The sequence below is a fragment of the Passer montanus genome, unplaced genomic scaffold (genome assembly GCF_014805655.1).
Source record: "Passer montanus isolate IOZ18808 unplaced genomic scaffold, ASM1480565v1 scaffold17, whole genome shotgun sequence".
Taxonomy (NCBI): domain Eukaryota; kingdom Metazoa; phylum Chordata; class Aves; order Passeriformes; family Passeridae; genus Passer; species Passer montanus.
The window spans coordinates 3,123,495-3,267,673 of NW_024364270.1; the positions used below are offsets into that span (position 1 = coordinate 3,123,495).

The 144,179-nt window shown below is 39.0% G+C and overlaps 3 protein-coding genes and 1 long non-coding RNA gene across 4 annotated transcripts; 3 read left to right on the forward strand and 1 right to left on the reverse strand.

The window, feature by feature from the left end:
* The first annotated feature begins 2,081 nt into the window (after positions 1–2,081).
* Positions 2,082–19,749, forward strand: RAB21 (RAB21, member RAS oncogene family). The gene is made up of 7 exons (XM_039703883.1): positions 2,082–2,460; positions 9,059–9,118; positions 9,290–9,397; positions 11,016–11,079; positions 11,939–11,993; positions 12,437–12,525; positions 13,440–19,749. The coding sequence occupies exons 1-7, from the start codon at positions 2,314–2,316 to the stop codon at positions 13,577–13,579; spliced, it is 663 nt and encodes a 220-aa protein (XP_039559817.1). The 5' UTR covers positions 2,082–2,313; the 3' UTR covers positions 13,580–19,749.
* Positions 19,750–20,627: 878 nt separating this feature from the next.
* Positions 20,628–24,455, reverse strand: LOC120499792. Its single transcript, XR_005626966.1, has 3 exons — positions 24,319–24,455; positions 22,876–23,110; positions 20,628–21,339 (listed from the first exon to the last, which is right to left on the reverse strand). It is a non-coding gene; the product is annotated as an uncharacterized LOC120499792 (long non-coding RNA).
* On the forward strand, positions 24,184–59,200 carry TBC1D15 (TBC1 domain family member 15). The gene is made up of 17 exons (XM_039703899.1): positions 24,184–24,273; positions 35,303–35,401; positions 35,643–35,717; positions 36,463–36,601; positions 38,411–38,621; positions 42,717–42,816; positions 44,332–44,529; positions 45,997–46,125; positions 47,598–47,701; positions 47,975–48,069; positions 49,470–49,586; positions 51,956–52,056; positions 52,740–52,839; positions 53,176–53,273; positions 57,334–57,450; positions 58,071–58,157; positions 58,837–59,200. The coding sequence occupies exons 1-17, from the start codon at positions 24,250–24,252 to the stop codon at positions 59,041–59,043; spliced, it is 2,001 nt and encodes a 666-aa protein (XP_039559833.1). The 5' UTR covers positions 24,184–24,249; the 3' UTR covers positions 59,044–59,200.
* Positions 59,201–70,315: 11,115 nt separating this feature from the next.
* Positions 70,316–121,181, forward strand: TPH2 (tryptophan hydroxylase 2). Its single transcript, XM_039704055.1, has 11 exons — positions 70,316–70,540; positions 73,478–73,630; positions 75,399–75,582; positions 75,690–75,790; positions 78,636–78,703; positions 84,730–84,926; positions 86,619–86,754; positions 91,298–91,424; positions 111,689–111,784; positions 120,117–120,250; positions 120,346–121,181. Exons 1-11 carry the CDS (start codon positions 70,436–70,438, stop codon positions 120,518–120,520), a joined length of 1,476 nt encoding a protein of 491 aa, XP_039559989.1. The 5' UTR covers positions 70,316–70,435; the 3' UTR covers positions 120,521–121,181.
* Positions 121,182–144,179: the final 22,998 nt, after the last annotated feature.

Sequence of the window (144,179 nt, forward strand, 5' to 3'; positions counted from 1 at the left end):
GGTTGGGTTTTTTTCCCCTTTCTGATTTCTTGCTTTTTTGGACAACTTGTACTCTTATGGACATTGATCTTATACAACTGTACATTATTTGGCTTTTGTAATATGATTATTTTCCAAGGAAATCCAATAAATTCAGAACAATGTTCTTCAAGTATATCAAATTATGCTCAGAAATATTCTCCAAAGGAAAAAATGGAAAAAAAGACTGACATTACCTGCAAATAAACTCCTACCCTTATAATATTCAATACATAATGGTCCCAGAAATGAGTTGTTTGTTGGGAGCTTGGGAAGGGCTGTTTACGCTGTTATAGGTTTGACCACCTCAAGTATCTCCACTGACAGCTACTGCATACACTTCACAATACGATTCACAGTGGAATTAACACATTTAATATTTTTGTAAGGGGATATAATAATGCAAGCTGTTAGCAGAACATTATTTTCTCTTTTAGAGATGACACCACCTGTGAATTAAAACACTTGAGTAGTATTATGAGAAATGTTCAAAGGTCCTGGCAATGGATACAGTAGTACAACTTGTTTTGGTTTAATAACACACAGAGTATTGTAGTATCTTCGTGAAATATAAAATACATCTTGAAAGGCATTTCTCAGGCAGATGTGTTCAGCAACACAGATAACACAGGAGGTCTGTTACAAGTGTTTTTAGGAAGCTGTGTAAAAAGGGGAAGCAAAATAAATTGAAGGTAAAAGAGTCATTCTCTTCTCAAATTCTCTGAAACCAAATGAACACTTCCCAAATTAAATTTACACCATTAAAATAACTCGGTAACAGTCACAGATAGTTAAACCTACAGATTTTACAAAGTCCTATATGAGATTACAGTGAAATGTGACACTTCAGGTAGCTCTGACAGAATTTCTGTTCTCAGCCAGACCAGCCTTTTAGTTTTATTTAATACAAGTGACTGAAGTTTTGAAAGTACAGGACTTTTCATACAACAAAATCAGTAATCACAGAGAGGAGAACAGAAAGGATGGAATACTGTAGTTACTTGCAGCAGTCTACTGTCAGTGGGAAGCATCCTTTGACTCTGCACCATGGCAGAGGTTTCCTTTCCTCACCTTTGGAGGAAACAAAAACAATCCATTCTGTGTGAATGTAATGCTATTCAGCGACAAGGCTTCTTACTCCAGGAAATCCAGTCCTTGTTCTCCTGGATGCATTCTCTGTTCTTTCCTCTTTTCCTTCTCATACATCAGAGCATTATATTATCTGACAGAGAAAAAAGAAATTGCACTATGAAGCCTTTTCATAGCCACTATTTTTCTTGCCACTAAGTCATCACTAGAGAGAGGTTGTGCTGCAGTCCTTTGGATCGGTTTGGGAGGATTGCTTTTAATTAAGGATAACACCCAGTTTTACAAGCAGTTATCCAATTCCTGTGTACGAAACTCTGCTGGACCCCTGCAAGCGAGGAACGCGGGATCGGTTTGTGAGGATTGCTTTTAATTGAGGAATAACACCCAATTATACAAGGCAATTATCCAATTCCTGTGTACGAAACTCTGCTGGACCCCTGCAAGCGAGGAACGCGACCCGAGAACGTTTTCCTCGTGCCTTTTTCCTCACCTGCTCCCACATCCCTGTTTTAAAGTACTTTATCACGGACTTTTATTTTGCAAACATTTAGAGACTAGTGTAGCTTAGTTCACAGGAACGAAAGTGACACAAAACCCGTGCCGCTGTTTATTAGGGGCTATCGGTTTCCCCGGGGAGCGCTCGGCGGGTGCAGGAGGGAAGCTCAGCGCGGGATCCCGGGACCATTCCCTACCGGCGCAGGAGGGAAGCTCAGCGCGGGATCCCGGGACCATTCCCTACCGGCGCAGGAGGGAAGCTCAGCGCGGGATCCCGGGTCGATTCCCTACCGGCGCAGGAGGGAAGCTCAGCGCGGGATCCAGGGACCATTCCTCACCGGCGCAGGGCGCGCGGGATCCCGGCCTGGGCCCCGCCCCCGATCAGGCCCCGCCCCCGGGCCAGCCCATCAGCCGCCGAGGGGGCGGGGCCTCGCTCCGCCGCCGCGTCCCCCCCTCCCATTGGCGGCGGGGGCTGCGCGTGACCGGGCGGTGCGTGACGTAGGAGGAAGAAGCCGCCATTAGGGGCAGCGGGGCCGCGGCCGCCGGGCAGGTTCGGTTGCCGTGTTCCTCTCCGGTCTCTGTCTCCGCGGCCTCGCCGGTGCCTCCCCTTCCCGCCGGCCCCTCTCCCCCGCGGGCCCTCGTCCCGGTGGGCGGCGGCGGCGCCGCGGTGCGGCCCGTTGATGTGAGGCGCGGCTCGGCGGCGGGGCGCGGATGGCGGCGGGGGCCGGCGCGGCGGCCGGGGGCCGCAGCTTCTCCTTCAAGGTGGTGCTGCTCGGGGAGGGCTGCGTGGGGAAAACCTCGCTGGTGCTGCGCTACTGCGAGAACAAGTTCAACGACAAGCACATCACCACGCTGCAGGTGCGGGCCGGGCGGGCGGGCTGCGGGGTCCCGCTCTTGTCGTGCCCTCACCGTGCGCACCCCCGGGCGCTGCCGGCCGTGTCCGCGCTGCGGCCCCAGCGGCTGCCGGGACACCCCGCCGCTCGCTGAGGGTGGCTGTGCCCTGCCGACTTTGCTGCAAGCCAGTTTTCTCTTTATTTCCACGCCTCAGATTTCAGCTTTCAGTATGCTTAGGCCTCGTGTGTACTCTGCGTACTAACTGCTCCGTTTTTTCCAGTTACGTGTATGAATGTCTTCATTTGAATCTTGGAAAGTATGATGCAAAAGTACTGTTGTTATTGTAATCGTTGTTCGGGGACTGATGACTAAGTGTTTCATACGTGCTGCGTTTCTGTTAATCATAGTCTTCCTCATGTTCTCAGATCCTAAGGTTAGCACTGTCTGAGCGTTTTTGTTTAAGGAGAACAGCTTTCACAAAATGGCTTATGAGATTAAGGCTTATGATTTAATAATGGGAAAGGTTCTTAAAGCTGAACTGCTTGTCACGACAGCTCCCTGAATTTTGGCTGGATTCTCAGTAGTACTGTCGGTTGTTATAAAAGAGCTACAAAGTGATGTTCCACACATTAAATGTGACAGGGTGCCTGCTTGAAAGTAATGGGTTTTTTCATGGCCTACTAGTTAGTGATGGATGACATGTATGCCGTGGTACAAAATAAGCTGCCTGTACTCTACATGCTCTCAGAAAACACGTTTTGAAGTTCGTTTTGTTAGTGGTATGTTAAGTCTTTCAGGATGTCACCTTGCATAGGTAGAAGTGTGGATTCAATGTATGCCACTCTTAATATTTCTTTTTTCAAATATAGAAATAAATCATGCCACTTAGTGGACCAGTAGTGGGTTTTGAACTAATTTTGAATTTCTTGAAGTACAGAAAAAATAGTAGGTGGTGTTAAAAAGAGAAGAGTTTTAAGCTATGTGCCACTCCCATGCATTTAGGGGAAGCTTCTTGAATTTTGTATCTCAGAAGTAATTAATAGTGAAACTTTTCTGTAAAATGAAAGCATTACAGATATACTAGAAGCAGTACAGGAAATGTTTAATAAACAGGTAACATTACTCCATTTTTTCTGTGAAGAGGTAAAAAGAATGTTTTAGACTTTGTTGTCCTGTTTTCATACCCAGCTTTTGGGTTAAACTATTGGGTTTACTAGGCAAGGTGTTTATAGGACACTGATTGTAGCTGTCATGCCAGAGAGATGCCTGGTAGCTTGTAGGTGTCCGAGGTGCAGCAGAAGTGTAGCAGTGAGAAAGCAATCATTGAAGTGCATGAAAATGGTCACGTGTAGCTGAATTCTCACATTCCATGTTTTAGGAGTAGGTCCGAGTAGATTGTTAGGTAGTGAGGCTTATGTTTGTTGTTTGGGTTTTTTTGTTCTTTCAATCTGTAGTGGAAAACCTAAAATTATGAACAAAAACTGCATTGGAATACAGACTTGGGTCATAAATACCATGAAACACACTTTTAAATTGCTCCAAAATGCTGATAGGAAATGTCTGTAGATAATGTGGCCCAGAGCTTTTGGTTTTGACTGTCTGGAGAGGGGTGTGTTGAGGAGTGGAAGCACGTGCTTGCAGCTCCTACTGAGCTTTCATTTCTCCACCGTAACCAGGTTTGTGGTTGCTACCTGTGTCTTTTAACTGACTGCTCATTGCTTATCAAGTTGTTTGCTTTTCTTTTCTGAGCCCCTTTGGCCATATATGCTTCTTACTGATGCATATGTGAAATACAGTGTCAATTGCTGTTGAATCTTACTATGCATCATGTGCACTGTTAAATATTATCTTTATTATTTTTATTTCCCTACGTCTTACCATTCTAGGAAAAAAAAAATTGAAGTGAGTTCTTCCACTATTAAATTAAAAGATAGTTTAAAAATCAGATGAGAAGAGAAACTAGGGTATCTGATTAAGTAATGAAGTAACATGTTTGCAAAGCATCCTTTGTTGTTTGTTTTTTTTGGTTTTTTTTAAGATAAAAGGCTTAATCTGATAAGGTTGCTTTGTTTCATGGCAACAGTTCAAAGTAATGCACCAAATTCCTTTTGTTCCAATAAAGCCAAAATTAGATAAATACTTTGCTCCTGGTCCAGCAAAGGAGTGACAGTGATGAATCATATGAGGAGATCACTAGATATTGAGGCAAGAGGCTCTCCATCCACAATACTCTCTAACTTAAAAAATAAAGTATTGCATGGTACTCTATTCCAGTATGTTTGCAACAAAGAGGGTGGCGAGACTGTAACCTTCTGGAAACTTCTAGTGATTTTATTCTACTGTGAAGTAATTATTTTTATACTGAAATAGGTTAGTTTCTTTGGTGCTGGTAACAGAAGACTTCGACTAAAAGGGAGCAGTTTCTCCTCCCTCCCCACTCCCCTCTCTCAATGCCAACCAGAGTGCACTGGAACCTCTGATTTAGGGGCCTGCTGGGATGTGTTGCTGTAGTTTGTGTTAGTATCAAGTCATTTACTTAAGATGTTGATGATCTGCATGCTGAATTGAAAGTAGCTACTGATTCATTGAAGAAAGCATCTAGTTACAGCAACGTGGAAAAGCTGAGGCAGGAAAAGTAGGGGTTTTTGCACACAATTAATATAATTCATAACCTGTAGGCAGACCTGGCAGGGCAGTTAGAATTGGTTCCCATTGTCTGAAATATTGAAGTAAGTGCCCTCATCTTCATACAATAATTATAAGACATAAATTGATATCAAGTGAACTGTGCTGGAATTACTCTAACAGTAAACCTACTGTCTAACTATTGAGTTTTTAAATTGGGTAGATACTTTTTATTATTTAATCACTCAGCGTAAATACAACTTTTGAATACTGCTCTCATAAATGTGTGGAGGATTGCAGAATATCCAACCCAAGAGAGCTGCTGATGTGGTTGTAATCATGGAGTTCCTGATTGCTTTGATGGATTTGGCATAACATGGAAAAACTGTCTTGGTTCTCAAGATAGCTGGGGGTGATTGAAAGACAATATAAGGAAGTTCAGTGCTTTATGCAGTGTTTGTATGCCTGACCTGCTTCTGTTGAACACGAAGCACTCAAGGGCAGATGCCACACACCTGCCTTTGTTCAGTGACTTCTGGAGACTCTTCCAGCTGTGTCTTCCTTGTGTTCTACTCAAGCCTCTTTATCAGCTCCTAGCAGGGCCTGGTGGGCATAAAAAACTGAACTCATAGAAGAACGAATTAAAAGAAAGAAAATATTTCCTACAGCCACATCAAAAGATTGGAATTTTAGCTCTTATAATTGCATTATTCTTTTCTAAGCGCCTAAGTATTTTTCAAACCAGTCATAAGACAGTAGAGTCAAAATATGAAAATTAGAAGCTTCAAAGAGTTGTTTGAAATTACTTATATTTCAATTAACCATGTTCCTGTGAGTTTTTGAAAGTCCTAGCAAAAATGACCTGTGATAGTAATTGAAAGGATATGGAGAATAGCTGCTGATTGTAAATTGAGTCACAACTCAGACTTCTAGTACTCAATTCAGTAATTTTTATGAACATTAGAGATAATGTTGAAGCTTTTTCTGTGTGCAATTACCTAATGCCCTGTAGGTAGTCAAAAACTGATTTTGAAACTTGACAGACTTTAAAATCTTGGCAACTGGCTTTTTCTCGAAACTATCTCAAAACAGAAGTTGAGGCTCTTGCTTATATGTTGTGTTCTCCCAAATTTCTAAAAACTGCATAGTCCTGCTATTCACTTGGTTATTTGTTGTTGTTTTTTTTTCTCCCACACTAAGCTCACAATGGCTTGGGATAGGTATATGTGAGTTGAAAGGTGAAAAGGTATTAGCCGATTTGTCTTTGGCATGTTTGCCACTGTGGATGTAAAAATGCGTTTTATTGATGGCAAATGCACCACACGTACCCACACCTACTAATTAATGAGCAGAGCCTGCTAACTGTATTCCTCAAGTATACGAACAAAATAAGAATGAAGAATTAAATCTGTAGTATAGTATTGATGGTTCCTCAGCATGTTCACAAAGCTTTCTGCTCATTACTAACAGTGACTGCTTCAAATATCAAGTTCCAATCTTATCTGACAAACCTGCTTGTTATCAGGGTATCTGACTGATAGAGGATAATGTCTCTCCTTTTTTGATTATGGACTGAAGACTTTAGATAGACTAAAAATTAGTCATTACAAATACATCAAGTGTTAATACAAAAGCAAGTATGATAACCCAGTGCTAAATACCCTTGCCACAGTCTCCTGTGGTTGTGGATGTTTTTGCAATATAAAAAAGCCTGACTTGCATGTAGGAGTCTTTATTGAAAATCTATATCTGGATAAAAGACAGTATTCCTAGTAAAAGCTGTAGTACCTGAAGGACAGGTTATACTGAAGCAAAACTAACCTATGTAGATAAACCTACTTTAGTTTTTGCTCTATCAGATAGGACATATACTTGTGCTATTAACTGAGTTGTTGTCTAAAGATACAGTGATATTACTTTATGGATACTGAGTTCTTTGTGTTTTTAAATATAAATCCCCTTTCTATGAGAGATTTTTTCTGCCCAGAAGTTGAGTCTCAAACACTTGTGCAAAATTCACATCAACCAAGTGGATTTGGATTGTTGGTTTTATGACAAAAGAAAGCATTCCTCAGAAGAGCTTTTCCTTTGAGATTTGCAGTAGAATATTGAGTACTGTAGTACAGCAGATAAATAAAATATTGTCAAACAATAGCTTCTCTCCCTGTGGCCCAAGTGTTTGTTGGTGAATTACAACTTCTGAAGTTGCCTCCAAGCTTCTGGCCTTTAAACTGTGGTGTAACACAGCAAACGATGAAGACTACTGATGAGTTAATCCTCAGGGACAGCTGTTTTAAAGCCATCAACTACTTTCTCTAGAGTTTTTAATTAAAGAAAGAAAAGTTTTCTGATGTTGAAGATTTGTTACTCTTCTGTTAAGCTCTTTGTTACGGGTTGGTTAGAGGGTCAAATGCTGTCTGGAAGTTTTTCCAGACTTTTGACACTACAGTGAGTCCCCTCACTGTAGACTGAGAGGGTAGTGTAGTGCTAATGCTTTAGTTATGTAGAACATAAGGGTTGTAGTGATCAGTTCTTTGCTATCTGTTCTTGGAAAGTGTTTGTTTTTCTTCTGGTTTGTGATCTCTCTCTCTGTTCTTTTTAGCAGACTTTGTGGGAAGGTTTGGGGCAAGATACACCTTAAAGATGAAAAAGGTTTTTTTAGTCATCTCACCTTGAGTCATACAGATGCCAGGGAAGTAGCTGAAGAGCAGGAGCTGCTCTAGCAACTGAATGTTGAATTACTTCAGCTGTAACATAGGCAGCACTCCCGAAAGGCACTTCGACAGCAGTTTAAGCTGGTGTGCATTGAACTGCTGTGGTCTCCTGTGTGCGTTCTGGTTGCTTGTGTAGTTAAGCAGCAAGCTGGTTCAAACAGCTTGTCTGGCCCATGGCACTTTCCACACATGTGACTCTTGGTTCTGTGACTGGTCAGTGCTTGTACAGAAAACTCCTCTTGAGGAGCTGCTGCAATCCAGCCTAAAATAATCTGTGATGAATGTATCATAAAATACCGCTGAGTACTTGTTTGAACCCAAATGCAAACTGAGGTAAAACTGAAATGAAAATTCCCTATAACTTAAGGCAGTAGAAAAAAGTTAGCCCTTGGTAACTGAATTGTTTGATATAACATGTTACTGCTAATCTTTAGAATGGGGAGAGCAAGTTCCTAATGCATCAACACCTTGAGACCCTGTTCTGGTTCATTAAACTTGTGTTAAATTATATTCCCTTTTTAGCTGTCAAATTACAGACCTGGTAACCGAGGTGGTGTCTGAAAATGTGAATCATGCAAATTTGGAGGAAAATAGACCTACTCAAGTTACTGAAATTAGATTAATCTTGCAATGTGCTCTGGTCCTGTAAAATATTTCCAGAAATTCAAGTAGTAGAATTCTAAAGCAGCTTTTATGCTTATTCTGAGGCTTCTCAGCTCACACAAACAAAAATACAGAACCAAAAAACAGATGAGGGTGAGTTGTAGGCTCACTTCAGCAAAAAAGGGAAAAGTTACAGACAAGGAAACTTGTGAAATAATAATGTTCCAAGATATTTAGTGATAAAATAAAACAATTGTTTATGGTTCTAGTATCTTAGTAATAGTGAACTACTTTGCCTAATTCCTACAGATTAAAAATCCTGTTAGGCTTGTTCCTACCCAGACTTCGCATAGTCTTGTGAAATGCTTTGTGTTCAGTTTAGGCTTATCAGTGTTGTGAATTCAGAGTCTTTCCACACAGCTCATCCTTCCCAAATCATTCAAAACAACTGCAGAAAGATGTAGTAAATTATTGGCTTAACTCAAATTTATTTAGAATAGACTGCTGGCAAACTATAATGAATTTACTAACTGGCTTAGTATTGATATAGCCTTCTTGCTTACTGAGTCTTTCAATCTGGAAATTTGTTTTTTATTGATTCTGATACTTTATTAATTAATTTCAAATGGAATTATGTATTTGGTGTGTAAAACTTAACTCTAATCTGTTTTGCTTTCCAGGCATCTTTTCTTACGAAGAAACTAAATATTGGTGGGAAAAGAGTAAACCTTGCAATATGGGTATGTTTCTTTTTTTTTCCTCCTTAGCTAATTAAAATGTTTTTCTTAAAAAAAAAAAGTTACTTGGGCTCACTATATCACAAGTGCTAGGCACTTCTTAATAAAGTATTTGGAGTTCCTTGAAGTATTGCTTGCTTTGTCTTAATGCTAACAAGTGTATTTTAAATGCAGGATACAGCTGGTCAAGAACGATTTCACGCATTGGGGCCTATCTACTACAGGGACTCTAATGGCGCTATTCTAGTATATGATATAACAGATGAAGACTCTTTTCAAAAGGTACTGGGCAGCTTTTACATCTAAACTGTAAGCTGGTTGAAAGACAATCTGTGATATATGTAAACAGAAGTCTTCTGTTTTCAACAATATATCTTACATTTGCAAATGTAGATCATGCAGTGGAAGTATACAGCGTATTAGTATTCTTTTGAAGACTGACTTCCCTGCTATCAGGTTATTCCAAGAACACCAAAGAATTCCCTCAGTTTCTTAGAGCACAGTGCAAATAATGCCAGAGTTGTGGGTTTGATCCCTGTATGGGCCTTTCATTTTAGAATTGCACTTTGTGATCCTTGTGAGTCCCCTCGAACTCAGAATAATCTGTGATGCAGCTGTGCAAATTAGCTGTGACAGGCTGTAAACATAAACATGGACTGTTGTCATGGTATGCCATACTGACCTTTACTGTATAAACCAAATTACTAAAAGATGCTAAGTGACATGACCTTTTACAGATCTGAGAACTCTGAAATTGCAGTACATGATAGTGGAGACATTACCTTCTCTGTGATAAGTTATTTGTTGTCAAATCCTCATCAAAACCTGTCATTTGATGGCTAATTATTTTATGGCTCTGTTAGGTGATCAATTTGATTGGTTTTTTCCACTCTGTGTCAACCTGTGCTACCACTCTATAGGATTTTTCTGCTGAAAGCTGGTGACACTTTTTTAAGCAAATTTCAGCAAAACCAGTTGGACTTCTGTGTAGAGAGAAGTGAGAAAGTGTGGTTGCATGGGCAAGGCTTGGGTTAGCAGCGATAGAAATAGTCTAAGGGTACAGATCCACAACAGTTTAACTAATTTAAATAGTGTGGTGTAGAGCAAGTCAAGCATTTGTGCTAGCAGTTAAACACTTGTGGCCACCTGCAGAATGGTGGTGACTTGTGGACACTACTTCAACTTGTTTCTTTTCATGCTGAGTCCTACGTAGTAAAACCCTGTGATACCAAAACATTTAAATGTGCAGAAAAAGAGGGAAAGGTGATTTACAGAAATTACTGCAGAAGTACTGCTGGATCATGTAGCCTAACTTATTTTTACGTTCTTGAAGTGATTGCCTCTCTTCACAATTATTCCCTTAAAATAGCAGTTCCTAAGTCAATGCAGTGATCATACAACTTTCAAACTTTTCATGACAACAGATTTCTTAACAGATACCCTACCATCAGCTGACTCGACATGCTTGTCCCATTTGTTCTCTCATTAAATAATCATTTGTTATAGTTAGAATCTAACCTGAAAAGCTTAGTTCGGGTTTACCTCTAAAGTACTATTTGTGGTCTGTCAGTAAGTGCCTGTGGATGAAAGATCTCATGTCTGACCTAAAGTGGCCCATGCAGTGAACTTGCTATATTGAGTGTGGTGAGTTAGATTTCTGGAGCAATTGAACTGTTTCCTGTAAGTCATTTGCTCTCACCTGTGAAATAAAACCTGCTGAACAAGGGCCATGTGTAGCCATCTGAAGAATTTTTTTTTTCATTTATGTTGCTCTGAACATATTTGCTTTAAATTTAGAGAAGATGGTTAATAAAGGAAAGGGGATGGTTCCATGCTGCCTAAGATAGATATCTAAGATGTATATCAAGTGAAAACAAGCTCACTGCTCTTCTTTCTGCAGGTAAAAAACTGGGTTAAGGAATTAAGAAAAATGTTGGGAAATGAGATCTGTTTATGTATAGTAGGTAAGTCTTTTTCAACATGACTGATTTGGAAACATCTCTTGATTAATAGCATCTTCCAAATGCTGCTTTGACAACTTGTACATGTGAAGGGGTAAAGCTTATGTTAGATATTTAGAATTAAACTGGATCCAGAAGTTTTAGTAGATGACATTGAGGAAAATAAGCGTTTGATTGAAAAAATAAGCTAATGATACACTATTAGGAGTGCATGGTACAGACATGTGCAGACTGTAGTTTAACAAAAAAATGTATATTATCCTTCTTTCAAGTATTCAAACTCATGGCTTCTGTTTAATTATACACTATTAGAAGTGCATGGTACAGACTGTAGTTTAACAAAAAATGTATATTATCCTTCTTTCAAGTATTCAAACTCATGGCTTCTCTCAGTGGCATAGATAGGTTCTTGTCTGTTTTGATAATTAAGTGCTTGCAGGTTGGAGTGAATCTTAAAGATTGGAAATTTCAATGCAAATGGAATACAACAGAAGTGCTGGGTTTAGATTTAAATAAGATCTGATTATTAAAACACTTCCATGAGATAGGTATGTGGACATTACAAAAATTACCTCTACAGCACAAGGAAGGCGCTAATAAATCACAAAAAAAGGGCAAAAGGCTGAATTGGGTGGAGGCATTTAGCTGTCCTGATCTCTCTACTGAAGTAGCACCTTTTAGCCTGTAAATGCTTGTGTGAAAGGAGATTCTCAAATCATAGTGTTCTTGAAAGTGAGATCTGTGTAAGAGCTGGAATTTACTGGGACAGCTTCAGAAAATGGAGTACCATGATTACATGTCTGCTTTCTTTTTGGGTAATTTTAGAGTACAAAGTCTTAAAAGATTAACCTCTTTTCAACAGGTAACAAAATAGACTTGGAAAAAGAGAGACATGTTTCAGTGCAAGAAGCAGAAATGTAAGTCACACCTATTACTAATAGAAACAGTCATTGCAGAATTATGCTGGAGTAATAAACTCGTGATGCTGTTAACATAGCAGCCAGCTAGGCACTGCTGGCTTATGCCTGCCAGTTGTTGAGTGTTCTGTTAGTATCTGAGTCACAGGGTGTCCTGGCTGACCAAACTGTAGCTTGAGAGTTGTTTGTGATTAAAGTCAACATTTACAGTTTAAATCCCTTTCTAGACGTGAAATTTTCTTAATTTCATCTAGTGTGTTGCATCAGTCCTGGCTGTTTTAAACACACATCTCCTTTTTTTTTTTTTGTATGAAATAAGCATGTGTAGATTAGCTCTGAAGTCAGAATAAAACCTCTTGTGATCATCTTATTCCTTTATGTAAAGTGGCTTAGAAAGATTGAGTCCTTTACTACAGTGCAGCTCCGTATCTGCATTTCTACAGGTATGCTGAGTCTGTTGGAGCAAAACATTATCATACGTCAGCTAAACAGAACAAAGGAATTGAAGAACTGTTTCTTGACCTTTGCAAAAGTAAGTATTATGTAGTTTGTTGGTAAGCAGCTCATTCAGAAAATGCTTCAGGGTTCAGAAATGCTTTTCAAGCCATACAGAAAAGTTTGAGAGTAAAGTACTACTTAGAACTGAGTTAATTTCAGTCTACTTCAGTCACTTGAGTTCTGTAACAGCTCTGGAAACCTGATGTGTGGATGCTTACAATATTGCAAATTCATGCTCTACTCCAACAAAAGACCAAGACAAAAATGTCTTGGTCTTTTGTTGGAGCACTGACTGCTGTTCCACTTACCACGCATAAGTAGTAACCTAAATCAAACTTCATGTTACTGGTCTCACCACTGCTTGCTTCTAGTCCTGTTTCATACTATTCCAAAATTCTTCTCAAATTACAAATCATAAACTCAAAGCTCTAATGATGCAAATTTTACACAGAAATTTTAAATGGTAAAGATCGTGGAATGTGGGATAAAATCCAACACAAGCAAATCATCCTTGTATTTATGTGATAAAAGAATTTAAGGAAAAGGTCTCATGCATTTCTGAAGAGGTAGTTGCTTTGGGTTTTTGGGGGGGGATTTTTTGGGAGGGCAGAGTTTCTTGTTTGTTTGGTTGGGTTTTTTTTAACAGTGTTACCGATATGGGTGTGTAAATCTAGCTTTTGAAGTTGCTAACTCTAGGACACCTGAGGATCACTACAGTCTCCCTTAGTTACCAGGAGCTCTTATATATTGGGTGCTTTAGAGAAGAGATTTAATATGTTGTTGCAGCTATGCCATGTGATACCTGAGTACTTAGTTCTGCATAACAAATAGGAGAACTGCTCTTATTGAACTTTTCTCTCTGTGCATATAGTTCAGATAGATTAAGAGAGCAGAGTATTAATGTAAAAATACAGTGGAATGTCATCTAATACACTTCTTTCTTTACAGGAATGATAGAAACTGCTCAAGTGGATGAAAGAGCAAGAGGCAATGGCTCCAGTCAGTCGGGAATAGCAAGGCGAGGTGTACAGATCATTGATGATGAGCCACAAGTACAGAGCAGTGGAGGGTGCTGTTCTTCTGGATAATTATAAAACTGTGCATCACTGCCCTCTCAATATGAAGACTGCCATATTCCAAGTCACACATTCTTTACCAATGGAGTAATAGAATTAACAGTATTTAAAAATAATCACATGTAACACTGCAGAGACCTTAAGTGCTAAACTAGTGGCGTCTGTGACCAGAGAATTGGCGTTTTCTACAGTGGTTAACAAAGCAATTACCAATGGCCTTTTTACATATTTTTCTTTAATAAGGAATAATATGCATGTAGAAAAGACCTACTTAAAGGCTTCATTTATATTCTTTTAAATCAGATCATTATTTAATAACTTATATACATTGTTGTTGGAATGGTATACGTTTTTGCAGCTCTTTGTACTTTGTGGTAGATGGAATTGTATCACTTCTAAAATGCAAATTGATTTTTTTTAAATTAGCAGATATCTGAATTAATATTTTTGCAGGGCCTCCACAAGCCTATAACTCAACTACTTTGATATATTCTGTTCATCTGTATGCCAAGCTGATAAAATACATTGTAAATTACATATTAAATATTTTATCTGCTTTTACAGTTGCAGGTGCAGAAATATGTACATCAGTCTTGTCTGTGATTGTGAAGTGAATAAGTCAGTGAAAGATGCAAGCTTTTCATGTGCACTGTTAAATTGCTCATTCTATTCCCCTACCTGAAAACAGCTTTGTTTTGGGTACATCCATAGCTACAGCAATTCTTTAATCCATTTCTGGCAAGCAGCAGTATTTAGAGTATCCCCTTACTGGAAGAAAATGCTTCTGTAAACTGCTGTTTAACATTGAGGTTTGTTTGACTTGCAGCTAAAGCAGCTGGTGCATGCACATACCTTGCCTCTGCAGTTACTTTGTTCTCTCAGAAGATCCCCAGAAAGTCAAAGCAACTTCAGCCCTCATCTATCTGGTAGCCAGTAAACCAGATGCATGGGAAACTCTTTAGCTGCTCCAATACATTTGTTTCCAAAGACAGCATTATAAACTATTCATGAGCATTTTTTTTTCCCTGTAGGGCTTGAGTGAACAATTAATTGGCATTAACTAGAATTTCTAATTTGGAGTGATTAAATTGAAGATGTGAAACTTGCCAGATGTAGCTATAACTAAGGGGACTCGAGGCAGAATTGAACTTATTCCCAACTTGCTCTTTCTCCTGTGAAGTGTTTTGAAAAAGCCCATTTAAGTTTCAGGAGGAGGGTTTCAGAAAAAAATGTGTAAACTACTATCACAAAAGAACACAAGTGGTGGTAGCTGAAACTTCAAAATATTTTGTGCTCTGATTTTTTTTTTTACTTAAGTTGTCATGCTTGGAAAAACAGTAAAGGTGATGTCTATGACAAAGTAGAATATCCTTGGCCTTCCTTTTTCTGAAAGGTAGATTTAGTATTGCATATGAATGCACTGAATGGTGTGGGTATGTTCTGATACACAAAAAAGTAGTACTAATGAATTCGTCTGTATAAGAAGTGTGCCGTCTTCAATCTGATTTTTATTTTCTCTGAAATAATAGAGGGCTTTGATACCAACTGATCATGGTGCATTTTCTCCTTTTCTGCCTTAACTGTGGTGTAGATACTTTTTCTTAGACTACCATTACTGTACTGTTCTGATGTGTTTGTGTGCATGATGGAGAAAGGTGTCTGTTTGTGCTAGTATAGATAAAGTTTCTTGGCTGTGCAGAGCTTTGGTGTGAACCTAAAATCTGTGATTTTATGTGTCAACATGTAGCAACACTGTTACCTTTCACATATCTAAAAACAGTGAGCTCTGACAAAGTTGAAAATCAGATCGGTTTGATCTAACACTGGTATCTGACAATCAGCCTTGTAAGTGATACAATATATGAAGAGTGAAATTGTCAAGTCTTGATGTTCAAGAATGGAATTGCCTCAGTTTAAGGTTTTTTGATTCAAATTTAATTTTTTCCATCTCTGCAAACAAAACCCCAAACAGCCCAACTTCAACTCGACTTAGTTGAAGCAGTGTGTAGAATGTATCTTTCTGCCTGCAGCTAAAGAGTTTTTAGTGTATGGTGTGGTAGGGGCATCCCATGTGACTTCTGTCAATTACAAAACTAAGGCATGTTGATACTAGCTCTTAAGTCTCTTACGGAATTAAAACTATTACTACTGAAAACCTAGGTGGGGATAAAGAAGTCTGCAATTTTGTAATACTAAAAGGGTTCTGCTTGCTATTAGTGAAATATTTTTAAAATAAATTCTGAAGTTACTTTTCTTACTTAAGTTACAACATAAATATTCACTGGAAACCTTCCTGTCTAAGCTGTGGTTTGGTTGGACTTGATTTATGGAACTTAAAACCTGTGTTTGCAGGGTATCATTATATAACTGGACAAAAGTATAGCTTTGTGAAGTCAGGGAAGCTGGTTGAAGACAGAAGTGAAAACATGAATTGTTTAGACTGATTTACATAAGACTTCAGCTTTTCATTGTTAGCAGACAAAATACAACAGTTCCAGGAAAAAGCATCTTTGTCAAAGATAGCAAGAATGTTTTTTGTTCTTGATATACAGAAAAGCACAAATAGCTTGGTTTTCTATATTTGAGCAGGATCTTACTCAAGTAACTTGGCATTACTAGTATGTGACTTGCTTTTCAAGCGTCTTGAATTTTGCAATTGATCTGGATTGCCTGGTTTGTGCGTCTGAAGGAGAACTGTTTTCTTATTGCTGATTTTTGTGGCTGTAAACAAGTAAGCTATTTTTCATTCTTCTGAGAAGTGAAAGAGAACAAGGCTGGCTGTCTTTAGGAAGTACCTCTGTTGTGGGGCAGATAGCCAGACACCCACTACAGCATGTGTAAATCAACACTGAGCACACTTCCTCAGGGTGTATCTTGACAGAGATTACTCACATACATACTAAAATAAAATGGTAGCACTTTGTACAATACCTTTCTAAAACAACTTCTAAGTGCTTGCTCACAGTCTTGATGCTGCTACTATGAATACATGAGCTGCCTATGAAACTTTATCACTTGCTGAAATAAAATCCAACAAGCCAAAGTCCAACAGCTTTAATGCAGCAGTATGTCTCTCTGCTGGGTGTTATTTATGGACACTATACTGCACTTAGACTTTGCTTCAGAAGCTATAAAAGATGGGATAGACTGATTCAGACAAGGACATGCAACGTGTTGTATTTGAAGATGAGTGTAACTAGCTGCAAAGACGGGGAGAGATGGCTTCATCTGGTTAGCAGTGGTCTTGCACATGATTCCAAAATAGGGGTATCCAATGGCCTGATTAACTGTATGGGATGGTCTTTTGAAGCAGTCAAGTAATTGAGTGTTACCTTGATTATATTACATGCTTTTCTTCAGTGTTCACATGTTTTGTGGACAGGCATTTTTGCATTCTGCCACATAGAAAACCACCTACAGTTCTTAAAGAACTTAGTGACTAAATTTCTACTTTAGTTTCCAAACCAGATGAAAAAAGCTTTGCAAAAAGGTATGAATTATGGAAAGTGGTTAGATCTCAAATAGAGGTCTCCAAAAATGTTGGATACTGTCAGGATGAAAAATGTAAAAATGCAGGTCAAGAATCTCCATAAGCTGAAAACAGTTAAATGATACCAATAGTAGAGTATGGGAATAAAACTTGGAGCCAGCCACATCCCATTTTCTGCTTTTAGTGGAATGAAAAGGAGAAGTAGGAAAAAAAAGGAATGTTGGAAAAACTGAGGTTGCTGGTGGTAGGCTGCTGAGTAAGATGCTGAGTTAACCTTTCCTTTGAGTTGCTAGAGAGCCTCAGCAATGGCAATTCAGGACTTCTAATATCACTTCTTGGGTTGTACTTCTGTGAAATACTGTTTTTCGTTCATTAAAGGGAATGCAACTAACTTTGAGCAGGCTTTCAGGCACAATCCTAACCTGCTTAAAACTTTTCTTATTAGAATATGCTAATTTACTAACTATTTACATTTCACTGACTTTGCTGATCTTAGTCTGCATCAAATCCTAGGAGCTTTTCTTGAGGAGTTGGGAAGTCCATCATGCTATGAAGATAACTTTTACTACAGTTGTGTCAAGGAGTTGCAGATGATGACCAAAATCCTTAGCACTACTTGCTGTGCAAGCTCAACAAGGTCCCCAGACTAGCTCACTAGCTCTTATAGTGCTGGGCACTTGCTTCTGCTATTCTTTGGAGGGTTCTGCTCAACACCAAGATTTTCCTTTCGTACAGGCAAGCCTGTACATCTCAGTGATATAGCTGTCTAATAAATTTAGGCTTTTTTAATCAAATAACAATGTTCATGCTTTGCTCCTGCATTTTTTTTGAGCTGTCATTAGCCCCTGTATTGAGCAGAACGAGATAGAGATGATTTTGAGAGTTGTGGAGGATATGGAATGTTTCTTGTCTTGAGATGGCTTGAAAAGTGAGAGTCCATGAAAAAGTCAGCATTATGACAAAGTGTTATTCTGCCCAAGATAACAGAAAATAGCTTGACTCAGATAAATTTTTACTGTAATATGATCAAAATTATAAATTGCTCTACTCTAAAATGAAAACTTATTTCAAGCTGATTTCTCTAGTCTTAGTTTTTTTTAAGATGTAGGTTTACTGAACTTGGCCAAAGCCTTAAATTGATTGCCATGTTATATAGCCATAAACTAAACTTTAATTGTTGGGAGGAACAGCATACTTGTTCATATTCCATTGGCCAGTTTAGATCTTAGATGGTGTTCAATACCAGGATGTTAAAAGATAGATTAAAACAACTATTTTTTTCAGCCTATTTCCACTGCTTTGTGCATTCAGGCAAGTAATTGGGATGTGATGCAGCTGCAGGTTCACTGTGAAAAGAGGGCTTCTCTTTCTGCTTCTTGGCTGTATTGATCTGTGTTGCTAAATTACTCCTACAGGAAACAGTGCTGTGCAAGAAAGGAAGTACACATTCTCTCCTTGCTTCTCTAGCCCCTATAGAAAGTGATAGGCACTACAGCAGTAATAGCCAGTTCCTCTCAGTTTGATAACCTTTTTTTTCCTCAAGAGGAGCTTTTCTTACATCTTGACAAATAATTCTTTTTGTGTATCTAGTTGCACTGATCCCTTCAAAGGATTTTAAATCTTTATTGTAGGTTACCCAAAAGATGTTTAATTTGAAAGCATGACAAGGAAGGATAATGAGTAGCAGTTTGACAGCAGTCTTCCCTAACAATTGGCCATATTCCATCTCTAAAACAGTGAAGAGAGACTACTGAATGTTTAATGGCGAGTCCTTTCTAGCTCTGTATCTGACTCCTGATTCTTGGATTTTGGAAATGACTTATAAGAAATCTCAGTTGAGAGGATTTGAGAGAGCAAGGACCACTTCGACTACTTCCTCATCAGATGCAAATAGTTGATATCCTGTGACAGATCCAAATTCATGGGTTTTTTTAACTATTGAAATTGTTAAATTGCAGGCCCTTCTTCAAGTTAACCATCACTCCATTCTGAAAAGTCAACAAATTTGGGACTTGCAGTGGAAGAGAACAAGTAGTTTCTTTTTCAGAACAGGAAACTTTAATCAGGCTTGTTTTAGTAAAAAGAGAAGAGAAAAACCAGGTGATACCTAAATCTTTAAGTGCTGTCAGTGCTATTTGATCATACAGGCATTATAATGATTGTCTTACTGGATTTTTCTCATCAGATAAGCTCATTAAGCTTATCAGTCATACTCAAATAGAAAGAAGACACTAGCAGGGCAAATCCAGTTCTGAAAAGGATGCAGTATTTTAAAAGTTGAGTAACTTAACATTGTCAAATTTTGTAGGAATCTATTTGGTATTTGTGGATAAAAGAAATTTTGTAAAAACATGCTAAAAAAATATCTTGCAGAGGCTTCACAAATGTTAACTTTCCCAGTGCATTTCTGCAGCTGGAGTTCTTAAATACATCTTGATATATTTTATATACCAGTGCATTTACAGGAAGATAGTCATGTGATAAATTAATGCCAAATGGTCAATCAACTATAAAAATAAGGATTCTTTTGTCATGACTGTTGGTTTATCAATGCCTCATATTAAAGGTGAAAATGCATGGAAATGGATCAGTAGGGGGAAAAAAGTGTACTGAAAATCGCTTCTTACATTTACAGAATGTTACAGAATTTGAAACTTGATGACGGTCTATAATAAAGTTGCTCTGAAAGTTATTGGAAATTTGGGGCAGTGACTGAGACCAGAGGTTTTTTTATGTTACACATTTCTGAACCCACCTGAGCACATTGTGTCAAAGATGGCTTTAAGATGTCAAACTAGGCTCACTGAGGTTACTGTAAATTATCCTAGCATATACCCCAGAGACTGTAGTGTGAGCAATCCCAGTAAAATAAAGCTTTGACTCTCAACACTGGTCTTTGGCAGCTCAGAACAGAGGAAGGAGTGGTTGCTGTTGAACCACATTTATGTTTAATAGTAGCCTCAGGGATGCTGCCTCTATGCAGCAAAACAAAGTCTAACATGGAACCAAGGTTAGGGTGGGGATTTTCCACCAGCTATGTGTCTGTAACATACTGCTGTCCTGTCTCCATCATGAGTGCTTGTTCCTGCTTCCCTAGTGAAAACTGCTGGCTGGCTGATGCTGTGGATTTGAACTGGGTGGATATTGTGAGTGAGAACAGCAAGCAACAGGAAAAGCACAGCAAGATGACAGCAATTTGCATCTTTCTGCTTTGGGTGTTCTTAGGCCTTTCACTTGCAGTTCTAAGAAGTCAGCAACTCTATCCTACTATCTTCTTGTCACAGAATCACTGAATGGGTCAGGTTGGAAGGGACCACAGTGGGTCATCTGGTCCAGCCTCCCTGCTCAAGCAGATCATCCTAGAGTACATTACATGGAATTGTCCAGGCAGTTCTTCAGTATCTCCAGTAAGGGAGACACCACAGCCTCTCTTAAAAAAGGTGTATTTTCTAGTAGTGAGATTTTTGTTGTTGTTCAAGAAACTAAAAATCCAGAGCTTTTTAGAGTAAATGTAGTTCCTTCACAATTAGTCTTTCAAAGTCTGTCAAGTCTGTCAGCATGTCACTATATTAAGTGGTGAAGAGCAAGTGTACTAGGTACACCTATTGTTTTTCAGAAACTTAGTGATTTCAGCCTGTATGGGAAATTGAGTGATCTCTGAAGATTATGGTGGCAAATTAAGATCAAGAAGTAAAGATTGACTGCCCTCACGATAAAACAATTGCTCTGTTACTTTTCTGCTCTTTTCAGGAAATGTTGTTTGTTGCTATTATGATGTATATGTAGAAGTGATAGGGTTACAACTGTTTGTCTCCCGTGCTGCATTCCTGGCTCTGGCAATACCGGTGTGCCAATCGGCAAACAACAGATCAGTTTCTGTTTAGTCATCGCTGTCGGATGGCTTCCAGCTACCCTCTGTGGAGGCTGATGCAATCATGAATTTCTCCTTGCATGACAAATGCAGAGCATTCATGTTAGTATCTGCTCTGCTTCTTTTGTACTTAAAACCCCACAATTTTATGCCCCAATGAAAGAAGAAAGCTATTGTAAAATGATGGTCAGTTACACCAACCATAATGTTTTCTTATGTGACAACTCCTGTATGTTTTGGGTTGATTCATATTCTGGAATTGTATTGATACACAGATAAAAAAAGATCAAGTTCACAAATATGAACTCAGTGCCGTGCCTAAGGATATACAAAATGTGACACTGCAAATGCTTCAAGAAATCTTGTCATCAGCATACATACCTTCATGTCTTTCATCTCCATGCCTTCACACTGTAAATACAAATAAATGCTGCTGGGGTATGGCATTTCCTTCCTTTTAATTTTGGTCTGTGTATACTTAGTTTATCCCCATTCTTATCTAACCTTCTTGCAGAGGGTAGCTAAGCATGGAACAGTACTCTATCTGCGTGCTCTACTTGTTCAGGTTTGTGGGTTTTTTATGTTTTCTTTGAGAAACAGGGTAGAAAGTCTATCCTATCTTCATCTCTCATTTTCTGCTTTGAGGAGAAACAATTGGTAAGTAGAGAAGATTCTAAGTGGTCCCAGAGACTACATTTTCTGGCACATAAATTAGGCCAGAGTGCATAAGGAGCTCTGGCCTTGAGAGCAGATGGCACAATGCAGCTTTAATCCAGGTGCTTTAGTCCTCTTCTGCCCTTTAAATCATACTTACATGCTGCCTGCTCGCAGTGGCTGTGCTGTCCCCAGCCCCATCCGTGGGGTATTAGTCTGAGAAACCATAAGTGGTATGGTCCATAATTACATAAAGAGCAAACTAATAATAAAATGCACAGGGTGACTGTACACCAGGGGCTTTCTTGGTTGACCTGTATGGATGTAGGCAGGGACTGATTTCCCTCCTGCTCTCCTAATTGAGGAGTAGAATGGGAGGAATTTTTAAAAATCTTTTCCTCTTGCATGGGGAAAACAAGAGCATTTCACAGCTAAATCCTTGATGTTTCCTTTATTGTCTACAATACAGCTAATGCTGAGGAAGGGTACCTCTTGAAATACGAGGAACTTGAAAAGCCTAGTCTGCAGTTATCTGCTGGGTGCCTTGCTGCACCCAGAGTCCAGGACAGCACCCCATTTACCATCTCATTGTGGTCTGTGATAAACTGGAGTAGCCTAGAAAAATTGTGGGTTGCATCTCTCCATGCAAGGCTTGGAATACATCCATTTCCTATGAGGAGAAATAAAGATCAAAGGGAAAGATATTTTTGGTACTGTTTTTCTTTGTTCCTCTGCTGTGAGGTTGTTTGTACAAATTAAGCCTGTGATGGAAGGACTTGACAGAATCTGCACTTGTCTTGTGTGGGCCAGGTTTTCATGTGGCTGAGCATGTGGGCAGCTGACACTTCTGAATACAGGAAAGTATCTTGTAACTCTGCTGAAATAGCTGTGTGAACAACAACAATAGCAGCTGCTGCAGCTTTTGGCACAGCAGTAATAGCTATGCTTGCAGCTGTGACAGCAACAGAAGCCACGGGAAAGCCAGGAACACTCTGGCTGCATGCTCAGTGCTGGCTGGTGTGCTGTGACCACCTTTTATGTGACAGAAGTGTTAGAGCAGATGGTTAATTAAAATCCAACAGAGTGAGCCCCCAGGCTAAAGATACCCTCCTCCTCAGATTCCCATCTGTGTAGTGTGTGGAAGGTTGGACTTCAGCACAGAGCTACAGGCTGTCCCTTTGTTTTCTTTAGGGGCTCATGGAGGAGGGAGAGGGACCTGGTAGCACCATGTCTGCATCTGGAACTTGTTGTTGTGTATCATTCAGGTCTGTAAAGTGCAAAAATGTAACGCACCAATAATGGAGGCTGGGAAGCAGCTTTGCACAAAGGTATCTGAGTGTCAAAACGGTGCACAACAAATCAGTCACGAGCCAGAAAATAAGGCCGTCCTGGGCTCCATCAGGAAGAGCACTGCCAGCAAGCTGAGGGGTGATGATACTTTCTCAGCCCCCATGAGAGAGTCCTGGAATGCTGGGCCTAGTGCTGGATTCCCTGGTAGAATGGAGACACTGACATCCTGGAGTGAGACCTGTGAAGGGCAAGCAAAGGCAATTAGGAGACTGGACCATCTGTCATACAAAGAGATGCTGACAGATGTGAGACTGTTCAGTCTTGAGAAGGCTCAGAAGATCTTTTCAATGTCTAAAAATAGATTATGAGAGGAAATAAAGAAGGTAGAACTGGTCTCTTTAGTGGTATTCAATGATAAAATGGGCCCAAACTGAAATACAAGACATCTCATTTAAGCATAAGAAAACCTTTGGCATTCCAAAAGCAACCAAACACCAATGAAACAGCTTCACTGAGGAGGTTGAGGTGTATGTTCTTGGAGATTCTCAAACCTCAAACTTTATAAAGTCCTGAGCAATCATTTGTGATCTGCTCTGGGCAGGAGAGTTGGATTAGATGATCTCTAAAGATTCCTGCCAACTTCAACCTTTTAGCAGTCCTTTGATAGAGCAGCATGATAACAGAGAGTAATTTTGCTCCTCATCTCTATGTAACAATATACACATTGTTCTGCAATGATAATTTGCTAAAAAACAAGGGAGAAGGCCCAAGATGGATGTCTAGCAGATTGGTAAGTAGCCAGAAGATGGTCATATATATAAATATAGACGAATATATATATATATAAAATGGGGAAGGTTGGTCTGTGGCACCGAGAGTTCTCTGAAATATGCTGGCCTTCTTGACACTGAGGTAAGTGGTGACTGGCATGCTGAGAGCAGCACAAATGGGATTTATCTGTTAATTTTTTTACTCAGTTGACAGCTCCACGAAGGTCAGCTTGAGGAAAAAGCCTTTCACACAACTCGTGTGCAAATCTTACAAAGAACAGGCCAAGTCCAGCACTGAGCTGACTTGTCAGAAGCAGGACCTTTGGCAGTGAGTGAGTGGACGGTAACTGGCCTCAAAATGAATACTGGCATTTTATCGTGGGCCCTGCAGAAGGGTGAGAGTAGGTAGACGGGCAGGAGGAATTAGGCTGAGAGTCAATTAATTAAGAGAATTAGGTTTCGGGAACAGAAGAGCGCAGCCATCCCTCCCGCCCCGGCCCGGCCCCGCGCAGTGCGCGTGCGCGGCTCGCAGCAGTGACGCTGTTGTTGTGGCGCGGCGGGGAAGCACGTGAGGAGTGCGACGTCACCATAAACACTCGTGGGCAACATGGCGGCGCCGCCGAGCGGCAAGGTAACGGGGGCGGGCGGCGGGGCCGGCCTCTCCCGCCTCTCTCACCTTTCCCCCGGGGACACGCTGTGTGCGGCGCTGGGTCGCCCCCGCTGGCGGGAGTCGCGGGGAGGGGGAGCTGCCGAATGGCCGGGCGGGTGCCTTTTTCCCCGCCGCGCGGGTGTCGCCTCACGGGGCCGCCTCTCCGGGTACGTGCCGTCCCGGCCTCGGGCGGGCCGGGCCGGGCGCTGGCAGCGGCCTCGGGCGGGACTCGGGCCCTTCCCGCAGCTGGCGCTCCGCGGCAGCTGGGCTCCGGCTCCGGGGCTCCGGAGGCCGCTCCCGGGCGGGGCGGGCACCCGCGGCCGCGCTGGCGCTCAGCCTGGGGCAGGGAGCGCGGCTTGTGCCGTCTGCGTGTCCCCGTGTCCCCGAGGTGCTCAGGGACCGCAGCGGCCTTTCCCCCGGCCTGCCCGCTGCTGGTCTGTGGGAACCTGCCCCGGCGTGTGTACAAAGTCTTGTCGGTCCTATAGTTTAGTAATTTAAAAATTTTTGTACGCCGCGGATTCTTGCCGAGCGTTCCGGAGCGAGACATTATTGCTTGACAAGCGATTGAGCTCGCAGGAGGGGGAGGTACAAGCAACACCCACTGTTTCCCTCCGCCCCCACCAACAGATACGAATTGTGTCCGTATTGTTTCTTTGTAGAAATAGTTTTATTTCATGACTCTGTCTTCTGAAAGCGTTGCTTTGAAGTACGGTGTTCTCGAGCACGTGGGTCCTTTATTTAGGATTTAAAATCTCGGTGTGGTGTCTGATTGTGTGTAGTAGCCATGGTGAGTGTGTGATAGTCTGCGGTTTCACTTTTCCAGCATAGCACAGAAGACGATAGTTTCACTTCACGCTGGTCTCGGCGTAAGAGAACACACGTAATTAGCCACGTCTGCGCTTCCCGAGGGTGCTGAGGAGTGCCCTGAGCTGTAGCATGAAAATTCCGTTGAGGTCTTGAAAGCAGATCCGTTTCAAGCAGAATTGTTGGAGAAGGCAATTTGTGCCGCTCGAGTTTTGCAATTTCATTTTTATGTTCTTTACTGCTGTTGGGTGTGTAAATATAAAGACAGCCATACTGTCCTCCCAGCTGTTTCTAGCTGTGCACTTCCAGTTTTTATGTATACAGAGAAATCCCTTTTTTGGTTTTATCCATTTTAATATCAATACAGAAGTTTATTGGATGAGGGAAATATTTTAAGTTTTTAGATAAATACTTTAATATTTTAGATTTTCAGGTTATTTTTTGTTTTCCACTTAGGCTTTTATCAGGATGTTCTTCAGGATATCTCTCGTGAAAGCAGCTGTATTATGATGGCTTATATGAGAGGCTAGAATGATTGTGGATTAGTTGTTTGTAAATTTGCTGTGTATTCACTGTTCCTTTCCAAGAGCCATGTTTGCCTGAGATTAAATCTCTAAGACGTTGCAAAACTGTTTTTAGTTATGCCACGTCCACAATACTAATGCAACTTGCTAATGCAACTTGTAATTCAATAACATTCTTTGCCATTTCTCTTTTAACACAGAGGACAAATGACAGTTGTGTTTTCTCAGATTTCATGAAGTGGCTGGGCTGGTTTGACATTTCACTGCTCTCAGGAGCAGTTCCATTCTCTGTATTTCCCCACCTGTGTGTTGCACTGTGTTTCACTGCTCTGAGGAGCAGTTCCATCCTTCTCTGTATTTCCCCACCTGTGTGTTGCACTGTTGCTTTCTTGGATACTGTACTCGTTTGAGCTGTCACTGATTAGATCTAGCAAGCTGAAATGATACATAAAAATGTGCTTACTTTTGTCTGGTTTCGTTTTCTGTTGGGAGCACATTGGACCACAGATTGTTCCTGCAGGATTTTAGGACGACTAGTTTGGACACAAACTAGTGAAATTTCACTCCAGGTGGAATAAATGCAGTGTAGGTTGGTACAGACCCAGCATTCTCACTTCAGGCCTTTTGCATTTCAGTGTCTTTACAAGCTGTGGATGTCATAAGTTAACTCAGTGTTCCTTCTGGCTGGGCAGTTAGTTGTAATGGTGTGTTTCAGGTGGTAGCTTTCTGGAAGAGCATTAGTTTGTGAGGTGCTTTATTCTCATGTGGCAGATCTTATCACATGAAAGTAATGTATTTTAATGTATGTGCTTTTTTCTGCAAAATATTACACAAAGTGGTTCCCATGGAGCACGTGGCAGCGTATCCAGCAGCTGGGATAACCTGCATTATTTCAGCTTTCACAAAAACTTGTTTCAGCAAACCATAGAAGATTGTGGTTTCTATTGCATTTTTACCCTGCTTGCCTTTCTCTTCTCTATTGCAGGTTTTTGGGGGTTTGTTTTTTGTTTTGTTTATTTTTATTTGACAGTTTATTTCCCAGACATTATCAATATCAATAGATTCAGAATCCAGCTAATTCATGTAGTCTCTGATTTCTGCTCCATACAATAATGGGATATGAATTATAAATGTGGTTATCTCATGTACTGCTTGGACTTCTGTCCTGTGATTTTTTTTTTCTTGCTGGAACCTCTCTTGAGGTTCTTATCAGTGTTTTTCTCTATGAATAGTTTAGCTTGGTTTAGGAAAAGTTACTTCAGTTGAATTCTGGAGTCGTGACTCATTCTTTATAAATGACCATCTGCCCTAGAACAGTGTGAGCTTCAGTTTTTTGCCCTTTCTTAGAATTGCCAGTTTTTTCTGGAAGTAACTTGGTAATAAGGTCATTTGTTTTCAGAGCTTTTGACTTTATGCAAACAAGTATATTTATGTATTAACATATATTATACTTTATGAAAACAGGTACATTTTCTCTCTTTTTGTTGCTTAGCAAATAGTTTATTTTATTCAGAGAACCTACTCTAGATTCACCCTTATAGCAGAAAACAGTGTTAGAAAATGAGCGAAAAAGTTGTGTATGGGGAGAAGTACAAGCTTCAATTTCTGTCTGTCAGTGTACAGGTGATTATTGCAGCTGATCTAAAGACAGTAATGATACTTCTTTAATGTTCTTGGAGTTCAGAGTATCTTCAGCACGGGGGCTGTTAGATCTTTCTCAAGTTACCCATTGACACATGGGCTGTCAGACAAGTTATTTTTCACTTGCTTGTGCTCTTGCTCTTTGAGTTAAAGTTTCAGAATGTTAACTGGCCAAACATCTGAGCTTTATCTCTAAGCTCAGATGTCTGGCCAGTTCAGCAACTTAAAGTGTTCAAGCAGCACTGTAGCTATTACTAAATAGTAGTGGTGTTAGTGCTGTATGTTTGGGGAGGGGATTTGTGCTTGCAGTGAAAGGTTTTTATTGTTTTTTTTTTAATTAAATTTGGTATGTTAAAATTAGCTTTGCATCCTTCAGGTATTTTGTTGGCATAGATACAGTGAATTATTTTAGGTGTATATCTGTTCTGTGGGATAGGCAATGTCTTGCTCCACCTTCTGCTAGTTGAACATGAGTGCACAGAGGCTCCTGTACTATGCATTGTTGTGCCATTTTATTAAGCTTTTGATTTAAAGTATTTGTTATATCTTTTTCAGCCTTTATAATTTACTGTGAATGCAATCATAATTATTTTTGATTATACTGTACTTCGTGGATTTTCTTTGTGAACAGAAGACTATCTCTCTTGAATTTACTTAAGGCTTTATTATGCTTGAATGTAAAGCAGTTCAGTGATATTTGTGAAATTTCTGTATTTTCATTCTATTTTCTATTCATTAAGGATTTCTCTTTGCAGAAGTGCTTACAATAGGACCAGTGGGTTACTACCTGAAACTCTTGCTCTCAGTACCCTGAACAGACTTGTATTTTCACTGATAGCTGGTTGTTGTTGCATGAGTAGCAGAAATACCTTGCGGCTCAAGAAATCTTCAGAGCACATAAAACAGAGCTTGAAATATGTACTGTGGTCAAGTAGGAAACTTTTCTTATGCAGCTCCTGGTGTGGAGAGCTTTCTCATATTTGTCACAACATGAAAAACATTTGCTGGATTCTGTCCCTCTCCACCCTCCTCTACTTAGAAATTGAGTGTCTTTAAGATTAGCAGGTGTGAAATTCTACTTTCTTGGGAAAAAAGTTGAGCCACAGGCTCAGCAAACAAAAGGCATACAAGGTTCAACAAGGCCAAGTGCAAGGTCTGTAGGGCAAGCACAAGTACAGGCTTGGTGGAGAATGGATTGAGATGAGTTCAGGGAAGAAAAACTTGAGGGTGTTTGTGGGTGAAAAGCTCAGTATGACTCAACCTCTGACCTGCAGCTCAGAAAGCCACTGTGTTTTGGGCCAGCAGATCACAGGAGATGATTTTCCCCCTCTCCTGTGCCCTCAGAGGACACCATGTGGAGTACTGTGTGTCCACCTCTGGAGTCCCCACCATAGGCATAGATCCAGTGTAGCAAAGAGGGCTATGAAGATGGTCAGAGAGCTGGAGCACCTCTCCTATGAAGGAAGGGAGTAGGGGTTTTTCAGACTGGAGAAGAGAAGGCTCCAGGGACACCCTGGAGTACCTTCCAGTGTGTAAAGGGAGCTTACAAGAGAGCTGGAGAGGGATTGCTCCCAGAGGAATGTAGTGATAGGATAGGGAGCAATAGCCTTCCGCTGAAGAGGGAGCATAGGTTTACACTGGATACCAGGAAGAAGTTCTTTGCTCTGCGTGTGGTGAGACACTGAAACAGATTGCCCAGAGAGATTTTCTGCTCCTTGTCCCTGGAAGTGCTCAAGACCAGGCTGGATAGGGCTGTGAGTAACCTGGTCTAGTGGAATGTTGCTTGTCCATTGCAGGGGGCTTGCAGCTAGATGATCTTTAAGGACTCTTCCAACCCAAACCATTCTGTGATTTGTATTTTATTACAATTCAAATGCCAGCTATTGTAGTTTGTCTTCTCTGGAGCAGAAGATCATTTTGATCAAGTTAAATGTTGGCTTGATGCTTTGTGGAGCACTCAAATGTATTGGCACCTAGTTGTTGGAAACAGACTCTTGATGCAGTAGGTACTTCACTGTGCCCAGTGACACTAGTCAGCAGTGGATGTGTGAGTAAGCTTTGGGCAAAGATCAGCTATTCCAAAGAGGAAGATGGAAATTCAAGCAGTATAATGTAGAATTTTATATTGAGTTATATTTCTTTTTACTTAATACATAGTTCTAAACTAAGATGCTTTCTTTTGTGGGTGTAAGGTTACTTAGGCCAACCATTGTCTAAATTGAATTAATTTTATTGGCCTGTAATTGTTTCGTTACAGTGTTGCATTTTTTGTTCTGTTTCCTTTCCATCAAAATCTGAAAGTAAGGTGCTGTGCGGCTGCTATGTATGTTGTTGATGTTTGTGGACAGAGCCATTTTCCCTTAATTTGAAGTTTGCAGAGCATTCAGACTTTTCTACTCAGTCACTTTCTTATGAACATGCCTGCTTGCTGTTTCAGCTGTTGAATCCCTGGTGGGGTCCTTTACCTGATTCTGTAATATCAGGCAAAAAAATGAAGTAACTGCTATTGAAAAGTTGATAATGTCAGTATTTACACAGTACCATAGTTAGTTACCTGCTCCAGAGCAGTGGCAGATTGACTGTTAGAGCTTCAAACTGTGTCTGCTACGAGATGCCGAACGGCATCTTGGCAGGGCAGTGCTGGCCTCGAGCTGTACTCTGTGGCAGAAAAGGGGAGTGAGTGGAACACACTCTCCAAGAACACAGGGTGAGTATGAAGTGTCTGAAACAAGGGACAAACTAGCTGGGAAAGTTGCAGTGCTCCTCCTTTCTGTAAAGTATTCTGTGTTTGACAGGTTGTTTGTATGTGACAGACCTAGGAGCAGGAGATACAAACAATCAGTACACATGGTGACAGCTATTATTTAGGTGCTCATCACAGGCAGGGTGGAAAATACATGGGTGTGAGGATGCCACGACCATCCTGTTCTGTGGTAGCCCCAGATCTCCTTTTATTTGTTGTCTGTACTTCATTGTCTTAGGGTGCAATGTTGTCATCTTTCACTAGCGGGTAGCACAGGGCTGTAAATTGCTATCAAATGGCAAACATTCAATCACAAGGCTGTGCTTGTATTCTGTTGTATACTGTTGGTGGTGGTGTAGCATCCCAAAGGCCTTCTGCTCATACATGTTTTTAGCAATAAAAATACATTGCCTGTTTGCTGCTCAGTGTAAGCAGAACAATAGAAATATGGAGATATGCATTGTCCATGCTGTGTCCTTATGGTATTAAGAATGATAAGATTTATTTTTCAGATGTTACTGGGGCAATGGTGGGACTTCAGAAACCTATTTTTTGCTGGACACGGACTATAAATACTTGAAGAGTTTTCCAGAACCTTAACTAGCATATGCCATGACATGTAAACTGAGCCTACATCCTGCTGTTTCCATCTGTTTTTTTTAGTATTAAGAATGATATGATTTATTTCTCAGAAGATGTTACTGGGGCAATGGTGGACTTCAGAAACCTATTTTTTGCTGGACACGGACTATAAATACTTGAAGAGTTTTCCAGAACCTTAACTAGCATATGCCATGACATGTAAACTGAGCCTACATCCTGCTGTTTCCATCTGTTTTTTTTAATAGTAGGTGGGTAGGCAGCTATTGCTTTGTGCAGCTTTCCTGAATTTTCTCCTGTGGTTCCCTGTTTTTTTAGACCATCATTCAGATACGAGTTGGAATAGCTGTTGTTTCTGTGTGGTACAGTGCTTTCAATGACTGATCAGATGAATTGTGAATTTGCCTTTGACCTCTGTAGCACCCATGGAAAAAAAGAAACAGGTCAAAGTGGCTCACTAGCATTTGGAAACTTGCATCAACTTTTAGCTTTTGGTGGGAAACAGAAACAGACAGGCAATGGGTCTAGTTTTTATTCAATAGAACTGGACAAATAAATATGCTGTGAATTGTACTTGTACGCTGCCAGCACAGACTACTTGATAAGCAGGAAAGATTTATGAGAATAAGCTTCTTGGGTACATCTTATTTCAAACTTGAGACTTTAGGATTAATTGAAAGTAATGCTTAAATCATACTAAATTTTTTCCTACTGTCTCCATCATTTTCTTAGAAAAAAAAATTGCCAGCTGAATGCTTTTACAGTCTTAAGTTGCCTTAAGTAATGCTTATGATTTGAAGTATTCTAGGAACTTAAGGGATACCATGGATGGATAAATCTGTTCTGCACAGAACTAGCTTTAAGCTAGTAAAATGTCTGAAAATCTTTCAGTAATTCCAATGTACAGCCACAAGATATAATTAAAATTTATTTGAAATCAGGTTATTTTCTAAGTTGTTCAGCTCCTGTCACATAACATCTTCATTTGCTTTGGTTGTGTTGGTGTATGATTAACACTCTTTTTTTCATTTGTGTTTTTGTTGTGGAGCCAGCAGAGTCTGGCTTTCATGTAGGTAATAACATCTGAACCTGTGACATGTGCTTCTCTTTGGGCAGTTCAGTAGATGTTTGCAAACAGGTACAGAAGAAAACAGAACAATTGCAGTTTAACTCTTTAGTGAGGATTGTCATTGCTGGACAGCTCTTTTGGCCTCAAGCATCTGGGCAACACAAACGGCTTTTCTTCCCTGAGGTTCTGTTTCAGAGACCGGTGGATAGACTGTGCAGAACACAGAATTCTTATTAGCTGGATGGGTGGAAGGGCTGTAATACTGGGGTGAAGGATACTTTTGGGATTTTATTAAAATCCTAGGGACATGTCAACTTACCTAGTCACCTGTGGTATGCACTTATTAACATCAACTTGTCTTTTTTTTTTTTATAATGGGCTTATTGATTTTGTGTAGATTTAGGGGAAGAGTGATGGCTCTAATCATATGAAAAAACAAAAGATGGAGCTTGTCTCTACCTACTTCTCACCTTTGTAAAGGAGCCCATGACGAATATGTAAAATAATGAATAGTACAAAACCAAAGTGAGCCAGTAGTGTCTTTTCCTGTCTTGTAATACAAAAAGCATAATGGACTGACTGAACAGATAATATTCTTTAAAACTCCAGAATTCTTTCACATAGTGGGTAATGTAGAGGCCTTCCTAGTTCACTAAAGGCTGAAGATTGTCAGGATTTCGAGGAGGCTAGGTTGCTTTCCTATGCCAAGGGGGATGACAAGTAATACAGAAGCAGATTTGGGTTGGGTTTGGAGGGGTTATAGTTCCTTCAACTATAACCCCCAGCTAATGAGGGGGTGTCAGTCTCATTATCTTGCCCTGCCCCTGTCTAGTTCCTTCTAGTCTCTCCATATGTAGCAGGATCTCACTACGTAGCTGTTGCATGCAGACCTTACGCAAGTCCTCGGTATTTTACTGATGCTTCAGGTCATCCTCCAACATTTGCTGCCTTTTTGCATGTTCTGCAGTAACCTGCTGCTTAGGCAAGAGACAGTGTGTGAAGCCATTTCTTAGTTTTGAAATCTGTTTTCTTGAATGCTTAAGAGGTCCAAGTGTGCTGACTCACCAGGCGCTTCTGAGTGTTGGGCTGCCGAGGCCCTGAGCAAAAACCTTTGTAGGCCACATGGTGTGTGAGATTGAGCTACTAAGTATAGAGGAGTTGTCTACTGATGGGATGGGGTTTTATTCAAATATAACTATTGTATACTGTCTTTCAGTTGGATACTGTCCTTAGTACTGATTACTTGTACATGTAATTTAACATTACTTTTCATCTTTAAATTGATTTTGAATAGCTTGTCAGTGTTGCAGTACCAGAAAACAAAAATCTGTAAAAAACTGTGTTTTATTGTAAAGTACTGTAAGAATACCTAATAGTATTTTTGAATTTTCAGCTTGCTAAGAACGTTGTGTGAAATATAGCCACCCAATGTAGCTAATTTTCAGGTGCTACCACTACAGAATTACATTTCCAAACTCAGTTTGTTCAAATGCATTTATGGAGTTACTTTACAAGGTACTGCTGAATAGAGTGGCTCTGTATTTTGAAGAATTCAAGATGGTAACTCCCAAAATGTTTTGCAGAGGTATTAACTGTGGAAAAACATCTAGATACTCTTGTGTACAATCAATGTTATTTCTTTCTTCAAATTAGTTACAGTTACAGTTTACAGTTGGAAAAAGTAAATAATTAAATCACGCTTGTGATTGGAAAAGAAAAATCTCAGCAGCTTGGCCTTCTGGCCTTTCAAACCTGGAGAAGATTTTCTCTTAAATAACAGTATGAGGGGAATAAGATGACTTGTGACCAGTCCTTTGTTTTACAGACACCCTCTGAAGTTCTGAGCATGTGCTTTGTTTTTTTGGAGAGCATGGCACAGGGAGCTGAAGCTGTTACAAAGAGCAGTGTAAGGTTTTTCAGTTGCATGACAACTGTAGCATTAGAAGCACATTTTCTTTTCCCATGAAAGGAAGTGTTTGTCCTTCTGAGAGATTTATAGACAGAAGAATAATAAAAAGAGTTATTAGATGGCTTACCTTCTAGACTGAGAAGGTATACTTTATGATACTAACATTTTTGGTGGAAGTGCACTTCTACCAGTATAACTCTGATACAAGTAGATTTTTTTTTTTCTGGAGCAGCTGTCCAAGTGGTTGATGACTGATTAATATTTCTGAGTAGTTTTCATGATAGATCAGGTCCAAAGAGCTAGAAGGTAAAATTTAAATAAATGTTGCCTTGTTTGAACAGAACTTAATTTGAAAACAGAAAATTGGTAGAAATAGAGAGAGGATATTTTTGGATAGAAAAGAGAAAAAAGTGTAATAGGCAACAGGAAAGAAGACTTCCAATATTTGAAAGGCAATGATGTTAATAATCCTTCAAGCAGGAGATGTGCTAAGTGACCTTTAGAGATTTCTTCCAAGTGATATTTCTGTTTAACGAGGGCACTCCTGAAATTTCTTGCTTGTGTAAAAGGTAGAGAAATTGAAGCAAAACTAAAACAGAAAGGATGAGTTAAGTGAATTTTATGTCTCTTTTTAAGCCATGTTTTCACATCTGGCTAGTTAAGCTTACACACCTAACCTTTTGAAACAGACAGGCAAAACTAACCTTTTAGTTTACAGGCCTGACTACAAGTGAAGTGATTTTAGAAAGTGGATAAATGAGAAAAATAGCTCCTGATATCTTAGAACCAAAGAAATACATTATCTGTCTCTGATTAGTTAAAAAATTTCTACGCTTTTCCTTTAAAAATATGTTTCTTAAGGCCGTGTTTGCAGATTGGTGTGAAAATGAAAATGGTTCTGAAACAATTACTGTTACCATTTGATTTATTTCACTTTCACAAAATCGAAGAGACGTTTCACTCTTAGACCTGTGTAAAATAGGACCCATTTACAGTATTTATAGAGCTTTTAAGAGTATGTGTATGTAGCTTTGAAAAGCCTGCTAAATTTTGACAGCCAAGGGTTCTCTGATTTTCTTTTCTTTTTTTTTTTTTTTGAGAGCATGATCAGAATACTGTGAAGGGTTTTGCAAATGCTTAAATGCAAAAGTTATGTGGGCCATGTGCACTCCTACAAGCTCTTCTTATCCAACTGTTACATATTCTCCCTTTCAGATGGAATCTCTGCCACTGGCCCTGAATTTAATTTCAGGGTATAGTTTTTTATTTCTCTGGAGTTCATCTTTTTACAGTATTTGGTCCATTTTAAATTTAAATCAGTTTAATAATTTCAACATGCTTAATGGCAGGTGGCAGAAAGGCAGACTATATAAGAAAGCCTTTTAATGTTTTAAAAGCTGTATAGGCCTTTCACTGAACCTGTACCTGCTGATTTAAAAATAAGTAGGTATTGAATGCATTTTCTTGTGGTGTTTAATGAAGTAGTGCTAGTCAGTAAGTTGCTTAGGGAATAAGTTTGATCAGTTCCATTTCCTATTGTTTCTTGCTTTAGGTAAGTGAAAGACTTAGATTTTGGACTCTTTGTAACAAAATCCCTAACACAATAGAAGTGTTTGTTTCAACTTCCATCAGCGAGTTGATAATGAGTACCATAGGGGGATAAACAATTTTAAGGATTTTAAAACATTGTTTTCTAAATTTCATTACTCTTTTTTTTATAGGTTGTATATGAGCAAGAAGGAGTTTTTATTCACTCCTCCTGTGGAAAAAATGATGACCAGGACAGCTTAATAGCAGGAATACTGCGTGTCATAGAAAAGGTATTTGCATAATACAGTTACAGAACTTTTGTGTATTTGTTGGCAAAGCACATAACAAGTTTGGCAAATCTTAAATGCCTTTTTAAAGTGTAGGATTTTGTACATGAACAAACATCACATTGTGTTTGACACTGTCATCATTTATATGTATATGTAAGTTTTAACATAGTCACACCATGACTATATACGGCAATAAGTACTTTGCTGTGTAGTGTTGAATTTTTTGTGATTTGTATTGTAGGAAAATGAAGTGGTAGTAGACTGGAGACCACTGGATGAGACTTTGGATACTTCTAATATTCTCTGTGCTGGAAAGGTTTGTTTGTTAGTTTTCAGTGTTCTTCATTATGTTTCTCTAGAGATTTTATTTTGTGTTAACTAATGCATAAGTGATTTCATAACTAGAAGCAAAGCTTATTTATTATTGGTAATAATAGCTATATGTAGGAATCTTATTTATAGACAGGAGGCCAGTTCAGGTTATTAGAATACATGTGTAGGTTGACTGTATTTAGTTTTTACTTGGTTCACAAATAAAATAGTAGGGGACTAACTATGAATAGTAAAGACCAAATGAGTGTAAATATATCACAGTTACCAGTCCCTCTCAATCTGCTGTGTTGTAGTTTGGTGATTCACTCTTCTTAGTTAGACACGAAAGTGAGAGGTGCTGTTCTAATGCAAAATAAAAATAGAAGTCTGTGGGGGTTACAGCAGTGATATGTGGTATTTAATCAGTATTAGGAGGATGTGACTAAATGAAAAAGATTCAAGTTTTACACTTAAATGAATAATTTGTTATGTTCATAGTGTCTGCAAGAGAGGCAAAGATATTTTAGGATGTTGGAATTTACTAAGTAAAACCTCATAGTGTTAGTCATAAGTCCAAATTTCCTGTGTTGAACTGTATCTTTTACAGAAACGGTATGTTTCTGAGGATTTCAATACATTTTCTTTTAATCTATGAAATAAAGATGCTGATTCTTCATGTTGAATCTGAGAAACCAGGTCAATTTTCATGCCTTGTGTTTTTTGATAGTTGCTTTTGTTGTTTCTCTCAGGATTCCAGTTCTGTTGTGGAGTGGACTCAAACTCCGAAAGAAAAATGTTCCCGAGGAGCAGATCGTCCAAGTAGTTATGAAGCAGAATGGGACATGGTCAGCACAGTCTCTTTTAAGAAGAAACCTCATTCAAATGGAGGTACTTAAAAAAAATTAAAAGTGGAGGGCTTTTATGTGTATACAGTGTTTTCTTCCATGATGGTAATTTGTAGCAAAAGAATTGCCTTTAAGAATAGCCTTTTTGGAAGGCTGGGATTCATTTGTGGTAAGAGATGAATCTCTGGGTGTGGAAAAAATTTCACAAGTGGAATAGCTGTCATCTGCTTCATTTTTTTCCTTAAATTGGTAGAGAATTGTATTGAAAAAGAACATTAAATCTAACTTCCTGCTTCATCATTAGATGTAGTAGCAGTTTTATCTGTGCTGCACTTGAATTTTTTAAAACAAGTGGAATTCAAACTTGGTGTTTTGTTAGAAATGAAAATGGAAAAATAAGTGGGTTACTACTCAAATGTCTTTCCATACTGCAGCAGCAGGGGGAGATGGAATCTACAGTTATGACATAGACGGGTCTTTAATATGGAGGGTCTTTAATATAAAAAATACCTTTTTATGTGAGCAAAATAATTCTATAGCTACAATATTTTTGTTATAGTGTCTCAGTAGAGATGTTGAAAAACAAGTTGTGATTAAAGAACAGTGATTCTCAAGTAATCACTGATTTTTCTCTGATTCTCACATACTCTTTTTTCTTTTATAATACTTGTTTTCCATGTATTATTTCACAGCATGTAACTGGGGATTATTGTGCTTTTTTTACTGTCTTTATAATGGTTTTAAATGTCATGTCTGTCATGTATGACTACAGGGTTTGGATGTCAGATCATGAATGTTTTCGAGTAAAGCACAGTCCTTGGCTTTTATGTATATACACACACATACACACAGAGCATCTCTGTTGGATAAATATGGTTTACCACATCTCTAGTTTGTATTGAATTTTCATCTCCAGTCAGCAGAGCATGTCTTTCATCCATAGTGAGTGTCACTGAGGACTACAGACTTGGATTATGCTCTTTGCCACTTCTTGCCTATTTCCAATTGCTGTAATGTGATGGGAGCAGGCCAGGGGGTGTCCCAAATTCCTTCTGGACATGCTGGCAATTTTGTGTCCTGTGGTAAAGTTTAATCCCTTTAATCCCTTCTCTTTGAATATATGGAATTTTGCACAGCATGTATGCAAGTTTGCACACTATAGGAGGAAAGGGTGAGGGGGAGATTTCCAATTCCTTTGCCCTTACTTTGGTAGCAGCCTTACATGACATGTGGCTGGTAACTGTGAGTAATATATAGGTTACAGGATTGTAGCACATACCATGTTTAGTTTGAGTAAGTAGCACTACCTGGTGGAGGTGCAGGTTGGATTTAGCTTGCTGCTGGAATTTGATAAAGCAGATGTACATTTAACTGCTTGATCACTTCTGTTGTCGGATCATAGAGTATTTTGAGTTGCAGGTGACCCACAGGGATCATCAAAGTCCAACTCTTGGCCCTGCACAGAACAACCCCAAGAATCACACCATGTACCTGACAGTGTTGTCCAAATGCTTCTTGAACTCCTGTTAAGCTTAATGCCGTGACCACTTCCCTGAGAGCCTGTTCCAGTGCCCAGCCATCCTCTGGGTGAAAAACCTTTTCCTATAAACTGTAGGTACAGTTTTAGGGGAGTAGCCTGATGGACTTATTGATTGTTTTACAAGTCTGTAGAAGACAAGGAGGCTCAAAGAGAAATTCAGAAATAGTAGTTACAGTGTGCATTTTATTATTAGAACCAATGCTGATGTTTACGTTTTGAATTTGTTTTTTAGAAACAGTGATAGATATAATGTGTTTATAATTGCTAACACTGAAAGTCAAACTGAAATCATGTGCTATTTTTGTTTTTAAGATGCTACAACTCATGCAAACAGAGAAAGCAAGTGGTCGTTCCTGTTCAGTTTGATAGATCTGAAATCAATCAAACAAAACAAAGAAGGCATGGGATGGTCTTATTTAGTGTTCTGTCTGAAGGATGATGTGAAGCTTCCAGCTCTTCACTTTCATCATGGAGATAGCAAATCATTGATTAAATGTCTTGAAAAGCACGTTGCACTGAATGAGTAAGTATCAGACAACTCTTAGTTCTGTAAAATACAGATTATTGGTTTACTTAAATCATGTAATGAATTTCAGAGTAATACTTCCTGATTGTTATTCTGTTCCTTTTTTTAATTAATAGAAGTAGTTTTCAAGGTGACTGAGACTATGGTTTTACCATATGCATTTGGAATGTAAGCTGAAGTTTAAAAATTTTTGGATTGATTAGTGAAGTATTTTAGAATCTGAAGTGTCATTAACTCCGAATGCCTCAATTGCTCCCTCTAGTGGGTGCAGAAGCTTCTTATCAACATTCAGTGTAAAAGTTAAATCCTTCATGAGCTACTTCTATAAAATGGGATAATTTGTGTTATAATTTGAGATTGTTTCCTTTGTGTAAAATATGCATGAGTATTTAAATGAGTGTGCAAGGTAACTTACAATACCGTCAGCTAAATCAATTGGTATGTAAATGTTTTCCCCCACAGTTCTGTTCCCCTGTGCTTTCTTGCCTGGTCACTGTTTCAGTCTTGATCTTTGCTACACAAATCAACTATCTGAGTGTAAATATAGTTAAGACCCTATCATTCTGTTAAATAATTTGGGGTTGTTGTGTAGTTATATTGTGCTACCTCCAAGTTTTTTACTAGGATAGTCTTTTTGATCAGCATGCATAAAATAAAATTTTCTGCTCTCACCATGTAGGCATAAGTATAATTTAAGAAGACAACAGGTAAATAAGGTTAGATAGACTATGAAGAAATAAATGTGATATAACATGTATACCTGTAACACTGTAATATTAGTGTAGCATGTAATCTGTTTTCAAAAATGTTTTGCTATTCTCACTTGCAACGTAATAGTCTGATGACAGATTTGAAGGTGGATAGTGAAATGGCTGTAGGAATCCTTACAGAGGGCTCTTCTTACATTGCTAGCATCACTGGGGCCAGAGATGCCTTCAACAAGTAGAGCAGGCTGATGCTGAGTAACACTGAAGAAAATTTTGCTGGAGAACAAGTCAGTAGGATGTGAGTGGTTGTATATTTATTGAACTGATTTGTGAAAGGCTTTGACAGTTTCAAGACATGGTGTTGGGGTTTGTGATAATCAGAAGTTTTCAGCTGCTTGGAGAAGGTCAGTGTGTCCAGCTGGTGGAATGGTACTGGCTGTAGCATTGTATGTGAGCTTTGTAAGGGGAAAAGTCAGGAAGGCCAAAGGAGAGGCTAATAGGGGGACAGGATGAACTTGTAAATAGGAATATTCTCTGTACAACTGTAGATTAGAAAATCCTGAGTGACAACTTCATCTTAAATCCTGAGGGGATTTTTTCCTCTAGGTTCCCTTCCTTAAACATCTTCATTTAGTGTCATAATTTCCCAGCCCCTGCAGGCATAGGGATTGCCATCTCCCTCCCTCCCTTCCTTTTTCCCCAAGGAAACTGCTCCTTTTTGAGCATACTGCTGTGTTTAGTTATTTGTGGAAACCTTCTGAGGAGCTGCTGGTAAACAGGGGCAGGTTTTGGGAGCAACTGATTAGCAAACACTGGAAAAAGACCTGTGTTAAATGGTGAGTCACAGAAAGCTTTATATCAGATTTGTGTGATCTGTTACCTGTGGACTGCAGCAACATATTTGAAATTTTCTAACTGATTTCTAGGAGAAGACAGCAAAACTTGAGGTGATATTCAAGCTTGCAGGATGTGCTGTGCTGCTTGGTATTGCCACCTTGAACAGTTGTAAGCATTAACTAATGCAAGAGCAGATACTTCAGGAGCTTTAAAGCAAAAAGCAATGATAGCTACGGAAGTTTAATTTGGATGACCTTAAGCATTGACATGAGCAGGAATGTCAGTTTTATTTTTCTTATTTATTTAAGGTGTCTTCTGTCACCAAATTCCCTTCTGTTGTTTACTCATGAATTATGATCATTATTTTTGTCTAAGGAAAGAGAAAAGAACAAATAGGCCATCTGAGTTATGGAAATGACAGAGTCAATCTGTTTTTTTCTGTTTTTTCCTAATGGTTATTCATTCTTTAGTACATAATGTATCTCAGCTCACAACCTCATTTAGGAAAAGATGTTTACTCAGCTGGATGCCACAAGCAGATATTTGTCAGTGTAATTACTTGTTATCCCAACTTATATTTTATAAAGCATGGGATATTGACATTAAGCTAGAAATTTTAGCTTCTCTATATATTATCTTTATAGGTATTTTCTTATGTTCCTATTGCCTCAAAAGATTTTTTTCTTCTCTAACACCATTCTTTATAGATATCACATCATTGCTAAAATCAGCATGAAGCAGCTAAATTCATACAAAATAGTTGTGATTTTTTGTCCTAAGGATTAGGTGCCTCCTAGTTTGACTGCACCAGTCTAATATTGAGAAAATACCATGTGCACAGATGACACTTTATAAGTCGCAGGACTATGAGGAAGTTTCAGAAAGTGTATAGCTCACAAATTTTTGAACATTACCTAAGTAGGTGTTGATACCCACCTGACTGTCCAGAAAGTGTGTTTAATTAAAAGGGAGGTATGGTACAAAGTTTTAATTATTTTAGTTAAGGAAAACATAATACATGAGTCAGCCTTTGCCCCTGTGCTGCTCTTTAGAAAAAGCCAATTGAGCTTCATTAACTGTTGGTGCCTCAGAACTATGACTGTGATGTCTGGCTGTCTCAAAAGAAGATCTCTTGTTGCATTTCATATCCGTCAGTGTTTACAGTGTCCTGTCCTGTTGGAATGGGAAAGAGATAAGGCTTATTAAAGTTCTTATCTTTGACTTTAATAACATGGTAGATGATGCAGGTGCTAATAAAAAGGAAAGCAATTTTTCTTTCAAAGACTAGAAATAGTAGATTTAAACTTTGTGAGAGAGCAATAGAGAGGTATTTTATAAATGTAAGTCTGTGCAATGGATTAGGGTCAGATGTCAAAGTGCTTGGCTTTCTCCTGCCTGGATACAAACTCTGAGGCTTGAATGTCAGCCTGCTTTCTGAGCTGTTCTTTCTTCTGTCACCTACTGAGCAGTAAATTGGTGATTCAGCAGCTGCTTAAGGAAGTAATGGGGTGCCTGTGCTGAAGAAGGGGGCAAAATGGGATGTTGCAGGGGGAGTAGGTATGAGAGCAAAAGAACAGATTCATTTCTAGGAGAAGCATGGTTTCAGTGCGTTTGTTGTCACTGTTTTCATCTGCCTGTGGAGCCCTGTTGAGTAGCAAATGTATTGAGCAGGAGTGTACAAATACAGTGAGTTAGGCCAAGTCAGGTTTGTGTTCATTAAGCTTTTGGAGTCTACACAGAAATATATTTGCAGGGCTGCACTGAGATGGTTCTGTTTTGCAGTACACTGGCTCTGGTGTCTTTTAAGCTCCTATGAGTATGAATCTTAGCATTATTCTGACAGGATCTGTTGTAGTACTGTTGGGTAGAAGATTGTTGATGTGCTTTCGTACATTGAAAAACAGTTTGTATTCCTTAACGTAATGTTTCAGAGGGTGCCATAATGTAAGATTTACTAACTGGTAGAAAGAATTCCTTAACTGTATGGGTGACATAGGCTCTTTTCACTTCCTCTGTTATGTTAAGAGATTTGAATATGTATTGTGTTGAGGCTGACTGTGTCTCAGTACATTTCCTGTGTCACAATTTTTTTCTTTTCACTTCTTCTATTATGTTAAGGGAGTTTGAGCATATGTTGTGTTGAGGCTGACTGTGTCTCAGTACATTTCCTGTGTCACAATTTTTTGTCCATTGTCAAAACTAGAAAAATGTACTTGAAGAAAATTTTTTCACCTACATGTAAATGGATCTTCCAGATTAATTTCTCAAAAAAATTTCTAAAGCTTTGCTTTTCAGGGAATGAAATAGTGCAATTCAGAATTAATATCAAAATAACATAATCTTTTGAAAAATGAAGGTTCTGTTTTGTGTAGCATTAGCTGGTTAACTTGTGCCAGACTGGTCTTGCATCACATGAATGGTCTTGCATCAAATCTTTTATTTTTTGCACAAAGCCTAAATTTGTGACTACAGAAAACCAGTTAATGTTCTGTAAACTTTATAGAAAAAAACAGTTGCACCAAGACACCCTTTTAAAATTTTATTGCAGATCTCCACATGATGAACGGGTTCTTCTTGTGAAGACTCAGAAGTCACTGTCTCAGTCTTTTGAAAATCTCTTTGACGAACCATCATATGGCTTATTACAAGTATGTATTTCCTTCAGATTTTTTATTCTGAAGACAAGTGTTGAAAAAATGCACCCTACAATGTCACAGGAACATTCTCTGAGTAATGATTTAATGCCATTGTAAAAGCATCCTAAATCACATGCTTACTATAGAAAGTACACTTAATTGTGCCATTGTAAAAGCATTAACTATATCCTAAATCACATGCTTACTATAGAAAGTACACTTAATTGTAAGTTGTTTTCTATGATGTAATAACTTCTTAACTTTTCTGTGGTATTATTTCAAACCTATTCAAGTTCATGTTCTCTGTGATTCATACTTTGCGGGGAAAGGAAATATTTTGGGAGTTACCACAACATATTAATTATAATTTTCTAAGTTTTCCTTGACTCAGTATTCTTTTCATTGATATTTTCTGAGGCTTTTGAAAGGATAATGGAAATGCACCAGTAAAGAGGACAGTATTGGCTAAAAATATGGGAGGTTTTAATACTACAGTGGCTTATCATTTGTTGGGTCTTAGGGGCTTGTGAAAGTCAGCAGCAAAACTTGAGTGACTTAAATGAGGCCAGGGGTTTGATCCACTGATGTGTTTAGTTAAAGAAGTTCTTAATGAATTAATTACATTAGTTTCTGGATTTAATTGTCAAATCAAAATTTCTGTGAAATTCCTAGCAGCGTACATGATTATTCAGACTGTTTTCTCTGTCAGGGTAGAGAAACTGAGTGTAAGGTTTCTGTTTTGTGCCATGAATCACTGATAGCAAACAGTGGATCTGATCCACTTTTATGTGTAGGTCAGGCTTACTGAGAACACTGGTATCCAATGGTCCAAATCAATTAGCAGTATTATCTTCATACTTAAGACGTGTTTTTTAATCACGTGATGACATTAAGGAAGATCTTAATTAATTAATTACATTAGTTTCTGGATTTAATTGTCAAATCAAAATTTCTGTGAAATTCCTAGCAGTGTAAATGATTATTCAGACTGTTTTCTCTCTCAGGTTAGAGAAACTGAGTGTAAGGTTTCTGTTTTGTGCCATGAATCACTGATAGCAAACAGTGGATCTGATCCACTTTTATGTGTAGGTCAGGCTTACTGAGAACACCAGTATCCAATCTTCCAAATCAATTAGCAGTATTATCTTCATACTTAAGACGTGTTTTTTAATCACGTGATGACTGTTCTCTATTTCTACCAATACATGAAACTTAAATAATTTTGAGATCTACAGTACCTTTCCTGATGTTTTCCTTCGAGTACAAGAATTACAAGTGTGTATATATATATGTATATAAAACAAATGTATTATAAACAAAAATGTTTGTGTTTTGCTGTGTTTTTTAATCACATGATGACTGTTCTCTATTACTGCCAATACATGAAACTTAAATAATTTTGAGATCTACAGTACGTTTCCTGATGTTTTCCTTTGAGTACAAGAATTACAATATTTATATGTATATAAAACAAATGTATTATAAACAAAAATGTTTGTGTTTTGCTTGTTTTCCATGTTATAACAGAAATGGAAGAAAGATCCATATGTAGTAACAATGGGAAAATTTTCCAAAGTCACAAACTATATTGTTGGTAGTTTACGTTCAAGTGATCAATCAAATCAGAGGCGACCACCATCAGAAATGGCAGACTTTCTCAATGATACCATTCCAGGGCTGAAGATAAATCAGCAGGAAGAGCCAGGATTTGAAGTCATTACACGAGTGAGTCTATAAATTAAGGGTACAGATGTGCTGATTGTTTTTATGTACTCCTTTAAAAGAGTAGTAGGACTTGAAGCATGATGAGTTATACTGTTTATTCAATTGTGGCATATTACCATTTATTCTCAGGAGTTTAGATCATCATCAATTACTTTTGCATATGTCATTTTTATGCATGCAAATGCGAGTTTTCTTTGAAAGGAAGTTTGTAATTAATGAAATGGTGACTATAGTTATGTTAGAGGCACTACCTTAAAAGGTGTCCAGTTTTATTTTCAGTGTTTCCTCTGAGGTCAGTTAGAGCTCTGTTAAGTAAAATTGGAGTATGCAGGCTAATAACCAACTTTCTTGGCTGCTTGCTCCTAACATTTCAGTTTCTTTTGAGATTAAAGAAAATACTTAATTGGATGATTAATGTCTAGGGTGTATAAATTACAGATATATGCATGATTTGAAACAAAGCTAGAATGAACTTATAACTGGATCATGAATCACTGTGGACACCTGTTGGAGTCTTTTACAGATATGTGGAAAAGGTTTATTTTTAAATGCTTGTGATTATTATTTGAGCATCTTATATGTTTTTAAAACATTAAACTGTTTTATATGGGGAATTTTTTGAGTTCAAGCAAGTGTTAATATCTCAGCAGTAGCTGCATGAACAACATAATTCTAAGATGTTGCTGCCTAGCACTTAGTTAATTTGTGAATGAGAAAAAGTATTAAAAATTCTATATATGGAAAATAACATTGACCTATTTGTTTTAATCTGACAAATGCCTTGGGCTTCTAAAGAGTTGAAATACAAATTGATTTGGGGGTTGCTATCATAAAACTATTTTTAGAAAGTAAGAATTTACTTTCTGCTGAATTCTCCTTACATAGAATTTGGGAACTGAGAGACTAAGCACAAACTGAAACTTTTGATGGGTGTTATAAATTCTGAAAGTACATACATCCTTGGGTTTTTTAAGAGGCTGTGTACAAAACTGATCTTTCCAGTCACATTGTGCAGTTTGTGTAGGTATAGCATCTCCAAGCCCAAGCTGGTTTTCAGTTCTCTTGTAAGATGCACTTGTGTATCAGGAGTGTGTTTTTGAAGTGAAGCTCCCAATTGTCCTTGTTTGCTGTGTTGCATTAGTTCATGGGAAGCTAGCTCAGAGATGTTTGTAGAATTAGGTTATTTAAAACACACATACATCCTCCAAAATCTGAAGTATTACCATGTATAGCCAGGTCCTCAGCAGCAAGTGTCTTACCCTGAAGATCCACACTGCTTGTGTTGGCCCACTCCACTTGCTCATGTGGCTGCAGCCTTAGATCCTTAGAGTTGCTGAGGTGTGTGCATGTGGAAATGTAATTGCACTGACTATAAGAAACTGGCAAGCTTAGTACCACTTGTGCAGTTTTTTGCAACTACTGAAGCACTTCATTGGGATTCATATAATGCCTTTGTGTGTGTTTCAGATCGACCTAGGGAAACAGCCTGAAGTTAGTAGAAGAGAGCCTGTGACAGCTGAAGAATGGGCTAAGAATATGGACTCTGAAGGAAGAATTGTAGATGTTGACTACATAAAACGACTGATATTCAAAGGGGTAATTAGTTTTTCTAAATTCAGCAAGACCTATGGCTTGATTCTGGCTTTTATTTTCCTTCCCAAACTGTGGATATGCTGCTTTCATTAACTTGTAATGTTTCAGGCAGAACTTTGAGCATGACCTATACTGTCATTATTGAGAGACTTCATAAAGCATGGTTTCATGCCAATCAAATACCTCAGCAGTCTTGCAGCTATAGAAAGTGCTCTACAAGGAGAGAGATCTTGTTGTGGCTGGCTAAAGGAAGTGAGTTGGAAATATAGAAGCTTAAGTGATAAAACAAATGAAGGTGGCTCTCAGGAAAAGACCAGTATTTCAGTGCTAGGATATTTGGTTTGTTCTTTTCTCTTACAAGGTTTTTTCCTATCCTTCTCCAGCAGAAGCTTCTGGTTTTGCCCAACTGTTTGCTGGGATTTGACAATGTTTAGCAGAGCAGTGCTAAACACTTCCGCTGGTATTTTTAATTGAACTGAGGGGTTTTGCAATATGAATGTGAATTTAGTCTCAGTGATGGAAATTTTGAAAACTAATTGTGTCCTGTAGCTTTTCTACCTAATGTTACTTCAGCATTTCTGTATTTTGGTGGGAATACAGCTGCCTTAATGCATTTTGTGCCTGCTGCTGCATGTTTCCAAGCAGAAGTAGAGAATGATAGCACTGTTCCTTAATATTTGTGTGCTTGATGTGCCCAGTTAAGGACCCTTCCACAATCATGAGAATTACTACAAACCTTTTCTTCTGTAGCCCGCATTCTTGTCAATCTCTGCCCATTACCAGAAGACTGAGTGCTCTATTTTATTTATGACTCAAGATCCCCAATGTGGGGACTCTCATAGAAAAAGATTCTTATTCTTATGACTGTAGTGCAGGAGTTGCAAGAAACTCTCTTGATGAGAGTAGGGTATGATTCAGCTCCATACATTTTTGTCATCTAAAAATGTTGAGCATTACTTGGGAAGATTTCTGACAAGCAGGCTTCTTGAATGGACATTAGTATTTTTGACTGAAAGATGCATTGCAGGTTGGCTGTGTCTTGTGAGATGAAAATATTTATTTAAAAAAACAAATAAATGGAAGACTAGTCCTCAAGGTCACTTTATGGCAAAACCAGAAGTTTGGCAACCAGAAGCAGCATTATATTTTTGTACATTTTTAAAGGTACCTTTTCTAAAGTCTTTGATGCCTGTAAGTTCTTTATTTTTAGCAGTGAAACAAAAATATAGGAAGAAAATTATTTTTTAAAGTTTCTTTTCTTACCTAAGTGTGGATCCAGTGCTTCTACAGTATTCTGTTTAATCATTCTCTTTTCCTCCTGTTTCCTCACACCTAGTTAGCACAGGAGACTTGGCTACGATGTAAAAAGAAACCAACTTGAAGTTGCTACTTTGGGAAGTCTTGTATCAATCTAGGAATGTTTCCTCAGAGTATGATAACGCTTTTGTTGATGCATCATACCCATTTTTCCCTAGGGTCTCTGCCATACTTTAAGAAAAGAGGCATGGAAATTTCTTTTGGGATATTTTCCTTGGAATAGCACTAAAGAAGAGAGAGCAAATCTGCAAAAAAGGAAAACGTGAGTACAGAGACTTTTTTCTTACAAAAGAAATTTAAAAATTACATCTTTTTTTAAGACAGAGTGATGTAGAAAGCCCTTTGAAAGACAGCTGCTAATATTGTTGAATGCAAGAACCTGTGACATTTTCTTAAAAATTGTTTTAGTGAAAACTTTATATAAACAGGGTGTTGTTATTCCATTTATCTCAAAGAATACATAGAATGGATGAATGCTTGAATTAAAAAAAAGGAAATGTGGATGTTTGGTTTCAAAATTGTCGTTCTTCTTCAGGGATGAATATTTCAGGATGAAGCTGCAGTGGAAATCTGTCAGTGAGGAACAGGAAAAGCGAAATTCAAGATTAAGAGATTACCGGAGTCTTATAGGTAAATTCATGTTTAGACACATACCTAAATTCACACACACTTTTAAAAGATAACATGAAATTGAAGAGCCTGCATGTAGAGGCACTAAAAATGAAATGTTGCTCTTTTCAGAGGTGTCTAAACTTGGTTATGTACTTAATATTAAAACTTTCTCAAGTAGAGTAACACAGTGCTTTACATATTAGTGTTACAAAATGGCTGGATTTTTAAACTTTGTTCAGTCAGTAACAAAAGACTCTTCATGTTGTGTTATGTCATAATGTGTTTCTCCTGGAAATGTTGTTATGTAATATAACATACAATAAGAATGTGAAAATGTGTCTGTTCATAGTTTATAATTTCTTATAGAGATTTGTGTGTGTGTTCTGACTTAAGGGGTTTTACACCTACTTCTAAAAACTTCATCAAATTATGCAGATTATTAGCAGTTAGTATTCTCATTTCTCTTTAGTGGTGAGATTTGGGCACCAGTGTTCTGGATTACTAAATTTTTTTTTTTAGGAGTCAGGGCAAGATTTCTTTGTTATTCTGAGACAAAAACTTACTTCAGGCAGTTATTCAACAGGCAAGCTGAAAGGGTCAAAGTAGTCTTGTCTTGGTAGATTAATAAACTACATTTTTAGAGAATGATAACAGAAAAACATATATTCTGAGTTTAAAAAAGGCCAGGTGTTTGTTTCTGTGGAGACAGTTATTTTAATTTTTAAGCATTTGAAATGTATGTGGCAGTATTAGAGTTATGTAGTGAAATAGATTAAAATCCACAAAATACTCCTTTTGTCAAACTGCTTTCAAAATTTTGCAAAATTTCAAAATGTATTTGTCTTGAATTTCATCTTATTAAGGAGCATACTTAAAGTGTGCTTGGTGTGTTTCAGACATCAAAACTACTTGGTGAAAGAGGCAGTTTCATCTGCTATGAGTTGCAGGAGCTTGTTACACAGTATTTATAAAATGCTGTTATGAACTGTCACAGTGTCTTTGAGCTGATCATGTGGGAGCTTTCCAACTATGGATTATGCTGTGTTGCATCAGTATTCATAAATGGCATTGTAGAGTTAGCTCACATAAAATTATTTTTAATCCTCTTAAGTGTAAAACATTTTTGCTGAATTGTATTCAGGATTTTTTTCCATAAAATGCATTATCAAAGAAAAGGCGGAAAGCTTTAAAATATGTTTGTAAGCAAATACTTTCATTGGAGATAGGAAGGATTTTATTTATTTTAAAACATTCTTTGTTTTGAAATGACATTCAGTTACGCAGTTGTCTTAAACACTTCAAAGCTTTCCAACAGTGTTTGAGGAAGAAATCATCAGCTTAGATATTCTGAATTAATTTGATACTGGTTTTGTAAGACTGGTTTTGAAAGTGTTTTTAAATCTGGACTGTTTTCTTAGAAAAAGATGTTAACAGGACAGATCGAACAAATAAGTTCTACGAAGGAGAAGATAATCCGGGACTGATTTTACTTCATGATATTTTGATGACCTATTGCATGTATGACTTTGACTTAGGTAAGTTGTGTCCCTCTGAATGTAAAAGCCTTCTTGGCCTCTAATTTGCAGCTTTGCTTATGCAAAGTCCTATTAATAGAATTGAAATAGTATTAATTGCAATGCTTTTTGTAAATGTTTTAAAAAAATGTAATAGTTTTTTTTGTAGTGTTCAATAATGTAGATAACTTTGTTCAGTTTTTCTTCCTCTCTTCAATTTGGTGTCTGTTTTAGGCCTCTGAACTCATTAATTGTGGTGGGATTAGGAATTAAGTGGTAGTTTGTGTTTACCCCAGACCTACTGTTGTGGGGTTCTTTTGCCGTTTTTGGGGTTTTTGTGTGGTTTTTGTTAAGTTTTTGTGGTTTAGGTTTTTTGTGTTAACTTTTTAAAAAGAATTGAAGCAGTCTTGCTTTTCAGAGTTTTAAATGGGTTTGGGTCTTTGGAGCTTGAGTGTTATATATGTTTTTAAGACTGATAATATCAATAAAAATTACAAGCCAGCTGCCACTGCTGTAATTAAAGCTCAGCATGCTGAACCAGCTGTTTGTAAACATGGTGTTCTTTTGAATATTTTAAAAGCTGGTTCTTGAGAAGTGCACTTAGCAATCTGTCAAAAATTACATTTTAGTGCGTGCATCTGCTGCAGAAGGAAGAGCATATAACATCTTACTTTCATCACACTGTCAATGTGATGGCTAAGTCTTGGTTCCTTGTTAATTGTCTTGGGAGGGAGGGAAAAGATACTTGCAGTTGGTTCCCTCTTCACCCCTGGCATGACATTTGGCTGTTGTATACTTTGGAGTTTTTTTGAGTATTCTGTATCAGAAAAGTTTTGGGATTCTAAAAGTCCACTTCATGCCAGATTTTGAAAACAAAAAGTAAGATTAAATCTTTAACTGCTAGTATACATGCAGTCGAGCTGTAGTTCTTGTCAGGTTTTGTTCTCTCTGAAAGAGTGTATTGATCTTTGGCTTGAAAAAAGAGAAAACTAAAATGGATTGTTTAAACATGTAGCTCTGTTTCATCTCTTTCCACATTTCAACATTCATTAATGCACATTATAGGTGAAAGTAAAGCAGATTCACCACTCACTCTGTTAAAAACATTGTTGACATGGCTTAAATGTGTACACTGGATAACTCTTTTGTTTTATAAGCAAGCAGGAATAATGGGAATACAGTAAATTTGACACAGTAGCTGTCCAAGGCTTCTACACATTGGTGATCTGCTGCTCTTAAACTTTTGACAGCAGCTTTAGAGGGGTCTGAATAATGCCACAAACTGCTTGATAGGGAAGGGGACAGAAAGCTGTTAATAGAATATTTTTCTGAATTAATTCCTTAAGTCTGCATTAATGAAATTTGTTTTATTATTAAATGGACTTTTAAACTGTCTTGGACAGAGTTTTCTCTGCATTTATTTTTAGTTAGCTGTAGTATTTAATATGTGGGGAACAAAACCTTTTTCTTTTGGCCTTTTAAATATTTACCTGTTTGCTCTTATTTATTCTCTTTTTCTTTTTACAGCTGCTCCATATTTTCAGTTACTGATTCTATTCCTCTTTTCAGTTACAGAATTACTATTATATCCATCATTAAGAAATAGCCAACTGAGAAATATTATGTTGAACCAATCACTGATGATAGATACACACATTAATTGTGTTGTCCTCTTTAGAGAGGTCAGCAACAATTGGGCAATAGTTAAGCTGACACAGATGGTCTTAGGTTTGGGTGTATTTAAATTACTTTCCAAGCAGAACAGTCCCAACTTCCTTAAATAAAGGAATCTTTAAAGCATATTCACTGACAGAAAAAAAAAAGAAGTGTAAAATGCAAAGTTTTCTTCATAAGATCTGTTGCACTATGTTTTTCTGGAATTGCAACTCAGCATCTCTTTAAGTGAATTTGAGAAGAAAATCTTCATTAAGGGGGTGGGTGAGGGAGTACAAAGATACTCAGAATTTTTAAATGTCTATAAGAAAGTAATCAAGTACAAATAGAAAGGAAATTACTTACAAGTTTGTAATTTTGATGGTGCAAGGTAGAGTGTATATATATATATGCTCCCGAATTCTAAATAGGAACATTCTTACTAAAAATATGTTGTGTACAGACTCAGTTTGTACATATTTTAACAGCTGTTGGAACAGCTTTATATTCTCTTTAGATTGGCAGAAATGGCTTGTAAATCTTATCAGATCTGTGGGATGTTGGTGCCTATTAATACAAATTTGTCCTTACTGGTAGCTGAATCTGAGAATTATAGTATCTGTATGTTCTAACATTTGTTTCACTCAGTCATTCATCACACTTGAAAAATTACTGTTTAACTGCTGAGTTTACATTTATTTTTGTTTTTTTTCCTCCTTTGGTTTTTCTCCATCAAGGTTATGTGCAGGGGATGAGCGACTTGCTGTCACCTGTCTTGTATGTTATGGAGAATGAAGTAGATGCCTTTTGGTGCTTTGTATCATACATGGATCAAATGGTAAAATAAGGCTTTTTTAGCTCACATAAACAGATAAGCTACAGATATTATTTGGGGTTAATTTTACTTTATAAATTTCACTGGGTTTTTTTAATTCTTTTAAAGCACTCATTTTGTGTTTGGAGTCAATATGTTTTTGTTGATTGAGGTTGTGGTGGGTTTGCAATAGTACTGCTGTACGGTACAGGCATATTTGGCTCCTTAAGAATTCCAAAGTAACCGTCACAGACAAATTTGTATTTATCAGGAGTCCTCAAGCAGGATTTTGTTCAGGATAATGGTTTAATTATATACCTGCCTTTTGGGTTTTGTTAAATGCAGTTTAGACTTCCACAAACTGAAGCTCTTATGACTTGTGCATGTGGCAAAAGAGTGTGTGACTGATATGACAGTAAAAGAGAATTTTTTTGAGTGCAGTCATGCTGCTGGGAAGTACAGAGCTTAATCAGATTTAAACTATCATTTATTACATACAAAAATGTTAGCAAAGAAATACAGTTCAGCGCGTTAAACTTTTCAGTAAAAGGCAGACATTTCATTAGATAGAAGTACAGTTAAATATATATTAAGTAACTAAAGGGTGAGAACCACTGTTACAATAACAAAGCTTCTTTTAAAACAGCTGCAAATCTCAAAATTGAGTTAATAAAAGTGACACAGTGCTAATGTTTTATTCCATACAGCATCAGAATTTTGAAGAACAGATGCAGGGTATGAAGACACAACTTATTCAGCTGAGTCACTTGCTTCGTTTACTAGACAGTGGATTTTGCAGTTATTTAGGTAGGTGTATTACTTATGCACAGTAACTGAAAGAGCTTCCTGTATTCTGTTCCTCACAAGTCTAAATATAATTCCAACATTATATGAGTATAGGACTTGTAACTTTATAATGCCTAAAATGTTTAAATTATTGCTCCATGCTTATTGAAAAGACAGGGTCATCCTGTTACCAATTTTAAAAATATGTCATACTCTTGCAAATATCTTGATTCTAAAAAGGTCCTGCCGTGTTAAAATTAGTGGTGTAAGCATGTACCTGTAAAGTGTGTATTTTTTTTTTAACCTGTTGTTTGAACCAAATTTGATGCTTCTGAAATGTCACACTCTTATTCCTAGAATCTCAAGATTCAGGCTACCTTTATTTTTGCTTTCGGTGGCTTCTTATCAGATTTAAAAGGGAATTTAGTTTCCAAGATATTCTTCGACTCTGGGAGGTAAGGAAATATTTCATCACACAATTTCCAGCAGTTTTTGGACTTTAGAACAAAATGCATGGATCATTTTGCAAAGTGTTTAATTCTGTGATAAATTAAGAAGAAAAGGACGCTTTTCTGAAGTGTCTCAAGATTCTGAACCTGAGGACAAGTGAGCATTTCTTATGTCTTTTTAGCCTAAAGAACTAACTTGTGAAAGTAATGAAAACAATACTTATTAGAGCTGGTTTGCATAAATTGGCTGTCCAAAATGATTTGGACAGGAGCCTTCAACTGAGACTCTCAAGTGAAAGTAGTAAGTGGAGAGTACCAGTTAACTGTTAATGGAAAACAGCTCATTATAGAAGAAAGAACATTTGTTTGGTTAATTCCTTGGTATTGGTGATTCTTTATAGATTAAGTTGAATGAAGCACTGTCAGGGTAGTTTGTGTTAGCCAAAACCATGAGGAGGATGATTTCAGAAGGTTGTTTATCTTGATGATAAGGCCTTGTGATGCTGCATAACATTAGGTAAAACATCAAAATGTTGAAGTTCTGATCATTCTGGTTTAATGAGATCTTTTTTTGATTTAGGTGGTCTTGGAGTCAGATGAAATAATTAAGATTAACTAATATTCTTGTCTTTAATTTTTCATTTTGGGAAAATTGAGAAGTGTGTCAGCAGTACAGGTTTATAGTTGAAAATGCATTTAACAGGGTCACAATATTCATTGAAAACTCAGAAGAAGAGAATAAATGTTCAGATGAAAGGAGGGAGTATTTTATAGGACATAACATCATGTGTGTTGAGGAACAGAAGGGTAATGAAAAGAACAGGGTTGAGATGCATAAAGTTTGTACTATAATGAAAAATAATGTTGTTTCTGGTGTGATGAAAAATAATGTTGATACTTTTATTCACTTTTTTCCACTAATGAAAAAGGAGTCACATAAAGAGGAGGACCAGTATTTAAAACTGTCTAAAGTAAATCTTTTTTAGCTTTTTTTATCATCAGTTGGTGGAATTTACTATCATAGAGTATTGAGGTGGTATTTCAACCAGAGGGAAAAAAAAGTTTATGGATAACATTCATAAATAAGGAAAGCAATATGTACAAAACCAGAAGAATTCTCTTATTTGAAGGTATAAATGATAATGATTTGGGAGGGGAGATGCACTCATCTCTTCCCCCCAATATTACTTTCTCAGTATTTTTTAGAGACTAATTTTTCTTTTTAAGTAGATGACAACAGTATTTTTATTTATAGTTTATTGTCCCAGGCTAACATGTTTTTATCACCTCTGCTTTAGGACATATATATGTGTACATACAGGAAAGAAACACTACATTTCTCTCCCAAGTATTTTTTTCCTCTCTTAGGAAAATGATGGAAACATTTTGATATATGATAGTCTTGTAGGTTTCTTATAGCACATCATAATGTATGTTTACTAAGTATTCAATTTCTTTACTAGGAGATATGGAATGGGAAAGGAAATATCTTGTTTTCCTTTTTAAAACAAAGTAATTAAGGCATTATGTTAATGTTTCTATGTGAAGGCTAGAGTCACCTTGATCAGTTCGGTTTACAGTAGGTTGCTTTTTTTCAGTGTATAGCCATGCAGCTCCACTGGTATCAGTGAAGTAAGTGGGATTTACAAAGGCAAGCTATAGGCACAGGAGGCCTTTTCCCTTTATAGAGAAATTAATTAATTTTTTGGGGTATTTGGCTGAGCAAACCTCATGTCCAGTTTTGTAATAGCTCATGAATTGAGGGAATCCATTTGAAGGCAATATTACACGCTGACATATACATGCAGAGCGTAGAATGGGATGAAGGAGAGGTACCATCTGAGATTCCAGTCCCAGGTTCCAGGATTTCTGGGGCTTTTTCTGTCTAATCTGCTAATTTCAGGGTTCTTGTGGATCTCTCTTTCTGTCCTCTGACTCATATGAACCACTAAGTAGGCATCAGACACTTTTTCCTTGTTCCTATTGGCTTCATGACTTCCAGTGTTTTCTCAGAAAAAAAAAGAAATGAAAAAGATTCTTCACTAGTCTGGTTTCTCCCATCTCCATTCACCTTGGAAATGGGGAAATGGGAGGTACTGGTTCTTACCATCTGGAGTAGAGGCTAACTCCCAGCCTTTGCACTTCCTGAGCAAGATCCGTAATCAGATTGTGGTAGAATATGTCAGTGGTTGTTTCATTGCTCTTGCATGTGATAGAGAGGTGACATTCCACCTTTTGTGTGTGGGTTAAACTGCTCTGGCTGCAGATAGGTTAATTTATAGCACATTCTAGCAGTGCCTCCCAAACACAGCCCAGATGTACTGACCCACTGCTTAGCTGTGACAGAATTGAGAGTAGTTCAGTCCCTTCTTGATGCTGGAGAAACAGGTAACATCACCTGGTAATTCCAGCCAGTTCTTAATCTTTTGTTTGCACAATGGCTGGTTTAGAAGAAACCCAGAAGAAAAATTCTGTAACAAAATAACAACTAACTCACTAGCTCCAGTGTTATTCTAGTACCACTTGGTAACATACAGCCAGAATGAGTTGGGAATAAGTTATTTTACATGCATTGGTTACAATATTCATGGCTGCTGTGGTAGTGCTAGAACAAACGAGTCTTTACTTGTGTAGCTATCGGAAAGAAAAAGAAAAAAACAGTTATTGCTCGTTATTTTTTTATTTTTACCTTCATATTTGTAACTTAAATGCTACTTTTTCTCCCATCTTTTCACCATGTTGTGATGCTGCTGTTATGCATTTACATACATAACCTTAAATGCATGCTCTGCTCCAGACTTCAAAAGGTTTATCAAAAATGGTAGCAAAATGTATGGGTTTTTTTGGGCAGCAACTTAATGTTGAACCAAATCAATGAACAACTGTCAATATGTCCTTCTGGTGAAGCAGGAATAGAAGAAAGCAATAGTGTGTAGACACAGACTGTGTTTGGTAGATTATAGGCATTTTCATTCAATTGTTATTTTTTATCAGCCTATCTGCATTCCAGTCTTTCTTCTGGAGTGAGAGAACGCTTTAACAGAATATTGGTTGTCTGATAAAGATGCAAAATTTAATTTCCAAACTGGATCTTAATTGAAACATTCAAGTTTATTTGCACTCTATTTTGGGTGAATTTTCTTTGGATATCTTTGGGATTGATGCAATTCTGTTTACAGATTACATGTACTACTAATGAAAGTTCAAGTATAAGCTCTTGCTCAGCTATAAGGCTTTATTCCACCAATAATGATGAAAAAAGATTTTTGCTAGTGAAGTAACAATTTTTCAGCAGTCTGATTTCTTACCTGCTTTTTTTTGAGAGTAAATCCATTGTCTTAAATCCCTTTATCTGTCAGGGCATTTGTGGAAGCAGACTTTTGCTTCTTTTGGGTTTTGTTGGCAAAATTGTTCTCCAGATTTCTGCCCACCATACATATTCTTTTCAAATAATTTTTTTTAAAGATTTTTGTGAATGTACTAAAATAGGGTATTAGTACTGAGGTTACACACTTCAGGCCCAGTAAACTCAAGAATTGCTAATTGTGTCCTCCATGGGATCAAAAGCTGATGTGTCTTGGTATACCCACGTACCCCCAGTAGCTGCATGTGCATGTCTTTGGGTTCTCATGGTGGCAGGATTGGCAACAACTTTAGCACCTTATTTATAAACATTAGAGTCTTCTTAGCTGTTACTGGGCATGACACTCTTCTGCCAATTCACACGTAATGCAGATACTCTAAACCACACAAATAATTTTTAGCTTCAGTTACTTCTGTTTCACATGAGCTGAGGCAGAGCCCACATCACAAGACCACAGGCTGAAGCAGTTTAGTAGCATTATAGTGGACAATGGCTTAAGAAGCAGATAAGCATTTGGTGACTCAGACTTGCAGTTGTCTCTAAAGGGCCAAAAGTAAAATTCCAAATAATCGTACAAATACTTAGTTGCTTTTAAAACCAGCTTATTAGTTAAGTGATTTGCTGGAGGACTTATATTCTAAGAACTACTTTTCAGCGGAAAAGTATAAGCATTTCAAATGTGGGGGTTTTATATTTTAACAGGTCATGTGGACGGAATTGCCTTGTCAGAATTTTCATCTTCTCCTTTGTTGTGCTATCCTAGAATCTGAAAAACAGCAAATAATGGACAAGCACTATGGCTTTAATGAAATACTAAAGGTACCAAATTCTTATGCATTATTGTGCTGCTTTTGGCTGAAGTAGAATTGTCTTCCTAGTGGCTATTATGGGGTTGTCTTTTGGGTGCCAAGTTAAATATTAACTAACTTTTTGGAGTTAATGCAATATGATTGTGGTTTATGTTGGGGGAGGGAAAGGTGCATACCATTTTCTGAAGGGTTAAGTGTCTATCCTGCAGGCTTTCAAAATGGTTTATTGGATGTCTGTGTTTAGTGAGAAGATCATTAACAGATTGAAAATGGTTCTCTCCTCAGATGAGTTACTATATTTAATACTAACTTTTGCTTTATCTTCTATGATCTAATTTATCATCTCTGAAAATGTGAACTGCAGGGGGAAGTATGTAGGAGGGCCAGGTAGTTTGCCACGTTTAGAGGTACTATGGATTCCTCTTGCAGACCTTGGATGCTGGTGAAAGGCAGCTGTTCCATAGTGTACCTTGGAATAGCCATTTCTCAAAGATTATAGACTATGTCTAGCATTTCACAGCTTAAGGGGCAGGTTAATAAGGTGATACTTACTAGCAGTGCAGTATTAATGTATTTTGGGTGAAACATGGTTATAATTTATCTCACTATACCTTGTGAATCTATTTTTAGCATATCAATGAACTGTCTATGAAAATTGATGTGGAATATATACTCTGCAAAGCAGAAGCAATTTCTATGCAGATGATGAATTGCAAGGTAAAGATCTCTATCTACTGTGAATGTTTATAGACAGGAAAAGTATGTAGTTTAAGTGTTCATGTGTGACTTGTGAAATAACTGAATGCCTGGGTACAGTGAAGCATGTTGTGTAGCTATGCAGTGCCTATGTTCAAGCAGCCTGTAAGAAAGAATAGTTGATTTTATAGAGTAATACTGTTCACTGGGGGAAAGTTGAATTGTGCTTTTTCGTTGTGATTTCTCAGCTCTCATTAGGTAACCTCACTCCAAGAAATTTAATGTTTGGTGTGCTTGAGAAAAACTAGTTGAAAGGTGCATCGTATTGAAAGCATGCCAGACTTATTAGGCAAAAACTAGTGGGTCACTCAATAAAACTAATTTCAATAACATGAAGTGTAATTTTAGTAGCTGATTAGACTAACTTTTGTAATGAAGATTATATTAATCAGAATTAATCAGGAATTGATTCCTGAGTGTGTTCCTTTTGCTGTCTTCTTGAAAAACAGCTTCAGAAAATGTTAACTCTAATGTAAGTACTGCTGAGAGAGGTGCTTTCAGTATGGCTAAATTCAGATGAATGATTTGTCACATGAATGAGTACTGAGAATGCAGGATGGACGGAGGGGACTTTGTTGTTAACTTTTTTTAAATTTAATTACAGTGATTTTTAACATTATCCCTGCCGCCTCCTTTCTAGGAATTGCCTCAAACAGTCAGTGAGATCCTGGGGATAGAGAACAGTTCGGTAACTCCGGATTCTGATATGGGAGAGGATGAAAGTGGAGCTGAGTTGAGCTGTGCGACGTCTCTGTACCCGAGCATCTCAAGCCCTGTAACTGCTGCCAATGGCACGAGGGACGGCGCTCAACAGGCGGCTGAGACGCAGAGCCTGACACCTGCCTAATCACACTTGGTCCCCTTGGAGAAAGACTTTCACTGAGCACATTTTGTTCAAGCACTTGAGAGATGGATATTTAAATTTGGTGTTGATTAAGCTTTAAGGTTGTAAAGAAAATCTGTACTGTAATGCTTTTGCATTAAAGCTTTACAACATGACTCAACTTAACTATTTTTGTAGTTTCTTCTACCAAAATAGCCTTTTGTTTTCAATAACATTCCTTAATATTTTTGTAGCCAAGTGCATTTTCTTTTTGCTGGTAAACTGGAAATGGATGGTGATTAAGAATGAAAGAAATTGCTGGATTTGCTGAGCTTTCACACATATTGGTCTAAGACAGTGTGAGCTCTTTGATTTAAGCAGATTCACAATATGCCAGCTGAAGCTGCTGTACAAAATTTTCAAGCTGAAGTGATGCTGATGTGCTAAAGGAGGATTCTTTTGTAAATGGATTTTCCCTATCTCAAATGTTTACAAAAATACTTCTAAGTATTTGTTGCTGGTTGAATGTAGATTTGAAGTGGACATTCATACTTGCACAGTTTAATGTCCAAATACTGAATTTTGTGTAATTGGGAGTGGATGAACAGTATATTTTTACATTAACATATCTTCACTTTATATATACATATATATATTTACACACATACACACACTATATACACAATTGTTTGTGAATACTAAAAATAATACTATTAAAAATTGTATTTTCAATATCTAAATAAACTTGACTGTTCATTCATATGAATCAGTTTGACCAAATTAATGCACAGCTCCAACCTGGGCTCTTTTTCAAAACTTTTCTAACTGAAGGTAACTTTCATGTGAATACATTCAGTCCTACACTTGATGTAATTTTGCAATCGATACCTTGCAAACTTTACTAATGTTCATACTTGTTAATATATTAACTGATCAGTTAACCACTTACACTGTTTTTATGGCAACATTATTTGGAGAATTGATAAGCAAGTTGTAAAAAAGCCAACCAACAAACCACACACCAAATAGTAATCACAATTAACATTAATACATTTTTTCTATCTGCAAAAGGCGGTGAGTTTATTCCATGCCGTGCTGATGTCCTTTGACGTTATGTGAAATTTAACATAACTGATTAAGTGTATTCATTATTTGGTTAACTATTGTACATATATAAAATAAAAGTCAAAGCTGATTTAGTGTTTTTAATTAAATCATATTTAGAGAAAAAATCTAGTTGTCTGGTGGTTAATGTAAGAACATGAGACAGAGGGAGAGCTAGTGGTTAGTCCATGGATATGATATATTTTGTGGGTAATGGAGGGCTGTGGGAGTTTCTGCTTTTTACTACAGAGTGGAACATGCCTTTCCTCTCTAGGTAGTTGAAGTGTGGGATGTGGCAGAGCTTTCTTTTCTTGTGGAGCAGTTTACTTTTACAAATGTTATTTGTGCCATCTTAAGCAAATACAAGTAATACAATAGGCTTTAATAGATAAATCAAGTTGTTAAAATAATTTGGAAGTTGATTCAACTTCTCTCACCAGTTGTCAGCAAACACTGGACAGCTGAATCAGTTCAGATTTTGGTTTTAATATTGTCAGTGTGCTATCTTTCATCAGTTAATAAGAACTTGAGTCCTATGCCGTGAAAGTCAAGGATTCACAGCTCAGCGTTATCTGGAGGCTTTCATTTCCTGCCCAGGAAATTACTGTGAAGCATCATGCCTTTGTTCCCTGGTGAGCATTGTACTTTTTGGCAGTTAATTTAATGTGACATAGAATACAGAAAGGCATTAGAACTTGGATATTCAACACTTTGGTTCAAAGATATTAAGCAAGTTAGTTTCAGTATTTTTTGAGCACCTAGTTCACTTTGAAGTGTACTTGCAAAATATTTTTCATCAAAAATTATGTTCAATGCAACTATGGCAGGAGAGGGAAATGTCTACAACAGGAATGCTGTGGACAAGCTGTCAATTAACTGTGCATGGTTCTTAGTTATTTAGGATATGCATCCACAAAAAAACTATTCAAGATACTAAGATCTTGAAGAACACCACAACTGACAACATAAATATTCAAATGTTTGGGAAAGACATATTTAAGTGGAATTCTGTAATTTCTTAGAATTACACCTATGGCTGCTAAGAAAATTTACCAGCCCATAAAGTAAAGCTTGCCTTTCCTTTTTGGGTATAATTTTTCATCTTTTCCCTTTGTATTCACCACTTGGAAGTCAAAGATGAGAAGGTTGCTTGTGAGCTAGCAGTGAGCAGCTGCTGTGGAGGGCTCGGGGTAGGTAGGCTTGCTCAGCTTCCTAACAATAAGATGAAACGCCACTTGCAGCTTTCATTATCTGTAGTTTTCTTCCTGATGACAGGCAGCCTTGCAAAGAGTTGCAGGAGGAATCTCATCTTCACCAAGTTATTCCTAGTTGTTTTAGTTTCAGTGGAGACATCAAAAACACTGTGAGAAACTTTAACCAAGATCATGATGGCTAAAATGCCATGAAATACTTTGGGTTGACAGTTCAGGATGTTTAAATTTATTTTGTATTTGAATAACTTAGATTGCTTAGGATTAATAAATGTGAACTAAACTAAAGACAGTTTGGTCACAGTTGTCAGGCCATAAAAGAAGCAATACTGGTTTAATTCCTGCAAACCTGTTTTGTTTCTTAATGCTTGACACTTGAAGATAATTATCATCTGTGGATGAGGTTTAAAATGTCATGTTTTTCAGTCACAGCAGTTTTCCAAGGTATTTGTTCCAAGGTAAAAATTATATTGACATAGTTCTTTCAAATACATTTTTTTTCCTCATTTTGTCTTTTTGGGCAATTATATTCATTTTGAAATTACATTCTTGAAGTTATTTTATTTTGTTTGCGGGCAAGATGATAGCTTACAAAACAGAGAAATGGAAATGGCTTACAAAATGGAGTTGGAAGTTTCTTTGAAATTTGGACTAATGTGAATGTTTATGAAATAGTTTTGATACTGGGAAGGTAAATTGAAAACTATAAAAAGATGATCCTAAGCTACCCACAGTCATCACTTAAAGCTTCAGTTACATTGAATAGTGCCTATCCTGTTCAGCTACGGGAACTGTGTTTGCACCCAGTGAATGTTGTAGCCAGTGGCCTTCAAACCTGTGTTGGGTTTGGAGGTGTTGTTTTGGTTGTTGCAGGTCATCTTCATAAGGAATTTAAGGCTATATATATGTTACAACAGGTCCTGATTGCTTTGAGGATCAGATGTGGAAGTACTGTGATAATTGAATTATAGATCAAAACAAGCATTGCTAATACAAAACATTGTATTAGCAATGTTTTTGTTTTGATCTGTAATTTAATTCAAATTAAGGTGTTAGTGTTTAACAGAGCCCAGTTTTATTGCTAACAAGATTTTTCTTAAAACCTTTAAATTTTTCTAGCGGACAGTTTTAAAATGCTGATGGTGCCTCATTAATTATTCTCTTTGATTTTCCCACACACATTACTTGACAAAATTCCTTGCCTCAGTGAGCCAAACAGTGAGGAACTGGTTTCCTCATTACTTTAAAATACATTCTTGAGCACCAAATTAAAGCTCCAGTGTTGAAACTTTTCAGAAACCTGTAAGAAGTGTTCATCTAGCTTCAACTTTTTGAGATAATATTTTAGTTCAAAATATGTGAGGCATTTTTGTTTTGATCTGTAATTTAATTCAAATTAAGGTGTTAGTGTTTAACAGAGCCCAGTTTTATTGCTAACAAGATTTTTCTTAAAACCTTTAAATTTTTCTAGCGGACAGTTTTAAAATGCTGATGGTGCCTCATTAATTATTCTCTTTAGTTTTCCCCCATACATTACTTGATAAAATTCCTTGGCCTCAGTGAGCCAAACAGTGAGGAACTGGTTTCCTCATTATTTTCAAATACATTCTTGAGCACCAAATTAAAGCTCCAGTGTTGAAACTTTTCAGAAACCTGTAAGAAGTGTTCTTCTAACTTCAACTTGTTGACATAATATTTTAGTTCAAAATATGTGAGGCATTTGTTCCTCACTTTTCTAAACCATTTTCTGTTACAAGATAGTTGCATAACTTGAAAAAAGATTTTATTTTCAATCATTTAGCATTAAGAATTTGGATTATGAACTAGTTTTGGTATCACTAGCATGATTTGTGCATACTACTGTGATGCAAATGAAGCCTTACCAAGTATGGGGTTGAATTCCTGTTGGTAGAAGCTGTGTTTTCCTCAAAATATTCCCTGTTGGACAGCAGAAATGACAAGTCTGAAGAGGTTAGCAACATTTTAAAAGTGCATCTGTGAATTGATTCATGTTACAAATAGAAATGGAAAAAAGCAATTAAGTGGGCTGAGTACAGGATTAATAATTTGCTTATGTGTTAAATGTCCCTCTGACTCGATTTTAGTAATTGTGTTGATGCAACTGAAAACTGAAGTTTGGTCTGTGGGCTGCAGAAGAGTGACTGGTACCTGCTGCTGGCTAAATATCTTAAAATATATTTTTCAAACCTGTTGTGTGTTTTTTCTAAGTATTTGTTCAGTGGCTGATGCCATCTCTGTGTGAAAGAAGCATGGTGAGAGAAGTCAGTGCTTGTTCTTACAAGAAAAATCCCATCAGCTGCTCTATGGTGGCTGAGTTTAAAGCCGGAAATCCTAACCTTTTGTTCTGTCTGTGCAGTTACGTCTAGTTCGGTAATTGGCGTGACCATGCTTTGTATGTGAGCATTGATAAGCTGATGAGACACAGATACATAACTGAGCACTTAACAGACAGATTTCATTTATGTGTGATACTATATTTGATTTGAAGATGCTTTCAAATGGTTTTGGGGTTTTTTATGGTATTGAAAGAGAAGTTGTGCTTCATGTGGGACTTCAAAATGTGCTATTGAATGAAGTGATATTATTGCAGTGCAGGCCTTGTATAAACTAAGCTTGAAATTAATTTTTCATTCAAGTGAGGATTTTCTTCTTAAACATTTTTAGAGAATATGCTATTTTTTCATGTTAAATCACAATATCTTTGGCCCAAATTGAATTTTTCTGATTAATTGAAAACAAAGGATATATTGTAAGATGTCAATTTTTACCTCATCCAAAATCAATTTCACAGTTGAATCAAATATATATTTCAAACTTTCTATATAATTCAAATAGAGGAATGCTATTCATTCCTTTATTCCATTCTTCTAGTTTGGTGGGTTTTGGGTTTTTTTGAAAGAGTTCAATTATAGTATATATTTTGATTATACAGGCTCATGCCTCATACCCTACCTTAACATTGGATTTTAGACTGTTTCTGCAGGTGTATCTTGTTATTAACCAACCACTGCAGAGCCTGCTGTGCAGAGCTGAAGCTGCTGCCCAGGCTACAGCAGTTCAGCAAACGGTGGTCACTTGTGTCCTCTCGGAGTGTTGCAGTTGACCCTGGCCAGCAGCCATGCACCCACCCAGCCCCTTGCCTAGTCCCCTCTTCCATGGGATGGGAGAAAATAGAAGGAAGGCAGGAAGGCTCATGGACTGAGGTAATGAGAGTTTAACAGGAAAAGCAAATGCTGCTCCCACAAGGAAAGCACAAAGAGGATTTCATGCACTCCTACCTATCAGCAGGCAGGTGTTGATGCACCTCCTGGAGAGCAAGATCTCACCACAAGTTCCTTGGAAATATAAAGGCCGTGATCATGAATGAAATGCCATGGCCTGCATCCTCCTCCTTTCCCTGAGCTTTTATTACAGACCACAATGGCATGTGCCTTTGGTCAGTTTGGGTCAGCTTTCCTGGCTGTGACTGCTCTCAGGCTCGTGCCCACCCCTGGGAAGCAGGCAGAGAACCTCAGTGCTCTGTGGTGTTCAGCAGCAGCTGAAACCCTGCTGTGTTGCCAACACTGACCCACTGAACCCAAACACATCACCATGCAGGCTGCTATGGGGAGAGTGAACTCCATCCCAGTTTGACCCCTGTGGTGTGATGATTCCTTGATGAGTGAGATCATGTTAGGAAAAACTCCTTGCTGTATTGGACACTTTTTAAGCACCCATCCAGATCTGGTGCAAAAAATAGTTGTATCTCATACAACTGGTGTGCGATGTTCTGTTTTGCTTGCCAAAACTCAGTGAGATGCAACACTAGATTTTTTCCAAAGCACTCTTGGTGTATGAATTGGTCCAGATGACCTTTAGGTTCCATCAGTACACACCACCTTTGGGAATGGTCTTGGAGAGCTTCCACACACTCTTCTGGTTTTACTGCTCCAGTAAGTGATGCAGGAAAAAAAGGGAGTCTGTAAAGTATGAACTTTTGGGTTCAGGGACTTAATAATTCCTCAAGCAACAAACAGTACTACTACTGTGACCAAAAGTGGCAATCCCAGCTCTTTGTGCCCTGCCCTGGGCTGCTACACCTTTTATGCTGTTATGATAAACTTGTGCAACATATGGTGAACAGCATAAAGGAGCTGATAAATTTCAGACCTAAATTGTCTTAGCCAGATCACTCATACCACGTTTTTTCATAATGTGGTGAATACCTGTATATATGCATACAAAAAGCTTGTTAAAATTCCAGATTTGCAATATTGGAAGGCACTTTTAAAAACGTGTCAATAATTGATTGTCTACAGTATCTCCTGTTGGAAGGCATGTCTTGTGCTAGATGCCTGTCTAATCCATTTGCAGGATACCTTTAGAAATCCTGCACTGTATCATGCAAGCAAGTTTCAGGTGTTTGTGGATTTCCAGCTCAGATAGTGTAATTGCATACAGCTGGAGATTTTCTGTAACTTTGGACTTCGCTCACATGATCTCTGCCTTCCCTGGTGATTGTGCAGCTGGTTATCTGTAAGCAGCTCTCTCCACCCCAGCATCTGTTTAAATTTTGTAACCAATACAGCATTTCTGAGGTAGGTACAGTCTGGGAATTTACAGCTTGGCTCGAGAGGCTCTAAAAACTGACTTTTACTAAATAGTTTAAGTGTGAGGGTATGTACTTGAGGCTCTCCTGTGCTCTACACCCTTCCATTTAACTGAACCCACCCCTTCGCATGATTTGTTACAAATCTGTACCTGTATGCCTTATCTCTCTTGTGAGAATGTTATGAGAAATTACACCAAATGCTATACTGCCATCAAGATGAATGACGTGCATTGTTTTGCCTTGGTCCACAGGACAGTCATGAGAGGAAATGAAATTTGCTTGACTCAATTTGTTCTCAACAAATCTGTCCTGACTGTTTAATCATCTGTTATCTTCTGGATCATTACAAATAATTTTGGTACTTCTGTTTTCTCAAACAAGTGAAATTAGACTGGTCTGTAATTCTTCAGCCCTTCTTCCTCCCCATTATCTTCTTGGAGATTGACATAATTTTGGCCTTTTCCCAGTCTTTTGTCACTTGTCCTTCCCCATAGTTCTTAAACCAGTTATTGATGGCAGAGGTTTAATGAGCCTCCTCTGTAAGTGGTTTCTGTGCTCTCATTTGCTATGATCAGACTCATCACAAGTATTCTTCAACATTATTTCATGTTGTTAAAAGCAAAGAGCTTATCTCTCTGCCCTTGCTATTAGTTGTGACAGACATCTGGTCACAGTTGATTCTTTAACAAAGGCTGATGGAAAAAAAGTGCCTTGAATACCTAGCTAATTTTAAGCGCCTTTTTTGTTTTGTCCTTTCCTTGTGTTCAGTGGTCTGATAGTTCACTTCTTATAGCTGCTGCTGTAGTAATTTTTTTAAAAGTTGCTTTTGATGTCTTATATTAATGACTTTGAATTTTGTACCACAGCTTTCATCTATGTGCTATTCTACCTGTATTTGTTATCTTGGTCCTTGTTTGCATCTCCTATAAGGTCCTTTTTTGAATTGAAGTAATGATGAACTAATTACTTATGCTACTACTACTAGTAAAAGTGTAGTAGAAGATTGCACTTCCTCTGTAATAAAATAGTTTCCTGATTAAACTGTGTTTTCTCTGGAGCAGAGACAGAACTCTGTTTCTGTTCTAGGTTCCCTCTTCTTGGCTTTTGTAATAACTGAATTTATTGAAATCCTTTTCTTTTTTTCTCCTGAAATAGTTTCTGTCTTTTTCTCAGAACCTTTCTTTTGCTGAAAACTGTGAATTTACTTTATGTTTATGAGATCATCTATGCTCCCAGGTCTTCCTAGCCAGTCTCTTTTGGTAGATATCCTTGCCCAATGTTTGTTAGTTGGTTAAAATCCCCTTAGTGTTAAAAGAGGATGGTTTTGATGGTTGTTTGAAAACCCATATCCTCATGACTTAAAAATTAAGTGTACATTGTCATTATAGATTTTTCAGCAGACCTACATTGCTCAGAGAATTGGGCTTAGAAGTGCATGTCTGTGTATCTCTCTGGTAAACAGGAACAGACTGTACCTCTTTCCTTTTTGGAAAAGCTCCTTTGGTTAATCCACTTGTCAGTTGCTTCACAAAGTCCTTGTTTTACCAACAAAATTGTGATTTGAAGTTATTGGGACTTCTGTTTTCTGCTCGTGTCAATGTTTCTTACATGAATAATTAGCACATCTGTTCTCTGCCCTGCCTTTTTGACCTGTCAGTGAATAATGGTGGTGTTTACATCTTAGATCCTTGTGGAGGCCTGTGGTTAGATAAAAGGTAGGAGAATAGAGACAGTGGTGAAGGTAATCTCACCCCTAAGGAGTTACAGCTGTGCTAATTATCAAGCATTAAGAACAAGCTTGCCCTTAATAGGCCACAGCTGGATCCAATTAAGAGGGGTATTATAAAAGAGCAGGTTGGCTGGTGGAGATGTGAGATGGAGTTTGCTGGCTGTGCTGAGAAGAAGAAAGAGTTAGTGCCGTGAGGAGCTGCCCATGAGATATCACTGAGATAGTATGAAACCTTCACAATAAGATGGCAACAGAGGCCATCTTTCTTTATGCTTTTTTGATACCTTTTCATAGCTTTAGTTCTTTCTCTGTTCTGCCCCATGATGACTTGAGAGTTCTTTTTCCTGCTGTAGTGTGCCTTGAGACAAAGACTTGGTGATCTGGGAGAGCCAGGGCTAAATTTGAATAGTATTTTGGTCAATACAAGCTGCTCTGCCCTGTGAATTTCACCCTCAAGTTAAATCAAGCTATGGTGAATGTTACAAATATTTTTAAGGAAAATATGCTGAAACTGGCAGTTGATATTTCTGGTGGGGATAAAATTACTGAAACATGGAAAACATCTCACAGATTTGCTTTAGATTTCAATTTTCACTTGAGAATTCTGCAAATTTTTAAGCTTAAAAAATGCTTAGCTGAGGACTTCAGGCAATAGTGACTCTGCTGTCTCATGAGAGAAAAAGAGAAAATGTGTGTAAAGAGGACCTTGCAGTTTCTGAATTCTGACTGTAGGCGATGAGGAACCTTTTAGTAACAAGACCAAGCTTATCCATTTCTTACTGTCACCATTAACTCTATTTCCCAAGGTGAAATAGCATTGCTGAGTGACACTATGACGTGCTCTATCTAGATCAGGTACTTTTGAATAGTTGCTTTGATGAACTTCTAATTTTTTGGTCAGTGATTTTAAGAATTTACTTAGTCTAAATATACAGCACTGTGAACTATAGAAAAGTAAGTTGAGCTCTCAACAAAATTTGTAATTTAGCAATACTCCCAGAGCCATGTACCAGCTCTGTACAGCAGCTAGAACAAAGAAGAAACAAACATTTTCAGTCCATAAATGTCTTTTGATTTGGTGCTGGTATGTCCACCTACAAAATACAAGGTGCAAAAGGAGAACTCCTAGGGAGAAGCAATCTCTCTGTGGGACACATGGGCAGACAGCATGGTTAAAACAGCTGAAGCACTGGAGTCCTCCTACCTGTTATTAACACCTGCTGACACAATGCACCTTCGCTTGTTTTGCATCCAGGAGTCATGCTGAAGAGTTCTGAGGGAGAAAACCTTTGCTGTGCTCTGGTTACTGCACGGAGGTGCAACAATAACAAGGCTCCAGGGCAGTGGGGTCATTGACTTGTGATTCCCCAGCTGCAGAGCCAGGATCTAACACTAGATAAAATCCTGCTCTGTCTTGCCTGTAGGTGGAAAGGCAGCCCAGTCATATTTGGTTCTGTCACCGGAGCATGCAGAAAGTGCTAAGCAACCTCCCTCATAAATTGTTCAACTGCAGGAGCCGTGCCTATGTATCTCATGCACAGCAGATAGGAATATCAAAGTCCAAAGACACCAGCTTGCTTTCCTGTCATCAAAAGTAATGAGAAAACAGGACAGGGAACATCTCTTGATAACTCAGGATATGAGACTGAGCTAATAATATGGGTGCAGCCAGCTGTTGCATTCAGCTAGTTTGCCCCTCTTTTGGGACGCTCAGGGCAAGGTGCTTTTGAAAGGGAAGCAGTAACTTTCCCCTGCCTGGTGTGTTGGAACAGAGAAAACGGAGTGCGTATTTGAGGGAAACTGACATAGCACTCCCAATTCAGGTGTGCTGTTCAGTGCTGCATGCTGTAAGGTAACCTACGTATTCAAAGGATGTTGTGGAGAGGTTTTGGACGGTGAAAGAAGTGAGGAGGAGCTGGGATGGCAGGTGACGGTGGCACGTCACAAAATGAATGTTACAATGAAAGAGAAGTTAGAAATTCTAAATTTCACAAGTAAATTAGGGAAATGGGGTTCCTTTAACCCTGCGGCCAAGTTATTGTTTCAGCAGTTGCCTTCTGCTCACTTAAATGGGGAGAGATGGATTTGTACACCAAAGCATTTCTCGCTATCTCTGCACAACTCCTCTGTGCTGAAGCTCCGCTCCTGCCGTGCTGTCCCCGCACTCTCGAGCCTGTTGCTGCCGGGGCCGTGAGCCGGGCCGGGCCGGGCCTTGGTGCCGCGGCGGGGGCAGAGGCCGGCCCGGCCGTGCCGCTCCGGAGCGCAGGGCCCGCGGCAGGCGCAGGTGTGAGGGGAGGGGGAAGGAGCCGCCCGGAACAGCCCCAGGGCGGGTGGGGACAGCGGGACCTGCCCGGGGCTGCTGCCGGCGTGAGGCGGCGGGACCGCTCCCCGCGCTGCGCTGTCCCGTCCCGCCCCGGCCGCTGAGGTGAGCGGGGACCGTGGGCGTCCGCCTGCCGGCGGCGAAGGAGCCGCCCGGAGCAGCCCCAGGGCGGGTGGGGACAGCGGCTCCGCAGCGGGACCTGCCCGGGGCTGCTGCCGGCGTGAGGCGGCGGGACCGCTCCCCGCGCTGCGCTGTCCCGTCCCGCCCCGGCCGCTGAGGTGAGCGGGGACCGTGGGCGTCCGCCTGCCGGCGGCTCTCGTCACCCGGAGACGGGTGTCCTCTAATCGTGTTTCCATCAGCCCCGGCGGGGGCGTATAAAGGCAGCGGGCGCGGGCGAGGCGGGCAGAGCGCGGCGCTGCCCCCCGCCCGCCGCCGGCCCCATGCAGCCCGCCATGATGATGTTCTCCAGCAAGTACTGGGCGCGCCGGGGCTTCTCGCTGGACTCGGCGCTGCCGGAGGAGCGCCCCGCCGCCGGCAGCCTCACCGTAAGTGCCGGGGCCGGGGCGGGCAGGGCGGGCGCCGGGGGTCGGGATCCGCCGGGGCCCGCTGCCAGGAGCCCTGCGTCCCCCTTGCTCCTCGCTTCGCGGTCAGGCCAGCAGTGTCTCGGCAGCGGCAGGGGCCGGTGAAACTAACTTTGCTGTCGAATCGGTCCCCGTTCAGAACGCTGTCTTAAAAGTGTCATAAATAACAGAAAAAGTTGCATGAGCGATACAAGCCTTACTGCAGAAATGAACCGTATTGCTACGGGAGTAATAGCAAAAAGCATCGGGTGCAGCTCAGGTGGTTTTGACTGCTTGGATTTAAAGCCCTTGGTTAGTCCAGCGGGCTGTGCACATCAGCAGAGACTGCCTTTTCAGGGCGCTCCTGAGGCTCGGGGCACGATACACGGAGCATTTTTGGCAAGACGCGAATGCCGTGCAGCCGCTCTGCGCGGGGGCCGGGGCATCTGCCGCTGGGTTCCCGGGGCATCTGCCGCTGGGTTCCCGGGGCATCTGCCGCTGGGTTCCCGGGGCATCTGCCGCTGGGTTCCCGGCTTCTGCCGACGGGCAGGGCTGCAAGGACACGTGGGAACACCGTGCCAGGCGACTGTTGGGAAAGAGAAAGGCTGTCAGGAGATAGAAATGGTCCTCTGTAAGATGATGACATGGGTGCAACAGGTGCTTGGGTGGTTTCAAGTGTGGGACAAACTTCTGTATGCTAACAGGTGTGTGTGACTAAATAAGGCATCCTGCTCTGAATACATGAAATATTTAGGATTATGAAGACTGTGACTCCTATAAAATTTTGTAAGAGATGAAGATTTTTATCAGTTGGGTAAAACCAGCAGAGTACATGGGTTTGTACCACTTTTGAATTGGCCTACTGGCTTTATAGTAAAATGTGGAGTATCCCTGTTTCTACATGTTCAGCTTCTATTGAAAGTATTGAATTAAATGAAATAAATTTGTTTTATTGTCTTTATATTTGAGTTACTTTCTTCACTGTGTTCTGCTGTAAATTATTTCTGTTCCTGAGGACTTCCACTTGCTCCAGATAATTAATTTTCATTAGGAAAGTTGGTCTGTTAGGCATTGTTTAATTATGAAGTGTACTAATGAACGTGGCTAATAAAATTCGAGTTCATCCTCTTCTACTGGGTTCATAACAAATACGTGTTCATTTTAGTTTTCAAATGCTTGAGAGGGTCTTTCAGTCATCACTTTGGTTAATGCTCTCTTGAGAATATTAGGGAATGTGTGACAGGCTTGGAGAGTGCCGATTGTTCTTGTTTTCCAGAGGAAGTGACAGTACTGGGATTCTTGAACGCTTGGTTGATTCCATGTTCATGTGTACAAAGCTTCTAGAAAGCAGCACACACGGAAAAACCACAGATGCTGGAAAAGCAGCACCTTTGTCACTTCATCTAGAGGTTGTGTGTTTGATGTATGTGAAAAGGACTTATCCAAATCCTAGATATTACTGAAGTTAAAACAAAAGTGACCTCCCCCAAAACTATCCCTGGGCAAGCTTCCTACCATATCAGGTAGGAGCAGACTCATATAAGCTCAATTGCTAAAAAATTAACATGTGTGATACCATTCATATATGGTTCTGCAAAGAAATTGGCTTTCCAGATTGTTTCCTTGTTTTCTAATAAATGATGAGAAAAGACCACAGGGACTTCTTAGCATGTCCCATACCTGGTTTAAATGTGGCTGATTTCACCTGTGCCATTTAAAGAGTGTTAAAAGAGCTGTTTAAAAAGCTGAATTGTCAGGTTACTTTCTGTAAGCTGCTTTAGAATTTACTGAAGTACAATTTAATCCATTTGAAACATTGAAATAGTATATGTTTTCAATGTATATCTGCATATTTTTATGGATTATAAGAAAGCAGTTAGCATCTCACTGGAGACTTAATTTCTCCAGGAGTAACAGCCTAAGTATCGAAAAATGCAGGCTGCTTTTTGAAAATCATGGTCAATGTTATAAAAATTGTCTATAAAGGCTGTAATGTTGGAATTTCAACAAGATTTAAGCTGATAAAATAACACCTTTTTGGAAAATGACTGAATTTTCATTTAAAACTGTCTTGGACTCACAGATTCTGAGAAGAATGTAAGAAGGGCCAAGGATGGTGCAATTTTTTGTATTTTTTGAGTTCCTCAGCTAACTCATCTTCTGCGGAGTGTAAAGTTTTTCAAAATGAGAACAATCAGCCATTGGAATAATCTCCTGAGAGAAGCAGTGGATCCCCCAGCACTGGACAATTATAAGATTTGGTGTGACAAGGGTCATCTTGTCTAGACCATGCTTTTGCCAAGAAAAGTTGGACCAGATAATCCTGGAGGTTACTTCCAACTTGGTAGTCTGTGTTGCAGTCTAAGCATTTCTGTTATCATTTGTATAATCAACAGAGGTTTTGTTTTCTCAGGAAGAATTGCATTACGTGATAACATTAACTGTACTGTGACAGAGAACATAAAGTTTTGGCTTTAAATGTAACAATGGTCAATAGAAAAATACAGACCAGTGTACATCTTCATAAATTGACTGGTACAGGTTAGGATAGCATCCCTGTGATTTTGCAGCAATATTCAGGTTTCAGTAACTGATTTTCAGGTTTTACCAGTAATTTAGACTGTCTCCATTTGCTTCACATTTACTTCTAATGATAGCATTGCCCAAATAATGCCATCATATATGTATCCCATTTATGCTTTTCCTTAGGCTTTTAAAATTTTTTTGTATGGCCTCTTACACAATCTTCTCTAGCAGCTCCCTTTAACATGTGATTCTGATTTCAGGTAAACACATGACCTTTTCTTTTAAATTAAGCTAGGATGAGTTCTTTTCAGCTATTTTCTAACAAAAATTTCTCTTGCGGGAAATTTCTCTTGCCCCTTTTCATCTGAGATGATCGTGTTTTTTATCTGTTTGTAGCTAAACAGATCGAGTTCTGGGAAAAATGAGGAGAAGAAAGGGAATAAGGGAAATGGGAAAAATGAATCTGCATCTGAAGGTGGAAAGACAGCTGTGGTGTTTTCCTTGAAGAATGAAGTTGGTGGATTAGTGAAAGCTCTCAGACTCTTCCAGGTAACGCTTACAGATCATTTATGCTGGCTGGACTGAGGACAGCTTCTGAGGTCAGGCTCTTTGTTGGTATCAGTCTAATGGACCGTGGCAGGAGGAATAGAGTGCAGCTACACTCGCTCTGCAGAACTGAGTAAAAGTATCTTAACATTTTATGGACCATTGAACAAAGCATTTTGGGCTTGTGAAGGGTTTTCTGAAATAAAATTTGACAGTGATGCTGATGTTCACATGGTTCACTTTAGGTTTCTGATGTGATTCTCAACACTAAATTAGATTTGAAGTTGTCTGTGCAGGCCACAATGAAAGGAGACACTTTCAGAGAGCAGTTGGGAATCTAACACAATCAGGTGATGTTGGTGGTAGCCTTGATGATCTTGAAATTAGAGATACCTTTAAGTCTTTGCAGGGTCAGGGTTTTAAGTGTCTAACTGGGGTGTAAATTGAGAGGTATTGGTTCCACATAGATCTCTGTGCAATCAGTGCTTGTCAGTGAGACTCCTGGTCAGAATGCTTGGAGGCGTGTCTGAGGGTCATTAAAGCAGCATGATAAAAGTCTTAAGTTGTTCAGTCTGTGCAGCAAAGAGAAGGTTAGGAGGTGGTTTGGAGCCTACCTCTCTGGCCAAACCATCAGAGGTATGTAAGTGGGATCACTGGGCGTTACCAGCCCTCATTCATAGTAGCTGGCTCTGGGAACAGATTCCCAAGGCTGGTGTAGATTAGACACACAGATTCTCCAGCCAAGAAAAAGAGGTGAGTTAGACCACAGGAGGGAGCCTGCCAGGAAGCAGGGTGTTTGACAAAAAGAGGGGAAACCTAAGTGAGTGAACAGAAGTTGCAGTAGGAGTTGTGTTTTCAATGCAGCTGTTCTCTAAGGGTTAAGTGTCCAAGTGCAGCTCTGGCTAAAATGCTGGTATGGGTTCATACCTAAAATTCTGGATTTAAACATCTGCTGCCCCTTCTTGGGAATAGGCATAGAACTCACTCACTCTGGTGCCTTAAAATGTGTCTGGAATATGTAGCAGGGATATCAGGTCAGCCACAACACATTATGATTATCTGTCTCTGTATGATACCCTTGGCAGACCAGTAGTTGTGGTGGGAGAGAGACCCATGAGAAAGTTTTCATACTAGAAGTATTTACACTGTGATGTTTGTTGCATGATTTGTATTTGATGGGGACATTGAAATAGAGAATAAATTGAGTTAGATTTTATTATATTGCTATTAACACTTCATGTTATTGATAATTGCACAGTAGATAGGTAAGGATTGATACATGTTTATTCTCATAAAAATATTTTCTTCCTCACGTAGTAAGGTACATCAAGTAATATATTTAATAACATCTGTTTAAAGAAGCACACTGTATTGCATTTAATTTAACATTATTATGATGCAAATTTCCAATTAAAATTGCATTGGAATTTAATATTTATAGAAAAGATAAATATAAAACTACATTAAATTAAAAAAGTGTTATACTGTCCTCTGTAAGAGATTGATTTGTAGATAAAATGAAATTGTTACTTGGCTTTCTTCATTAAAAATAATAATTTTGTTTTTGCTTTCCATGTAAGATTTTTTTTGTTCTTGGTATTTAGTATGTGTTACTAACTAATCCTGTAAATAGAAAAAGGGAGTACTTTCAATAAAAAGGCCTTTTAATAACCGGAAAAACTTTCCTGAGGAATGTGCCACCAGTATTGCTCTTCTAGCATTGCTCTTCTGTGTATGTCTATATTTCATCTGGTATTTTGTGACTTTACAGGAAAAACACGTGAGTATGGTTCATATTGAATCACGAAAATCAAAGAGAAGGAATTCAGAGGTGGAAATTTTTGTGGACTGTGACTGCAGTAAGAAAGAATTTAATGAATTGATCCAGTTGCTCAAGTTTCAAACTAATATAGTATCTCTCAATCCACCGGAAAACATCTGGACTGATGAAGAAGGCAAGGCTGTTTTTGTATCCCTTGGTTTAGACACTGACAGATGTTTACACAGGTATCTCCATGATCTTACACTCCAGTGCATTAAATTTGCATTCTGTCTCCTACAGATCTCGATTGTGTCCCTTGGTTCCCCAGGAAGATCTCTGAGTTAGACAAATGCTCTCAGAGAGTTTTGATGTATGGATCTGAGCTGGATGCTGATCACCCCGTAAGTGTAACAGAAAATTGTCCTGTAGATGATTTGTTGGGGTATTTGCCAGTCCAATAGAAGGCATATTGGCTGATGATTGTTTTCAGAAGATGAGGACTGGTTTCTCTTTGGTGGTTTCAGTGAATTAATTTTCCTTTTCTGTAGAAAGATACACAAAATTCAGGTCCTCCACTAAACTTATTCATTTTTTAGCAAGTATATCCCCTTTTGTACTGCTTGCACTTCAAAATAAAATGTAATTGGTTGATGGAAAGGTTTCAGACTTTAGATTAATATGACTTTCAGTTCTGCCAGAAGTAGCTCTTGGGTAAGAATTGCTATTGTCAATAGGTGTCAGAGAAGAAATAATTATAAAAGCATTATTTGGCACTCAGGAGATAATTACAAGATAAAACAGAGAAACATGTTCCTGTTTTTGATGAATACAACAAATGGGTCTCTCCATGTTTCTCAAAATCTCCTCATTTTGGTGGCAGGAGACAAGCCTGCATGCACAAGTGGTATCTGTAGTAGCGTCAAATGCTCAATGCAAAAGACAGAAAAAAAGGGGTTTGTTATTGTTTTATTTCTTTTTGCTAATGGCTATAAATGCTTAACCTCCAACTCTTTAATGGCAGATGATTGCAGGCATTTGTGTTAAAATGATTTCCCTTTCTATAAATCCAAGTTTCTACCTCTGAATGACTTGACTCAAAGATACTGGTGGTAGATAGTTACATTAATTCCTAAAATAGGCTGGATTAAACTGGTACTGTCAGAAATTTCCAGCTGAAAGGAAGCAGGCAGTGAACTAAATATCTGACCATAAGATTGTTTTGTAATAGAATCAGATTCAATTCTAGCTGTAGATGGTAGTTTCCTTTGGTTTTTGTTGCACATGTTTTGTGCTGTGGTGGGAGCTCAGGCACAGATTCTCACCCTTGTCACACAAGCCAGATAGACACCATCACAAAGATCCGTGGCAGCCCCACTGTCTCTGGTGTCACCTGCCCACATACCAGCCACAATCATCATCATCATTACCTTGCTTGGTTCTCAGCCTCCTCTATCATGTGGGAGCCCTTCTCATACTGAGGGCCCCTAGTCAGGGAGCACAATCCTGAATCCTCATTTCTGCCATGTACTTTTTGATGACAAACTAGGATTTAATTCACATTTTCTCTGAAAGGAAAGGCTGTTGATTATCGTCAACCATTTACCGTAATTCGGTTCAAACAGAGGTTGTAGAGACAGCTCATTCCAGCTTTGAATTTATGGCTCTGACAGGCCATTAGATGCTGTTTTATGTTCTGAGCAGGTACCTTTATTAAATACTTGAGCGCTCTGCTGATAATTTGCCTTCAGTTTTACAGAAAACAAAAAAAGACATTTGCATTATATGAATATATATTTTACACTTGGGAGGACTCTTACAAACACAATTTACACACCATTTGTTAGCCTATGCAGCCTGCTGGATGTTAGAAATGGGGTAAGCACCCTTAAATCTGTGACTGGCCTTTGAAAGGCCAGTTCAGTTGCCTGCCCTGTTCCTTAGCAGTGGCGTGTATGTGCCAGAGGACCAAAGAGAATTATCCTATTACAGAACCTGTAAGGATAGCACCACTTCAACAGCTTAGCCTTAACCCACTCTATAATGGTTAATGATTTCAGTCTCAGTTTCATTACAATGACAGGTTTTTAAGTCCCCTGTGCTGTCTTCCATCACTTTCCAAAGTGAATGGTGTTCAGCTGAGTAACTCAACATTTGCCTCAATAGGTAATAAGGAGACAAGGAGGCTCCCCCAGATTACAGCAACTTTTTGCAAGTCAAAGAAGCTTCTCTGTGTAGGAGTGTAGGTTTGAAGGCTTTCTGTAGGCCTGTGAAATCCTCCCGTACTCTGCCCCAGCAGCACAGCTTTGGTTATGGGACAGTAAAATGTCTCCTGAGTTTTATGGAAGCTCATACAAGTATTTCAAATCAAGCAATGTTATCTTTTAATTTGTTTCAGTGTTTTGCATGTCTATGTGAGCACTAAGGAAAAAAGACATTTTAATTTTCAGGGGGAATCTTAAATGCACTTTCTGGGCTACTAACTGGGTAACATAGATAACTCTTTAACCCTTTTTTATCTTCAAGAGGTTGGCAGTTCTACTTTGAAAATAGTTTACTCTTCTGGTAGTCCAAATCTGAAGTATCTTTATATTTTGTAGATATAGAAGAGATCTGTTCCAATTTTGAATACCTCAAAGAGCTGTAACTGGCCAGCATGTATGTGTTATACAACTCTTTTGCTCCTAATGTGGAAAAGGTGTGAGCCTACTGTAAACCATGAGGTAGAGCCCTTCCTTTGTAACTCAAACATCACCTGGGGCCTGATGTTTCAGTTCCTAATGAGTTGGTTAGGATGGCAACTGCTGAAAAAACTATCTTCAAAATGAATTGCATAGATTTTCTCTTTAGATGTTTGATTCTAGTGAAGAAAGATGTATAAAGAACAGGTAGATTGTTCTATGTGCCTGTGTCTAGATCTCAGTTCAGATCAAGGAAAACATGAGTGAGATGAAATGACAAGAAAAAAGTTTCACTTTTCAGCATCTTGGTTGAATGACTGTACTCATGCAAAAAGCTCTCTTGAAAGAACTCCTATGGAACTCTGGTGAATAAAAAAAAAGGAAAAAAATAGAAAAAAAAGAAAGAAAAGCAAAGAAAATCCTTATTCTCTACTGCAGTCCAGTAGAGAGTGCAAATCAAAATACAATGCAACTAAGTACTAAAGAAACACTTCAATGATTTATTTTATAATTCTTACAGCTAATTTTATGTCCTTATTGTAAATTACTCTCTTCTTCCTTGCTTAAGGGATTTAAAGACAATGTCTATCGACAGCGAAGAAAGTACTTTGTGGATGTTGCCATGAGCTATAAATAGTAAGTACTGGCATAATTCTTCACTGTGCTGCTGACTAGTTAGAATTCATGCTCTACTTAACTCTGTAGGATGAAGTTTAACAGTAGACAAAGTCATCCTTTAAACTTTGACTAGTTTAGTGTAGGCTATAAATTACAAACCTGATGCTTGGAATCCCGTTACAATTTTGATACAGCTACAGGCAAGTGAAGCATTTGAAAAGCAAACATTCTTTTAGCATTTTATTCACAGTTGCTTAAACTTTGGAAAATATTTTACAGATATTTGCATGCCTTACTGACAAACTGATGCACTACTGAATCACACATATCTAGCATTCCTACATAGTTGGAAGAGCTCACTAAACCTCAAAACTATTTTATTTTCATGCACATACTATACTGGGCTGAGGCCAATCACATGGGGTTCAACAAAGCAGGTGCCAGGTCCTGCACTTTGGTCTCAACCTGCAGTGCTGCAGGCTGGGAGAAAATTGGCTGGAAAGCTGTTCAGTGGAAAAGGGTCTGGAGGTGCTGGTCAGCAGCATCTGACCATGAGCCAGCAGTGTACCCAGGGGCCAAGAAGGCCAATGGCATCCTGGCCTTTATCAGAAATGGTGTGTTCAGCAGGAGCAGGGCAGTGATTCTCCCCATGTACTCAGCACTGGTGCAACCACACCTCGAGTCCTGTGTCCAGTTTTGGGCCCCTCACTGTAAAAAGGACATTGCGGTGCAGGAGCGTGTCCAGAGAATGGCAATAAAGATGGTGAAGGGGCTGGAACTCAGGTCTGATGAGGAGTGGCTGAGGGAGCTGTGGTTGTTTAGCCTGGAGAAAAGGAGGCTCAAGGAAGACCTTATTACTCTCTATAGCTGCCTGCAAGGAGGTTGTGTGAGGTGGGGGTTGGCCTCTTCTCTCACATAACAAGTGACAGGATGAGAAGAAATGGCATCAAGCTGCGCAAGGGTTTAGACTGGATATTAGGAAACTTTTTTATTGAAAGGCTGGTCGGGCAGTAGGCAGCCCAGGGAAGTGGTGGGATCACCAGCCTGGAAGTGTTCAAGAGGTCTTTGGATGTGGCACTTTGGGACAAGGTTTAGTGGTGAACATAGCAGTGTTGGGTTAACAGTTGAACTTGGTAATCTTAGAGGTCTTTTCCAACCTTAACAATTGTATCATTCTATGATTCTGTTGGATGCTGCAAAATGCCATTTATCGGTTTTGCCAATACAGCTCTAAATTTCTTAGAATTTAGTCAGTGCATTTCTATGTAGTTAGAGAAGCTGGTGGCTGCACACAAATACACTGAAAGTGTTTTCTCATTCTGTTTTTTTTTCCCCATTTCAAGTCAGTATTTTCAATTTGCTACAGTCTCTGGAAGTTAGGAAACTTGCTGTTCTACCTACAAACACCTACTGTGTTGCAATTTTCTTGTCACAGAAGCACTCAACTAGTTCTAATCCTACTTTAGGTTTTATTTGCAACAGGTTTAAACCCTCATTCTCAAGGGAAAGAACATATTAATTTCATGTTCTTTTCCATTTTCTTCTCTACACTTCTTCAGGTTTTTCATTTTTTCTCCTTTGAGATTTCTACCTACATGGTTTAAGAATATCAAACGTGTAAATTTTTTTTCCACTTATAGGAGGCACATCCTGTCAGGAATCAATCCTGTCAGGAATCAATCCTGCCAGGAATCAAGTCAAAACTGAATTTCAGAATGTTTTTCATTCTGCAGGAGGCTGGGGGGACAGATGGATTAAGTCTGTTTTGACCATATAATTCTGATTATATTTTTCCTCTACTGTTGTCCCAAGGCAGTCATTAAGCTATTACCAGTCTTACACACATGTAGGCACTAGTGTTTTTTGCCCTTTCTTTCTGCCCACAGTGGTATTTGTTTAGCTGGATGCTCACGACATCCATCCTGTACACTGAGCTGCTGCCTGCTGGGGCAGGTGTTTATTAGTAGAGAAGTTCTCTAGGCTGCCCAGGTAAGCCTTGGGTTTAGCCAGCTTTCAAATGTAAATTGAGATAGCTTTTTTTGTTAGAATGTTTGTTTAAAGCTGATTGATTTATTATCTTTCTTTTAGTCTAATGCTTGCAGTGAAGTCGGTGCTTCTTGTCATTTACTGCAGTGTGAAATGTCAAGTGGATACCTGTGGATGAGGGCAGGCTGTGTGTGCTCTTAGGCTCTTTCAATAAATGGGATAGTTCTCCATTTATCCATGATGGTGGCAGTAGTGCTGTGCATTTCACAGCTGCTAACTTGCTGGTAAGATCTTCCTTCCTTCTCCCTCTCAGCTGCCTAAGTGCTGGAAAGGCGATGCAGCTGGCTTACTAAGCAGTAGTTGGTCTTTTGCTTCAAAGTGTGGCCTTTTTCTCCACCCTGAAACCAGAAGAGAAACACCTTTTTGCAAAATAACAGAAAGTAATCCTGCCTATTTCCAGAAAATAAATCAAGGAAAGGGAAACCTTTTCCTTCTTTAGATTTTGAAGGCTTAAGAACATTTTTGCAGGCACATTACAAAAATTACACAATCCAAACCAAAGGTTATTTGAGGACCAGATCTTGTACTTCAGCAAAACTTCTCAAATGTACTCCTTCATTCCATTCTTCTTTTCAAGCCTTTAAAAGATTGCAAACTTGTCCTGTTATTATAAGCAGAAAGAAAAAAGAGGCTTCAAATACTCTTAGCCAGGCACCAGAAAACCTGGGAGTCCAGTGCTCAGGGCAGTTATCTGACATGTGGCAAAATCCCACTCATACTTCAGGTCTTCTGCACTGGTTATCTTTACCCCCAGGGACGTGCTCTATCTACTGGTCCGTACAGCCAGTCTGTCTCTGGGTATCCATGGAGAGACAGCTCAGAGAGACAACCTCAGTATCCTGTTGCAGCGCAGCCCAAGCCATGCTGAGGAAAGGCAAATCAGCTCAGGGAATGCTGTGCTGCTACAGCTGGGCTGTTTCTGCTACCCATGCTGAGGAGCTGAGTGTTACTACAGGTGTCTTGACACTACATCAAAGTCTCATCACACTCTCTTCTGTTGTCTAATGACTATTTACTTATTTCCAAAAAAAGAACAGCTCTTTTACAAGGGCTGCCCTCCTTGGGGTAAACATCTCTCAGTGTCTTCCAGGCAAGTGACTTTCCTAATCACTTACTGAGACTTGATATGTTTCTACTTTTCATTTTCCATTGTGAAAGAAACCAACAACCCACATTTGTTTCCTTAAAAAACCCCAGAGATCTAGCTGCAAGGAATTAGCTCCATAAAAAGTTGAGTTGAAAATCTCAGATCAGCATTTCCTTTATGAATTGCTACTGTTATATAGTGGTAGATGCTTTGCTTTGCTTGAGCATAAAGTGGTGTCTGTAATGAAGAGACAGAGAGAATAACATTACCAAGTGAACTTGAAGGAGCAGGTATTTGCTGGAGCTGGCTGTTAAAGGAAAAGACATGTTAATAGAGCACAGCAGTGAAGATCAGCTGTGTGAAATAAATGGACCAAAAAAGCCATAAAAAAACATCTTCCTCCCTCTCTCACTTAGCTTCTATCCTAAAGAGAGTGAAAATGCATTAATCTTGCTAATTAGTCCTTTGAGACTGATTAGGGTTTGAAAAAGTGTTGCGAAAATTAAATCTGTAGGAAACATACGATGTTTAAGAGGGAATTAATAATATGAGTTGATAGCTCATGACCATGGCAAAATGGAAAGACCCTATTTTAATAAGGAGAAATAAAAATTCAGATTAGGTTAGCTTGTAGAGTCATCTTAACCACAAGGAAACTGGCTATGCAGATTGGCCATTTCCATGATCTAATGAAATGTTTGAGTGCAAGGTGGGTCTTGCATGTTGAAATAAGAAGGTAAGAAATACGAAGTTTGCAGAGGTGAGGAAAAAATGCATAGATCCTCCCACAAGTCTGGCTGCCTTGATTCTCTCTTTAAAGAAAGCAGTATCATGATCAGCTGGAAATAAGATCAGCTCTCCTAAGCATGAAACCTATTAAGGAATTAATGTTCAGTGAACCTTACTTCAGTACTAATGAATTAATTGGAACAATAACTAAGTTATAAACCTTTTAGTGAGCAGTGAGCAAGCTTTAGATCCTTGATTGTGTTTATGCCTTTTTAGTGACAGGCTAAATAGAAACATGAGCTTTTCCAATGGGAAAACATCTTCCTCGTTGATATGCCAGTGCTGACCCATACTGGTAGTATCCATAGTAGAGGTCAGGCTTAAGGAGAAGGGATGAGGCTGGGTATTCCAGCAAATGCAAATGCATGGAGTAGCAACCTGCTTGTATCTGTCATGTACAGTACAATTCAGAATAGCTATGCTATCTTTTTCATGAGCTGGCAGGCAGCTTAAGGCTAATGAATTGTTAAGGGGGTTGACAGATACTAGACCTTTAGGACTGTCTCCCACTGCAGGATGGGCACAGACCCAGTGCAGCTTCTGTGGATGAGAAATACTTCACTAAACGTGTTGCAATTCTTGTCATGTCTGCAAAAGTGGCTGACAGGGAACTAGTGCATGTATTGGGTATTCAGCAGTCCCTACCAAGTACGAGCACCTCATACAAAGTTGCCTTTGACTGACAGATAACTGCCATGGATCAAAATCCTTTGATATCATGAAAGGCAAGGGGATTAAATGGTAAGTTTTCAATAAAGATGAGGGGACAACCACAATGAATGTAGGGCAGATGATCCTCTCTTGTGCATGTAGGGACTGCATAGCAGCAATCAAATGTGACATGAGGGCTTATTCCTTGTTACCTCGCACAGTGGAGACAGGATTATGAATTGAGCAGCAGCCGCCAGCAAAAGGCCAGCACTGCGCTTCTCTTGCTTCAGTGGAGCTGCCCGTGCCTGACATGCCTGTTCAGCTGCTGTCTGTGGTACTGGGAAGCTGCAGCACTGGGCTGGAGTGCCCACATTGCCAGCCCTGTGGCAGGAGAGCGAGAGATAAGGACTGATGGAGCGGAGGAGGATGCTGTGAATCCCTTTGCCAATCTGTACGTCGTTACAGTGTGGAAGAAGATGCCTGAGGAGAAGGCAGATTGCAGAGATTACACATTCTAGATTGTGAATATTAATTTCAGAGGAACATTATAACATTTCAAGGGGCAATTAATGATATGAGATGATGGCCCATGGCCATGTCATGGGACATACCTTACAGCTAAATACAAGGCAGTGCAAGTTGGAAGGATCTCTTAGCAATGTTCACACTGTTAGTCAGTTTTGAATTAACTGAAGCTACTCAAGGCAAATCTTGGATGTCAGAAACAGATTTGCAGGTATCCTGGAAGGCTCATTCTTTCCAATGTCTGTACATCTGTGCAAGCAGGATGGGGCAGAAGCACCAGGCAGAATTAAAACAAAAGGAGAGATGTATTTAAAGGCTTAGTTTCCTCTAGGCTGGGCTGCTGGTTCTGAGATGAGCTTCCTCCTAATATAGTCCTGCATGAATTCAGGGTTCCAAATATATCTGCATATGTAAGCAACTGTCTAAGCCATTAATACACATCTTTTCATTGGATCCATACATTTCTAAGCATATATGTAATTGCCTAATCTTGACCCAGCATTTAATGGTGTGTGAATATTATGTATTTTAAAGAATGGATAGAGAATGCTGTCTGCTGAAGGTCTTACTCTATCTACATGTTAGACTGAATCAGGATCTTCAGCCACCAACTTACAAAGGTACCAGTGGCAGTAAGTGGAGAAATATCAGTCTGGTATAGAAACATGGTGTATAAGAAATCCATCTTTCTACTATGATATGTACAAACAATAAAAAGCAATGAGGTTGCTTATTAAGAAACACAATTCTTAAGGAAATGATAGAATAGGTACATCATAGCATCAAGAAATAATTCTAAGGAAAAAGTTTCAAGCTGTGAATTAAATATAGTTCAAATAGTTTTAATAGTCTCATTTGCCTTTATTTAACAATACTTGTTGTGGAAATGTCAGTATCTACAATCTGGTTGTATTTGAATGTATTTTATATTTTTTTTTTCCAATAGTGGTCAACCCATTCCCAGAGTGGAGTACACAGCTGAAGAAGTTAAAACTTGGGGGGTGGTATTTAGGGAACTCAGTAAACTCTATCCCACCCATGCTTGTCGTGAATATTTAAAAAACTTTCCTCTGCTGAGCAAGTACTGTGGATATAGAGAAGATAATGTGCCTCAGTTGGAAGATGTTTCTACTTTTCTCAAAGGTAACATTCATATTTGGTTTATTAATAGATATGGTTTCATGAAAGCACTCTTTTTTGTTAGTATGGAGTACAAAGCACATTGAGTGAAAAGACTCAGAGCACTGTCAGTGGCCTTCAGTTTAGCTTGAAGTATCATTCTAGTTTTGGTGTTCTCTGTGGCAGAGAGTTTTTGGAGTCAAGAGAGTTTTATGTAGATATTTGCAAGTATGAAATGGAGAGAAATGAATCAGCTGAACATGTAAAGCATGATGTTATCTTGTGCATGGAGAAAAGGAAAACTTGAGTTAACCACAGGTAGGGACTTCTGATAGCTGCACTGTGTGTCCCCCAAATGTCCAGGCAGGAAAAGGTGGCATCAAATGCCAAGATAACTGAATTTAAAGAGGAGGGCAGGTTAGCACACTGTTGTGTAGCCTGATGAATATGAAGTTTTCCTGAGTGCTCAAGACCTCATGAAGCTAGTCCTTTTGTTTGTATGTTGAAAAAGATGCGTTGGACACTGTAGGTGATATGGTGCTTCTTTCATTTTTTAAGGCTCAGTGTATTACATATTTAAGTTCAAAAATAAATTCTTATTTTAAATTTGTAATAGAAATGTATCCCATATGGACAATGTGGTAGACATAGAGATGTTTTTAGCTCTAGAGGAAAAGCCACTGAAGAGTTAATTTAAGAGTTTAATTTCTCCTCAGATGTCCTTTCAGATTTTTTTCTTAAACTTTTTACTCAGGAACTAAAATATTATAAAGGAGGGTGTTTGGAAAAAAACCAACTTATGTGCTGGTAAGAGAAAAATTAGCAAAGCATTTTATCTAAATGTATATATATGGACAAGCTAAAGGAAATAAAGAATTTATAACAACATGCTTACTTTCCTCAGCCTGCACTTCATCCATAGTTCTTGTTTGTGAAAACCTGCATTTGCTAATACCTGATTCATCATTCTTTGAGTTTGACTGTGTCCTTCTTGGGTCTCTCATGTATTGTGTTACAGTCACTAAGGAATGATGCCAAATTGTACAGATTTTTAGTCCCTAGTTAGAAATTAAAAATCTCACACTTGTTTCAGAAATATGTTTTCAGACTACATAGAGCAGGTAGTAGTACCTGTTGCAGAAGAACTTGAAACAGTGTCCTGTAAAAACTTTGAAAGAATAAAGAATTACTTTTTGAGAGAAACATACTTTTTGAAGTCACTGATTCTGAAACTGTTTCACTCTGGGACTAATCTGAAAAAGGAATACTTAAATATTTCAATGAGGACCTTAACTATAAAATTCAGTATTTTATTGACACAAGCAATATTTTATGTATAAAAAATAAGGACAGATTTGTTTTAATCCTATTCTGTTCTGTTAGTTTCTTAACATATTTTGTATATTTTCCAATATGGAAACTTCTCTCCCATTTGGTACCAGACATAAAAATTTTAAGAACATCACTTACAGTACCTTAGTATTTTTTTCTAGACAAAGATATTCAGACCAACTTTGAAATACCTCAAGCTGTTTTCATTATACATATGCTAGCAATGCAAAATACTTATTGTATGTAATAATTGAAAATGATGTGTGGCGATCGTCAAGATTATTTGTGTTACGCTTCTGGTAGAATAACTCGCAGCAGATCTGTCATCAGAAAGTGATACAGAGATCTCTGTAATGTGGCCTTTTATTATCTTTTTCTCTTCAGAAAGGTCTGGCTTCACAGTGAGACCAGTTGCTGGATACCTGTCTCCCCGTGACTTTTTAGCTGGCTTAGCCTACAGAGTCTTTCACTGCACTCAGTACATACGGCACGGCTCAGATCCCCTCTACACACCTGAACCGTAAGTTGCTGCCTCTGCTTTAGTACTGAAGAAATAGTTTCTTAAAAGAACAAGTTGAATTTGCCAAGATTGAAAAGAGGAACATTTCTACAAAGTGTGAAATTCTTCTTACACTGTTGATGACAAAATCCTTCACATGGTGAGCCAGAATTTAATTCAAAGGCTTTTTTGTGACTTTTTACAAGTGTCTTAAACAACTGGGTTATTTATATAGTGGGTCAGAAATACTATTAAATTATATTTCAGTGGAAAATGGAGTTTTCACTTAAAAGATTTGAAAAAGCGTCTATAGTCTTATTTTCTGCTGGACAGCTAGAAAGAAGTTGTGGAAAAATACCCTGAATATCTTGAAAAAGCCCTACTTTCAGAATTTTAATTTGATCTTCTGTGTTCCCATTTTTATTTCTTTGGACCAGGTTGCACAGCTGAACTTCAATTCTCTCCTATAACACAACACAAGCAAGACATGGAGCAGTATTCTCTTACCAAGAGAGAATATTAGATATGTTACAGGGAAATTATGTCAGAAATGAGAAACATTTTAATTATGACTTTTATGAGACAGCATTGCAGCTTTTCCAAAACAGAATATTGCAAGTTAGTATGAAATATTTTGGCATATGGTCTTTTGATTAAAATTGGTGAAAAAGCAGATCAAAGAGATTGTAGCTCTTGTCTTGTGTTATATATGCAGAAGAGTACCTGTCATTTAGATAATACGGAGGTAGTTTTACCAAAGGTATCTGCTGATCCTGTAAGCACCGGAATGACATTTTTTGCAGTGAATCAGTCATCAGACAGCATGAAATTGTAGCTGTGGTTTAATCTGCTTGGACTACTTGAGCATGCTTGATTTTTTCCAAATTTACACAAAGGATTCATACATATATATTCAGCTCCAGTTCTGTAAACATTTGGATTCATGCCTAAGTTTGATTTCATGAATTGACTGCCAAAACCATGGAGTAATATTTTTGAATAGAAAAGGTTTAATGGCACAGCATACTAATCTGTATCTAACATTGTGGTAGCTTTATTCTGGCAGGAGTCACCAGGTGGTGCTGTTAGACACTTCTCTGCCTTTTTCCTTAGCATCCGAATGGGGCAAAGTACTTGCTGGAAGGCTCTGAGGCTAGCTTTGTGTGCGTGTTTCTTTTGGAAAGGAGGTGGTGATCCCTGAAGGAATTCAGTCACTTTTATAAGCTCTGTAATTAGAACTTAAATCTCTTAAATTTGTAGAAAAATTGATAGAATGGAAAAGCTTGAAAGAAGGACTTGGATGGAAGGAAGGCTGAACCTCTTCAGGTCTATTTAAAAATATCTGTAGATATTTCAAAAAATAAATGATGCAAGGGAAGTACCAGGCTTTGCATCAATGATTTCCTCTCCTGTGGGAAGCCAGTGTTTCAGGCTGCAGCATGTACCAGTGTTCAGCAAAAGAATGATGACGTTTATTAACTTAGTACAAACTAGAAGAACATTTTCATCTACTGATAAGAGATTTAGGTACATAACTCCAACAGGATAAAGGCAATAACATCTTCCAGGAAGCAAGTAAGCGTGTCTGCGCTTTTCCTGATGTTCTCTGGTTCATTGATTTGTGTATTTGAAAGCCGTGCAGTTTTCAGGATGGTGCTTACATTCAGAATTATGCAGTGGATCATAGCTGAACCTTAGTACTAATGGCAGCTGCTTTTTTGGTAACCTTTTTGGTCATGCTGTCTGGAAAATTGCTGAGTAATAATAACAGTTGAGTTAGAATTAAGGTTTTTATTCCTTATTTGGGCTGAACTTAAAAATACAGGTTATAGTCTTAACACGTCACCTAAATATGACTAACAGAGTATTAAAATTGTCCTTTTCTAATGATGTTATACCCTCTTCTTGCAGACTTACTGGTTCACATTAGTTAAGTAATGTGTGTACTGACTACCAGGAACTCAATAGGAAAATTTTGAAAATCCCTTTTAAAATGTGTTTAGGTTTCTTTCCATAACATAGAACACACAGTAAGTATTACCAGAAGTGTAGAGTGAAAGCCTGGTGCTTTTTTAAATGAGTGGCAAAACTAAATTGACTTGAGTGGGGACAGCTCTTCATCTTCTGCAGTAGCTGCAATGCCCTGAGATCGCCTGCTTGATATATGGGGCCATAATGAGGTTTGTTGCAGGTCCTGGCTGGTGTATGTTGCATTTCAATGATATAAACCAGGTAAAAAGGCTCCCTTTGACTTCAGTGGGCTTTCTGTCAGATTTAAACCTGGCCTACAGAGCTAGATACAAATTAGAGAGTTCATTTGGTTTGATCTGTATCACTACCATATGCATTTTAAAACATATTTCTTCCTGATTTTAATTACGTTTCTACTACATTCACAGAGCTATGTATATTTTTTCTGCTTTACTAATTTACTCCCAAGAAAAATCTTTTTCTGTGAAAAGTGCATTACAAAAATCTTATTTTCTCTGAGCAATGTGTGTGAATAAATTAAAGGAACTTAATTATTTTCAGAATAAGACAAAATAAAAGAATCAAGCCTCGGTAGTTAAGCAAAGAATTATATTGTTTAGACTATCTATAAAGGGCCAGACTGGAAGGGAAGTCTAAAAGACTCCAATGACAATCCCAAATACTGGTTCATGTTTCTGCCTGAAAGATTTTGTGGGTTTGGGTTTTTTTGTTCATATTCTTTTTGCTTTAAGCTCCCCTCTTTGTAACTGCACATTCAAAATACTACTTTGCATAGCTTTAATGGAAGAATCTATAAGCTAAAGACATGAGAGAAATATCTTCTGCCTCCTCATTCTTTTCCCCTTGCCAAGAGAGACAAGTTAATGGGATTAGGCTTTGTCTGTTCTCATTTTGTCTGCAAGAGTGGACATAACAAAGGCCATGTGTCCCAGTGCAGAACTGGGAATAAATCATATTTGCTTGTTTGTTTCTGGGGCTTGTGGCTTCATCACAGGAAAATAGAGAGGTAGGTATTAGCTCAGGTGTCAGTAGTAGTGATGCTGCTGTAGAAGGCTGCCTGCTTACCTGGAGCCAGGAACTGGGAGCCAGCTTCACTGTTTGCTTCTGCTTGAACTACTGATACAAAGCTAAATCTATCTGAACTGATGGAGTGTAGCACAGATGCTCAGCAATCAGTGTCAGTTTGCTCGGTGGAGGCAAGAATTGGTGTGCTGGGCTTCCAGAGAATGGGCTCTTTGACCCATTTTTATGTTGGAAGTTGATGATTGGAGAAATCGGGTTCCTCCAGTGAATTGCTTGGTACTGGGAAGTGGTGTGTCTGTCAGACTGCAAACTACATTTCCTAGCTGTCCTTTGCATTGTTAGTGAACTAAATCTTTGCAGGAGAATATAGAAAAAATTGTTGTGATTGGAATTAAATTAATTAAAGAAGGGTCTTTAACTCTGATGTTTATCCAGTCAAGTGAGGCAAGCCACCAACTCCTATTTACTACTATCCACCTACACATTATTGGTTCAGACTTCTTGGTGAGGATACTGAGTAAGAAGACTTTAAATTATATAGAGGGTTGTTTTTCTGTTCATGATTTATCTGAAATGTCATGTTCTGTGACGTTTCAAACAAAAATAGTTTATAAAAAAAAATTGGATGATTCTGGGTAGAAGGCAGAAAACTTGATGTTTTCTCCCTGCCTTTAAAACATTTGTTTACAGCTTAGGATAAAAAAAAAAAAAAGATGTCTTGAAAGAGACAAAAGCAAAGGAAATGTCAGATTGGATTTTTAAAGTGAACTTTACTACCAAGTCCATTATTTCCTGTGAACAAATGCAGCAAAACTTTCAGAATTGTTTGAAAGCTTTTGTAGATGATGCATGTGCACTTCCGTTAGCAGTTTTTTGTACACTTATGTCTGCACTTTGTCATGACTAACAACGCACTTACAGATGTGAACAGCTGTTCTTTTTGAAATTACTTGGATTCTCTGCTTTTTCTGAAATCTGCTAGCTGAAAAGTAGACTACATAACAAAAGTACCCAGTAATTGCAGTCGGGTTTCATGACTAAATGAGACATTAGGCACACAGAGACCTCTGTAAATATTGCCCCATATTTCTGGGGGCAAGTGGCAAAGTGTTTGATGTGGACTGCTACCCAATTACAGAAAGAAGAATGGACAAGAAGAAGAGGGAATTTGTTGGATTTTGATTTGTGTGGACAGAAAAGCTGAAAACTGTACTTGTGGGACAGCTGGCTTTCCTCTGGGCAGTTCAGTCTTCATGTCACCAAGTCTAAAAGATTGTAGTGGTCAGCCTTTTCCCTCAATCTGGAAATGACGAGTAGATCACAGAACAGCTGGGGTTAAATGATATGTAATGAATTTAACAGAAGCAAGTGTGTGTGTTTCTACCTACACATAGAAACTGTATACACAGGGAAGAACTTCACTGTAAAAACCATGTTTCATTGTAAGGTAGGGGTAAGACTCCTGTAAAATGCCTTATGTTAAATTAATTATGGAATTGTTATGGTATTAATTTCTGTAATGACTCTCTTTTCGTTTTCATTTCCTTAGGGATACATGCCATGAACTCTTGGGACATGTGCCTCTACTTGCTGATCCTAAATTTGCACAGTTTTCACAAGAGATAGGACTTGCTTCACTGGGAGCATCTGATGAAGATGTTCAGAAATTAGCCACTGTGAGTCAAAATCTTTTTGTGGCATGCTCTCTCATCTCTCCTCCTTTTTAGCTGATGAATTGATGTGCATTGTCATATTAGAGCTGACTATATTTTCAGGTTCCAGAGGACTATGGTTTGACAATCACAGAGCTTTAGGTGGTTTCCCATTGTTTTTAAGAAGACCAAAGCTGATGACACTAAGTAATCCATTTCAATTTTTATTTTCCGTAATCACCAATTTTCAGGGCTAGCTGAGATTAATTTTTTCTGCTTTAAGGTGGTGAAAATGCATAAGAAAGGTAAACTTGGAAAAAACCAAAACATAAAACATTTTGATGTGTGCTCTGATCTCTAGACTGTTAGCTCCTCCACAGGTGGCCACTTTGGCTCTTAGCACTGATATTTCTGTACTCACTGTTCAGTTTTGCAGCTCTTAATTGTATTCCAGTGTGTGATGGATTTTAAGATGACTTTACATCCTTGCCTGCTGCTCCCATTAGAGAATATGTAGTTACTGAGCCAAGGTTGTGCAGCAGTAGATCTAGATCAAGACCAAGTGCCTCAGCCAGCAGCTGGGAGATGGATTCTCTCTTGCATCAAGTGAGTCACAAGCCAGCAGACAGTGTGAGCTGTCTGTGTGTTAGAGCTGTTAGATGCTGCTGAGACTGGAGCCTTCGTGACCTTTGTGTGAGGAACTCTGTCAAGCTGTCATGACTTTCTGCCCCTGAGCACCTGTCAGCCCTGCTCTATTGCCATATTCCAGTAACTGGGATGCAACTGCATTGTGACATAAATTAGTGATTGGTCTTTACCACTCACTTTGTTCAGTTGTTTTGACTTACTGTATATTTCCTTTGGTGGTTCCTGTTAAAACTAATGTGGCAAATAATTTATAGAATGATACTGGATTTAAAAACTCCATATTTATAATGCTTCAACTTTAAACATTGTATCTTCTGAAAAATTCTGAGATCGAGCAGGGGAATTTGTTACTTTAAAATTTTGCAGCATGCTGCTGCTCTTCTACAACAGTACAGTGGGGAGTTAAAGGCTTGGAAAGAATTGATACATGCGGAGTCAAATTAAGTTCAATTAAACTGCAGAAGTTTTGATGTGCAGTCTTAGCAGAGGTTTAGAGTCCTAACTGCCTAAAAAGGTGTTTGTACCCCTTTGTTTGATGTGAATCCTATTTGATTTGAATCTTCTAACTCCTTCCAGAAGAAGGCACTAAATTTAATCAAATTGTTTTCAGTCCTTAGTTAGATAGGCTCAATGTCTTGATCATGGCCAGCTCCTCTCACATGGGTGTGTTCCTTGTTTTTGTAATGGATGTCGGTGGAGAAGAAACTGTTTTTTATGGAGGAATCATGAAAGTTGAGTGCATATTTCCACATGTACTTGGGAGGGACTTAGCAGGAAACTGATCCACCTTCCTATAACATGCAGTCTCAGGAGAAACTATCTAACTGGCTGTCCCTGTAAGTATTTAGAGGAAAATGGTATGCCCAAATATTTCAGCCTAAAATAACCTTGGATGACATGGGCCTGTTGCAGAGGAAAATGCTAGTACTGGGTTGTTTGGGTAGAGATACTAATATAAAGTGACCTCTGAATATTATATAAATGCTTGTATTCATCCCCCTCACAGAAGTTCCCAGTTATGACTGACTGTGTCATCTGAACAATGAGCTGCTCCTGAATCATAAAGCAAACAATAAAAGAAGACAGCTGAATCACTTTCCCTTATCACACTGAGAATCTGATATCTGAGTGAAAGCTGATTTCTCCCCCCATGCTGGAAATAGCTCTTTCAGGTGGAAGAGACGTTTAGAAAGAGTCTGGTGGTGTTATTTTTTGTAGGAGTACAATGAGGGGCTGTGCTCCCCTGGGGCAGATGCTTGACAAATACAGAGATGTTACTTGCCCTAAAATGTGCAACGTAAATGGGCAACTTGAGAGCAAGTAGAAAAAATACCTCTCAGTGGTGAGGGTGAGGAGGCCAAGAAATACATTCAGCTGGGCAGCAAATGTCACCTGAGGTGCCATTGACTAACTTTTGCAGCATTCAGTCCCATTTTCATCCTAGATAAAAAACAGACGCAGCAAGCTGAGAAATGCCAGCCAAGAGTCTTAACACAGAAAAGCATTGCAGGTTCCAGCGAGGTGACTTCAAAGTAAATAGAGAAACGAATGGAGTGAGAGTGTGCATATTAATGAGATTGAATCAATATGCCCAAAGCAAGCTTGCCATTAGCCTGACCTGTTTCAAAAGATAGTGACATTAAGTGCTGAGCCATTACAGGGAGGACAATGGCATTAGGAAGAGAGGAAAACACCTCTTAGGAATTCAGACCAGAAAGAGAAGAATTATTACAGGTGATTTCATAATCTTTTGCGCCATTCTGCTCTCAAAAAGACACTGTGTATCAGCTTTGATAGATCTGCTCTTTGTGCCCTGCCATGAGCTGCAAAGGAAATGTCTGATGTTTTTGTCCCTGCAGGGCTGACACACTGGATGTAAAGCAATCTGGAGCCTGGTGCCTGGGCAGACTAGAAGTGTTTTGTAAATTGCAATTAGTCATGTCTGTGCAGCCCCATTGAGGGCAGGAATTAAATGGGAGAGCATTGCAGGGACCCTGGTGCTGGCCAGCTGGAGGGAGAAGAATAGCTGCAGGGGAAGAGAGCTGAAAAGGCAGTATGCAAGTTCCCTTCATCCTCTTGGGGCCTTGTAGTCAGACGTGGGAAAGAAGAAAGGAATTGCTTCTGCTTTGTCATGAGAGTGGAATACTGAAAGAGCCAAAAGACTGTCTTTGTAGCGGTTTGTTGAGAGATTCCATTTTCATTTACAATCTTTTAGGAGAGTAAGAAGGAGGAAAGACACACACACACAAAAAAAGGTGACAGAGATTATGTTACTTAAACAGAGCAAAATATTTGCATCAGCCACTTCTTTTCGTGGGGTGTGGTATAATGCAGTTCCAGGTTGAGGAAATACAATATTGGCCATGCATATCTTGGTTCCAATGATTATCATTGTCATTGCTTACATCTTGTCCTATTCTGATTGATTTCCTGAAACTAGTTTTGAGCTGATTTTTAAGCATGTCTGCTCTTTATTTTCACATAGTACAGAAATAAAAAAGACTGTCTTTTCTGCTTACCTATCAAACCATAAACCGTAGAGAGGACTTGACATGAGGTGTTTCAACTAATTTATCTAGTGTATAATTTACAACATTTAACAGCACTTAACATAAGGTTTTGTGAGGAAAATTATACCACAAATTGCATCTAGATTTACATTTCAGTGTTAACTTGTAATTTGTGGACTTGGGAACTGTCTTTGTAAAGCTACAAGTTGCTAAGCAGGAGCCTGCCTATCTTGCTAATGGCAGAAATCACTCCTGACTCCTGCTAAGTTGTTTCAACACAGCTCAGGTTGCCCCTTCAAGATGCAATATGTATAGGATGTGTTTTTGTAGGTGAAATTCAGTGGGTGCCAGTTCAGAAAAGGGGTTAGCAGAGTGTCTTTTTCACTCTGATGATGCAGTTCATCACCAAGTCTTTCTGCCCAAGAATTTGATCATTAGGGCCTGATTAGTTGCACTAAGTTTTTTTCCCAGTCATTTCTCACTGGAAGTTACATTTAAACATTCAGTTCTTTAAAGCTTCCACCTTTCATCTTTCTTGATAATATTTGTTCTTGTGTTCTAACAGCATGGGACAGTAGAAATCAAGAAATTTCTTTAGTTTCAGCTGTCCTTTACATAGAGAACCACAAAAATCGCTTTTATATTTGAAGGAATTTTATATGATGAGATCTTGTAAATGTATTTCAGGCTTGTTATGAATCTAAAAGTTTTACCTTGCCTAGATTGTGACTCAGGCCACCAGTTCATTCTAAAGCTAACTTTAATTTATCGGTGTATGTATCACAAAGAAGTGTTTTAAAATTATATACTGGCTTAAAAATAGCATTCAGAACCACCTCTCTGGGTTGAGGTAATTCTTGTGACTTAACTCTGAGGAAAGACAGGCAGGTATTCTGGTCTTGGCATCATTGTAGTCCTTTTCCCACACTGAAGTTCTGGCACATAATTCAGAACAATTCTCCATTATGTTTGCTGAGGAGATAACCAGAATGGAAGAAACAGGAATATTTCAGATAAAGACTGAATAGTATTTGGTAACTTAGGGAAGACTCAGCATTCATGGTCTCACTAGATAGGATAGCCTCTTGTCTTCACAAATAACAGATTAGATTTCCCATAGGGGCTGTTTAGTACTGCTAGGCTGAAAGTACATTTTGTGAACTGGCTTGCTGTCTTCCTCCATGGATGAGCAAATGGAGCTGAGAAGAAAATTTGAGTTTTCAAATATTTCCACTGTACATCTAAAAAATCAAGACCCACCTGTGTGTTTCTCATTTGTAGTTGTGAAATGATTCCTAGGGAACTAACCATCATTGTAAGGCTGTGACCAGTTCCCCTGCTGAAGCTATTCTGACATATAAAAATAGTTATGTATTGGCCAACTGAAACCTGGTATAATAACCCAGAAGCTATGGCAGTCACTGAGCATATTGAAATTTAACATTCAAGTCTTTGCTTAGTCTTTTTTCTGTGTCCCAGTTGCATGCCATGTATGTGTGACAGATGCCAAGAGTGGGCATAGTGAGTACCTTAAATCCAGTGATGACCCAATGGAGTTTCTTGCTAAAGTGTTACTTCCATTAACTATACCTGTAGTTAATGAATAAAGGAGCAGAAGTGTGGCTGGGATTGAATACAGCGTAAAACTGCTTGGAGTAAATCTTGATGTGCTTACAGGAGACATGAAATTTCTCTGATTTGGGCTGTATGTCACTTAAGGGAGGTGAATCAATTCCCAGGGTAAAAGCTAGGACAATAAAGCTGAAATCAGGTATGATGGATTACTACAGACAGACATTGTCCTGTTGTACCATGATCTCTACTGTTCATCAGTAGGTGGCCTGGGCAATGTTTCTGTTCCTGACTTTGACGAGGCAAAACCACTTGTATGAAGATGCATTTGGAAATCGCCCAAATGTGAAACCTGAAACTTTAACAAGGAGCAGAAACAGATGAAATTTTGTCTTTCTTGACCATTACAAAGTCACACAGGTGTGTTTGAATCAGGATTAAAGGATGGCTTACTAATGGATTATTTTGGTGACGTGCTGCTGGGCTCACTGAGTGTTGCTGTAAAACCATTCCGTAATTTGTGGGCTTGCTCTGAAAAATGTCCTAAAGGAATTAATAAAGAGTAATGGTCTCCATTTTTAAGGGTTTGTTTCAGCAATGCTTTACAATAAAGTAGCTGAAGCACTGAAGTCCTTCCTACATTATGCATAATCAAAAAGTGGCAGAGAAGATAGTACATATGTCACAAAACAGGACTAAGGAGGAAAAAAAACAACTGTAGATCCCAGGGATCAATATTTAATATTTTAGAATACTGCAGTGGTCTCCTGGAGTGCATTTTTACAGTCATTCTGTCAGACATTTGTGGCCCAAGAAGAAAAATATCAACAGAGATACTTAACTAGGTTTAAACTAGCACTCCAGATTGAAGAGTTCCATTACTGGAATTGGGAACTAATGCTCAATATTTTCTGCAGGATTTGTGGCAGTCTGCTAAGACCTTTTTTTTCTGGGTATGGAGAGTCTGTTTCCAGCTTTGTACCTGTAAGAATTGCTGTGCTGGTCAGCGCCATGGCTGGTGACTTGTGCCCATCATAAATAGCTGCTTAGGGGAGATGAAAGCATCTGATTATTTTAAAATGTTTTCCAAGCTTCTCATCAATCAGGAACTTGAAGAGCTCTTGTTCTCACAAATGTGACTTCTATGTATCTAATTATCTTGAAAGGATTTCTGTCCAGAGACAGCTGTTTATGTTCAAAGACATGTACATTTTTAGTACCTTCAGTAACTTTGTCAATGAGCTCTATGGCTCAACTGGTGAGCTGTCTCATTTTGTTGCTTTTAACCTGATTCCTACTAGGTTTTTTGTATATGAAGAGAGAATAATCAAATCATCGCTGGAGGCTTTCTATACGCCATCATGATTACAGAACACATTTTCTTGCTTAGGTCTCTCTTTTCCTGGGTAGGAAACCAATGATTTGTTTAGTCACTTCTCATGCTATTGAGGATGTTATTCCTTCCCTGAATCCTTTCCAGCTAGAACTGGAAAAGAGAAAGGATATATCAGTCACCTGAGTTTTGATTAAGAGTAGCACTGTGAAGTCAAGTCAGTTTGGGATGTGCTTGCTGTAGAAGTGGGAACCTTTAGTATGATAGGAAGGCTGGACCTGGTGTTGTAGAGCTGACACAAGTTGTTGCTTAGGGATGAAAGAAATAGTCTGGATGCAGAGGGAAAGTAGGATTCAGTAGATCCATCTTGCATCCCTGTACAAGGATATGAGTCCCTCCAGTATGTGATCAGAAAGGATGTGATCAGTATGTGATCAACACAGGATGTGTTAATCTCAGAAAGAAATGTCTTGTGCTTTATAGTGGGTCTCTCAAAGCTAAGAAGGTGAAAGAGGGCTCACCAGCTACAAGGGTGTATTGCTACAAGGGTGCCCAGTTGGTCAAGTCAGTAACCTCCTTCTTGAAAGGATCTCATGCTGCTCTGACAGACAAAATTTTGTCCTTACAAATAACTAGAAACTGTTTTTCTGTAAAGTACTAATAAATATGTATCCCTGGGACCAGTCCTGTAATGAGGAAGCTAGATGAAAGAGAGAGCTAATTTGACTTAATTGGGAGCAGGGAAGAAATTAGAAACTTTACTGTAGAAATAATATAGTTCATTTTAGACAGGATGTGATTTATGAAGATCAAGCCCTAAGCAGTTAGAAACGCTAAAGATAAAGGCTCTATTAAAATAACAAATTGCAGCCAGAGACTAGGTTTGCTTTTATTACTTGTAGCATTTTGTTTCCAAAAGTGGTTAGATCATAATCTGTGAGGTTACTGAACTGCAAATGCAAATTTTCATGCACACAAGTAATACATTTTGACATAGAGGTTAACAAGAGAATGGTGCAAATTTCACACAGCACTGGCTTGCTAATTACGTTTGTTTATTTTCAGAAGCAACTTCATTTTCATTAAGAAATTGCAGATTCTGCAGTAGTAATCTTTGCCAGTAGTTCAATAGCTCACACTCTGAACATTTGCTCTGCTACAGTAGTAATGAAAGTGAGCCTGAAAAATAGCTTAGAAGATGATTGTAGAATTTAGGAGTGCATGCAAGTGGCAAGCATCTTCCAAATCAGTGTTGGATCCAGTTGAGAAAGGCTGAGGAATGGTTGAAAAGAGTCTATGAATTTTGATAGGATTTTCTGCATATTTGTTTTCTCTTTTGACCTAGAGTTGATAATGTATTAGCAAAAAGACATAAAGTGTCTTTTATAGAACCAGGAAAAAAGAAAGTATCCTGCATAAGCTTCCAGTGAGCAACAATAAGACATACATTTTGGGTAACAACTACTAACAAATCAATCATAAGTTTCAGGAATAAAGGCTTAAATATCAGGGGGGAAAAGAGCAATAAAGGAGAGGTTTGGAATATATTGCTGCTGCTGTTCCTGACTGCCCCTGAGCTTTCACCAGTATGCAGAAGGAAAGAATCCTGGTCTCTGTGTAGGTATTGTTCACACTGTAACACATTATTTAAGTCATTTGTACAAGACATGGACGTCTTCCAGCAGTAGTACACAGGTATATGGGGAAATGAAGGAGTTCAGTGTGTGAAGGAGTTCACTGTGTTCAGTTCAGCAGCTCATTTCAGCCATGTCTAGGTCCTGCTTAGGACTGAGGGAATGTCTGTGCTGTGGGTGCACAGGTAGAGGATTTGGGTTTACCCATGCTTTCCATGGAGCCAGAGCAGCTGAGGAATCCTGTGCAAAAATAGCTTTGGTGACTGCAGGGAGGGTTATCGTAGGAGCAGCTCCCTGAATGCAGCTGTCCGTTTACCTGACTGGGACCCACAGTGGTGTTGGGATGGGCCAACTCCAGGCTTCCTTTGCTCAGGGATCTGTGCTGTATCCTGCTGCGTTGTGCTGTGCAACCTTGGCTGCTTCCCTGCATACCCAACCCTCATTTCAGGGGTCAGTGACCACATCTGGAGAAGGAAACCAGGAGATTCTGCACTCAGGCAGAAACCAAAACAGTTATATGTAATCACAGAGTCAAAGTATTACAGAATGGTTCGGGTTGGGAGGGACCACAGTGGATCATCTGGTCCAACCTTCCTGCTCAAGAAGGGTCATCCTGGATCACATTGCACAGAGTTGTGTTCCAGATGGTTTTTGAATGTCTCCAGTGAGGGAGACTCCATGACCTCCCTAGGCAATGTGGTTCAGCCCACAGTTACCCCTGCGGTAAAGTTCTTCCTCAAATTCAGGTGGAACTTCCTGTGCATCAGTTTCTGCCATTGTCTCTCGTCCTGTTGCTGGGCACCACTGAGAAGAGCCTGGAAACATCCTCTTTACACCCTGCCTTCAGATACTGATAGACTGAGGTCCCCTCTCAGTCATTTCCTATGAAGGCTGAACAGACCCAGCTCCCTCAGTCTCTCCTAATAAGAGAGATGCTCTTGAGTCCCTGAGTCATCTTTATAGTGTTTTGCTGAACTTGCTCCAGGAACTCCATCTCTCTCTTATGCTGGGGAGCCCAAAACTGGACACAGCACTCCAGATGCTGCCTCACTGATGTCCTCAAACTGTTCACTATTCTTTTTATTTTCTGGGGTAGTTCAGTAAGTAATTTTGCTTCCAAAAGGACATTCATACATGTAGTCATTATGCATAACCCAAACAGTAACATATGGAAAGAGTCTTAAAATACATACCTGTACAGAGCTGAACAGATGCCAACTTAATGTTCACAACCACAGGACTGGACGTACCTCATGTGTTCAGTCTAATTATCTCACCCAGCATGTTTGAGTGCTTTCTTTGTATGCACAGATTAAAGCATGGAAGTAAGACAAAATACTTCTGGCAACCGTAACTATGCCAAGGGCTTTATTCCTTAATGCTGCAACTTCAGAAGTGGCTCTTATGCCTGTGCTCACCTTTCTATCAAATGGCATCAAAATGCTGGATGGAGTATGGTCCCATAAATTTTTAATTGAGATACTTTTGGGTGATCTACCAAAATAATTTTGCAAGTATAGCTTAATTTTATATTTATAAGTCCAATGCTGCTGCTACAGAGGGCCGGGGGCAAATTTGCCATTGCTTTCAATAAGCTAGGTCAGTGAGCTAAATGCTAACCTCATTTCCATGTGTACTATCACTTAAAAGATGTAGAATTGTACACATGCAAATGAAAGTAGAATTTGTTGCTGTAAAATTAATTTTTATAATTTACTTTCCTAAACATCTTATTTAGAACAGAGGGTTTCTGCAAGGATTTAATTGATTCTGTAGGACATACAATTTTGCAGTTGTGTCTCTTCCTTTGTCAAACTTGTGTACAGGATGCAACAAATTCTGTTAGCTACTTCTTAGAGCTAGCAAGCCTTCTGAAGTTATTGCATAAAGGTTTTTGTTTTATTTGTGGATGATTTTTGAAAGTTAAAGCAAGAACTCTAAATCTGAAAGCATTATTGAAGCCAAAGATAAGGTTACAGAGAAGGGCCTTGTGACTGTTAATTTTGGTTGTTTTGGTTTGATTCCAGCTGTGGCTGAAATTGTTGCAGTGCAAGGTCAACAGAATTTCAACATGGTGATGCCCTTTCCAGGCACACTTTGAACAACCCCTCCACTGTCTTATTCTCTTAATTTGCTTTTGCATCACATGTAGCATTAGTTTAGATTGAAGAACCTTGTTTCAATTGTCAGCTTTAAGTTCTGTATATTCTGTACCTTATAGAGAACTTTTTATAGACATTCACAAAGAAGGTGTCTGCTAATAGCGTTAGATAAAGCAGTTTGAGCTCAGGGCTTTTTCAAGACATGCTGGAAAGAGCAGGTACTCACAGATTATGATTTTTTTTCCCGTGTGAAGTGTATTAGTCTTTTTTTTCCCCTAGAGATTTTTGTTCCCTACCTTGAATCAGTAGGCTGTAATTGTAACAATTATATAGTTTGACTACATAAAAGTAGCTAAAATTATAGTTTAACAAGACATTTTACATCTCTCAAATGTAAACACATTTATAGGATTAATTTTTCGTCTTTGAATAGGCATATTGGTTTATATACAGATATATACTATATGTCTGCAATGAATTTAGGACCTACGCAAGCACAGAATTCTTGCATATCCATGGAAACCTGATCACGAGTGACAATTTTGGAGTGATCTTCACATTTGGTAAGTCACTTCCAGACCAAAAATTCCTTCTTTTGACTTTGGTACAGTGAATAGCCACAATCTCTCTGCTCACAGGTATTTGCTCAGTATATTTTTTCCACCTTGCTGAATACACGTTCATGTGCTTTGCTTTGTGTTTACACACTGCTGGCAAGTAAGTTAGTGGTGACTCAGTTGACTACTCTGTGGTTATGATAGATTCATTTTATATGCCCTCACTGCTGAAAATCAGAGTGGTGCAAGAAGGCGCTCAACTATACTTGGAAAAGATTTTGTTTGGGGCTGTGAAAAACATCTTCAATTTGGATATATTTTTAGTAGCAAAATTAATAGATATTTAAAATTTCCTGAGCTACTTTTCTTCTTTCATCTGTCTGTCAGCTTGACATGAATAGAACTTACACTTTTGTGCTTATGCCTACAATCTTTTTTGCTTCTTTTTTGCAGAGCAGGTTGAGTTAATGCATTAAGAGTCACAAAAGCTTTGGGAGTCCCTTGGCATTTATGTGATTAAAAGAACATTGAGCTTAAATGCAGTGTTTCTGTTAGAAACTGTGATGTTTGAAAACAAGTCAGCTATTAAATCAGTTTTCAGTAAAGAGATACAAAAACTTAATTTTCTTTTTAAAATGTTTAGAAAATTAGTGTGGATGGTGGTAATTTTGGAATGAAATCCTATCTCTTTTTTGCTCTTTGAAAATAAATTTGAAATCAATATGGCTGTGAAGAAATAGCGCATTTTTTCCTTGAATTTAGAATTTTAAAGCTTCACTGGCCAGTTGTCCCTGTCTCTTCTCTCTATATGTTTTTGCCCCCACAGTTACAGAACTTGAAAAAGGTCTGATATCCTTTTATCCCCAGGAGGTTGCTCCCCTTTCTGAAGATAGAGCCTTCCCTCATTAGCAGATACATTAGGAGTTTTGCAGCTGATCACGTACACAAGAAGCTCATACCCCTCCTTGGCTAAAATGACATGGGAGGCTCAGTGGCTCTCCTGCCTCACTTCCTGCAGTACAACCGTCATAGTCATTAGCCTGGCAATTAGTGGTGACACAGCCTACCCCAGGGAATGGCATCAGGAGAAGCATCACACCACACCAGGGTGGCCTGGTGCCCTCCCCATGGGAATACCTGTTAGGGAGGACACCAGGGGTCTGTCTCTGGGCTGGCCCAGGGTAGTTTCTAAAGAGGCCTCACAGCTCAGAGTAATGAATTCTGACAGTGGACTGGGACAGGGCAGTGGTTCAGTAACTCCCTGCTTACAAAAAAGTGAGGGTAGCCTGTGCTGTGATTAGTTGCTTCACCTTTGCGACTTGATAATCTCTGGATTTACTTAGCCAGTCTGTTGAAAGCTTATCCCAGGATAAGTGGAAGAGAATCATGTGCCAGTTTTCCCCTGTTGCAGTTTCCTTGGAGCATTGCAGCCCTTTCAAAAAGATGAACTCTGCCTCCCCATCTTGAAGAGTATTTCACGGAGTGCTGCAAGTTTATGCTTTCTTTTCTGAGTTGCCTGCTTAGCATGCTTGCCGTGGAGTGGAAGATGGCCTTTTTAGAGAAGGCAAAAAATGTTGGACTGGGGCTGAGGTCTACAGGTAACTGTGGTAAATATGTCTTGAGGACTGACTAGGCTTCTGTAGAGATTCTGGCTTGTGATACTGGGGGAAAAAAGTGTCTGAGGTGTTTCTTGTCTGTTCTCTGGATAGTCTAAGCAAGGCAGTTCACAATTTGGGGTAACAGTCCTAAGGTCAATGACCCATAAAAACAGTATGCCATCAGGCAAAGGACAGACAAATCATGTCTTTGTATGTGTATTTGTTTCGATTTTTCTCTCACTTTTGTGATGTCTCCTGTCATTGTTCAAGTCCCTGGCTCTTGCTGGAGGAATCATACTCTCTAAGCTGTAGCATAATCCACAAGGCTGAGGAGAACCCTGTGGGGTGCTAGCCCTGGCCCCTGTACCCTAGCAAATCAGGACCGTTCTTGCTTTGATAGATTGTGTTAGTGCCAAGTCCTCATCTGTAAGAGTAGCAGGGCAGAGGTGTAAAACAGGAATGAAAACCCATAAAGACGGTCCTTGCTTGCATCCTGTGAATTTTGAAGGATCTTAATGAACTAAGTGTGTCATATGAGGCAGCATAGACTGAAGAATGGTTGAACAGAGTGATATGCTCAGCTTTTTCTTTTCTTTTTTTTTTTAATTCACTTTCAGAGGATCCTATCTCATGTAGTCCCAGCTAACATGTCAAGAAACCTCACTGTCCCTGTTATTTTACCTGTGTGAAATCTCTGGATGACTAAAATTTGAATCAACAGCTTGAAAAAGAAATGAGTGAATGCTCTTTTCAGCTAAAATAGGGAGCACTGAATGTGAATTCGTGTTATATGTTGTAAAATAAAGTGGAAAGGAAATGGCTCATTATTTCACATCATTTTTTCTTAATAACTCCACATGAAATTAATAAACCTTAAACCCTCAGGTTTTAGAAGTTGTTCTAGATAAGAGTCAAATGACAGGGAAGGGGAAATAGGAAGGGCGAAGCATTAGGACTTCAATGACTTTAACAATTATCTAAGCAGCAGTTTCTAGTTTCAGTGATCTCATCTTCTTAGCTGTATATTAAGCTTCAGCACTGTTAGTTAATTATGTTGAAAAAAACAGGAGTTCTATTTCTGGCAATGTTGAGCAAGTGTGTTTTTGGGAGCATTGATTTTTTGCACCAACTCTGTGACCACTAGCTTTGGTGGAAGGGAATTGCTGCCTTGCCAGGAAACACCAGACTTTCTGTGTAAGTGTTGAGGTTCCTGATTCTTCACCTCCAAAGAGCTCCAGAGTTTTTGGCTGAGATAAAATGAGTGGGATGGACAGACATCATCTTTGCACAGACAAACCTAAGTTCAGATTATTCTGAAGCAATTCAAACATGGAGTGGGATATTATGTGACTTCAGCTATGTGTGGGAACTAACTTCTTTTGCAACAGCAGAAAAATCCCAGAAGTGCTTCATCCTCCTCTCTCTGTGCTTGCTCTTTAGAGCAGCAAGAGGGCCTCCTTCATGTGAGAATGAATAACAGAAATATTCTCTCAAGACACACAAAATTGTTAGTAGGAGTGTTTTCCAGGTCTTATTCTGGAAGTCATATTGCACCTCCAAGGTTGGCAACTGCCATACACATTGTCTTGTCTTGGCTGGGCTCCCCGGTGTTGGAGATATAGTGTTACCTCTTTATTTGTGCTGCTTGAGGTACATTTTCTGCTCCCTAACAAATGCATGATGGTAATGTTATTGTGGTTACCATTATGAGTTTTTCTGCAGAAACAAGCATAATTTCAAAATATTCACGAGGGGTTAAGCCTCCCTGAGCTCACTATAGGCCATGCTTTCTGTGAGTATGTCAAGCCTTGCATTAGAGGAATTTGCATGTAGTGGTACTGTGTGTTGTGACTGTCAACAGAAATGTGAAGGCTGGTGTGTGTGTATCCCAGAGTACTCTAATGAGCAGCACCACATCTACTCAAACTATTATTTAGAAAGAGATTGTTCCAAGCATTCACCTTCAGTGAAAGGTCTGAATGGAAAGAAGAGAGATGAGGGAAAAAGGAGGCTACTGTTAAATATATTCACTTTGCAATCCCTGAAGGAAACCTCATTTCACTGAGCCTAAATGCTTTTCAAAGTGGCAGACTAAAATAAATTCTTCAAGAAGGTAAATCTGAAGAATTAAACTTTGTTTTTTTTATTTAGAAAGGCTGTTGGTTGTGAATAGGGTCACTGCTTTTGTTAGAGGTAAGTGAATCACCTATAATGAGACTTGGCTATCGAATTTTACTCCTCTGCTTTTGATCTATTCACAAGCTCATCATGAGATTTATTTGTTGTTCAAATATCTCCCTGCATTTCTGCTCAATAATGTTCCCACATGAATAGCTGTCAAATAGCTGGTATTGCTTGAGGTCTGGGCTCCAACACTGGGCTGTATTGGCTAGTTGCCTGGGTTACCTTTGTTACATCTATCTGTTTCTTGTAGTAGAGCATTCCTGATACTACTCAACGCACCGAATTTTGAATAATTCAGTCAAATGTGAAATGCCAGCTGTGTTTTGTGGTTTTTTTTTTGTTGTTGTTGTGACTGTTGATGTTTTTGAGATTGAAAAATAAGCAACTATTAAAAAATTTATTTGCACCAGCTCTGAATGAAGAAAGAAAGCACAAATGAGAGTCACATATATTTCTGAATTGAGAGTAGCTTGCAATTTGAGCACCTTTTACAGGGGAATGAAAACACTTTTATTTTATTAATTCTTAGGATTAATTTCTAACAATGGGATTTTTAAAAGTCTTTCAGTGGTATATAATTATTTATTTATTAGATAATTACAACTCTATGAGAGATTTAATCTCTAGGTGAGTATTTTTAGAGCAAAATATCAGAGGACTCCTAAAGAAAAAGGAATTAATCTCTGCATATTGTGAACGTATACATGCATTTGAATTGAGTGGTGCATTCTAATATCCTTTGAAATCTACAATCCTGTAAAAACAAGATAAATATATTTCTTAAGAATATTTATTTGGCGCTGGTCTTTTGAATACTTACATATATTAATAGTTGTATTGTCTTCAGGGCAACTAATTTTATATACATATAGAGTGATTGTGCTGTTACACATCAGCTTGGGGCTGTAGGCCCATGACATTGGCAGTTCATGTAGTGGTGAGTCTTCTGCCCATGTATCAGATTGCAGTCATGCAATTACACAATCTCTCATCCTTCCCCACTTGTGGCAGGGAGCACAAGTGAATTAGCTCTTGACATGCTTGGTGTTCTCAGGACTCATCTTGACAACATTTTAATAAGGTACTTTCAGAAAACAGATAAAATCTCATGCTGTACTGTGCGCTGAAAATTGCCAAGCGATGCAAGTATTGGTCTTCACCTATAAAATAAGAAAACTAAGCAAAGTGGAATGGCTTGAAAGGCCTTTTTAAGAACAAGTCAGATTTTCTACTACTGACTCTGTGACACTAGGACTCAACACTATGCACAAGTTCTTTGCACAGATCCCAGGAGGGAGATTCTCAAATGCAAAATGATGTGGTGTGAGAAGGGATTTTCAAAGGCTTAGAAACCAGACAGGTGAGGAGAATTGAGCCTATCAGACCTTTTTTTCCTGCCTTTGAAAATATCTAAGCACCCTCAAATAACGATTTTTTCTGTTAGCTGTCATAGCTGTCAGTGATTTTTTTTCTTTTTCTTATGGTAGTCCAGTTTATAATGCAGGGCAGTATCTGAATACAAAGAAGAGACACTATGTTTACCCTGAAGACCAGGTTTGGAGTTTTCCAGGGCATGATGTTCTCTATATCTTTCCTATCAATAGCAGGACAACTGATCTGACTCCTAAAATCACATATACACTTGGCCAGACGAGCTACCCCAGTATCTTGTCTCTGACCCAGGCAATTGCAGATGTCTGCAGGACAGCATATGTCGAAAGCCATATGGTGGTATTTTCCTGATGTACTGCTTTACTTGCCAATGACTTTTGATTCAAGGGCTCTGAAGGAAGAAAGCTGCTATATTAGTATTTTATGGCCCTTAATTGGATTTTCTTCCATGCATCTGTTGAATAATTTTGAACCCATTAGATAATGTTTCATGAGCATGACTGTAAAGTATCTTTCTTATATTTTTGAATAAATAAGAGAAATAGAATTAAATGATACTGAAGACAGTCTTGTGCTCCTGGCACAGTCTTGATTGATGTCACTTGGTATAAAAATTATTTCTAATCCCTCATTTGGCATTTTGATTCTTCATCTCATTTTGCTGATTTGACTAATAGAGCAGTGTTTTACTGTAAGATCTTGTATTTGTGGGGTTCCTAGACGAAGGAAGGAAATGATGAATCTGACTCCATGTGCTTAGAAGGGTAATTTATTATTTTATGATCTATTTTATATTAAAGAATACTATACTAAACTATACTAAAGAATACAGAAAGGATACAGACAGAAGGCTGAAAGGATATTAATGAAAAACTCGTGACTCTCTCTCCAGAGTCTGACACAGCTTGGCTGCGATTGGAAAATAAGTAAAAAAAAATAAATTAATATGAAACTAATAAAACAACCACCTGTTGGTAAACAATGTCTAAATTACATTCCAAAGCAGCAAAACACAGAAGCAAATCAGACAATTATTGTTTTCCTTTATTAATGAAAAACTCGTGACTCTCTCTCCAGAGTCTGACACAGCTTGGCTGCGATTGGAAAATAAGTAAAAAAAAATAAATTAATATGAAACTAATAAAACAACCACCTGTTGGTAAACAATGTCTAAATTACAGGCCAAAGCAGCAAAACACAGAAGCAAATCAGACAATTATTGTTTTCCTTTTTCTCTGAGGCTTCTCAGCTTCCCAGGAGAGAAATCCTGGCAAAGGGATTATTCCAGGAAATATGACGGTGACAGTAATGCTCTTTAAGAACTCCAGAATTTATACAACATGGAAAGCCACCTTTCCTACTTCAAGAGCCTATCTATAATTGTAGCAAATACACACTTCACCCCAAAGGTGAGGTGGACCTGAAAGTAAAGTATAGGTATTGCTGTAGTTTGTAGAGGAACCAAATATCTGTGGCCACAGTCTAGGGAGTATGTCAGAGACAAGTCTAAGATTTCAAATTAGACCAGGAGAGCCTGGATGACCCTGTTTGTGCTTGCCTTTACCAGCCTACATGTAACCAAATTTGTCTTCAGGCGAGGCTTCAAAAAATGTGTTCATCACAACAGCCCCTGCTTTGCTCAGTCATTCCCACTCCAGTGTGCTTATCCTGTGTGTAATATAGAATATCACAACTGTAGTTTACCATACAAAGAGACACATTTACTGGGGTGTCTATGTGTCTGGTCTATAAAAAGTGTACCTTTATGGTTAATATTTAAACTCTTTATCAGTATGCCTCGATGTTTGTAGGCTTGAGAACACAACTTACCAAAGCCTGCACACTCTAGTCCACTGAGCCACCTTTGCATGTATGAGTAGACGTGTTGGGGGAGTCGTGTATTGCTGACTACTGATCTGAAGATGGCAGCATTGGGTGAGCTTTGCACTTTCTTGGCTAAGCAGGGCAACCTTAAATCCAAGACTGTAGTTGTTGCATGTGGAAAATTTATAATCGGCTTTTAATTTGAAAGGCTTTTCTTAATGCTGCAGTTTGATATCACAAGTTAGTAGTAGGCAGACGTATTGCCATTTATGTGTTTTATTTTAGTTAGTTATACTGAGAGTACAAGTCTTATAAATAGTAAAGATTGGCTCTCACCAGCAAGCCTTAGCTCATAAATATGACTCCCTTTTATTACAGTAACAATTATAATAATTTTTGAACCAATGTAAAAGAAGCTTCCTCTTTAAGTACTGTCTATCCATCAAGGAGGAAGTGGAATCAAGTTCCACCTGTCTAGTCCTATGCTGTGGACAGGACACTGCTCACTCTGGACAGCAGGGATTGCTCTCTCTGGCGCCTGTGTTAGCTCCTCTTCCTTCTGTGCTTTCCAGCCTCCAGAGTGCACATCCTCAGAGGAGTGGAGAATGTTTCTCCTCCTTCCCTCTGCTGGCCCTATAGATTGCTAAGTGGGCATTTGACTTTCTCCTGTGAGCAGCATAACATTGGTTTGGTCTTCTCCAGCCTAAGAAAGGTCAACAGTAGAGGTGCTCCACATGTGGGGATTAAGTGCTTCTCTTACAGATCTAAAACATACAAACACCAGACTCCTTTTTAGTTGCTGCTGGTTTTAAAAATAAAAATGAGCATGATCACTGTGTTTTACCAGGAGTTTAATCTTGTTGTATGTCTGTCAGAATGTTACTGTTAGCAGCATAAGGACTACTACCTGATAGATTCCTACACGGAACCCTGATGAAGAGGGGGACGCATTCAAAGATCTTAGTAGGGCTTAAGTGTAAAGCTGAGTAGTTATAGTTTCTAATTGTGTCAGCATGTATACAAACAGGACTGTGGCCTACTGCTAGCTCTTCTGGCAAAATATTCAGGCAGGGAAGCGAAATTTGTACTCTCTGTGATAGGTCGCTCAGCTTCACTCACTACTTCTGTGATGCCTTTGTAATTTTGTATTGTTGGCTGTTTGTCCCTGAGACAATATTTTTGGAAACCATTTGTTTTGGAAACCACCACTCCTAAGTGGTGACATCAGCTCACTGGATGTACTGAAAAATTTTATGCCAGCTTGATTTACCTGAGTCAATAGCATAGCCAGAGGTGGAAATTTGGTATTTTGGGTTTGTTTCTTTGTTTGCTTTATTTGATGATGTTGTGCTTTCACCTCCCTTTATGGATATCTGTGCATTTGACTACTGTGACGGAATCAGACTTGAGACATTTGAAGTCTCTGCCACTGTTTCTTCTTCTCAGCTGACCGAGCAGGTTTGGATCAGATGCGGGGCTCATGTTTTTATTATTTTTTTTATTATACACTTCTGCATAATGCTATGCTGTATGAATCACTAGCTATACAGAAACTTTTATGAGGCTAAGCAATTAATAATTTCTGAATTTCTAAAGATTGGTTGAACTTAAAAGAACTGTTAATTTCTGGTATTCTATATTTAATATGATACTCAGTCTGGAAGAGTTGGGAGTTAAGGAGGAAGTGAATGGAAAAAACCAACATTGTATTAGGATGTATTCTGAAGTTACTTAAAACCCCTAAAATTTAGTACAAAATATTGGGTAATTTCTTATCCTAAATTCATTTCTCCTGCAAAGACATGTAAATCTTCTAGGTTCAGTGGAGTTATGCCCCTTTGCACAAAACCTGAAATTGTCAGATGGTGTAATAAACACAAACATATATAGGGATATGTGTATATATATGTGCAATATTTTTGTATAAATTAGGACTCAACTTCCTAAAACCTTCATATGTAGAAATAGTTACTATCTTAACCTCAACTGTTTGATCTAATATCAAAAAGCATGTGATATGTTGTAAAAAAAACAGTGTAAAATTCAGTACCATCAGAGCAGAAGTGACCGTGACCTTTAGCATTTAGTGCCCAGTGGGCTGTCAGTGCTTCTTATGATCTTCCTAACATTTAACTTTGTTAGGTGGGTGCAGCAAAGTTGGATACAATACTGTTATGTTGATTTAACAGATCTCTTTTTGCAGCTTGTCATCAGTTTTACAGGTCAGATACATTACCTGATGGAATGTAGACCTAAAAACCAATTGTAATTGGTCAAGTGAATTCATTCATCAAGGGAATTCATTTGACTGAATATAATTTTCTTTCTGCAATTCAAGAAGCCAAATGCCATATTCGTTCTTTATTTATGACAGAATAAAATCTAGTGAAGACTAAGGCCTCAACTCAAGAAGGCTCTTAAGAACATACATATAAGTAAATTCATTTCAGCTCAAGACAACTCAAGTATGTATCAGACTTTAAAGTGATATCAGCTTGAGCTTAAAATTGAATGCTCTGAACAACATCTTAGAGATCTTCAGATGCTCCTAGACAGTCAGACCAATTACCTTGCAGGATTCTGTTTTGAGGTATCTCACTTATTTCTGAAGGTTTTAAAAACCTCTGTAGGCCACTGTCAGCATCTTTGATACCTAAAAATGATCTTGCTTGTCTGTTCCTAATTGGTCATTCCTGTGAGCTGCTTGTGTACCCAGACAAAGAACAAAATCCCAAATTGTTGTGCAAAGTTTCCTTACTGCTGAACATGACATTTAAATTACTTAGCAGCAATAATACATGTTATCTGAGATTATATTCAAAGCAGGTAATTCTAAAGAAGTGGGACAGGCAAGTGAATATGGTATTGATTGTTATTGCTGAAGTGCTCGTTTGCCACTATACTATTTGTACTGAATATCTGTATGTTTTACAGTGCTATTTCTTTACAATTGAATTTGGCCTTTGCAAGCAAGAAGGACAACTGCGTGCTTATGGGGCAGGACTTCTGTCTTCTATTGGAGAGTTAAAGGTATGTACCCTTAAAGCATAGTAAAATTTTAATCTTAACAAAAAAAAATAGTTGGATGTAAATATATTGGCTTTCAAATAACAGTTAAAATTCTCAAGATAAAAAGCTTGTATTTAAAATACAGTATTGACCTAAAAGCTTTGTTTGAAATATCAGCTGGCACGTGAAGCATGAAATGGACTTGTAAGGCCCAAAGTACCAAAGCAACTATAAACTAAAAAACTGATTTCTGTTTGAATTTTCATTTCTTGTCAAAGGGGGCTCAAGGGTTCTAACAGGTAAGAGTGCCTTGGGCTCTAAAAGCCGTGTTTGGATGAGGAGCACGTATTTTTAATACTCACAACAAAATGCTAGAAATCGGACATGATTCTGTTCTAAGTAATGCAGTGTACTTGGGTGGATTCATTATTGATATGAAAAGAACAGCATTCATTAAGATCCTGATTCAGTAGATTAATCATATTTAAAATTAAGGAATGTGTATAAATTCACATTGAATTTGCCTATGTTACAATACATAGAGCCCTATTCTTTTAAGGGTGAAAGTGTTTAACCTTGCATGGTGTGAGTAGTTGATGTGGATAATTAATTTCCTCTTTTGATGCCTAGAAAACACGGGGTATGAGCAAAAGGTATTTTGTCACAGCTGTATTATTTTGGGACATAATACATCTCTCAGTTAGCAAGATGGGAGGGAAGGGTAAAGAGAGGGAGGAGTACCATCTTCAGAGACCCAAATGAACTCTTGGTGGATTTGCAGGTAAACATTTGGATTTAGAAAGCATATATGGAAGAGTATTGAAAACTATTTTGCAGCATATCTGTTATTTATTTGTGTTTACACATCTTCCCACCCTCCAGGGCTGGCTTTTGGTGAGCTACTTGGCAGTTTAATAGAAGTATCTCAGTGCCTTTTTGCTGTTTTACCTGTAACTGTGAATATTTGTGCTGAAACTCATTAGTAAAACTGCTATACTTCCAGTAGTAAAAAATGTTGAAGGAAATTACCTTCTCTAGTGTTTTTTATTTGATTGCATTAGAGTTGCTCTCAGTTCTCTGCATACTCCAGCCACAGAAACATTCTCTATCTGTCTGGCAATATTTTATACTCACAGTGCAAAGATGTTTGAATGAAAAGGGATGAAGATGCCCCACTTGTTTTCCTTTGGCTCAGCAACATTCAGTGCTAACCCCCAAACTCTGCAGGATTCTGTAAAGGCCTTTTATTTAAACTTTTATTTAAACTAACAGTTAAGCTTGCTAGGTGATGACCCTGAAAATACCTACCATATCATTTACAAAATCTTAGGGCATAAAAAAGAAGTGAAGAGTCAAGAACATAATAAATCTTCTACCATCAATGTCATAAACAAATGCATTATTCTTGTCAAGTCTGCATATTTGGTACCACACATTTGTGACCCCCAGATCTGGGTTCTTTACTCAGCAGTAAACTGAGAGTATAAATGCAAAAAATAATCCTTTTGAAAAGCAATGCTAAAAGCTAAATAATCTGCACATTAACGGACTATATTGATCTGCTACAGATATATGTCATAATAATTTTGATCTAAGTCAATAATATTATATACTTTTCTAGTACACTATATATATGTTTTGTAGATATGATGCCAGAAGAGACTACTAGATAATTTGATTTGACCTCCTGTGTATCATAAGATACTAAATTTCACCAGATCTTGCATATACTGATCTTAAGTTAGAAATTTCAGTTAAACTGATAAACTAAGCACTTGCGTGCTGTGGGAATAGAACAGCACCATACCACCTCCATGAAGGGACTGATAAGGTGAAAAATATTCCAAAAGTCTGTGGAAGTGTTCTGCAGGGTGGAAAAGAAGATAAAAGTTAAGGGAAAAAATGCAAAGAACTGCTAAGTTTTCTGATAAAATGACCATGGGAGAAGCCGTTTCTAGACCACAATCCTGGCAGGAATAAAATATTTTCGGGGAGATGCTTAGGAAGGAGAATGTCTGGGCACCCATGACTTTGGTGCACAGCCTTGCATCAAGTCATTGTCACTTTTTACTGTTTCTCGGGAAAGCAATTTCCCTCCTAGCACCTACTGGGAGGGCAAATTTCTTCCTTGACCTGAAGGTGGGTAATGCTAATAGACTGATTGCAGCTGAAATCCTTATTGATGGCAGCAATTGCTCTGAAAATGATGAGAACAATGTTGACTCAGATTGCATGGCCATGACATGTCCCTCATTATGTGTGCAACGCTTGTACTTCTCACAGGTGTCAGAGTGAAGACATCCTTTCAGAAATAACTTCTGCCATGCTTTAGACAGGGATGGCTATGGCCCATAGAAGTTTAAATACTTATGTAACCCTGCTGCTAGGAAGGCTGATCTTGAAATGTTGAGTTTTGCTCCCTTGACTTTAGAGTTATAGAATAGTTTAAGTTGGAAAAGTTCTCTAAGATGACCAAATCCAATTGCTAACCCAGCACTGTCAAATATGCCACTAGGTCATGTCCTCAAGTGCCATATCCACACATCATTTAAATACCTCCAAGGATGGTAACTCAACCACTTTCCTGGGCTGCCTACTCCAGTATTTGGGAATTTTGGTGAAGAATGTTTTCCCTAATATCCCATCTAAACCTCCCCAGGCACAACTTGAAGACATTTCCACTTCTTCTGCCACTTTTCACTTGGGTGAAGAGACCAACCCCTGCCTGGCTACAATCCCCTTGTAGACAAATATAGACAGTGAAAGATGTCCCCTGAGGTCCCTTTTCTCCAGGCTTAGCAAACTCAGTTCTCTCAGCTGCTCCTCATCATTGTAGGAAAAGTTCTCTAAGATGACCAAATCCAGTTGTTAACCCAGCACTGCCAAATATGCCACTAGGTCACGTCCTCAAGTGCCATATCCACACATAATTTAAATACCTTTCAAGGATGGTAACTCAACCACTTTCCTGGGTAGCTTACTCCAATGTTTGGCAATTTTGGTGAAGAAATTTTTCCTAATATCCCATCTAAACCTCCCCTGGCACAACTTGAAGACATTTACACTTTTCCTGCCACTTTTCACTTGGGTAAAGAGACCAACCCCTGCCTGTCTACAATCCCCTTGTAGGCAACTATAGAGAGTGAAAGATGTCCTCTGAGGTCCCTTTTCTCCAGGCTAAGCAAATCCAGTTCTCTCAGCTGCTCCTCATCATTGTGCTCCAGACCCTTCCTCAACTCCACTGCCCTTCTCTGGACACCCTGCAGAACCTCAATGTCTTTCTTTGACTGAGAGGCCCAAAACTGGACAAGGACTTGAGGTGTGGCCTCACTAGTGCTGAGGGACAGTCACTGCCCTCGTGCTGCTATTGCCAATACAGACCAGGATGCCATTGGCCTTCTTGGCCACTTGGGCACGCTGCTGGCTCCTGGTCACTGTTGACCGGCACCCTCATGTCCTTTTCTGATGTCCCACTTTCCAGCCACTCTTTGCTGCTTAGGGTTGATGGCACCCAAGTGCAGAACCTGGCACTTTGCCTTGTTGAACCTCAAGAACTGGCCTCAGTCCATTGATCCATCCTGTCCAGATCCCTCTGCAGAGCCTTCCTGTTCTCCATCAGAACAATGCTGCTGCCCAAATTGGTGTTCTCTGCAAATTTACTGAGGATGCCCTTGAGATTGCACAGGCATTTGTTATTAATATGCTTTTGTGAGCAAGAAGAAAAGCCTTTCTCCAACTTCTGTCCCTATCAGCTCTCTTTTCAATGCACTGGTATGCACAGGAAGAAAAGTGGTGGCCAATTTTATATATAATTTTTATAAATTTTCAGAAGTATATGAGTCTATTTGTAGGGCAGAAATGGCAAGCAGTATTTGGGCTGTTTGGGGGACTGAATGGCTTGTTCAGTCACCCCTGTTTCTGTATTACACTGCTCCACTTCACAAATCTGGTCAACAGCTCTAGTAACAAATAATTGTAAAAGCTAGAGAAATGTGTGCACCAGCCTATCACTGTAGGATTCCCTTGAAATCTTTTTCCCCACTCAGTATTTAGACCTAAAATTTCAGATAATGAAAAATGCATCTCCTTGTGTGCATGCTATGAAAGCATCAAGTAAAAAAATTTAAAAGCACAACAAAATAAGGAGAAAGAGAAGATTAAAAATGAAGCCTGGGGGGAATCGAATAATACAGTAAGTAGTTATAAAATGTTCTGCCTAATATAGTCAGGTTAACTCTAGCTAACACTATTACACAGTATGTATTTGGGGCTTAGAGATAAGGTGGAAATAATGTACATTTCAATTATTAAAACTGTTTCTAAAAAGCAGTTCAAATGTCTTTGGAAACTTTAATCCATTCAATTTGTGTGATGCTCTCTTGAACTCTTTCATTAAAGGAATCTCCTATCAACTTCAGTTGGCTGTAGATCAAGTCATACATACCTGTTGTATGCTTCTATATTAGAGATGTAGACTTAAAATCTCTCTATATAAATTTTTAAAGTCAAATACAGTATCCAATTGTATTATTTTGTTTTAATGATAATTTAAGAAGTGCCAGCCAGAAATATTAAAATGCAAATTTTGGCTTTGTTTTCTGAAGAGGATGAAGAAAACAACTCTTGGGTCTGAGATGCTAATTTTAAGAATCTTTAAACAGAGAGATTTTCCATATTTTTCTAGACAACATATAAAATTACACTATTGAACAAAGTCTTCCGGTAATATCAGGACACTGTCAGATTCACAACATATTTTGTAGATAAGCAGAAAAACATTTAAGAGCAGGTTTTTCAAGACTCTAGGTAGTCCCCCTGGGAAAACAAGGAGATAAAATCAGTACTGGCACACTCACAACTTCTCGCCTGTGTTCTTATTCTGCCCTCCTGTACTTCTCAGACAGTGCAGTATTTATAACTCATCTCAAGTTTCCCCCTTGCTAGCTGAAGATTTTACTTTTTGGGTTTTGTTTCATTTGTTTTCTTTCTCAAAGCTGAAAAGCTCTGAGTTGTATTATTGCAATCCATTTTTATACTCAAAGGAAGAATTACAAGACCAAACTCTTTTTTCATGTGTCAGTGATAGCGGTCACTTAGGAAATGATTCACAGTTGTGCAGTGTAAATGCCTGGTGCCATCTGACATGCCCTAGTATTTCTGACCAGCCGCCACCACAGAAATGTGTAAAAGGCTTCTTTAGATTCTGTGTTGTATCTTCCATTCTCTGTACAATGCATCAGACAGTCTAGGCCTCAGACACAAGTTGTTAGGTCCCTCAGTCACGCTTTTAAACTTTCATCTGGCAGGGAGTGGAGGCATTTCTATATTGTTATGCTTATTTTCAGTACAAATGATTGTCTGCTTCTTAAGCTGTCTGATACTGCTACTTTTTCTGAGAATCAGTGATGAGTCATTTAGAAGTTTCACTCCAAATTCTTATTTCTTGAACTGAAGAATACTCACCAATAGTATTACTAGCCATTAGAGACCGTTATCACAGATCCACAAGATGGTGAGCTGCCCTATTTTACCAAAAACTATTTTCCATGAGTGTTAGCCCTAACATCTCATTGGAGGTGGATAACATAGAGGTTACTTATGGAGACATATGTATTGGGTACTTACTGAATGTCCAACCAAACCATAAGTAAATAACATGTATTTAAAAAACAAAGGCCTGAAGCTGAAAGCTTTTGGACTCACCAGACAAATTTTTTTTTTTTTTTTTTTTTGAGATTATATACTTCAAAATGTTAAGATTGCCAAGGACCAGCATTTTACAGCACTGTAAAGTTTCTGATAAATTCTCTGGCCAGCTTTGAGTCAGTGTTTTGACCATTCTAGTTCACGCTAGATAGTTTATGGTCTCTCTGAAGGCTTGTCTGCAGGCTCATTTCAATTGCTGAACTCTGGCATTGCTGGTGTTAACATATCAACTCAACAGAAGATGTTACAGGTGACAGGCTGTGCAATTTGAAAACACCATCCAGACTTGCAAAGATGGAAACATTGCTTTGGTAGTCATGACAATTCCTACTTGATCTAAGAACCAGAAGAACTTGGAGGGGAGACAGGTATCTCGGATGGGAAATCACGAGAATTTACACCATTTGTTTCCAAACTAGAATCCTAAGAATAACTGATCAGTTGTCACCTAATTTTGAAGACATCTCTGACTACTTTACCCTTGGTTTCCAGGGTGCACATGTGCTGCTGTCCTCATGTTCCACTCTCTGCAGAGTTGCTTTGTGAAACAGCAGCTCTGTTCATGTATAACTAAACTGGGATCCAGAAAGAAACAGTAATTTCATATTGATTATCTGAGGACAGTATCTAGAAAGACTTTCTCAGAGGACATCCCCTGTAGTAGCATCAGCCTTTCCTTATCTTTAAACTCTCTCCTTTTATAAAATTAGGGCTCAGTGACTAGAACAGTTGCTCACAATGTTGGAGTCAAAGGCTGGATCCCTTTTCAATGCTGATAACTTCAGTCCCAAGGACTAGGCCTGGCCCATCAGAGGCCTTAGTAAGTAGAGAAGTTAACACCGTCCCCCTTTCTGTTGAACCTTTCACAGTACAGGAAAGAATCCATGAGTCAGAAGTAGTCAGTTCTTATGGAATCATGGCCTGTATCATCATCTTGATTTCCTGCAAGGAATCAACCTCACTCAGTCCACTGAGTTTTGAAACTTTGTGCTTTAGACATCTGAACCACCAAGTCTCACCTGGAAGCACAAAGGCACCTTAAGAGGAGATTTTTATCTATAGTTACCCTCCAGGGAATCTATTATAATTCCAAGTGAAAAAAGGCAAATTAATTTCAATAGAAGGAGGTAAATGCCTTAATTTATAAGTATTCAACAGGGTTCTGCAAAGAGAAAGTGACAAGAGGGATATAGGCAGGGGCCTAATAAGGTGAGCCTGTTCCTGCAGTCCTTTTGGAAGAGGATGATGGTTGAGAACCCATTTTTTTATATTTGTTTTCAAACCTGTTTAACTAATGGCTGGCTAGAAACAGCAAACCTTGTGAGAAGGAAAAGAGACATGTACTAAAGAAAGTTAATTCCCTGACATTTTAAGATTCCATGCATTAATTTTTCAAGTATTTATTTTTGGAGAGAGAGGAGGTGGGAGGAAGAGGCTCTTGTTCCAGTTTTCTGCCCTGCTATTTGGAGACTTCAGGCTGAGAGTTAGTATGATATTTTCAGAGCCTTTCACAGGGATTTAGGAATGAGCATAAGCAAGAGCAAGGATGAAAGTTGTGGTGAATACCTTAAGGTTAATACTTTACTCCACTGTAAAGAATGTCTATGCAGATGGAAAGTAAAGAAATCAGAGGCACCTTTGGACCTCAGAGATCTGCTTCCTCCCTGTCATTTCTTTATGCTTTTCATTCACATCTTCACTCTATATAGATATCAGGGGACTAAAGAAGGTTGAAAGGTGACCTAAATATGCTCTGCTTTCTTACCTTATACTTCTGTAACAGGGGACTGAGAATGAAAATATGTGTGCTCTAGAAGATAAGGTAGATCCAAAAACCAACACAAGTATTCAGTTTGAAAGGGGAGTGCGAAAACATTTTCCGGGCAAATGTCTCAGTATCTGATTTTCAGTTCTGAACCTCTCTTTTCTAGTGACGTGTGCGAGTCATACAAAGAGAAAGGCTGATCAGAAATCTCTGCTCTGTGTAGCATTTGCCTTATCTGCCCAATGTTTCTTCTGTACTTATTTATATCTGTTTAGTTATTTTTTCTTTGCAGTACTGTGTGAAGCATTATTGCTCAGGTTGTGTGGCAGAAGAGTAATGCTTTTCATTGTCTTGCAATACATTGCCATTATTGGATGGGTTTTCACATATGTAGTTTCACTTTCGCTGTCAGAAAAATACCATGTGATTTTCTTGAAAATGTAAAGTACAGATTACATGAATGGTTTAGTCAGACCCAATTTACCTACCAAGATGAAGATTAATTGTGCTAGTTAAATGAGATTTTGGGGACATATATATTTATAATTGTATAGATAATATTTCAAGGATGGTTATTTGATGATTTTCCCTTTTCCATCTGAACATTTATGTCTGTATATGTTCATGGCAGGTGCATTTTGAACATTCTCTTTATTATTTTATTATTATGAGGAAAAACCATCTCCCATAGTAAGAGCTTTTTAAATAACAAATTCTGTTGACTGTTCAGACTGAAAAAACGCTGTATGTAAAACAAAACGAGCTACCAGTTAGTAGAAAACATACAGGACAGCGATATAAAAACTGTATATATGAGCAGATGATATAGATACACCGCATTATCAAAATCCAGTTTAACAGATCCTGTGGTGTATTTTGCAGCATGCTCTCTCTGACAAGGCCAATGTGAAAACATTCGATCCAAAGACAACCTGTTTGCAAGAATGCCTTATCACTACTTTCCAGGAAGTTTACTTTGTTTCAGAGAGTTTTGAAGAGGCCAAAGAAAAGATGAGGTAAATTATTTTCCTTGACTCAAAAATCTAATTTTCTCTTCTTTAGTGCCTGGGAAAAGAAAAAAGGGAAGTTAATTTTCTTTTTTTCCTTTCAGGGACTTCGCCAAATCCATCAATCGTCCCTTCTCTGTGTATTTCAATCCATATACGCAAAGCATTGAGATTCTGAAGGATACCAGGAGTATAGAAAATGTTGTCCAGGACCTCCGCAGTGATCTAAACACTGTATGTGATGCTTTAAGCAAAATGAACAGATATTTAGGGATTTGATATGTTTGGCACTGTGATTTGCTGTCAGTTGCTCTTTCTGTAGCCAGTTACATGAGATGGCTGATTTATCAGAGCCATCAGTTTTCCCTTTACAGCTTGGCCTGTGGCTTGCATTATTGTGTAGCTCTGTCTAACTGTAATGTGCAGACAAACCAAGGCAATGCTAATTTGTAAATGAAACATGGAATGTGGCAGAATATAATCATCAATTCTTCAGCACAATGTCATGTACAAGTATACTATTAAAAACTTTCCTGGCAACAGTTTGGTTTCTATAAAATGATTCACTTCAATGTTTAAGAAATGGTGTTGCTGATTTCATTAGGTCTGAGTTTATTTCTTCAGTATCCTTTCCCTTCCATAAAAATTCAGAAAAAAAATGTTTGCAACATTTTAAATTTTCTTTGTAAGAAAACATTATTTCTTTCTCTATTGGTAATTTTGGCTATATATCTGTTACAGAACTTAGTGTCTCTTGTGACTGAACAATACAATTTATGTACCAGTAGCTGTCAGAGATCAGAAAGGATATATATTAGTACTAAAAGGTCTGTGAAGATTATACATAATGAGAGCCCACAACTGACAAATGTTCAATGTGGCTGAGCAATTGCAACACACTAAAAAAACAGAAACCTCTGATAGTCAGAAACCTCTGACAGTTCATATGTTACCTGTGACAGTCCTGAGAGTGCTTCTTCTGAGATTGCTATCTGGAAATAAGAGATGAAGCACTTGTTTTAATTTCACTGTTTCATGCCAATCCAAAGTCCTTCTACATCCTTGTATGTCTTCTGCATTCCCTTGTGTCTTGAACTTAACTATTGTGTTTAAGGCAGTTTGTCTTTCCTCATTATTCTAAATTCAACCCTGACTTGGCCATGCTTGACTGGGTCTTACACTGTGCCAGTATCAGAACATATAAAAGGGTGAATATGGAAGTTGTTATTTAATTATGGCTGAGATGATTTTCAGTTACTAGAATATTTGTGGAGTGATTAAATCATAGGAAATCCCAAGCTTCCTTGCTTGTATCAGATGCAGGTAATGCCTGACTTAATAAACTCTAAGCTGGCAAGCTCTGACAGAAGTACAAGCTCTGTCTGGGGAGCACAGTGCAGAAATATTTGAGCCGGCTCTTATCTGGAAGTAATAATTATGCATGTCTTTCCTTTATCTGGGTTATTCTATTCTCCTATTAGCCAAGATAATGGAGAGTTGACTATATTGTGTGGACCCTTCTTAATGGAAGCCACATGGCTTATGCAGATCATGTCAATAAGGGTGAAAGTGTCACAGCTTGTCTACATATATGGAAAATAGGTAACTATTGGAGCTGCTCTCCCAGCCGAAAGGCTCGTGCAGAGACTCTTAAATATTGCTAGTAATTTCAGCATTAAAAAGGCACCACTTGATAGTACCAGCATATCCTTAAATAAGAGGCAATATATAAGGGTAATTTTCACAGGGATGTCTGCCACCTCCTCAAAGATAACTGTGAGATAACAGAAAAGGCTTTTTTTGGATAGTCCCTGCTGCATTCTAATGTTGCTGTTAATAGGGTGTGGGAAAATCTACTTTTAGATTCAACTGGTACTGCCGTTGGTACAAATGAAGAGCTGTTGAGTTATCCCATGGGGATCAGCGTGCTGGAGGAGTTTTTAACCTCCCAGCATTAGTGCTGACTGTTAGCTAGCACTTACCACAGAGGAATTGCTGGCAACCTTAGCAGGAAACTTTCTCCCTCTCTCTTTCCATGGAATCAGATGAACTCCTTGTAGCCCTTTCTGGAGAAAATGGGCTGTACTGAGATTTTCTTTAACCAGTCTGAAAAAAATAATTGTGCAAGAAATAGTACTTTGTTCAAGAACAGGCAAGGTATTGTTGCTTGCTTAAGTAAAATAAAGCCACAATAAGCAACAAAGATCCAAAGCTTGCAAAGTTACCAAGGCTTTCCCTTGAATCAGAATTAGGCAGGAAAACTTTAAATACTTATAATATCTGGATTTATACTTGACTTTTCTGAATAGCTTAAAATAAGAATTCCATAGCAGTAAAACAATAGAAGCATATCTTTGTTTTGTTTTGTGCTGTTAGCAAGTAAATCTTATTATGGATTAGGGAGAAACCCTTGAAATCCAATAGTCATTCTAGGACTAATGATGGCAAGGAAACTGTCTGCAGTGAAGATATAATGTCAATGACACAGAACATTGTCAAAGGATAATGGGCTCCCACTGCTAGATATAAGCTTAATCCAATGATTTTATTTCTATTATACAACATGATTAAAAATAAATTAACTATAATGGGCTAAGGAATAATAGTGATTTAGAGAGACAATCACTCATTGTTCTTACATGGCAAAGCTGCCATCTTACAGGCTGCAGAGCAAACTGGCTTTGGGCTTCAGCCAGTCAGGAGCCAGGACTGGGAAGGAATGCTTTAAAAAGTGCACTGTTGCACTTTTATGAATTGCATAGTTTCAGCTTAGCTGAAATTCTTCTCTGTGGTTTTTATTAGCAAATTAAGATCAGCCATGCAGCAATCTCCTTGGATGACAAGCTCATTTAGGCATAATGAGGGAATTATTGACAGTTATCAAATTACACTAACATTTTATTTGGAATGGGCCATATTTATATGTGGTACTTGTTTAGCTTTAGTGAGCTGGACTCTGGAAATTGGACTTCTGGCTTAGTCTCATTTATTTCCTGTGTAATTCTGAACTGATGCTTTATGGGTCTGAGATATATATGCACTTGCTTTGCCTGCACAGAGTAAATGGGCCCGAGCTTAATGAATGTAAACCATTGCAGTGTTTACTACCATGCAAAGCCTAAAATGAAAAACAACACTCTGAGACATGACAGCAAATACAAATACCAAATTTCATTTGCACACCAAGACATGGTTCATGCATTTCATTTAATTTGCTCAGTAGCAGGGGTGGAATGAGGAAGGTGTTAACATAATATATTGCATTTTCCCTCTCCACTCTTCAAGATCTGTTGGGAATCCTGTTTTAAGTTTGGCCCTAAAATGCACTTTCATGAAATAAGGTGTATTTTCCTTTCCTCTTGTTAGGATATCTTAATGTGATGGAAAAAATTCCAGAAAGTTATTGTACTGTAATATGTATTTAATGATGTGCTGTAATGGATTACAGAAAAAAAAAATTTCACATGTTTGAAAGGACAGCCTGGCTCTGAGATCTAAAGATGCTGAAGGCTTTTACCTACAGGCTGCTGGTACAAATCCAGTCCAGTCAGCAGTTACTGAAAGCTATCACCAGCCAGCAGCAGCTTGGCTTCTGTGTGATGAACTAGGAGGCTGTGATTGCATAGTTTGGAGTAGAGGAGACTGAGGGGAGATGCGATAACCTTTATCAAACACATAGAAATAGGTGCGAAATGGAGAGGACAAACTGTTCTCCAGCTTCAAGAACTAATGGACTTAAATTGCAGGAAAGGAGCATTAAGTTATGTAACAATGAAACGTGGGGGACATTGCCTGGGGGGACTGCAGGGCCTCCATAATTTTTCAAGAGAACAGTTTAGGCTGCTGTCTCTCAGGAGAGAGGCTGACACTGTCAGTCCCATCTTGAGACCAAAGGAGAGGCCATACAGTAATGTCTTGAAGTCCTAGCCTGGAAAAGGCTTCAGACAGCTCAGAAGAGCAACAATTGGTCAACAGCCACCACTGTGGAGTATTTATATATCAACTGCACTTCTGTATCCTCCTTCAGTCTTTGACCAGCCCTAAAGAGTGGCTCTTCATCTTTCTGTCTTTCCTTAGGGAATGAATAGGATCCATGGTCTGAGTGTAGCCCTATATATGCTGACTGTGGTGCTCTATTTCAAGTTCATCAGCCATTTGGGAGAACTCTGTGTGTGACTCACCTGCTAGTTACAGCTGCCAGAGGCAGAAGACCAAGAGTGAGCAACCAGCATTTGTAGTTTTTACAAACAAGGTTTAAAGCTGCTCAACTTCAAAAGCAAAATAGAATTTTGTATTTCATTCTGTGTGTGCCTGCATTTGAGTTGTCAGGAACACAGTGTGCCCTTGAACACTCTAGAGAACTTGGAGCTCTTCCAAGCTGCTGAACTTGAGAGCTCCAGCTAGACATCAGCCTTGTGTCTTGGTGGAATCTGGGCACAGAGCAGGCTGCTCTCCTTAAGTACCCTGATTTCCAAGGAAAAGGAACCCACTGATGTAGTCCAGAAGGGAACTTTGGTTTAGCCCCTGCTGTAGTTTCCCAGGGAACTTGGGGACTGCACCTGCCTAGTGTCACATTAAGAGCTAGGTAAGGATCAGTGCAATGCTCTTCTACTCAGTTTTCCCAACCTGGAAACTTTTCTTCTTGTTTTATCAGAACAGTCTATGTCTTTTTAGAATTATGACAGCTTCCCTTCTATCTCAGCAGGACCCATGATCATGTTTCCAAATAATTTGTGAAGGGAGTTATTCTGCTGTATTTATATAATGGCTATGCTCTGTTGTATCAGTCACTGCAGCGCTGGAGATGTTTCATGGACAAATTCTTGCCCTCTCAGTGAAGAGTTGGACAACAATGACAGATTTCTCTTATGGGCTTCAAAGTGTGTTTGAGACAGGACTCTAAGAGAAAAGTCTTGGTTATACTAGAAATTATTGGCTATTAAAAATATATGTCTCAGGAAATAAGTTACTAGAAATGAGTACCTCCAGTTGTCATACCAAAGGCTGTAGAGATGTCCTTGGCATTCTTTTTGGTAATTTCCTGTAACTTAAATGAGCTTGAAGGCTAAACAATGAAATCCTCAATTGAAATGCTCTATGAAACGTCTGTTATATTTTGTATGTGGTCCTCTAGAAAAGGTTAGACAAAAAATAATCTAAATTTAGTAATGTCTATTCAAAACAACTATATTTAGTTTTAAAAGACCCTCCAACACCTCAGAGTAAGAATTCATATTTCTTTGCCAACTGCTGAGATGTTAAGGTAAGACTGAAAAGAAGTGCTGGCATCTACTTGAAATTTGGGCCAGAGGGTACTATTCAGGTGGAATAAGTGTGAAATGGGTTATACAGTCCCATATTTTGAGATGCAAGTGGGTGATGGATATTCAGGTGGACATTTTTTTAATGTAGTCAGAAATCTCAAATGTCCAGAAAAAATAATGGAGAAGAAGCTGCCATTGCCACACTCCATCTTTGGAGGGAAAGAGTTGAGTTTGTGAAGCAGCAGGAGGTAGATTCAGTCCATGTTAAACTGGCACATGACGTGAAACACAACCCAAATACGCCTACATCACTGGCTCTGTGTGAGCTCCTGTGTCAATACAATCCTGATAACAGAGCAGCAATAAAGCACTCTAGAGCCAAACAGCCCTGCTTTCCCATAGGAGAAAATGTGGGTCATTTGAGACCAGCATGACAAAAGTAAAATCACTTTTATTTCCTATAAAATGTTTTAGAATATGATATTATTTTATTTTTGATGAGAATTATAAAGATATATGTTAATTATTGAATGGTTGATGCTCTTAGTATTTTCTGCCTTGAACTTTTCTAGTTGTCACCAAACTCCCTACCCAGTCTTGTTACTTTACATGAAAGTAGAGTAATGCTGAAGATGTGATGCTGCCACTTCCCAGGGCTTTACTGTTGATGGCTACACTTTGTGCTGCCCTCCCTCAGCACCCTCCTTGCAGTGAATTGCAAACCTCAGAGATGTGAATAAGGTCAGTTAATAAATGAGTTTAAGGTTATACACACAGTGGATTTGCCACTCCAGCAGAATTTCTCAGGAGGATTTATTTGGTTGAGTTCCCTTTTAATGATTAGCCCTCTAGATCACTTGAAGGTGGAGTTTGAAAAAGCAAGCATCTCTCATCAGATAGGAACCAGGGAGTCAAAATCTCACTGCTGCAAAGCCAGCACACATTCCAAGACATGTTTTAGTGCCAGCATCAGTCAGTTCAATTGGAATTAGCTCAAAATAGATTTTTTACTTGTTGAACTGAAAGGCTACATTTTACCTGCAGGTCTCAATCCAGTCACTGTTTTCTGAGACAGATCCATGTCTGCAGGAGCAGGAGCTACAGCTGTAAGTCAACCATGCAAAGCCTGTTCCTTACTTAATTTGCAGACATTTCAAAAACCAAAATGTTGTCTCCAGAATAAAACTGCAGTGTGCAGAAGGTGAAGAGGCAACACAGTCTGCTGTTTTCTGAAATGTCATTCACTGCTCCTTCCCAATGCTGGTCATCACAGTTCCTACATCCAAGGGAAGACTCAGCCTGTGCTAATTGACAGGGGCAGAAGTTACAAAGTTGTCTAAATCCCAGAGAAGAGTTCCTGCTCCAAGCTTCTCCTGAGGCCTCAGAAGGCCATTGCTTGTCTTCTGTGAATTGTTTGTACAGAGTAACTCCTCAGGCTTTGTCTGTGGGTGTCTCTGTAGTGGGATCACTTAACACATACTGTCATATGTACAGTGAAGGTACTAGAGAGAGGTTGGCAAGTTCCAAGAATTTTATTCCATAGCTCTCCTTTTCAAATAATCTCATAGGCTGTTGCTTTTTAAAAAAACAAGCAAAATAGAGGCCCACAAGCACCATCCATCCATGCCTCCATCCCACTGTGGTCCTTGGGCAGGTGTTCTGTAGGGCATCATGCTTGACTGTCCCTTCTCTTCTCTGAGGCCAGTAGTGGATCTGAAGGGCTGCGTGCACTGTCCCTGCTGTGCCCGCCCAGGGTGTTTCCCCAGTGGGACACTGCTGTGTGGAGGTGGGAGACCTTGTGCAGCTCCATCGGGGAGTACAGTGTGGTAGTGCACAGCTCTGAGGTAGTAAGCCCAGCCTCACTGCTGGAGTGAAGCCTTCCAGGGTGCTCAGTGGGGCTAATACAATCTCTCTTGCCTTTTTCAAAGGCACAATTGCTTTAAAGTCCCAAGCTTAATGCTTCGGACTAGAAAAAGCCAGTGATGCCTTCAGACTAATAAGGAAAGGGCATGGGCAACTGTGTGGTACCTATAGGAAAATATTGATTTTCTCATCACAATGTCATCACAAAATCTGGCGTACAGACAATGTGGGGTTCATATGGATTCAGTTTTGTTACACCATCTCTCAAAAAGCTCAGGAGAAACAAAAGACTGTCTGTTTGCAGCTGGACAGGCATAGGGACCTCTATTTAATTCTCTATTTTCTTGACATTACCTTATTTCCAGTGGGGAGGAAGAGCACTGTACTCATGAATGCTGTGTAAAAGCTGGTGCATTTTCACTGAGTGATAGCTTGGTCTGTCAAAGTTAGGAATGAAAACATGGTTAGAGGCAGCAAATTAAACCTCAAATGTAATGCCTCTGATTTGCAGGAGGGAAAGGGGAAGTGCTAAGTGAATATAGGAAATTGCAGCATTATGCGTTGTGAGAGCAATTCTTTCCATCCTTGTAGCTAATGGACTGAACAGAAAGTGAACAATTTATTTCATACAATGATTCACCAACACTTTGACAGGGTTTCCAATTCTGAGCTCAGTTTCATGTTCAGCTCCCTGTTTACTAGTGAAATAGTACAATTATCTGTCTACCTCTTACACTTTGTAAGCAGGCAAGGCTGCAGGATCTGAAAAGAATAAAAATAACTGTATAAATCCTGAATGTTTAAGGCTGGAGGGAAGAGAAATGAAGCAAGTGTTATCTTTCCTGCGGTCTATTGGAACATTCCTCTAAAAATAAAGTTAAATTCCCAGGGAAAATAGGTCCAAAAGAAAAATGCCAATGGAACTCAGTTTTCAATTTCTATTTAATGTTTCCCCCATCTAGGTTTGTGAAAGGAAATCACAAAACATTTCTCGTTTGAGTCCACTTGTCAAATTGTCGATAGTAAAGTAGCCAGAACTGTTACAGCTGAATTGGTCACATAAAACTCTGGTGAAAAAGGGATGCTTCTCCCAGAGGCATTTAGTAAATGTGCTAAGCTGCTTTACAAGACAGGATGACATTTTTCTGCCTTTAACCCCGGTTTTATTGAGAATAGAAATCACTTCGACTATGAGGAGTTTCCGTTTTTAATCTCAGAATGTTTGTGAGCCAGCCCTGACTGCACACCTCTTGCTCATGGGATCAATGTGTTTGAATGGAGCAGCCTCCCAGAAATGCATAATTAGTTACTTGTTAAGTTTGATTATTTCTGATATATTGATGTTTATCAAGGCTATTTGGAAGGATATTCTGGACAAATATATTTTAGAAGTCCCAAAGTACAAATTCAGTAGAACTTTTAAAATCCAGTGAGTATCAAAGGGTTGGTGAAAAAAGATAATGGCTATAAAAATGAGTATAAAAGCTGTTAATAAGGATTACAAGATGAAAATTTGAGGATTTAGGAGTCTTATTTCAAATTGCATAGGTAAAATAGAAAAAAATAGAAGTCAGTAGCAGCAATTACCTGTTGTAGCCCCTTTGGCCAGATGGTGACAAGACTGTCACTTCATGGAAGAACCTGAGTCTATGGCATTTGCTTAGCATAAAATATGAGTAGAAAGTTTATGCTAAAAATGCTGTTAGTCTGAGAGTCACTTAAATTGATGGTGGCAGCAGCATTTAATGTGGGGGCTGAAGTCTGGGATCTGGCTGAGGAGGTAGGGTGGGTAGCAGTGGGCAGCTGCCTTTGTTGGGAAGGGCATCCATCAGTGCCTTCAGAGCCCCTAAAGTGCAGGAATTTCATACTGCTGTTTTGCACAGTGTTCCAGGAGACTCAGGAGGGAACTTTATATAACAGGGAGAAAATATCTGCTTTTTGGAGGGACAGACAGTCCTGCATGACTTTGGCAGGGGAGAGAAATGTAAGATTATCAATAGCAGAAGAGTTCCCTAATCCTACCCTGGTAAGGAAAAAAAAAAATCCTCATTAAAAAATCCTTATAAATCCTTAAAAATTCCTTGCAAGTCCTAAGCTGTGGGTACCAGTGTCTATGCACAAGCCCAGTTCCAGGGCTCCCTTGGTGACACTGGGGGAGAGGGAGAGAGGTGTTGGGTTAAATGTCTGCTGAGTCTCTGTGTGAGTTCTCTGCTGCTCTTTCTGGAAGCAGTGCTCTGGGTCTGGGTTTGCCAGGCAAGCAGCAATGCTGGCTTCATGGATGAGATTTGCACTGGTGCCATTAATCTGCTCCCTGTAAAAGAGAGAAATGCGGCACTCTTCTTGAATTACAGGATTGAATATGGGGCAACAGGAACAAATTCAAATTCGGTGTTTACTACAGGGTGAAAAGGAACATAACCTGTGAGTGCTTTTCTCTGTAAAGTTAGTCCTGGGTACAGCTCCTGCAAATGTAACATTAGCTCGTGCCCCCATTCAGTTGGTTGGCTCTCACTGTCTATCTTTCTGACTTTATCAAGTTTCAGGCAAAGCTTGGCAGTTGTCTGAATTTAAGTGAAATCAGCTATTTTGTTAGCTCTGAAATAAATCACATATCTGGAGGAGCAGGAGAAATCTGCCTGAAGAAATCTGTGATAGTCCTTGGCAGTACCTCTTTGAGCTAAGAAGCATATATTATGGTGGCTCTGAAGCTGTCTGGGCAGAATTTGCACAAAACCATTGCTGTGACTTAGGAGCTACAGCAGATTTCTCTGTATTCTCTTAAATTCCTGAGTGTTGGCTTTCTACTGGGCATGGTATAAAGGCAGAAATCACAAACTGGGGAAAAAATGTTTCCCCTCTCTTGGTAAGCAATTGGTGCAAACAGAAAACTTCCCTTTTCAGCATCAGCAAGTTCAAGAGACTGACTGCTCCACTTCCCTGGCACTCTCATCTCAGAAGCTGGTGTAAACAGCACTTGTTTCCTGTGATTCCCTGTAGCAACCTTATTTTCAGTTGCCTGGAGCATGGTGCAAGGTGACTTGTGTTTCCTTTTCAAAAGATGGCTTCATCTTTGGTACTGCAGAAAGAACCTTACTTTCCCACAGATTTGTGAAAATGTTGTTTGGTATGATACCAGAACATCTAGTTTCACACATTTATCTAAATGCTTCATTCTTGGACATTTCACAGTTCTGGGTCATGTAAAATCCTAAACAAAAACTAATCTATTTTTGGTCTTTTTAGAAGATTAAAGCAAACAAACAAGCTGCCCTCTTTTCCTTCAGTGTTTAAATTGCCATTTGCCCTAATTAATCTTGTGCATGGCTCCTTAGCTAGGCAATATATTTTTTCGGTGTGTGTATGTATGTACATGTAAAATAAGAAGAGGCCAGATTATTTTGTGAGCAGATTTTTCCATGTTCTCCTATGTCTCAATTGCTGCTTAGGGTTCTAAGAAGCTGCATGCGTGGTTCTCATGCAGAAAACAGAGCAAACATAATGTAACTAACCCATATTGACTACCAGATGCCTCAAAGTGTTCAGGACTTGTAGTAAAATACTGTTTTCTTTGGTCTGTCTCCACTCTGCCTTCTGATGCTTTTCCCTTTGATGCCCTGTGACCTCACTGCAAATGTGATGCCTTCTGCTCAGTGCTGTTGGACAGATGGACAGTGGTGCCAACAAGGAATCTCAAGAGCCAGCCCACTAGACTCTCGCTTGTCATTCCTCAGAAGGATGGTAGCTGATCAGCTAAAGCTAATGGTTTCTGACAAGTGGTTAACTAGACTTAAAGAAATACTGTCTCTGTGAAAACAGTCTTCAGACAGATATTTAAAACTGCACTTCTCTGTCAGATACAAGTGTTGGTAACCGTACTTTGCCAGCTGATCACATCATAATTACAATTACTGTCCTAGCCCAGAGAAAAGGCTCAGCTCATTGGTCCAAGTATTGATTAACTGGTGCAGTCAAGATTACTTTACTTCACAGAAGAGTGATAACCAATAATAGTTTTACAATTACAGCCTGGAAAGTAAGGTGATGAGAGGCTAGATTGGAACTTCAATAGATAAGGAGAGAGGCACTGTTTATATAATCCTGAAGATCTTACAGCTCTTTGTTAAAGGAGGTAATTAACCTGAGGGAACCACTGATGACAGGGAGTGGTTCATGTCCTTGGGTTGTGTGTAGAGAGCTCTCCCTGTGGGAATCCTCAGAGCAAAATATTTAGCTGACTGAACAGGGTTGATGCATGTGTGAAGGTGTAAGGAGGCTGTATTTTGTTACTGTGAAACCATCAAATACAGCCATAACTGCAGACAGGGTGCATGGCCTTTTTGTTCCTACTGCCTGCCTGGTCTTCTTGGGCAGGAGTGGGAAGGAGAGGCTACAGCACGAGGTGGTACCAGGACGTCCCTCTTCTCTCCTCCTTCTCACGTGGATGAGGGAAAACTTAAATTCATTTGAAACAAAATTTTGTGTGGAGCAATAAAATTTTGCAGAAGAAAACAGCAAGTCAGAGTTTATAGGGCTGGTGCTAGTTTATTCCTAAGAGTGAGCTGCAGCTTTAAGAGTCTAACAGTTCCTTCAGCCTAGCAAGCAAATCCTGTGAAAATTCTCCCACTGTGGAAAAAGTTCAGAAGAATTTTCTCAGTGCTTTGTATGTCAAAGCCCAAAGTCCAAAGGCCAGGTCACTTTGTCCTGCTCTGAGATAGTTCAAATCTCTTGGATTAGCAGAGCTTCCAGAAAGCCACAGATGGAACCTCATTCTCCTGAAGTTCTGGAGGCAGTGAAGCAGGACATACAGCAACGATACAGCTTTATTGATGAAAAAATTATTATCTGAAGTCAGTAGTTCATATATCCTCAATCTCTTTGACCCCATTATTTAGACTTCAGCTAATTTCAAAAGTCTGTTCCATAGCCAGTCTGTTCCAAAACACTGTTTTTGGAAAAAGCCAGTTCCTCTGCTGTTCATGGATCACACGGCAGGAATGTGACTGCTCCTACTGAATAGCAACTGCCTGTGGGCAGTGTGTGTGTGCTTGTATTCCCTCATACAGCCCACGCTCCACACAGGGCCGTATTGGTTTATGTAAATTCATGCTAATGTCAATCTCTATACATGTGGGCATATTTCACCCATCTGATAAGGATTAAGGGACACACCCCTTGCTACATACTTTATATTCAAACAACCTGGGGTTAATTTGATGCCAGGAGAACAGCTTTTAATTCCCCTTCTCAAGGTATTAAACTACCAACATTAACTTTCTGTGCTCAGCTCTTGGGGTCTGCAAGGAAATGGTGTGAGCAAATTTGATAGCAGGTGTATTGGCATGTGAATGTAAATTAGGTAGAGAGCTGTAGGCAAAATGAATATCAGGCTAAGATGTATGGTGATTTACAAAGGAAAAAATTGAACCAAATTAAGCTCAAGCTATTTTTTTTTCCCTCATTGTGTTGATAGTTTGGGTGTTTGGTCTGTATCTGTATGTGGGCAGATTGTTTGGAAATAGTAGGTGATGAGTTCTTTTGTTAATGAAAATGTGGAGGGCTCTTGTGTCCCACTCTTAAATGTAAAATCTCATTGCCAGAGCAAGTCTTACCATTGATTAGATTTATTTCTCTTAATGCTCTGTTTTTCCTTCCTTACCAACTCTCCCTCAAATTCTACAAAAAGATTCAGGCCTTCAGTTTCAATTTGGGTGCATAATCTGGTGGTGTTCTTTTTATTTACAGACTATTGGTATTGACTAGAGAAATGTAGATAAACAACAATCTGCCCAACTCACAGATACCGTTTGCATGCCTCCCCTTTACTGCTGCTGCTCTTTAGCACTTCACTACAAAAGCTTTGTTAGATTTTATGGGGTATTTATAAAAGTCAAGAGATTCCGGAGAATTTTACCCTTCTATTCAAGCTAAGGTAAAATATATCAAAGCTTGCAGCCCTTTTCAGCAAAATCATTGCAAGCAGGTCCTGCCCTTTCTTAAATTGGTAAGGCGACAGCTTGAGCTCATCCTTTGAGTGCCACTGTGACAGTCTGATCACCTGGGGAGAGTAGTGTCTTACAGACAGGCAGATCCCAAGCCATTTTAGTAATTATAGGTGAAAACAGCTTGCCAGTGCAGATTCTTGAGTGCCCAAGGCATGTGCTTACAGTAGGAGCCTTCCCAACACCACTTCTGCATTCAGTGCTTCTGCAGCAGCTTGTCCACGGGGCCCCTGGAGACAGCATCTTGTAAATAGAATAATCAGGGGATAATAAGTGTAATGGACAGTAGTTTTGCAAGCTCCTGACCAGCTGGAGTAGAGAGACCCCATGGTGGCTAATGCAGCTACATGATTGTCAGGTGCTGGCTGAGCAGCTAACCAGGCCTTTCACAATTGCAAACCAAAGTAATGTTCCTTCTACTCAAAGATTGTGTATAATGTTTCTTGATTACTTCTACCAATAAATTTTCATCTTCCATCAGCCTAATCTTAGCTGGTCATTGCTTTCATGAGGCAGTGAAGTTCCAATCTCATTATGGAACAGGGAAGCACATACTGTCAACCTTAATATCAACAGCATTGACATCAGGTTGTCAATTTTCTGTTCGTGTAGGAGTTAAAGTGGCAGCCCATTGGTAGGACAACAGGACTTTTTCTTCAACAGGACTTTTCCTGAACTTAGTTATCAATGTCAAAGCAGAGGATGCAAAAGTGTACTTTAAGTGAGGTGTAGACGCCTAAGTCAAAAAGCACAGAAAATGTCACCTCCTTTCCTATTTACACACTGAAGGTGTTTGAATTCCCTAAGGGTCCCAAGGCTTGACTTTGGCATTTTCCAGTGCCTAAATCTCTGGAAAAACACAGAAGTCTCATTATTAGGACTAGGAAATTGCTTAGGTTCAAATGGGATTTCCAGTCAGGTATCTCCCTTAGCAAGTCTCCTGAAAGTCATGAAGGACTTGATTGGAACAGAAGTACTAATTTCACAAAATTAGGAATGTGTGACCCTTCTTTTTTAAAACTCAGGCAGGGAAAATCTCCCTCCTCCTCCAAATACAGTAGCAGTCTGGAAGCAGAATTGACCAAAGGCATAAGAGGTTTTCTGCCTAAAGCAGGAAAACCCAGCTCTGCGTATCTGGGCTGGAGATCCCAGCCACCAGTCTCTGCTCTGAACTTGGGCTCTGTGGATTCAGAACTGGAGGGAGCAAGATGAATTCTGATGTTAGGATAGAGTTACTTGAGTTTTCTCCTTTACCTTTACTATCACTGTTTAGAGTGAATATTCCTCCCAGAGGTACTGTGGAAATTTGAATTAGCATGGACACTATCTTTCCCTGATTAAAAAAATTAAAAATTTCTGGATGTTCTAACTGCAATGTGTCCATCAGCCATTTGATGAGTTAACAAGGCTGATATGACTGCATCGCAGAGCACCAAACCTAAGCTTCTGTTAAAACAAGTGAATTTCTAATTAATAAATTTCCTTTTGTTTGCCAAGATAATCTTCCCATACTCTCACATAATGCTGTCTGAGTCTGCAGACAGCTTTATCAGAAAAGGGTGAACCTTTCCAGACCAGACCATTCACCTCAGTGGAGTACCAACCTCTCATTCAGCTGTTTCACTCAGTATCTCTGCCACTTGTGTTGCTGGGTGTTTTATCTGAAGGTTTGGAGGGGCATGCAGGGTAGGAAAGCACAGGAAAGAAGAGCAATATCAGAGAAAGGAAGGCCATCCATGCATCCATGCAGCCATCCTCTGCATGTTGCTGATGGATTAAACCCCTCTGGTGACAGCAGAACAAACGGGGGCTGGAGATCTGACCAGCTCATCCATCACAACCTCCCATCAGAGCAGCCTTCACATATTCCACTGCTGTTAAAGGTAGAAATCTTTCCCCAACACCAGCTGAGATCATCCTTCCTGCAGTCTGGGCTGGCTGTCTCTTGTCCTTCTGCCTTGTCCCAGTCTTTCTGCTGCTGTAATTTGAGCCATCACAGAAATTGGTGTCAGTGAGTATTGGAATACCCTGAGTGCTGCTAACCGGAGATGTTGGTAGTGGTGCACCCCTGCAGCTCCCTGGAGGCTCAAGTCTTCTGTCTTCCCTGTATCCAAAGAGCAGTCTGCATGTGCCCATGTCTCGATCGCAGTGGCTCCTTCCCTGCCCAGGTTCTTCTACAGAAAACCTCTCCTCCCCCACTCTCCTCTGGATTTGCCCTTACCTTTCTCCTGAGGGTTTCAATACATGGCAGTCAGACAGTCTTCTCTATGTTGCTTGAATGGAAGCCTTTGCTTTTAGTTTCCACTTTTTTCTAAGCTGTTCACTTGGTCTATACCCAGAAGTATGAAAGTGGTTACACTAATCTAGTCGCTTCTCTAATGCTTCAGGTGTGAATATTGTAACTTTGTGTGCTCCAGCTTTGGTACTTTGTTCTGGATGCATGACAGAGAAAAATTCAAGGCTATGCTGCAAAATGTTTGTCTTTCTTCTTTTAAGGCTAACAACTAAACCCTATGATTTTTTCCTCCTCTCCCTCTGTGCTGTAGCTTTTTCACACCTCTCCACTGAAGAACTCCTTCAGAAGCACTAAAAGGAGTCCCTGCTTCTTTGGATAAGAGGTGGTTAAAAAGGCACAGGACTGTGAGGGGGAGATGGAGCTATGGAGCTGAGCAAGGCTGAGTCAAGGCAGAGGAAGAGGCAGCATCAGCTGAAGTCAAGGAGAGGTAAGGGCCTGGAGGAATAGGGAAGGGAGGGCTGTTGGAGCCCGTCCTTCATTGACCCAATAAATAACATACATGGTAATAACAATAAATAATTTTATGAGGAGCTAGATATGCTTTTAAGGGGAAAAATGGTAGGGGGTGTAACTGCAAATTGAGGAGGAAAGCAGCTGAGATGGGTTTCCTTGTTGCCGTCTGTCCTCTATTTGGCAGCAGCTCATTTGTGAAAAAAGCAGTCAAGAGTAGTTTATGATGCTAAGACATTTCAGTGACTTACACTCAGTGAAAATCCTTGATGTTTCTCCTTTAGCTAGTTTTTTCTGCTTAGAGCTGAAAGAATTTCCCTGTCTTAGATCCTATTTTGTTAAACCTGGCAATCAGTAAAATCACAAGTTCCTTAAGAAAATCCTCTGGGCTTGTAAAGGGACATGTTCATTACCCTTGTAATTAGCAGGAAAACTGCATCTTAACAGGGCACTCAGTCCCCTCTAGTTACCTTCCTCACAGCTCCTTAATCAATATTCAGATTGTAAATTGCCACTATTTAATATGTGTTGTAGAAAACTCTGATTATACATCACTGTGAAATGCTAAAAGAGCTGGGCCATGAATATTTCCATCAACCTGTGTCTCTTCTACCCCACAGACTCCACTTCCGAAATACAGGTAATGCCTCAAAATGCAGTTTGGGTTTTGCTTTCAGTGGAGCTGATCCTTATGCGAAGGAAAGGTTACCTTGGGAACAAGGTTAAATGATAGGCTTATGGACCTACTCTCTTATTTCCCCTTTATTTTATGATGGAAATGTAAGATGTTGTGAATGGTTCATCATAACATATGCTAGCAGAAGCATGCCAAAAATAGCAATCTGAAGAAGCACACGGTATGTAACGCTTGCATACTTCTCAGAGAGTTAGGGAGATCATTGGAACAACACATGTCAGATGCTATTACTGTCATATTGCTGGGGCCATCTGTTAGAGGCCAAGATCAAGACCTGCTGCTTCCCTGGGAACAGCAGCTCCACAAAGGACTGTGGCAAATTAAACTAAATCTGCTCAGGCCCAGGGAGTTCATCTAAGGGATTTTCTTGTTTTGTTTTGAGATTTCATCAGGGATAAACCCAGCAGTATATTTTGGATATTACTCCAGGGGAACTCTGAGGAAAGGCTTTTTAATTATTTTTTTGTTTGTTTGTTGGGTTTTTTTTGAGGGACTAAATTGCAGGTCCAAGATGAGGACCAAATTGCTAGGACAGGATATGCACATTTGCACTCACAGTTGTGCTTCTTGGGAAAACATGTTCATAAGTTAAATTCATACAAATATGCACATGAAATTCTTTGCAGCTACTGAACAATAATTTGACAGCAACCTGGAGCTGAATACGACAACTGATTTATGCAGTTGACTACACAGACACAAATTTTTAAAGCAAAGACTTTTGGAATTCCATATGGAATTTGGATGCCAGTTCCTCCCAGTGGTCTTCAAAATCTCAGCTAGGATACCAGTAAATGTATTTATTAGAAGTGAGATTAAATTCTATGCAATTTGGATCCACAAGGAATTTTGCTACTGGAGGCAGTAGGCTGGATTTCACACATACGCTTACTGTATCAATATAGCTACTCACACACACATATATCTATTCATATACATATAGATAGATGCTTTCTATTAGCATAATGTATTAGCATAATGGCACAGTTTTAGTTCTGCTGCATTCATACAAATTTATGTAATGGGCATATGTTTTACTGACGTGTTTCATAACAGTTCTAAACAATGTCCTTGCTGACACCAGAACACAATACAATTAAATGTATTGATGTGGAAGATTGGAAGTCTCTGTTATGATGACAGACATGGTTCAAATGCCATGAAGTGGGAGGAGTTTGCAAATGTAGGAAAATGACATCATAGATCTGGAATATTGTTGTGGAGGTTTTGTTTTTCTGCATGTTGGTGAAAGACTTGGACCCAGCTCCTACCCATTCTGTGCTTTCCACTTAGTGGAGGAACTTGCACCACAAAAAGCTTCCAATGTTTGCTTTAACTCTGCTACAGAAAGAGGTTCTGTTTTGAAATCTCAGGCTGTGCTGCAGTAAAAGAATTCTCTTCCTAAGGACTCAGGATATTCACAGTGAGTGCCTCATTCTGCTCCTGGAGGAGCCCAGCACAACAGGGTGCAATAGCAGCAGAGACCTTTCCAGAGTGGAGGAGGATACAATCTGGTACTAAAATAAGGAGAGTGCAGTGGGGACTCTGCAGGGCAGGAGGGAGATGCACAGGGAAGAGAGAGGACTTCTGGGGATTCCTGGCTGGCAGCACCTTGTCATTCTCCTTGTTGGCTATTTCTGTATTTTTACCCAATGTCTGTTTCATGTAAAATCTGTGGATGGTCCTTGGAGTTAGAGTAGGATCCAAGTCTCCTTTTCCAGGACAACATTCTGACTGGCAGGATAGAGATCTGAAGTTTATTAACTACACCTTCAGCACCTTTTGCTTGTGGAGGTCAGATGCTGGAGAGAGGACAATAACTTTATGCTCACAGCAATTTTATAATCTACTGCTGTTCCGTCCTCTGGGTCTCTTGCAGGAAGCTGGTGTCAGAAAGATGCTGCTGCAGCTTTTGCCAGCGAGGAGTAATGATCCCAAATGCAGCACCCTCTGTACACATATCACTGTCTGGGGATGCTAACATTGCAAACTGATTATACACTTCAAAAGTACCTAACAACCTTCTATTTATTTCCTTTGCAGGAGAAATTCCCCAAGTAGGTCTGTGTCAGTCCTCCCGACCATTTCTATTCATTGCATTGTTCAATCAGAAGTGTTAAAAATACATTTTTGGAAGCTTTGTTTGATTGAAATTCCTCATGTCCAAATTAATTTGGATGAGTTGGAAAGCTATTAATTCTTTGGAGGAGGGAAGCAGGGTGGAATTGAAAGATGGCATGGCAGTTTTGGAGCCAAGCAAAGGGTGTATTTGCAAACTACAGGTACTGTAGAGATATTTCTGACCCCTGAGAAGTTCTAATCTAAAAGGGAAGCTTCCATAATATGAAATAACCTCCCCTTCCCTCTCTCTCTGGGTTTAATCTGAGTATTATTTGGGGTAGAAGCAATTTTCTGATTTTGAAACTTGTGCCAAATGACAAGCTCCCAGGACAGGGCATTTCAGCTCACTGAGACTGATGTTCTTGTCACTTTTACTGCCACCTCCAGCACAAATGGGCAGCAATGCCAGTTTCCCTGAGCAGCTGCTGGCATCTGCCACCAAAATGATCTCTGGGGGAATCCACCAGCAGACTGACTCCAGCTGAGAGAGCACACAGCTTCCAGCATCTCCATTCTGGGGCAGGTGTGCCAGTAGTCAGGATGACCGACCTCTGAGGACTGTCTTGCATTAAGCAAAAGCTTGAAATGTGTGTCTGGCACATTTTGGGTGGTATTTTTGGACTAATATGTGTTTCCGTCTGGCACATTTTGGGCTGCAAAGGGTGGTATTTTTGGACTAATATGTGTTTCGACAATGTGTTCAAACAATTCTGAAGATTTCCCACAATCTAAGCGCTCGTGTTACCTCCTTGCTGGCACTTTGGAGTATTCTCCAATTTAATTTAATATCTTGCCTGTGTGTGACCAGAAAAGCTTCCAAAAATGGTTCCACTTTTAAATTCATAGAAAAAGAATAGTCAATTCTTAAATGATCTGACCAGCACTGAGGCAATTTCTATATATTTCAAAGTAAGTGGTAATAGAGAACCTTCATAAAGCAAACCCTAAACCATCCCAAACTGTGCTTTTCCATGAATGAATTCCATCACAAAAACTGCCTGCATGTGGACTGCAGGAGCTGAAACACAAGATGTGTTAGCACAAAGGCTGTGTCCAATCTCAGTCACAACACACAGAGAGGGTATTGCTAATCCCACTGCCAGACACTAAGTAATTTCTTACAGGAAGTGGTTTGTTCAGTCCCAGCAGCGAAAGAGGCAGTTCCACCATAGGGGCTATCCAATTAAGTGCATTTTTTTCAAGAAAAGATGTAAAAATATTTTCCTTCATAAGCCTGAGCTTCAGCTGTGTATCTCTAGTGACGCAGTATTTTCGTTCTGCTTGGCTTTTTGTAGTGTTTCATGATGTGACAGGTTTCAAGTATTTAGTGATTGTAAGATTAAAATATGCAGTGTAAAGGTGGCAGAAGTATAATGTGTTTGTTTGTTGCTTTCTTGCTTGATTTTCCTTAGGTTAGAAGAGGCCAGAAGAATTCAGATAAATCAGAGCTAAAATGTGTTTTTTCAATATTGAGGAAATAAAGACTTGTTTACACTTGGAATATTCTTTAATGTAGGCAACCCTTGGAGTAATAGTATATATGGGGGAGGCTGAGGCTGGAGCTATTTCTCCTAAGGGAATTGTGAATTAATATGTGTTCCTCTCTTTTCCTCTAATTTCTCTCTGCTGGTAGGAAAAATTATACCTATAATGTAGCTTCAGTCCATGTCATTTAATATCCTAGACTGGTTCCCCCTTGGGATGTAGGGGAAGTGGGAAGAAGAAGTATATTTAGAAAAGGAGATGGTTTGTCAAGATTGTAAGAGCATTTTGGTCAAAACAAGACCCCTAAAATGCACTGGATTCAATCGAGATTATTAGAAAACATTTTTTAAAATGTTCTCTAGCAATTCTGTGCTGCTTTTGCCATGTCCTACGGTTTCTGGATTCAGGAGTGGAAAAATTACAGTTTGCCTTACCAAGCCATGTGAGAAATGAAGAGTGCCAAATAGCCTGTTCCTGCTGATGGCTGTCAGTGGGACCTCAGGGAGAGAGCAAAAGAAACTGGGTAAATCCCTAGACAGTCTTGCCAGCACCCAGCTCTGGTGGCCCAGCTCCTGCTGCTCTGCCTCTCGGGTGGGGAGCACCTCTCCTCCCTGGGGAGCTGATCTGGGGGTACATGTTGGCCTTTTGGGTCCTCTGTCACTCACCAACCCCTCTTTCCTCTGCCCATGTGCCTTTGGAAATGAGCTGCTGTGCTTCCCCCTTGAAGAGCAGCCACATGGAGAGGGGGCAGGTATTAAGCCCCTTTTTGGGCCTGAATCTTACCTGGTTTATTTGAGAAGAGGTTGTTGCCTTCCACTGTGCCAAATACCTGCTCCTGGAAAGCACCCAGTCACAAAGCTGTTCAACACACTCTCACAGTACTAGTAGGAAGACATTTATTCATTTTATCTGCTTTTTCCCCTGTGAAAGTAGTCCAAATACCTGAAGTGTCATTAGGAAAAGCAAGAGAAATACTGACAGTTCTTGTTTTGCAAATTGTCAAATGAATCCATTTCCCACCATTGCCAGTAATGTCTTTCATTACGGCTTTAATGAAATTGCATTGACATATTTATGGTCTAATAAAAGAAAAAAGATACCCTGTAAAAGAAGTTTTCAGAAGCTGAAATGTTTTAATAATGGTTTCATAAATTATTTTGATTTTTTTTAGTCATAAACTTTGGCAAAATGAGTGTCATATTATTCAAAACTGCTAATGAAATGGTCTCTGGACGGTGCCATTTAAAACCTGTAAGATGTATTTTCTCCTGCCTCTCCTTTAAATTCAATGCCCTTCATTTTTAACATCAGTGGGAAGCTGGCTACAATGTATTGTATCTTCTTCCCACACAGGCCATTTATTCACTATTATATTTTCCTACTCTCTTATCACTGGGAAAACAGCCCTTTGACATACCATTTTATGATTTATACTTTGAAATATGCACCTGATCCAGTTTTATTATCCAGTCCTCAGTTGTTTGATTCAGCTTGAGTTAAAGCAGGGACTTAAGCATCTGTTTTGAAATTGTTAGGGATTAGCCAGAAAATTTGTTAATGATTCTGATGAGCATCTGTCAGCTTTTTGTGGGGCAGTGGTGAGAGCTTCCAGATAGATTGTTGTGTCGGTGTGTCTAGATCTGGACTCTTCTTAAACTTAGGATCCAATCTCTTAATTGTGTTCATTTTCATGAGTGCAGTTCTGGTTTCAGCAATAGATGTGTATAATTTTTTCAGTATTTTTTCTTTTATAAAATCATTAAATGAGTCTGACTGAGAGCTTTCTATGTTCGCTTCACTTATATGAATCAGCCAATTGCTGTATCCAGCTCAATTAACATCTGAATTGTCTTTTACAAAAAAAAAAAAAGGCTATTGGTTCTATCCCAGAGGTTAGAGCAGACAAAGAAAATAAAGGTCATGTTATATTTTGAATGCAGAATGTACAGATGTTATAAAAAGATAAAATCTGAAATCCAGAATGAGAAGGAAGACTTATCTGCAGCTATGCTATGTATATGTAAATGATAACAGATGATTTACTGGCAGTATCTTTTTTTTTTCTCTTTTAACAAAGAAATGTCATAAAAATAGGCAAAAGAAAAAATCTAAAATGGACCAATGAATAACAATACATACTCAATCTTTCTTAAATATGCAACTGGGGGAATATATGCTAGTTTCTTAGGATATGGCTAGTAAATATGTAGAGACTTAGTGGCAGATCTACCTTCTTGGAACAATAGTTCCTATATCACAGATGAAAGTAAGGATATATGCATCAAAAATAAAGAAGAGAAACAATACATATACCCCTGAGACCTCTGTATAATTCAAATCAGTTGTCTGCAAGAGAGTTAGAAATACTTCATACATTCAGGGAATACAGCTTTCCATCAGAGAAATAAAATAGATATATCTAGGATATATCAGCATTGGTCTCATATTTCCTTTCTCTGGGGTTCACTCTGATGTCATTTCATAGTAGCCATGCTTTTCTCTTTGAAACTCACCATTGTTAGCTCAGATGCAGGGACAAGGAACATTTCAGAGGCAGAGCTCTTGGCACAATTTTTGCTCATGCTGTATTTTTGTCCTGTTTCACACTTTCAGTCTCCTCCTCTGCCTGCTGTGTCTTCTGGCTGAGCAGCTGCAGAGTTCACCATGTTTGAGACATGTCAAGTGCTAAGCTGATATAAAATTTTATCCTCCATGAGGTGGTGGTGGGGGGAACATGGTGACACTGAGTACAAGGAGTTTGGCCCATTTTTTCAACAAAGATGTGCGTGATAGTTTTCAAAGATTTTTGAAGGGCTTGTTGTTTTAAGCTGTTTGTGGCTCTTACAAGTGTATTTGTTTATCTGCCTGTTCAAGTGTACTTGTTCTATCTGCCTGTTGTCTACCTGCCTGTTTGTGACCAGCAAATCTCAGGAGTGTGGCTGCAGTGTCTTAGGTACTTATCTAAGTGTCAGTCACAATGCATTTATGGAAAACATTAATGAGTTTCCAAGAATCATAATATAGATATATAAGAATATAGCTAAATATAGATTTACAGTCCTGTGTCCTGTCTTTTGTATGTTAAAAGCAGGTGAAGCAATCCTGTAGCAAACAGGTGTAGGACTTGGCTTCCATGTGATATCTCATATGAGTCTCAAATAGAGATCTGCATGATCTTAAAGCAACACCCTTACAAACTCACAGAGAAATGAGCTTTCAATTGTGATATTTGCTCAGCCTCAATTACAGGTTGAGGTGCTGAATTTCCCTGGTCTTTATTTTATAAAATGTCTTCCATTTCTTGTGACACAGAAATACTTAGAACATAAACCAAGTCACAAATATAATTTAGCAGCATGCATTAGAAGCCCACACAAACTAGGCAGGTCAGTTGATACCTCTAAAAGGCCTGGAACTGATTTGTTTGTCAGAATGGTAAAAATGTTCTTAGAGGTGTTCTGAGCACGATTTTAAATGTGACATTCATAAACTAACAAACTTTAATGTATGTGCACAAAAATGTACTGAGTATGAAGTGTGTTTCTTACTAATTTGCAGAGGCTGCTCTATGTCTTCAGGAAACACAGAGGTCTGAACTTAGCTGTTCGCTAAAATTTTAGTGCAAAATTCAGAACTGACCTATTCTAATGTCTACTAAACTCTATAGTGTTTATTATTTTGTCTAAATAATTACTGACCTGACAGTACTCCTGATCCATTTTAATGGTGAGGTAAATGTGCCTCAGGCTGTATCAAAAGACAG

Excerpts from the sequence above, each read along its gene's own strand:
- TPH2 (XM_039704055.1), top strand. The coding sequence starts at position 70,436 with ATGCAGCCCGCCATGATGATGTTCTCCAGCAAGTACTGGGCGCGCCGG. Across the intron at positions 91,425-111,688 it reads ATGTTCAGAAATTAGCCACT|TGCTATTTCTTTACAATTGA; the intron begins GTGAGTCAAAAT and ends TATGTTTTACAG. Across the intron at positions 111,785-120,116 it reads CTTCTATTGGAGAGTTAAAG|CATGCTCTCTCTGACAAGGC; the intron begins GTATGTACCCTT and ends TGTATTTTGCAG.
- RAB21 (XM_039703883.1), top strand. The coding sequence starts at position 2,314 with ATGGCGGCGGGGGCCGGCGCGGCGGCCGGGGGCCGCAGCTTCTCCTTC. Across the intron at positions 2,461-9,058 it reads AGCACATCACCACGCTGCAG|GCATCTTTTCTTACGAAGAA; the intron begins GTGCGGGCCGGG and ends TTTGCTTTCCAG. Across the intron at positions 9,119-9,289 it reads GAGTAAACCTTGCAATATGG|GATACAGCTGGTCAAGAACG; the intron begins GTATGTTTCTTT and ends TTTTAAATGCAG.
- TBC1D15 (XM_039703899.1), top strand. The coding sequence starts at position 24,250 with ATGGCGGCGCCGCCGAGCGGCAAG. Across the intron at positions 35,718-36,462 it reads ATATTCTCTGTGCTGGAAAG|GATTCCAGTTCTGTTGTGGA; the intron begins GTTTGTTTGTTA and ends TGTTTCTCTCAG. Across the intron at positions 46,126-47,597 it reads AACGACTGATATTCAAAGGG|GGTCTCTGCCATACTTTAAG; the intron begins GTAATTAGTTTT and ends ATTTTTCCCTAG.